We start from the raw sequence: 121,300 nt of genomic DNA on the forward strand, positions 1-121,300 counted from the left end.
ATTTTATTCATTACATTACAATGATGTGGAACATGTTCGACTGTCTCCGGTTTGTTACAGTGTGTACAAATACCAGTGGGGTACTCGCAGATTTTATTCAGTTCGGTTCAGTTTTTATTTGTCATTGTTAGTAACAGAGTTTTACAGAGATTTCAAGTGTTCCAATGTTACTTTTTACATAATTTAATTTAAATCCCTGTAGATCACCCCATAGAAAACACCAAATAAGTGCTATAGTCAAAGAAAAAGTGCTTAGTGCAATAAATAGTTATGCATAATGATGTAGGGCTTCTTAAGGATATGGGGAAGGGGGGTAATGCAATGATGCAAGGTCCAGTTCACCATTTATTGTGGCTTGAGAATGTTATCTACAATTGTGGGGTGTCATTTTATTGCCTGATTTGAGTATATTCCAGGCTCTTGCCTAGGACCATTGTCAAGTTCTCTATTTACACATTTCTGTTGAAACAGCTTCAATAAGCAAAATAAAAGGAAACGGTTGATGAATAACCATTGTACACCTCTTATTGCATGTGTATTTTGTATTCTTTATGTAACATAGCACATAGCATGTAAAACAACTACCCAAAATTGGAATATTATGATTATATATGGTCAGTGTTTTTTGTTGTTTCTCTCATTCTTTCATCTCATTTGAAAGATCTCATTACCAAATTTGTCCCTTTAAAGTTGACTTTCTGAAAGCAAAAGTCTCTAAGGACTCGTCATATCACTGCTAATTTACTTCAAACTTCGCTTGTCCCTCCAGACAGGAAACCTGTACATCTGTAGCTTTTATCACACTTGATGAACGACTGCTTCCAGGCTTCAGTCTGCTGCTTACTAGTCGTGTGGGGACAAACTCCCAGAGCTACTTCATTATAAAAACAGCATGCAGAAGTGTTTTCTTTGTTATACAACACAACCAGCAGACACAGAAAGAAAGACTGTTGTTAGGAACCACTTTTTTTTACGGTTCTATTTTAAGGCACTGGTGTTTTACATGATGCTACAGGATATTTGAACCAGGTCACTGTTAATGTTATTAGTTCCACCTGGGTTTGATCATTTACAGGAAAAAAGTTTGTACTTTCACATTTTACATTTTAGACCATATGAGCGACCTTGACATGTCTTTACACTGCAGCAGCACATCTGAATCCACATTAAGGAAACACATTTATAGAAATCAAGTACAAAATATATTGTGCGACATTTAGAAAATGAAAATAAGTTCACACAGGCTCCATCGCAACAGTCACCGTTACAGAGAGCAGCCCAGCCTTCAAATACGATTAAATTAGTTATATAAACCTTTATTTAATCAGGCAAGACCCACTGAAATCAACTGTGCTCAAATACCAGGAGGATTTACAGGGAAACACGTTTCTTTACTGTGCATATGAAAATAAACCCTTTGAATCTTGAATCTTTAGTAGGCCACCCTGCTGCAGCTTCCCTTAAAAGTATGTATGCATTCAATTGAGACATAGTACTCTGTCACAACATTCCTTGAACTTTGACTCCCTGGCTCATATAACTGCTGCACAGAGGATTGTAGGTCAGAATAGCCAGAAAAACATCCTGGTTTGCGTAATACTAATTGCAACATCATGCAATAACAACCTGGAAACAGTTTGGTAACATGAGTATTGGAATACACAGTATGTAGTACGTGAGTAGTAGTATCACAAGTATCGGTCGAACAAATACACGTTAAAATAAACGCAGCTAAGATGTTTTTTTCGGCACTGACCCATTCAAAACCAGGATATGAAGATTCAAACTATACCGAATACTTTAGCAGGAGACTCCGCCATGAACACACACAGGACAAATGTGTTGAGAAATGTGTTTGGTCTTTTATTTTTTGTAGAAAACATTATAAACTAATAATAAAAAGACAAAACAACCTCAGCCCAAGACCATCATCTTAATATGTCCAAATATTGTCCCCTGTATGTACAGACAGAAAACACATGGATCCACTGTGGATGAGGATGTGTCACAAGTGTGTCCCACATTGAGCCTCCTCTACTTGAACTGGTTATCAATGAGGGTGCCCTTCATCTTCGCCTTCTTCGCCTCCAGCTCGGCCAGCTCCTGCAGCCTCCTCTTGCTCATGCCCTTCCTCTCCAGCTGCTTCTCAATCACTTTGGCGTTCTGGGCGTACGAGTCCGCCACCTCCCTGGCCTCGATCTCCTCCTCCTCCTCGTCGATGGTGGAGACAGTGACGGAGCTGAACTTCCCCATGTCTTTGGTCCGCTTGGTCATCATCACGCGGACCTTCTTGGGAGCCTCCGGCGGCTTCTGACTGTACACGCTGGTGTTGCCGAAGCCCTGCCCGAACTTGACGACGGCTCCGTCCACGACGAAGGTGGCCGTGTTGTTCTTCGCCTGGTGCTGGTAGAAAAGCAGCAGGCCGCACTTGCCGCACTTCTTGCGGTGCTGCCTCTCGATGCCCTCGGCCCGCTTGAGGTACGCGCTCTCGTCCTGCTCCACGTTGCAGAACTTGTGAGCGTGTTTGCCCCCGTCGATCACCCGGGCTCGGTCCCGGGGCCTCATCGGCAGCTTCTCCAGCTGGCAGTCCAGCACCAGAACCATCTGGCCGCACAGGCAGTAGTAGACGTGAAGCGGCTTCTCCCCGTCGTCGTACTCCTCTCGGTCTCTGGTGTCCGAACACACGACGCTCCTAGACACGACCTTCGGCATCTTTAGTCGCTTAAATGTGTTATAATTCTATTACCGTCGGATTAAACGTTGTTATTGAAACGACATGGCGACGAAACACTAGCTAAAATGCTACCCCGCACACAAATACGACAACGCACTTCCGGGGTCCGTCGCTGTTACTGTTCCGAAACCAGCGACTCAGTTTCGTTCCGCGTGATCACAGACGTTCCGCGTAGTCTTCTTCTTCTTCTTCTGTTTTACGGCAGTTTGCATCCTTTAAGTTGCATCACTGCCTCCTTCTGGTCTCATCCGTTACCTACTTCTCTACCCCTTTACAGGCTTGTAGTTAGTCCAGTGTCTTTCAGAAAATTAGCAAATGTCTTCCTTCCGCTGTGAGCCCACTATAAAGCACATATTTGACCCTGTTTTCCACTTGTCCCAGCTTCCGTAACCCAGTTAACACTTCCATGTAGTCCCAAGGGAAAATAAACACATCCAGCTGCAGTCACTCACGTGAAGATGGGTTTCTCCCCTGAAATCATCACAACCTCGTATGATTGCACGAGATAAATGTAATGGGTCACAATCTGAATATAACCAGTAATGTAGCCCATTTATATTTTATGTCAGCAAAAATTAAATTGTTTTGGGTTTATATTCTACTTCAAGCATACGACTTGAACCAGAAGCCCAACCTAAACTTGGCTGTGACATGCTGCTTTAACAAATGCACATTTTCTGACAAACTCTCCAAGTTTAGGCAATAGGTGTACAGACTCGTTATGCTTAGGACTCACTCAATTTGATGTTAAATGTAGGTCGGTAGCCTACGAGGCTTTGTTAGCACTCCTGCACCACAATATTAAAACGTGATATCCCCAGTTTCCCCTTCCTTGATATTTAATATCAAGACTGGACACTGCAGCCTTGGCACATGAACTTAAGCCATGTGTGCAGTGACCTTGGTCAGATGTCTGTATACAACATCGGAGCCACAATGCCTCAGCTACTTTTCTACAGAGGCTTGAAACCCTATACACATGCAGAGACTGCTTTCACCCAAACCAAGACAGCACAGCCACGTTAAGGAAATGCATTTATTTAAACATTGAAGACAATAACAAAAAAAAACATGCTCTTGACATGAGCAACTGCAATAAGTAAGACATGAGCCAAAAGCAGATCAGACAGGCTCCATCATAGAGGGCTGATGTTAAGCGGCTCCTCACTGACAGCAGCTGGTGTCACACGTCTTCCCTTTGCACACGCAGCCAGAGGCGCATTTCGTGCAGCCGGATGGGCAGCATGGGCAGCAGCCTGCAAGAGGAACAGATTAGTGGCCAAAAATTCAAGGACGTGACATTGTATGTTCTAGGAGGCAACAAAAATGGCGAACTCGAACGTAGGCTATGCCACCACGTTGCAGCTCGTTAAGCACCTGGGCTGTTTTTCTACATTTCATATAAATGTTCAGATACAGACTAGAAACAAAAATAAACAAGTGACGGATTTTAAAATAATGACTTACTCTTCTTGCACGTGGTGCATGAGCAGTTTGTGCAAGAGCAGGATCCTCCGCAGTTGCATGTTCCACCTGTAAAAAAACACAAAACAAAATCAAGAAACATCAGCTTGAAGTTATTTAACAAAAAAAGACACGACCAAATGTTTTCAAAAAGAATACTCACTCTTGGAGCAATCACAAGGGTCCATGTTTCCTCTTCAAAGGTGATGTCGCTTGGCGTTCAGGTGCTGAGTATCTGGTCTCTAACGAGTCAGTGTTGTGAATCAGAGAGGATGGCGAGGCTCTTTTATAGCGTGCTGGGGACAACAGCGCCGGGTGCAAACTGCGCCTGTCACGCGCATCATGCAGGCACGTACGAGATGGTTACAAATGGGTTTGTGCACACGCTTCCACACACACCCGGAACGAGAGCAGAAGTTACCCACCTCATCTCCATACTGAAAGATCATTATGTAGGCAATTTGGCAGAGTGTGGGACCCGCACGGACCTTCACCATGTCGTGTTTAGGTTGCCTGTATGGTGACACTAACCTGCTTCTCTCACTAGGACATCAACATACTCGCTTTCTACTGTGTGGTGATGAGAGAGTAAAATAGACTGTTTTTAACGTGGATACATTACTAATTGCGGTGTGCACAGATTGATGGGTCGTGCGCTCCGTTTGCACACGGTCAACATAACATGAGGTAATGTGGGGAGAATGATTTAAACGGCTATCAATTTACTAAAACAAGGCAATTTCAACCCAATAGTAGATGACGAGCCCTTTTATTCTGAAGGTCAATTTCATTTCCGGAAACCCTCTGTCTCTTCATGATATGTTTAGTTATATTGTGTCGATGTAAAGGAAATGTCACGGTGACACAGTTGTATACTCCCCCGCGTTGCCCCGGTGTTTTCGGGTGTGTGCACACGGTACTACAAACAACACTTTCCACACATTGTTGTGGTCCTCGCGCTCCCTCCCGCCGCCAAGTCTGCGCTCTGCACCCGGCCGCTTCACAGCGCGCGTGAGCAAACCAAAGTAAACAGGCTATTGAAAACGTTGCCTTCAGGTACGGCGCGCTGTGGGAAATATCTACTTTACGAGTTGACTTATGTGATAAGTTACTCCATGGGGCAAATACAGAGTTATAAACCGGCAAAGAGCTCCGCGGGGTTACTATCGATACGCGATATATAAATGTGATGATTAAAACGAACATGCTAGTTTCTGACGCAGAAGTTAGCAGCCTGGACTATGGTGGTGCTTCTCTTTTAAACCTAAAGAGATAATCAGCATACTCACATTGCATTATATATGGGACTTATTTTTTTGAGGGTGCCAATATGTTTATATGTTTGTTACTCTTAGTTACACATTTCCACAGATTGTTTAACTTCGATTTTCTCGGATGTAGGAGCGTTGGTTAGGAGCCTGAACGCAGCACTGTCCCCTTTTTTGCGCTCGCCACCGTCCTGCTGCTTTGTGTTTTTCCACATAGCTGCGTGCATAATGAGCCAAGTCATTATGTGACATTACGTCAACCACTGTTCAACATTTTCTTTTTAGAAACATCAATTGATAGAATAACACAGTTAATCACAGTCCACGTGACATTACAATAAAAAATTACAAGAAATGTTTTGTTTTTTTTGGACTTTATTGAGAAAGTTCATTTACAATATAAACACAAACACACACACACACACACACACACACACACACACACACACACACACACATATATATTGATGTAGGGCGTATTAAAGAAGATAAACAGATAGTATTTTTCTTTAAAAGGTTGTCCAGCCATCTAAAATGTTTGCCTTTAAAAATACATAGAATATTGTGATTCTGTATATATTGTCAATGTTTTTTGTTATGTTTCTCTCATTCTTTCACATCTAATTTGAAAGATCTCAGTTACCAAATTTGTCCCTTTAAAGTTGACTTTCTGAAAGCAAAAGTCTCTGAGGACTCGTCATATCACTGCTAATTTACTTCAAACTTTGCTTGTCCCTCAAGACAGGAAACCTGTACATCTGTAGCTTTTATCACACTTGATGAACGACTGCTTCCAGGCTTCAGTCTGCTGCTTACATGGCATGTGGACAAACTCCCAGAGCTACTTCATTATAAAACAGCATGCACAACTGTTTTCTTTGTTATATGACAGACAGCAGACACAGAAAGAAAGACTGTTGTTAGGAACCACTCCCCCCCCCCCATTCTATTTTGAGGCACTGGTGTTTTACATGATGCTACAGGATATTTAAATTGAACCAGGTCACTGTTAATAGTATTAGTTCCACCTAGGTTTGATCATTTACAGGGAAAAAAGCAGCAGCACATCTGAATCCACATTAAGGAAACACATTTATAGAAGTCAAGTACAAAATATATTGTGCGACATTTAGAAAATTAAAATAGGTTCACACAGGCTCCATCACAACGGTCCACGTTACAGAGAGCAGACAAGACCCACTGAAATCAACTGTGCTCAAATACCAGGAGGATTTACAGGGAAACACGTTTCTTTACTGTGCATATGAAAATAAACCCTTTGAATCTTGAATCTTTAGTAGGCCACCCTGCTGCAGCTTCCCTTAAAAGTATGTATGCATTCAACTGAGACATAGTACTGCATCACAACATTCCTTGAACTTTGCCCCTCGCTCATATAACTGCTGCACAGAGGATTGTAGGTCAGAACAGCCAGAAAAACATCCTGTCTTGCATAATACAAATTACAAACTGATGCAATAACAACCTGTAAACAGTTTGGTAATGTGAGTATTGGAACACACAGTATGTAGTATAAGTAGTAGTATCACAAGTATCAGTCGAACAAATACACATTAAAATAGACGCAGCTACGATGTTTCGGCATCGACCCATTCAAACGCGCTCTCGTCCTGCTCCACGTTGCAGAACTTGTGAGCGTGTTTGCCCCCGTCGATCACCCTGGCTCGGTCCCGGGGCCTCATCGGCAGCTTCTCCAGCTGGCAGTCCAGCACCAGAACCATCTGGCCGCACAGGCAGTAGTAGACGTGAAGCGGCTTCTCCCCGTCGTCGTACTCCTCTCGGTCTCTGGTGTCCGAACACACGACGCTCCTAGACACGACCTTCGGCATCTTTAGTCGCTTAAATGTGTAATAATTCTATTACCGTCGGATTAAACGTTGTTATTGAAACGACATGACGACGAAACACTAGCTAAAATGCTACCCCGCACACAAATACGACGACGCACTTCCGGGGTCCGTCGCTGTTACTGTTCCGAAACAAGCGTGAGTTAAGTTCCGCGTGATCACAGACGTTCTTCTTCTTTGGCGTTTAATGGCATTCTGCATCCTTAATGTTTACTTCTTTACATTACTTCTTTCTTATTTAAGGAAGCCCTAAACGGCCATGCATACATATATTTTATTTCCTCCGTTTTCTCGTGATAACGAGATAATTTTACTCCGTTTTCTCGTGATAACGAGATAATTTTACTCCGTTTTCTCGTGATAACGAGATAATTTCTCTCCGTTTTCCCGTGATAACGAGATCATTTCTCTCCGTTTTCCAGTGATAACGAGATCATTTTGAAGTTCGGTAAAGTTGGAAAGATATTCACAGAGTCGAACTTCCGGGATCAATACATCAGAAGTGAAACGTTTTTCAAACACAAATGATGCCTCTGTCTCACCGTAATATCATAGACTACGAGCTAGAAGCACCAAAACCCCGATTTTTTACATAAATAAGCCGTCCTGCGAGCTGAACGGAGAACATTGATCTCCATGCGCAACCGGCAGCCGGGCGAGTGCGCAGGCACCGTCTGCAAATTGCAAGACAATAAATAACTCCACAGTTATACAGTAGGCCTACAGAGACTCCAAAACCACTACACACATCAAGGGTCTCTTTATGGTCAGTTCGAATCTGTGAATATCTTTCCAACTTTACCGAATTTGAAATCTCGCCTATCACGTTTCATTTGTTATCTCGTTATCACAGGAAAACAGAAGAAATTTATCTCGTTATCACGAGAAAACGGATGAAAATTATCTCGTTATCACGAGAAAACGGATGAAATAAAATGTATGTTTGCATGGCCGTTTAGGGCTTCCGTACTTATTGCCTCTTTTATTATATTCTTTTAATTAGACCAGTTGAGATAAGAAATCTCATAATGATTCTTCCCCCTTCCTTAGATTTTCCACATTCTACTAGACTCTTGAAGTTATTTCCCCCTTTTTCCAACCTTTCGCAACCCTGTATTCATCATTTCCCTCTCTCTTTCATACCTAGGGAAAGCTACAAGTACATGCTCCACTGTCTCCCTCTCCCCACAGCTACACTGACCCATTGGGTGTTTTCCTATTATATTAAATGTAGATCACAAACGTTCCGCGTAGTCTTCTTTGTTTTACGGCAGTTTGCATCCTATAAGTTGCATCACTGCCTTCTTCTGGTCTCATCCGTTACCTACTTCTCTACCCCTTTACAGGCTTGTAGTTAGTCCAGTGTCTTTCAGAAAATTAAATAGCAAATTTCTTCCTTCCACAGTGAGCCCACTAAATCTAAATCTTAGACCCTGTTTTCCACTTGTCCCAGCTTCTGTAACCCAGTAAACACTTCCATGTAGTCCCAAGGGGAAAATCAACATCCAGCTGCAGTCACACAGATGAAGATGGGTTTCTCCCCCGAAATGTATCACAACCTCATATCAGAAATCTAATGGGTCACAAGTCTGAATATAACCGGTTTAAATGTAAGCCATTTATATTGTATTTTTTAGTCAGCAAAAGTTAAGTTTTGGGGTTATGTACTTTTACTTCAAGCATTCAGCTTGAACCAGAAGCCCAACCTAAACTTGGCTGTGACAACATGGAATAGCGGTGCTGCTTTGACTACTTGTTCAAACCATTTGACAGAAAAGCCCTGGAGGAGGCCCCATGTGGTAATGGCTCACTCAATTTGATACAAAATGTAGGTTAGTAGCATACAAGTCTTGTTAGCACTCCTGCACCACAATATTAAACAGTTATATCCCTAGTGTCCCCCCCTCCCTTGTTATTGAATATCAGGACTGAACACTGCAGTCTTGGCACATGAACTTAAGCCATGTAGTGACCTTGGTCAGATGTCTGTATACAACATTGGAGCCACAATGCCTCAGCTACTTTGCTACAGAGGCTTGAAACCCTATACACATGTAGAGACTGCTTTCATCCAAACCAAGACAGCACAGCCACGTTAAGGAAAATACATTTATTTCAACATTGAAGACAATTATAAATTACAAAAACACGTGCTCTTGACATGAGCAACTGCAATAAGTAAGACAAGTCAAAAGCAGATCAGACAGGCTCCATCATAGAGGGCTGATGTTAAGCGGCTCCTCACTGACAGCAGCTGGTGTCACACGTCTTCCCTTTGCACACGCAGCCAGAGGCGCATTTCGTGCAGCCGGATGGGCAGCATGGGCAGCAGCCTGCAAGAGGAACAGATTAGTGGCCAAAAATTCAAGGACGTGACATTGTATGTTCTAGGAGGCAACAAAAACGGCGAACTCGAACTCATGCCACCACGTTGCAGCTCGTTAATCCAATTAAAAAAAAAGGCACCTGGGCTGTTTTTCTACATTTCGTATAGATTTCAGATACAGACTAGGAACAGAAATAAACAAGTGACAGATTTTAAAATAATGACTCACTCTTCTTGCACGTGGTGCATGAGCAGTTTGTGCAAGAGCAGGATCCTCCGCAGTTGCATGTTCCACCTGTAAAAAACAACAAAATCAAGACAGATTAGCTTGATGACAAAGTTATTTAACAAAAAAGACACGACCAAACGTTTTCAAAAAGAATACTCACTCTTGGAGCAATCACAAGGGTCCATGTTTCCTCTTCAAAGGTGATGTCGCTTGGCGTTCAGGTGCTGAGTATCTGGTCTCTAACGAGTCAGTGTTGTGAATCAGAGAGGATGGCGAGGCTCTTTTATAGCGTGCTGGGGACAACAGCGCCGGGTGCAAACTGCGCCTGTCACGCGCATCATGCAGGCACGTACGAGATGATTACAAATGGGTTTGTGCACACGCTTCCACACACATCCGGGAATGAGAGCAGAAGTTAGGCAATTTGGCAGAGTGTGGGACCCGCACGGACCTTCACCATGTCGTGTTTAGGTTGCCTGTATGGTGACACTAAGTGGGACCTGCGTCTCTCACTAGGACATTATAATACTCGCTTTCTACTGTGTGGTGATGAGAGAGTAAAATAGCCTGTTTTTAACGTGGATACATTACTAATTGCGGTGTGCACAGATTGATGGGTCGTGCGCTCCGTTTGCACACGGCCAACATAACATTTGAGGTAATGTGGGGAGAATGATTTAAACGGTTATTGATTTACTAAAACAAGGCAATTCCAATAATATATGACGAGCTCTTTTATTCTGAAGGTCAATTTCATTTCCGGAAACCCTCTGTCTCTTCATGATATGTTTAGTTATATCGTGTCGATGTAAAGGAAATGCTAATGTCACGGTGACAAACGACAGTTGTATTCTCCCCCGCGTTTCCCCGGTGTTTTCGGGTCTGTGCACACGGTGCTAAAAACACCACTTTCCACACATTGTTGCGGTCCTCGCGCTCCCTCCCGCCGCCCAGTCTGCGCTCTGCACCCGGCCGCTTCACAGCGCGCGTGAGCAAACCAAAGTAAACAGGCTATTGAAAACGTTGCCTTCAGGTACGGCGCGCTGTGGGAAATATCTACTTTACGAGTTGACTTATGTGATAAGTTACTCCATGTTTTAAACCCTTTAGAGATAATCAGCATACTCACATTGCATTTTATATGCGACTTATTATTTTGAGGGTGCCAATATGTTTATATGTTTGTAACTCTTAGTGACACATTTTCAGACATTGTTTAACTTCGATGTTCTCGGATGTAGGAGCGTTTGTTAGGAGCCTGAACGCAGCACTGTCCCCTTTTTTGCGCTCGCCACCGTCCTGCTGCTTTGTGTTTTTCCACATAGCTGCGTGCATAATGAGCCAAGTCATTATGTGACATTACCTGAACCACTGTTCAACATATTTTTTAGAAACATCAATTGATAGAATAACACAGTTAATCACAGTCCACGTGACATTACAAGAAAAAATTACAAGAAATGTTTTTTTTTTTACTTTATTGAGAAAGTTCATTTACAATATAAACATGTCTCCTGGTTTGTTACAGTGTTTACAGTTCCCGGTGAGGTGCTCACAGATTTTATGTAATGACACAAAAACAAGTTCACTTCGGTTCAGTTCAGTTTTTATTTGTCATTGTTAGTAACAATGAAATGCAGTTGGAGCAAAGACAGAGTTTTCAAGTGTCCCATGTTACTTTATACAGATCACCCCATAGAAAACACCAAATAAGTGCCATATAGTCAATACAAAGTGCTGAGTGCAATGAATAGTTATGCATAATGATGTAGGGCTTGTTAAGGATACGGGGAGGGGGGTACCATAATGCAATGATGCAAGACCCAGTTCACCATTTATTGTGGCTTGAGAATGTTATCTACAATTGTGGGGTGTCATTTTATTGCCTGATTGGAATATCTTCCAGGCTCTTGCCTAACCAGAAGGTCATTGTCAAGGACTCTATTACTAGTACTCTACACATTCCTGTTGAAACGGCTTCAATAAGCAAAACAAAAGGAAATGGTTGATGAATAAACCAGGTCTTTTATAGAGCCGAACCTGAACCTCTTATTTCATGTTATGTATTCTTTATGTAACATCGCACAATGAAATTACACAAAATTCTTGAACTGCCTTTAAATGTCATGTGCCAGTATGTGAAGCAGCAACTGCTTTAAATTGTATTAATGTGTGTGAATTATCACTAAACAATTTAAATATTAATGTAGAAGTTTACATATTTTGACTTAACGATTCCAATTAAGTTCTCTTAATTTTATATAGCACTAAATTACAAAACTATGTTTTTCTCTGGTCAAAATCTGTTTTATTTCAAATGTAATTAAGTGGTAAAACTTATTGCAAGATAAACAGTATTTTTCTTTAAAAGGTTGTCCAGCCATGTAAAATGTTTGCCTTTAAAAATACATTGAATATTGTGATTCTGTACATATGGTCAATGTTTTTTGTTATGTTTCTCATTCTTTCACATCTAATTTGAAAGGGGAAAACCCAACACATAATAAATCATGGCACGAAATAAATGTAATGGGTCACAAGTCTGAATAAAACCAGTTTAAATGTAAGCCATTTATATTATATTTTTAGTCAGCAAGTTAAGTTTTGGGGTTATGTACTTTTACTTCAAGCATTCAGCTTGAACCAGAAGCCCAACCTAAACTTGGCTGTGACAACATGGAATAGCTGTGCTGCTTTAACTACTTGTTCACATTCGACACAAATCTCTTCAGGTTTAGGCAATCGGTGTACGTACTTGTTACGCTTAGGACTCAAACCATGACAGAAAAGCCCTGGAGGAGGCCCCATGTGGTAATGGCTCACTCAATTTGATATAAAATGTAGGTTAGTAGCATACAAGTCTTTCGTTAGCACTCCTGCACCACAATATTAAAGTTATATCCCTAGTTTCCCCCCTCCCTTGATCATGATATCAGGACTGGACACTGCAGCCTTGGCACATGAACTTAAGCCATGTGTGCAGTGACCTTGGTCAGATGTCTGTATACAACATTGGAGCCACAATGCCTCAGATAATTTTCTACTGAGGCTTGAAACCCTTTACACATGCAGAGACTGCTTTCACCCAAACCAAGACAGCACAGCCACGTTAAGGAAAATACATTTATTTCAACATTGAAGACAATTATAAATTACAAAAAACACGTGCTCTGTAGACATTGGCAACTGCAATGTATAAGACATGAGCCAAAAGCAGACCGGACAGGCTCCATCATAGAGGGCTGATGTTAAGCGGCTCCTCACTGACAGCAGCTGGTGTCACACGTCTTCCCTTTGCACACGCAGCCAGAGGCGCATTTCGTGCAGCCGGATGGGCAGCATGGGCAGCAGCCTGCAAGAGGAACAGATTAGTGGCCAAAAATTCAAGGACGTGACATTGTATGTTCTAGGAGGCAACAAAAACGGCGAACTCATGCCACCAGTTGCAGCTCGTTAAGCCAATTTAAAAAAAAGGCACCTGGGCTGTTTTTTTACGTTTCATATTCAGATACAGACTAGGAACAGAAATAAACAATTGACGGATTTTAAAATAATGACTCACTCTTCTTGCACGTGGTGCATGAGCAGTTTGTGCAAGAGCAGGATCCTCCGCAGTTGCATGTTCCACCTGTAAAAAAACACAAAACAAAATCAAGAAACATCAGCTTGAAGTTATTTAAAAAAAAAAGACACGACCAAATGTTTTCAAAAAGAATACTCACTCTTGGAGCAATCACAAGGGTCCATGTTTCCTCTTCAAAGGTGATGTCGCTTGGCGTTCAGGTGCTGAGTATCTGGTCTCTAACGAGTCAGTGTTGTGAATCAGAGAGGATGGCGAGGCTCTTTTATAGCGTGCTGGGGACAACAGCGCCGGGTGCAAACTGCGCCTGTCACGCGCATCATGCAGGATGATTACAAATGGGTTTGTGCACACGCCTCCACACACATCCGGGAATGAGAGCAGAAGTTACCCACCTCGTCTCCATACTGAAAGACACTAAGTGTATGGAGTTAGATTTGTGTCTTTATCACATGCGAGAAAATAAATGATCTGAGAGAAAAAAAAATGTTTGAGAGAAAAAATTATCACACTGATAGCAAAAAAGCATTTGATGAGAGAAAAAAAAATATTTGAGAGAAAAAGTTTTCATACCAATAGCAAAAGATAATAATATTTGAGACTAAAAAAAGTTTTGAGGGAAAGTATTTTCTCATAGAATATAAAAAAATATACATTTTCAAAATTATTTCTGAGAAAAAAAAAATCTCTCTCAAAATATATTTTTTTTACTCTCCAATATAGATATTTTGCTATCAGTGTGATAATTTTTTCTCTCAACCATTTTTTTTTCTCTCAGATCATTTATTTTCTCGCATGTAATAAAGACACAAATCTAACTCCACAGAGGGACCTGCGTCTCCCACTCCGACATCAAAATACTCGCTTTCTACAATGTGGTGATGAGAGAGTAAATTATAGCCTGTTTTTAATGTGGATACATTACTAATTGCGGTGTGTACAGACTGATGGGTCATGCGCTCCGTTTGCACACGGCCAACATAACATTTGAGGTAATGTGGGGAGAATGATTTAAACTGTTATTCATTTACTAAAACAAGGCAATTCCAATAATATATTATGAGCCCTTTTATTCTGAAGGTCAATTTCATTTCCGGAAACCCTGTGTCTCTTCATGATATGTTTAGTTATATTGTGTCGATGTAAAGGAAATGCTAATGTCACGGTGACACACGACAGTTCTCCCCCGCGTTTCCCCGGTGTTTTCGGGTCTGTGCACACGGTACTACAAACAACACTTTCCACACATTGTTGTGGTCCTCGCGCTCCCTCCCACCGCCCAGTCTGCGCTCTGCACCCGGCCGCTTCACAGCGCGCGTGAGCAAACCAAAGTAAACAGGCTATTAAAACGTTGCCTTCAGGTACGGCGCGCTGTGGGAAATATCTACTTTACGAGTTGACTTATGTGATAAGTTACTCCATGGGGCAAATACAGAGTTATAAACCGGCAAAGAGCTCCACGGGGTTGCTATCAATACGCGATATATAAATGTGATGATTAAAACGAACATGCTAGTTTGTGACGCAGAAGTTAGCAGCCTGGACTATGGTGGTGCTTCTCTTTTAAACCCTAAAGAGATAATCAGCATACTCACATTGCATTATATATGGGACTTATTTTTTTGTGGGTGCAAATATTTTTCTTTCGTTACTCTTAGTGACACATTTCCACAGATGGTTTAACTTCCATGTTCTTGGATGTAGGAGCGTTTGTTAGGAGCCTGAACGCAGCACTGTCCCCTTTTCTGCGCTCGCCACCGTCCTGCTGCTTTGTGTTTTTCCACATAGCTGCGTGCATAATGAGCCAAGTCATTATGTGACATTACGTCAACCACTGTTCAACATATTTTTTAAAAACATCAATTGATAGAATAACACAGTTAATCACAGTCCACGTGACATTACAAGAAGAAATTACAAGAAATGTTTTTTTTTTACTTTATTGAGAAAGTTCATTTACAATATAAACATGTCTCCTGGTTTGTTACAGTGTTTACAGTTCCCAGTGAGGGGCTCGCAGATTTTATGTAATGACACAAAAACAAGTGCACTTCGGTTCAGTTCAGTTTTTATTTGTCATTGTTAGTAACAATGAAATGCAGTTGGAGCAAAGACAGAGTTTTCAAGTGTCCCACTGTTACTTTATACAGATCACCCCATAGAAAACACCAAATAAGTGCCATATAGTCAATACAAAGTGCTGAGTGCAATGAATAGTTATGCATAATGATGAAGGGCTATGGGGAGGGGGGTACCATAATGCAATGATGCAAGGTCCAGTTCACCATTTATTGTGGCTTGACAAAGTGATTTACAATTGTGATTTTATTGCCTGATTTGAATATCTTCCAGGCTCTTCTTGCCTAGGACCATTGTCAAGTTCTCTATTTACACATTCCTGTTGAAACGGCTTCAATAAGCAAAATAAAAGGAAATGGTTGATGAATAAACCAGGTGTTTTATAGAGCCGAGCCTGAACCTCTTATTTCATGTGTGTTATGTATTATTTATGTAACATAGAGCACAACGTATCACAACTACCCAAAACTGCCTTTAAATGTCATGTGCCAGTGTGTGAAGCAGCAACTGCTTGAATTGTATTAATGTGTAAATATTAATGTAGAAGAAGTTTATATGTTTTGACTTAAAGATTCCAATTGTTAAGTTCTCTTAATTCTATATAGCACCAAATTACAAAACTATATATGTTTTTCTCTGGTCAAAATCTGTTTTGTTATTTAAAATGTAATTAAGTGGTAAAACTTATTGCAAGATAAACAGATAGTATTTTTCTTTAAAAGGTTGTCCAAAAGCTACAAGCTACAATTACATGCTCCACTGTCTCCCTCTCCCCACAGCTACACTGACCCATTGGGTGTTTTCCTATTATATTAAATGTAGATCACAAATGTTTCGCGTAGTCTTCTTCTTTGTTTCACGGCAGTTTGCATTGCATCACTGCCTTCTTGCTATGTGGAAAAACACAAAGCAGCAGGACGGTGGCGAGCGCAAAAAAAGGGGACAGTGCTGCGTTCAGGCTCCTAACAAACGCTCCTACATCCGAGAACATCGAAGTTAAACAATCTGTGGAAATGTGTCACTAAGAGTTACAAACATATAAACATATTGGCACCCTCAAAAAAATAAGTCCCATATATAATGCAATGTGAGTATGCTGATTATCTCTAAAGGGTTTAAAAGAGAAGCACCACCATAGTCCAGGCTGCTAACTTCTGCGTCACAAACTAGCATGTTCGTTTTAATCATCACATTTATATATCTTGTATTGATAGCAACCCCGTGGAGCTCTTTGTCTGTTTATAACTCTGTATTTGCCCCATGGAGTAACTTATCACATAAGTCAACTCGTAAAGTAGATATTTCCCACAGCGCGCCGTACCTGAAGGCAACGTTTTAATAGCCTGTTTACTTTGGTTTGCTCACGCGCGCTGTGAAGCGGCCGGGTGCAGAGCGCAGACTGGGCGGCGGGAGGGAGCGCGAGGACCACAACAATGTGTGGAAAGTGTTGTTTGTAGTACCGTGTGCACAGACCCGAAAACACCGGGGCAACGCGGGGAGAATACAACTGTCGTGTGTCACCGTGACATTAGCATTTCATTTACATCGACACAATATAACTAAACATATCATGAAGAGACACAGGGTTTCCGGAAATGAAATGGACCTTCAGAATGAAAGGGCTCGTCATATACTATTGGAATTGCCTTGTTTTAGTAAATGAATAACCGTTTAAATCATTCTCCCCACATTACCTCAAATGTTATGTTGGCCGTGTGCAAACGGAGCGCACGACCCATCACTCTGTGCACACCGCAATTAGTAATGTATCCACGTAAAAAAAAAAACAGGCTATAATTTACTCTCTCATCACCACACAGTAGAAAGCGAGTATTTTGATGTCCGAGTGGGAGACGCAGGTCCCACTTATGGAGTTAGATTTGTGTCTTTATTACATGCGAGAAAATAAATGATCTGAGAGAAAAAAAAATGTTTGAGAGAAAAAATTATCACACTGATAGCAAAATATCTATATTGGAGAGTTAAAAAAATATATTTTGAGAGAGATTTTTATTTTCTCAGAAATAATTTTGAAAATTTATATTTTTTTATATTCTATGAGAAAATACTTTCTCTCAAAACTTTTTTTAGTCTCAAATATTATTATCTTTTGCTATTGGTATGAAAACTTTTTCTCTCAAATATTTTTTTTTCTTTCATCAAATGCTTTTTTGCTATCAGTGTGATAATTGTTTCTCTCAAACATTTTTTCTTCTCTCAGATCATTTATTTTCTCGCATGTAATAAAGACACAAATCTAACTCCATACACCTTAGTGTCTTTCAGTATGGAGATGAGGTGGGTAACTTCTGCTCTCATTCCCGGATGTGTGTGGAGGCGTGTGCACAAACCCATTTGTAATCATCCTGCATGATGCGCGTGACAGACGCAGTTTGCACCCGGCGCTGTTGTCCCCAGCACGCTATAAAAGAGCCTCGCCATCCTCTCTGATTCACAACACTGACTCGTTAGAGACCAGATACTCAGCACCTGAACGCCAAGCGACATCACCTTTGAAGAGGAAACATGGACCCTTGTGATTGCTCCAAGAGTGAGTATTCTTTTTGAAAACGTTTGGTCGTGTCTTTTTTGTTAAATAACTTTGTCATCAAGCTGATGTTTCTTGATTTTGTTTTGTGTTTTTTACAGGTGGAACATGCAACTGCGGAGGATCCTGCTCTTGCACAAACTGCTCATGCACCACGTGCAAGAAGAGTAAGTCATTATTTTAAAATCCGTCACTTGTTTATTTTTGTTTCTAGTCTGTATCTGAATATGAAACGTAAAAAAACAGCCCAGGTGCCTTTTTTTTTAAATTGGCTTAACGAGCTGCAACGTGGTGGCATAAGTTTGCCGTTTTTGTTGCCTCCTAGAACATACAATGTCACGTCCTTGAATTTTTGGCCACTAATCTGTTCCTCTTGCAGGCTGCTGCCCATGCTGCCCATCCGGCTGCACGAAATGCGCCTCTGGCTGCGTGTGCAAAGGGAAGACGTGTGACACCAGCTGCTGTCAGTGAGGAGCCGCTTAACATCAGCCCTCTATGATGGAGCCTGTCTGATCTGCTTTTGACTCGTGTCTTACTTATTGCAGTTGCCAATGTCTACAGAGCACGTGTTTTTTGTAATTTATAATTGTCTTCAATGTTGAAATAAATGTATTTTCCTTAACGTGGCTGTGCTGTCTTGGTTTGGGTGAAAGCAGTCGCTGCATGTGTATAGGGTTTCAAGCCTCTGTAGCAATGTAGCTGAGGCATTGTGGCTCCAATGTTGTATACAGAGATCTGACCAAGGTCACTGCACACATGGCTTAAGTTCATGTGCCAAGGCTGCAGTGTCCAGTCCTGATATCAATATCAAGGAAGGGCGAAAAGGGACAAAACTTTAATATTGTGGTGCAGGAGTGCTAACAAAAGACTTGTAGTCTACCAACCTACCATTTAATATCAAATTTGAGTGAGCCATTACCACATGGGGCCTCCTCCAGGGCTTTTCTGTCATGGTTTGAGTCTTAAGCGTAACAAGTACGTACACCGATTGCCTAAACCTGAAGAGATTTGTGTCAGAAAATGTGAACAAGTAAAGGAGCACAGCTATTCCATGTTGTCACAGTCAAGTTTAGGTTGGGCTTCTGGTTCAAGCTGAATGCTTGACGTAAAAGTACATAACCCCAAAAAAATGAGACGTGCATAATGAGCCAAGTCATTATGTGACATTACCTGAACCACTGTTAAACACATTTTTTAAAAATATCAATTGATAGAATAAAACAGTTAATCACAGTCCACGTGACATTGCAAGAAAAAATTACAAGAATTTTTTTTTTTTTTACTTTATTGAGAAAGTTCATTTACAAAATAAATATATATATATATATAAAACTTAATAATGTCACTGTGTAACTTCCCCACGTTTCCTGACAATGTTAAGTCATGATGTTTTGCCTTTCTTAAAAATAGTATTTATTTATTTATTACATGGGCTACAATGATGTGGAACATGTTCAACTGTCTCTGGTTTGTTACAGTGTTTACAGTTCCCAGTGAGGTGCTCATAGATTTTATGTAATGACACAAAAACAAGTTTACTTCGGTTCAGTTCTGTTTTTATTTGTCATTGTTAGTAACAATGAAATGCAGTTGGAGCAAAGACAGAGTTTTCAAGTCTCCCATGTTACTTTATACAGATCACCCCATAGAAAACACCAAATAAGTGCCATATAGTCAATACAAAGTGCTGAGTGCAATGAATAGTTATGCATAATGATGTAGGGCTTGTTAAGGATACGGGGAGGGGGGTACCATAATGCAATGATGCAAGACCCAGTTCACCATTTATTGTGGCTTGAGAATGTTATCTACAATTGTGGGGTGTCATTTTATTGCCTGATTGGAATATCTTCCAGGCTCTTGCCTAACCAGAAGGTCATTGTCAAGGACTCTATTACTAGTACTCTACACATTCCTGTTGAAACGGCTTAAATAAGCAAAACAAAAGGAAATGGTTGATGAATAAACCAGGTGTTTTATAGAGCCGAGCCTGATCCTCTTATTTCATGTTATGTATTCTTTATGTAACATCGCACAATGCAATTACACAAAATTGTTGAACTGCCTTTAAATGTCATGTGCCAGTATGTGAAGCAGCAACTGCTTTGAATTGTAATTATCACTAATAAATTTAAATATTAATGTAGAAGTTTACATATTTTGACTTAAAGATTCCAATTAAGTTCTCTTAATTCTATATAGCACTAAATTACAAAACTATGTTTTTCTCTGGTCAAAATCTGTTTTATTTAAAATGTAATTAAGTGGTAAAACTTATTGCAAGATAAACAGTATTTTTCTTCAAAAGGTTGTCCAGCCATCTAAAATGTTTGCCTTTAAAAATACATAGAATATTGTGATTCTGTACATATGGTCAATGTTTTTTGTTATGTTTCTCATTCTTTCACATCTAATTTGAAAGGGGAAAGGGGAAAACCCAACACATAATAAATCATGGCACAAAATAAATGTAATGGGTCACAAGTCTGAATAAAACCAGTTTAAATGTAAGCCATTTATATTATATTTTTAGTCAGCAAGTTAAGTTTTAGGGTTATGTACTTTTACGTCAAGCATTCAGCTTGAACCAGAAGCCCAACCTAAACTTGGCTGTGACAACATGGAATAGCTGTGCTGCTTTACTTGTTCACATTTACAGAAAAGCCCTGGAGGAGGCCCCATGTGGTAATGGCTCACTCAAGTTGATATAAAACGTAGGTTAGTAGCATACAAGTCTTTTGTTAGCACTCCTGCACCACAACATTAATCAGTTATATCCCTAGTTTCCCCCCCTCCCTTGATCATGATATCAGGATTGGACACTGCAGCCTTGGCACATGAACTTAAGCCATGTAGTGACCTTGGTCAGATGTCTGTATACAACATTGGAGCCACAATGCCTCAGCTAATTTTCTACAGAGGCTTGAAACCCTATACACATGCAGAGACTGCTTTCACCCAAACCAAGACAGCACAGCCACGTTAAGGAAAATACATTTATTTCAACATTGAAGACAATTATAAATTACAAAAAAACGTGCTCGACATGAGCAACTGCAATGTATAAGACATGAGTCAAAAGCAGATCAGACAGGCTCCATCATAGAGGGCTGATGTTAAGCGGCTCCTCACTGACAGCAGCTGGTGTCACACGTCTTCCCTTTGCACACGCAGCCAGAGGCGCATTTCGTGCAGCCGGATGGGCAGCATGGGCAGCAGCCTGCAAGAGGAACAGATTAGTGGCCAAAAATTAAAGGACGAGACATTGTATGTTCTAGGAGGCAACAAAAGCGGCAAACTCGAACTCATGCCACCAGTTGCAGCTCGTTAGGCCAATTTAAAAAAAAAAAGGCACCTGGGCTGTTTTTCTACGTTTAATATAGATTTCAGATACAGACTAGGAACAGAAATAAACAAGTGACGGATTTTAAAATAATGACTCACTCTTCTTGCACGTGGTGCATGAGCAGTTTGTGCAAGAGCAGGATCCTCCGCAGTTGCATGTTCCACCTGTAAAAAACACAAAATCAGGAAACATCAGCTTGATGACAAAGTAGTTTAATAAAAAAAGACACGACCAAACGTTTTCAAAAAGAATACTCACTCTTGGAGCAATCACAAGGGTCCATGTTTCCTCTTCAAAGGTGATGTCGCTTGGCGTTCAGGTGCTGAGTATCTGGTCTCTAACGAGTCAGTGTTGTGAATCAGAGAGGATGGCGAGGCTCTTTTATAGCGTGCTGGGGACAACAGCGCCGGGTGCAAACTGCGCCTGTCACGCGCATCATGCAGGATGATTACAAATGGGTTTGTGCACACGCCTCCACACACATCCGGGAATGAGAGCAGAAGTTAGGCAATTTGGCAGAGTGTGGGACCCGCACGGACCTTCACCATGTCGTGTTTAGGTTGCCTGTATGGTGACACTAACCTGCTTCTCTCACTAGGACATTATAATACTCGCTTTCTACTGTGTGGTGATGAGAGAGTAAAATAGCCTGTTTTTAACGTGGATACATTACGAATTGCGGTGTGCACAGATTGATGGGTCGTGCGCTCCGTTTGCACACGGCCAACATAACATGTGAGGTAATGTGGGGAGAATGATTTAAAGGGTTATTCATTTACTAAAACAAGGCAATTTTAACCCAATAGTATATGACGAGCCCTTTTATTCTGAAGGTCAGTTTCATTTCCGGAAACCCTCTGCCTCTTCATGATATGTTTAGTTATATTGTGTCGATGTAAAAGAAATGCTAATGTCACGGTGACACACGACAGTTCTCCCCCGCGTCTCCCCGGTGTTTTCGGGTCTGTGCACACGGTACTACAAACAACACTTTCCACACATTGTTGTGGTCCTCGCGCTCCCTCCCGCCGCCCAGTCTGCGCTCTGCACCCGGCCGCTTCACAGCGCGCGTGAGCAAACCAAAGTAAACAGACTATTAAAACGTTGCCTTCAGGTGCGGCGCGCTGTGGGAAATATCTACTTTACGAGTTGACTTATGTGATAAGTTACTCCATGGGGCAAATACAGAGTTATAAACCGGCAAAGAGCTCCGCGGGGTTGCTATCGATACGCGATATATAAATGTGATGATTAAAACGAACATGCTAGTTTGTGACGCAGAAGTTAGCAGCCTGGACTATGCTGGTGCTTCTCTTTTAAACCCTAAAGAGATAATCAGCATACTCACATTATCATTATATATGCGACTTATTTTTTTGAGGGTGCCAATATGTTTATATGTTTGTTACTCTTAGTGACATATTTCCACAGATTGTTTAACTTCGATGTTCTCGGATGTAGGAGCGTTTGTTAGGAGCCTGAACGCAGCACTGTCCCCCTTTTTTGCGCTCGCCACCGTCCTGCTGCTTTGTGTTTTTCCACATAGCTGCGTGCATAATGAGCCAAGTCATTATGTGACATTACGTCAACCACTGTTCAACATTTTCTTTTTAGAAACATCAATTGATAGAATAAAACAGTTAATCACAGTCCACGTGACATTACAAGAAGAAAATACAAGAAATTTTGTTTTTTTTGGACTTTATTGAGAAAGTTCATTTACAATATAAACACACACACACACACACACACACACACACACACACACACACACATATATATATTGATGTAGGGCGTATTAAAGAAGATAAACAGATAGTATTTTTCTTTAAAAGGTTGTCCAGCCATCTAAAATGTTTGCCTTTAAAAATACATAGAATATTGTGATTCTGTACATATTGTCAATGTTTTTTTGTTATGTTTCTCTCATTCTTTCACATCTAATTTGAAAGATCTCAGTTACCAAATTTGTCCCTTTAAAGTTGACTTTCTGAAAGCAAAAGTCTCTGAGGACTCGTCATATCACTGCTAATTTACTTCAAACTTTGCTTGTCCCTCAAGACAGGAAACCTGTACATCTGTAGCTTTTATCACACTTGATGAACGACTGCTTCCAGGCTTCAGTCTGCTGCTTACATGGCATGTGGACAAACTCCCAGAGCTACTTCATTATAAAACAGCATGCACAACTGTTTTCTTTGTTATATGACAGACAGCAGACACAGAAAGAAAGACTGTTGTTAGGAACCACTCCCCCCCCCCCATTCTATTTTGAGGCACTGGTGTTTTACATGATGCTACAGGATATTTAAATTGAACCAGGTCACTGTTAATAGTATTAGTTCCACCTAGGTTTTATTATTTACAGGGAAAAAGCAGCAGCACATCTGAATCCACATTAAGGAAACACATTTATAGAAGTCAAGTACAAAATATATTGTTCGACATTTAGAAAATTAAAATAGGTTCACACAGGCTCCATCACAACGGTCCACGTTACAGAGAGCAGACAAGACCCACTGAAATCAACTGTGCTCAAATACCAGGAGGATTTACAGGGAAACACGTTTCTTTACTGTGCATATGAAAATAAACCCTTTGAATCTTGACGCTTCAGTAGGCCACCCTGCTGCAGCTTCCCTTAAAAGTATGTATGCATTCAACTGAGACATAGTACTCTGTCACAACATTCCTTGAACTTTGCCCCTCGCTCATATAACTGCTGCACAGAGGATTGTAGGTCAGAATAGCCAGAAAAACATCCTGTCTTGCATAATACAAATTACAACCTGATGCAATAACAACATGGAAACAGTTTGGTAATATGAGTATTGGAACACACAGTATGTAGTATAAGTAGTAGTATCACAAGTATCAGTCGAACATATACACATTAAAATAGACGCAGCTACGATGTTTCGGCATCGACCCATTCAAACGCGCTCTCGTCCTGCTCCACGTTGCAGAACTTGTGAGCGTGTTTGCCCCCGTCGATCACCCGGGATCGGTCCCGGGGCCTCATCGGCAGCTTCTCCAGCTGGCAGTCCAGCACCAGAACCGTCTGGCCGCACAGGCAGTAGTAGACGTGAAGCGGCTTCTCCCCGTCGTCGTACTCCTCTCGGTCTCTGGTGTCCGAACACACGACGCTCATAGACACGACCTTCGGCATCTTTAGTCGCTTAAATGTGTAATAATTATATTACCGTCGGATTAAAGGTTGTTATTGAAACGACATGGCGACGAAACACTAGCTAAAATGCTACCCCGCACACAAATACGACGACGCACTTCCGGGGTCCGTCGCTGTTACTGTTCCGAAACCAGCGACTCAGTTTCGTTCCGCGTGATCACAGACGTTCTTCTTCTTTGGCGTTTAATGGCATTCTGCATCCTTAATGTTTACTTCTTTACTTTACTTCTTTTTTATTGCCTCTTTTGTTATATTATTTTAATTAGACCAGTTGAGATAAGAAATATCATAATGATTCTTCCCCCTTCCTTAGATTTTCCACATTCTACTACACTCTTGAAGTTATTTCCCCCTTTTTCCAACCTTTCGCAACCCTGTATTCATCATTTCCCTCTCTCTTTCATACCTAGGACAAGCTACAATTACATGCTCCACTGTCTCCCTCTCCCCACAGCTACACTGACCCGTTGGGTGTTTTCCTATTATATTAAATGTAGATCACAAACGTTCTGCGTAGTCTTCTTTGTTTTACGGCAGTTTGCATCCTATAAGTTGCATCACTGCCTTCTTCTTGTCTCATCCGTTACCTACTTCTCTACCCCTTTACAGGCTTGTAGTTAGTCCAGTATCTTTCAGAAAATTAAATAGAAAATGTCTTCCTTCCACAGTGAGCCCACTAAATCTAAATCTTTGACCCTGTTTTCCACTTGTCCCAGCTTCTGTAACCCAGTAAACACTTCCATGTAGTCCCAAGGGGAAAATCAACATCCAGCTGCAGTCACTCACGTTAAGATGGGTTTCTCCCCCGAAATTAATCACAACCTCATTTCAGAAATCTAATGGGTCACAAGTCTGAATATAACCGGTTTAAATGTAAGCCATTTATATTGTATTTTTAGTCAGCAAGTTAAGTTTTGGGGTTATGTACTTTTACTTCAAGCATTCAGCTTGAACCAGAAGCCCAACCTAAACTTGGCTGTGACAACATGGAATAGCGGTGCTGCTTTAACTACTTGTTCAAACCATTTGACAGAAAAGCCCTGGAGGAGGCCCCATGTGGTAATGGTTCAATTAGATATAAAATGTAGGTAAGTAGCATACAGGTCTTGTTAGCACTCCTGCACCACAATATTAAACAGTTATATCCCCAGTTTCCCCCTCCCTTGATATTGAATATCAGGACTGGACACTGCAGCCTTGGCACATGAACTTAAGCCATGTAGTAACATTGGAGCCACAATGCCTCAGCTACTTTGCTACAGAGGCTTGAAACCCTATACACATGCAGAGACTGCTTTCACCCAAACCAAGACAGCACAGCCACGTTAAGGAAAATACATTTATTTCAACATTGAAGACAATTATAAATTACAAAAAAACATGCGCTGAAGACATTGGCAACTGCAATAAGTAAGACATGAGCCAAAAGCAGATCAGACAGGCTCCATCATAGAGGGCTGATGTTAAGCGGCTCCTCACTGACAGCAGCTGGTGTCACACGTCTTCCCTTTGCACACGCAGCCAGAGGCGCATTTCGTGCAGCCGGATGGGCAGCATGGGCAGCAGCCTGCAAGAGGAACAGATTAGTGGCCAAGAATTCAAGGACGTGACATTGTATGTTCTAGGAGGCAACAAAAATGGCAAACTTATGCCACCACGTTGCAGCTCGTTAAGCCAATTTTTTTTTTTTTTAAAAGGCACCTGGGCTGTTTTTCTACATTTCATATAAATGTTCAGATACAGACTAGAAACAAAAATAAATAAGTGACGGATTTTAAAATAATGACTTACTCTTCTTGCACGTGGTGCATGAGCAGTTTGTGCAAGAGCAGGATCCTCCGCAGTTGCATGTTCCACCTGTAAAAAACAACAAAATCAAGAAACATCAGCTTGATGACAAAGTAGTTCAACAAAAAAAAAAAGACACGACCAAACATTTTCAAAAAGAATACTCACTCTTGGAGCAATCACAAGGGTCCATGTTTCCTCTTCAAAGGTGATGTCGCTTGGCGTTCAGGTGCTGAGTATCTGGTCTCTAACGAGTCAGTGTTGTGAATCAGAGAGGATGGCGAGGCTCTTTTATAGCGTGCTGGGGACAACAGCGCCGGGTGCAAACTGCGCCTGTCACGCGCATCATGCAGGCACGTACGAGATGATTACAAATGGGTTTGTGCACACGCTTCCACACACACCCGGGAGTGAGAGCAGAAGTTAGGCAATTTGGCAGAGTGTGGGACCCGCACGGAGCTTCACCAATTCGTGTTTAGGTTGCCTGTATGGTGACACTAAGTGGGACCTGCGTCTCTCACTAGGACATTATAATACTCGCTTTCTACTGTGTGGTGATGAGAGAGTAAAATAGCCTGTTTTTAACGTGGATACATTACTAATTGCGGTGTGCACAGATTGATGGGTCGTGCGCTCCGTTTGCACACGGTCAACATAACATTTGAGGTAATGTGGGGAGAATGATTTAAACGGTTATTCATTTACTAAAACAAGGCAATTTTAACCCAATAGTATATGACGAGCCCTTTTATTCTGAAGGTCAATTTCATTTCCGGAAACCCTCTGTCTCTTCATGATATGTTTAGTTATATTGTGTCGATGTAAAAGACATGCTAATGTCACGGTGACACACGACAGTTCTCCCCCGCGTCCCCCCGGTGTTTTCGGGTCTGTGCACACGGTACTACAAACAACACTTTCCACACATTGTTGTGGTCCTCGCGCTCCCTCCCGCCGCCCAGTCTGCGCTCTGCACCCGGCCGCTTCACAGCGCGCGTGAGCAAACCAAAGTAAACAGACTATTAAAACGTTGCCTTCAGGTGCGGCGCGCTGTGGGAAATATCTACTTTACGAGTTGACTTATGTGATAAGTTACTCCATGGGGCAAATACAGAGTTATAAACCGGCAAAGAGCTCCGCGGGGTTGCTATCGATACGCGATATATAAATGTGATGATTAAAACGAACATGCTAGTTTGTGACTCAGAAGTTAGCAGCCTGGACTATGGTGGTGCTTTTTTCTTTTAAACCCTAAAGAGATAATCAGCATACTCACATTGCATTATATATGGGACTTATTTTTTTGAGGATGCCAATATGTTTATATGTTCGTTACTCTTAGTGACACATTTCCACAGATTGTTTAACTTCGATGTTCTCGGATGTAGGAGCGTTTGTTAGGAGCCTGAACGCAGCACTGTCCCCTTTTTTGCGCTCGCCACCGTCCTGCTGCTTTGTGTTTTTCCACTTAGCTGCGTGCATAATGAGCCAAGTCATTATGTGACATTACGTCAACCACTGTTCAACATTTTCTTTTTAGAAACATCAATTGATAGAATAACACAGTTAATCACAGTCCACGTGACATTACAAGAAGAAATTACAAGAAATGTTTTTTTTTTTAACTTTATTGAGAAAGTTCATTACAATATAAACATGTCTCCTGGTTTGTTACAGTGTTTACAGTTCCCAGTGAGGTGCTCGCAGATTTTATGTAATGACACAAAAACAAGTTCACTTCGGTTCAGTTCTGTTTTTATTTGTCATTGTTAGTAACAATGAAATGCAGTTGGAACAAAGACAGAGTTTTCAAGTGTCCCATGTTACTTTATACAGATCACCCCATAGAAAACACCAAATAAGTGCCATATAGTCAATACAAAGTGCTGAGTGCAATGAATAGTTATGCATAATGATGTAGGGCTTGTTAAGGATACGGGGAGGGGGGTACCATAATGCAATGATGCAAGACCCAGCTCACCATTTATTGTGGCTTGAGAATGTTATCTACAATTGTGGGGTGTCATTTTATTGCCTGATTTATATCTTCCAGGCTCTTGCCTAACCAGAAGGTCATTGTCAATTCCTGTTGAAACGGCTTCAATAAGCAAAACAAAAGGAAATGGTTGATGAATAAACCAGGTGTTTTATAGAGCCGAGCCTGAACCTCTTATTTCATGTTATGTATTCTTTATGTAACATCGCACAATGCAACTACACAAAATTGTTGAACTGCCTTTAAATGTCATGTGCCAGTGTGTGAAGCAGCAACTGCTTTAAATTGTATTAATGTGTGTGAATTATCACTAAACAATTTAAATATTAATGTAGAAGTTTACATATTTTGACTTAAAGATTCCAATGAAGTTCTCTTAATTCTATATAGCACTAAATTACAAAACTATGTTTTTCTCTGGTCAAAATCTGTTTTATTTAAAATGTAATTAAGTGGTAAAACTTATTGCAAGATAAACAGTATTTTTCTTCAAAAGGTTGTCCAGCCATCTAAAATGTTTGCCTTTAAAAATACATAGAATATTGTGATTCTGTACATATGGTCAATGTTTTTTGTTATGTTTCTCATTCTTTCACATCTAATTTGAAAGGGGAAAACCCAACACATAATGAATCATGGCACAAAATAAATGTAATGGGTCACAAGTCTGAATAAAACCAGTTTAAATGTAACCATTTATATTATATTTTTAGTCAGCAAGTTAAGTTTTGGGGTTATGTACTTTTACGTCAAGCATTCAGCTTGAACCAGAAGCCCAACCTAAACTTGGCTGTGACAACATGGAATAGCTGTGCTGCTTTAACTACTTGTTCACATTCGACACAAATCTCTTCAGGTTTAGGCAATCGGTGTACGTACTTGTTACGCTTAGGACTCAAACCATGACAGAAAAGCCCTGGAGGAGGCCCCATGTGGTAATGGCTCACTCAAATTTGATATAAAACGTAGGTTAGTAGCATACAAGTCTTTTGTTAGCACTCCTGCACCACAACCTTAAACAGTTATATCCCTAGTTTCCCCCCTCCCTTGATCATGATATCAGGACTGGACACTGCAGCCTTGGCACATGAACTTAAGCCATGTAGTGACCTTGGTCAGATGTCTGTATACAACATTGGAGCCACAATGCCTCAGCTAATTTTCTACTGAGGCTTGAAACCCTATACACATGTAGAGACTGCTTTCACCCAAACCAAGACAGCACAGCCACGTTAAGGAAAATACATTTATTTCAACATTGAAGACAATTATAAATTACAAAAAACACATGCTCTAGACATTGGCAACTGCAATGTATAAGACATGAGCCAAAAGCAGACCGGACAGGCTCCATCATAGAGGGCTGATGTTAAGCGGCTCCTCACTGACAGCAGCTGGTGTCACACGTCTTCCCTTTGCACACGCAGCCAGAGGCGCATTTCGTGCAGCCGGATGGGCAGCATGGGCAGCAGCCTGCAAGAGGAACAGATTAGTGGCCAAAAATTCAAGGACGTGACATTGTATGTTCTAGGAGGCAACAAAAACGGCGAACTCGAACGTATAGCACCACGTTGCAGCTCGTTAAGCCAATTTAAAAAAAAGGCACCTGGGCTGTTTTTCTACGTTTCATATTCAGATACAGACTAGGAACAGAAATAAACAATTGACGGATTTTAAAATAATGACTCACTCTTCTTGCACGTGGTGCATGAGCAGTTTGTGCAAGAGCAGGATCCTCCGCAGTTGCATGTTCCACCTGTAAAAAACAACAAAATCAAGACAGATCAGCTTGATGACAAAGTAGTTTAACAAAAAAAGACACGACCAAACGTTTTCAAAAAGAATACTCACTCTTGGAGCAATCACAAGGGTCCATGTTTCCTCTTCAAAGGTGATGTCGCTTGGCGTTCAGGTGCTGAGTATCTGGTCTCTAACGAGTCAGTGTTGTGAATCAGAGAGGATGGCGAGGCTCTTTTATAGCGTGCTGGGGACAACAGCGCCGGGTGCAAACTGCGCCTGTCACGCGCATCATGCAGGCACGTACGAGATGATTACAAATGGGTTTGTGCACACGCCTCCACACACATCCGGGAATGAGAGCAGAAGTTACCCACCTCGTCTCCATACTGAAAGACACTAAGTGTATGGAGTTAGATTTGTGTCTTTATCACATGCGAGAAAATAAATGATCTGAGAGAAAAAAAAATGTTTGAGAGAAAAAATTATCACACTGATAGCAAAAAAGCATTTGATGAGAGAAAAAAAAATATTTGAGAGAAAAAGTTTTCATACCAATAGCCAAAGATAATAATATTTGAGACTAAAAAAAGTTTTGAGGGAAAGTATTTTCTCATAGAATATAAAAAAATATACATTTTCAAAATTATTTCTGAGAAAAAAAAAATCTCTCTCAAAATATATTTTTTTTACTCTCCAATATAGATATTTTGCTATCAGTGTGATAATTTTTTCTCTCAACCATTTTTTTTTCTCTCAGATCATTTATTTTCTCGCATGTAATAAAGACACAAATCTAACTCCATAACTGGGACCTGCGTCTCCCACTCGGACATCAAAATACTCGCTTTCTACTGTGTGGTATGATGAGAGAGTAAATTATAGCCTGTTTTTAATGTGGATACATTACTAATTGCGGTGTGTACAGACTGATGGGTCGTGCGCTCCGTTTGCACACGGTCAACATAACATTTGAGGTAATGTGGGGAGAATGATTTAAACTGTTATTAATTTACTAAAAGAAGGCAATTCCAATAATATATTATGAGCCCTTTTATTCTGAAGGTCAATTTCATTTCCGGAAACCCTCTGTCTCTTCATGATATGTTTAGTTATATTGTGTCGATGTAAAGGAAATGCTAATGTCACGGTGACACACGACAGTTGTATTCTCCCCCGCGTTTCCCCGGTGTTTTCGGGTGTGTGCACACGGTACTACAAACAACACTTTCCACACATTGTTGTGGTCCTCGCGCTCCCTCCCACCACCCAGTCTGCGCTCTGCACCCGGCCGCTTCACAGCGCGCGTGAACAAACCAAAGTAAACAGGCTATTAAAACGTTGCCTTCAGGTACGGCGCGCTGTGGGAAATATCTACTTTACGAGTTGACTTATGTGATAAGTTACTCCATGGGGCAAATACAGAGTTATAAACCGGCAAAGAGCTCCACGGGGTTGCTATCGATACGCGATATATAAATGTGATGATTAAAACGAACATGCTAGTTTGTGACGCAGAAGTTAGCAGCCTGGACTATTGTGGTGCTTTTTTCTTTTAAACCCTAAAGAGATAATCAGCATACTCACATTGCATTATATATGGGACTTATTTTTTTGAGGGTGCCAATATGTTTATATGTTTGTAACTCTTAGTGACACATTTTCAGACATTGTTTAACTTCGATGTTCTCGGATGTAGGAGCGTTTGTTAGGAGCCTGAACGCAGCACTGTCCCCTTTTTTGCGCTCGCCACCGTCCTGCTGCTTTGTGTTTTTCCACATAGCTGCGTGCATAATGAGCCAAGTCATTATGTGACATTACCTGAACCACTGTTCAACATTTTCTTTTTAGAAACATCAATTGATAGAATAACACAGTTAATCACAGTCCACGTGACATTACAAGAAGAAAATACAAGAAATGTTGTTTTTTTACTTTATTGAGAAAGTTCATTTACAATATAAACATATATATATATATATATATATATATATATATATATATATATATATAAAACTTAATAATGTCACTGTGTAACTTCCCCACGTTTCCTGACAATGTTAAGTCATGATGTTTTGCCTTTCTTAAAAATACTATTTATTTTATTTATTACATGGGCTACAATGATGTGGAACATGTTCAACTGTCTCTGGTTTGTTACAGTGTTTACAGTTCCCAGTGAGGGGCTCGCAGATTTTATGTAATGACACAAAAACAAGTTCACTTCGGTTCAGTTCAGTTTTTACGTGTCATTGTTAGTAACAATGAAATGCAGTTGGAGCAAAGACAGAGTTTTCAAGTGTCCCATGTTACTTTATACAGATCACCCCATAGAAAACACCAAATAAGTGCCATATATTCAATACAAAGTGCTGAGTGCAATGAATAGTTATGCATAATGATGTAGGGCTTGTTAAGGATACAGGGAGGGGGGTACCATAATGCAATGATGCAAGACCCAGTTCACCATTTATTGTGGCTTGAGAATGTTATCTACAATTGCGGGGTGTCATTTTATTGCCTGATTGGAATATCTTCCAGGCTCTTGCCTAACCAGAAGGTCATTGTCAAGGACTCTATTACTAGTACTCTACACATTCCTGTTGAAACGGCTTAAATAAGCAAAACAAAAGGAAATGGTTGATGAATAAACCAGGTGTTTTATAGAGCCGAGCCTGAACCTTTTATTTCATGTTATGTATTCTTTATGTAACATCGCACAATGCAATTACTCAAAATTGTTGAACTGCCTTTAAATGTCATGTGCCAGTGTGTGAAGCAGCAACTGCTTTGAATTGTATTAATGTGTGTGAATTATCACTAATCAATTTAAATATTAATGTAGAAGAAGTTTATATGTTTTGACTTAAAGATTCCAATTAAGTTCTCTTAATTCTATATAGCACTAAATTACAAAACTATGTTTTTCTCTGGTCAAAATCTGTTTTATTTAAAATGTAATTAAGTGGTAAAACTTATTGCAAGATAAACAGTATTTTTCTTCAAAAGGTTGTCCAGCCATCTAAAATGTTTGCCTTTAAAAATACATAGAATATTGTGATTCTGTACATATGGTCAATGTTTTTTGTTATGTTTCTCATTCTTTCACATCTAATTTGAAAAGGGAAAGGGGAAAACCCAACACATAATAAATCATGGCACGAAATAAATGTAATGGGTCACAAGTCTGAATAAAACCGGTTTAAATGTAAGCCATTTATATTATATTTTTAGTCAGCAAGTTAAGTTTTGGGGTTATGTACTTTTACTTCAAGCATTCAGCTTGAACCAGAAGCCCAACCTAAACTTGGCTGTGACAACATGGAATAGCTGTGCTGCTTTAACTACTTGTTCACATTCGACACAAATCTCTTCAGGTTTAGGCAATCGGTGTACGTACTTGTTACGCTTAGGACTCAAACCATGACAGAAAAGCCCTGGAGGAGGCCCCATGTGGTAATGGCTCACTCAATTTGATATAAAATGTAGGTTAGTAGCATACAAGTCTTTTGTTAGCACTCCTGCACCACAACCTTAAACAGTTATATCCCTAGTTTCCCCCCTCCCTTGATCATGATATCAGGACTGGACACTGCAGCCTTGGCACATGAACTTAAGCCATGTAGTAACATTGGAGCCACAATGCCTCAGCTACTTTGCTACAGAAGCTTGAAACCCTATACACATGCAGCGACTGCTTTCACCCAAACCAAGACAGCACAGCCACGTTAAGGAAAATACATTTATTTCAACATTGAAGACAATTATAAATTACAAAAAAACGTGCTCTTGACATGAGCAACTGCAATGTATAAGACATGAGCCAAAAGCAGATCAGACAGGCTCCATCATAGAGGGCTGATGTTAAGCGGCTCCTCACTGACAGCAGCTGGTGTCACACGTCTTCCCTTTGCACACGCAGCCAGAGGCGCATTTCGTGCAGCCGGATGGGCAGCATGGGCAGCAGCCTGCAAGAGGAACAGATTAGTGGCCAAAAATTCAAGGACGTGACATTGTATGTTCTAGGAGGCAACAAAAACGGCGAACTCGAACGTAGGCTATGTCCCCACGTTGCAGCTCGTTAAGCCAATTTGAAAAAAAAAGGCACCTGGGCTGTTTTTCTACGTTTCATATTCAGATACAGACTAGGAACAGAAATAAACAATTGACGGATTTTAAAATAATGACTCACTCTTCTTGCACGTGGTGCATGAGCAGTTTGTGCAAGAGCAGGATCCTCCGCAGTTGCATGTTCCACCTGTAAAAAAACAACAACATCAAGACAGATCAGCTTGATGACAAAGTAGTTTAATAAAAAAAGACACGACCAAACGTTTTCAAAAAGAATACTCACTCTTGGAGCAATCACAAGGGTCCATGTTACCTCTTCAAAGGTGATGTCGCTTGGCGTTCAGGTGCTGAGTATCTGGTCTCTAACGAGTCAGTGTTGTGAATCAGAGAGGATGGCGAGGCTCTTTTATAGCGTGCTGGGGACAACAGCGCCGGGTGCAAACTGCGCCTGTCACGCGCATCATGCAGGATGATTACAAAGGGGTTTGTGCACACGCCTCCACACACATCCGGGAATGAGAGCAGAAGTTACCCACCTCGTCTCCATACTGAAAGACACTAAGTGTATGGAGTTAGATTTGTGTCTTTATCACATGCGAGAAAATAAATGATCTGAGAGAAAAAAAATGTTTGAGAGAAAAAATGATCACACTGATAGCAAAAAAGCATTTGATGAGAGAAAAAAAAATATTTGAGAGAAAAAGTTTTCATACCAATAGCAAAAGATAATAATATTTGAGACTAAAAAAAGTTTTGAGAGAAAGTATTTTCTCATAGAATATAAAAAAATATACATTTTCAAAATTATATCTGAGAAAAAAAAAATCTCTCTCAAAATATATTTTTTTTACTCTCCAATATAGATATTTTGCTATCAGTGTGATCATTTCTTCTCTCAACCATTTTTTTTTCTCTCAGATCATTTATTTTCTCGCATGTAATAAAGACACAAATCTAACTCCATAACTGGGACCTGCGTCTCCCACTCGGACATCAAAATACTCGCTTTCTACTGTGTGGTGATGAGAGAGTAAATTATAGCCTGTTTTTAATGTGGATACATTACTAATTGCGGTGTGCACAGATTGATGGGTCATGCGCTCCGTTTGCACACGGCCAACATAACATTTGAGGTAATGTGGGGAGAATGATTTAAACTGTTATTCATTTACTAAAACAAGGCAATTTTAACCCAATAATATATGACGAGCCCTTTTATTCTGAAGGTCAATTTCATTTCCGGAAACCCTGTGTCTCTTCATGATATGTTTAGTTATATTGTGTCGATGTAAAGGAAATGCTAATGTCACGGTGACAAACTACAGTTGTATTCTCCCCCGCGTCTCCCCGGTGTTTTCGGGTGTGTGCACACGGTACTACAAACAACACTTTCCACACATTGTTGTGGTCCTCGCGCTCCCTCCCACCGCCCAGTCTGCGCTCTGCACCCGGCCGCTTCACAGCGCGCGTGAGCAAACCAAAGTAAACAGGCTATTAAAACGTTGCCTTCAGGTACGGCGCGCTGTGGGAAATATCTACTTTACGAGTTGACTTATGTGATAAGTTACTCCATGGGGCAAATACAGAGTTATAAACCGGCAAAGAGCTCCACGGGGTTGCTATCGATACGCGATATATAAATGTGATGATTAAAACGAACATGCTAGTTTGTGACGCAGAAGTTAGCAGCCTGGACTATGGTGGTGCTTTTTTCTTTTAAACCCTAAAGAGATAATCAGCATACTCACATTGCATTATATATGGGACTTATTTTTTTGTGGGTGCAAATATTTTTCTTTCGTTACTCTTAGTGACACATTTCCACAGATTGTTTAACTTCCATGTTCTTGGATGTAGGAGCGTTTGTTAGGAGCCTGAACGCAGCACTGTCCCCTTTTTTGCGCTCGCCACCGTCCTGCTGCTTTGTGTTTTTCCACATAGCTGAGTGCATAATGAGCCAAGTCATTATGTGACATTACGTCAACCACTGTTCAACATATTTTTTAAAAACATCAATTGATAGAATAACACAGTTAATCACAGTCTGCGTGACATTACAAGAAAAAATTACAAGAAATGTTTTTTTTTTACTTTATTGAGAAAGTTCATTACAATATAAACATGTCTCCTGGTTTGTTACATTGTTTACAGTTCCCAGTGAGGTGCTCGCAGATTTTATGTAATGACACAAAAACAAGTGCACTTCGGTTCAGTTCAGTTTTTATTTGTCATTGTTAGTAACAATGAAATGCAGTTGGAGCAAAGACAGAGTTTTCAAGTGTCCCACTGTTACTTTATACAGATCACCCCATAGAAAACACCAAATAAGTGCCATATAGTCAATACAAAGTGCTGAGTGCAATGAATAGTTATGCATAATGATGTAGGGCTTGTTAAGGATACGGGGAGGGGGGTACCATAATGCAATGATGCAAGACCCAGTTCACCATTTATTGTGGCTTGAGAATGTTATCTACAATTGTGGGGTGTCATTTTATTGCCTGATTGGAATATCTTCCAGGCTCTTGCCTAACCAGAAGGTCATTGTCAAGGACTCTATTACTAGTACTCTACACATTCCTGTTGAAACGGCTTAAATAAGCAAAACAAAAGGAAATGGTTGATGAATAAACCAGGTGTTTTATAGAGCCGAGCCTGAACCTCTTATTTCATGTTATGTATTCTTTATGTAACATAGAGCACAATGCAATTACACAAAATTGTTGAACTGCCTTTAAATGTCATGTGCCAGTGTGTGAAGCAGCATCTGCTTTGAATTGTATTAATGTGTGTGAATTATCACTAAACAATTTAAATATTAATGTAGAAGAAGTTTATATGTTTTGACTTAAAGATTCCAATTGGTAAGTTCTCTTAATTCTATATAGCACTAAATTACAAAACTATATATGTTTTTCTCTGGTCAAAATCTGTTTTGTTATTTAAAATATAATTAAGTGGTCAAACTTATTGCAAGATAAACAGTATTTTTCTTTAAAAGGGTGTCCAAAAGCTAAAATTACCTGCTCCACTGTCTCCCTCTCCCCACAGCTACACTGACCCATTGGGTGTTTTCCTATTATATTAAATGTAGATCACAAACGTTCCGTGTAGTCTTCTTCTTTGTTTTACAGCAGTTTGCATCCTATAAGTTGCATCACTGCCTTCTTCTGGTCTCATTTTTTTGGGGTTATGTACTTTTACTTCAAGCATTCAGCTTGAACAAGAAGCCCAACCTAAACTTGGCTGACAACATGGAATAGCGGTGCTGCTTTAACTACTTGTTCAAACGTTTGACAGAAAAGCCCTGGAGGAGGCCCCATGTGGTAATGGCTCACTCAATTTAATATAAAATGTAGGTTAGTAGCATACAAGGCTTTTGTTAGCACTCCTGCACCACAATATTAAAGTTATATCCCTTTTCGCCCTTCCTTGATATTGAATATCAGGACTGGACACTGCAGCCTTGGCACATGAACTTAAGCCATGTAGTAACATTGGAGCCACAATGCCTCAGCTACTTTGCTACTGAGGCTTGAAACCCTATACACATGCAGAGACTGCTTTCACCCAAACCAAGACAGCACAGCCACGTTAAGGAAAATACATTTATTTCAACATTGAAGACGATTATAAATTACAAAAAAAAGTGCTCTAGACATTGGCAACTGCAATAAGTAAGACATGAGCCAAAAGCAGACCAGACAGGCTCCATCATAGAGGGCTGATGTTAAGCGGCTCCTCACTGACAGCAGCTGGTGTCACACGTCTTCCCTTTGCACACGCAGCCAGAGGCGCATTTCGTGCAGCCGGATGGGCAGCATGGGCAGCAGCCTGCAAGAGGAACAGATTAGTGGCCAAAAATTAAAGGACGAGACATTGTATGTTCTAGGAGGCAACAAAAACGGCAAACTCGAACTCATGCCACCAGTTGCAGCTCGTTAGGCCAATTTAAAGAAAAAAAGAAAAAAAAAGGCACCTGGGCTGTTTTTCTACGTTTCATATTCAGATACAGACTAGAAACAAAAATAAACAAGTGACGGATTTTAAAATAATGACTCACTCTTCTTGCACGTGGTGCATGAGCAGTTTGTGCAAGAGCAGGATCCTCCGCAGTTGCATGTTCCACCTGTAAAAAACACAAAATCAAGAAACATCAGCTTGATGACAAAGTTATTTAACAAAAAAGACACGACCAAACATTTTCAAAAAGAATACTCACTCTTGGAGCAATCACAAGGGTCCATGTTTCCTCTTCAAAGGTGATGTCGCTTGGCGTTCAGGTGCTGAGTATCTGGTCTCTAACGAGTCAGTGTTGTGAATCAGAGAGGATGGCGAGGCTGTTTTATAGCGTGCTGGGGACAACAGCGCCGGGTGCAAACTGCGCCTGTCACGCGCATCATGCAGGATGATTACAAATGGGTTTGTGCACACGCCTCCACACACATCCGGGAATGAGAGCAGAAGTTAGGCAATTTGGCAGAGTGTGGGACCCGCACGGAGCTTCACCATGTCGTGTTTAGGTTGCCTGTATGGTGACACTAAGTGGGACCTGCGTCTCCCACTCGGACATCAAAATACTCGCTTTCTACTGTGTGTATGATGAGAGAGTAAAATATAGCTTGTTTTTTTTGTTTTTTTTTAACGTGGATACATTACGAATTGCGGTGTGCACAGACTGATGGGTCATGCGCTCCGTTTGCACACGGCCAACATAACATTTGAGGTAATGTGGGGAGAATGATTTAAACGGTTATTCATTTACTAAAATAAGGCAATTTTAACCCAATAGTATATGACGAGCCCTTTTATTCTGAAGGTCAGTTTCATTTCCGGAAACCCTCTGTCTCTTCATGATATGTTTAGTTATATTGTGTCGATGTAAAGGAAATGCTAATGTCACGGTGACACACGACAGTTCTCCCCCGCGTCTCCCCGGTGTTTTCGGGTCTGTGCACACGGTACTACAAACAACACTTTCCACACATTGTTGCGGTCCTCGCGCTCCCTCCCGCCGCCCAGTCTGCGCTCTGCACCCGGCCGCTTCACAGCGCGCGTGAGCAAACCAAAGTAAACAGACTATTAAAACGTTGCCTTCAGGTGCGGCGCGCTGTGGGAAATATCTACTTTACGAGTTGACTTATGTGATAAGTTACTCCATGGGGCAAATACAGAGTTATAAACAGACAAAGAGCTCCGCGGGGTTGCTATCAATACGCGATATATAAATGTGATGATTAAAACGAACATGCTAGTTTGTGACTCAGAAGTTAGCAGCCTGGACTATGGTGGTGCTTTTTTCTTTTAAACCCTAAAGAGATAATCAGCATACTCACATTGCATTATATATGGGACTTATTTTTTTGAGGATGCCAATATGTTTATATGTTCGTTACTCTTAGTGACACATTTCCACAGATTGTTTAACTTCGATGTTCTCGGATGTAGGAGCGTTTGTTAGGAGCCTGAACGCAGCACTGTCCCCCTTTTTTGCGCTCGCCACCGTCCTGCTGCTTTGTGTTTTTCCACATAGCTGCGTGCATAATGAGCCAAGTCATTATGTGACATTACCTGAACCACTGTTCAACATTTTCTTTTTAGAAACATCAATTGATAGAATAACACAGTTAATCACAGTCCACGTGACATTACAAGAAGAAAATACAAGAAATGTTTTTTTTTTACTTTATTGAGAAAGTTCATTTACAGTATAAACATATATATATATATATATATATATATATATATATATATATATATATATAAAACTTAATAATGTCACTGTGTAACTTCCCCACGTTTCCTGACAATGTTAAGTCATGATGTTTTGCCTTTCTTAAAAATACTATTTATTTTATTTATTACATGGGCTACAATGATGTGGAACATGTTCAACTGTCTCTGGTTTGTTACAGTGTTTACAGTTCCCAGTGAGGGGCTCGCAGATTTTATGTAATGACACAAAAACAAGTTCACTTCGGTTCAGTTCAGTTTTTATTTGTCATTGTTAGTAACAATGAAATGCAGTTGGAGCAAAGACAGAGTTTTCAAGTGTCCCATGTTACTTTATACAGATCACCCCATAGAAAACACCAAATAAGTGCTATATAGTCAATACAAAGTGCTGAGTGCAATGAATAGTTATGCATAATGATGTGGGGCTTGTTAAGGATACAGGGAGGGGGGTACCATAATGCAATGATGCAAGACCCAGTTCACCATTTATTGTGGCTTGAGAATGTTATCTACAATTGTGGGGTGTCATTTTATTGCCTGATTGGAATATCTTCCAGGCTCTTGCCTAACCAGAAGGTCATTGTCAAGGACTCTATTACTAGTACTCTACACATTCCTGTTGAAACGGCTTCAATAAGCAAAACAAAAGGAAATGGTTGATGAATAAAGCAGGTGTTTTATAGAGCCGAGTCTGAACCTCTTATTTCATGTTATGTATTCTTTATGTAACATCGCACAATGCAATTACACAAAATTGTTGAACTGCCTTTAAATGTCATGTGCCAGTGTGTGAAGCAGCAACTGCTTTGAATTGTATTAATGTGTGTGAATTATCACTAAACAATTTAAATATTAATGTAGAAGAAGTTTATATGTTTTGACTTAAAGATTCCAATTAAGTTCTCTTAATTCTATATAGCACTAAATTACAAAACTATGTTTTTCTCTGGTCAAAATCTGTTTTATTTAAAATGTAATTAAGTGGTAAAACTTATTGCAAGATAAACAGTATTTTTCTTCAAAAGGTTGTGCAGCCATCTAAAATGTTTGCCTTTAAAAATACATAGAATATTGTGATTCTGTACATATGGTCAATGTTTTTTGTTATGTTTCTCATTCTTTCACATCTAATTTGAAAAGGGAAAACCCAACACATAATAAATCATGCCATGAAATAAATGTAATGGGTCACAAGTCTGAATAAAACCGGATTAAATGTAAGCCATTTATATTATATTTTTAGTCAGCAAGTTAAGTTTTAGGGTTATGTACTTTTACGTCAAGCATTCAGCTTGAACCAGAAGCCCAACCTAAACTTGGCTGACAACATGGAATAGCGGTGCTGCTTTAACTACTTGTTCAAACGTTTGACAGAAAAGCCCTGGAGGAGGCCCCATGTGGTAATGGCTCACTCAATTTAATATAAAATGTAGGTTAGTAGCATACAAGGCTTTTGTTAGCACTCCTGCACCACAATATTAAAGTTATATCCCTTTTCGCCCTTCCTTGATATTGAATATCAGGACTGGACACTGCAGCCTTGGCACATGAACTTAAGCCATGTAGTAACATTGGAGCCACAATGCCTCAGCTAATTTTCCACAGAGGCTTGAAACCCTATACACATGCAGAGACTGCTTTCACCCAAACCAAGACAGCACAGCCACGTTAAGGAAAATACATTTATTTCAACATTGAAGACAATTATAAATTACAAAAAAACGTGCTCTTGACATGAGCAACTGCAATAAGTAAGACACGAGTCAAAAGCAGATCAGACAGGCTCCATCATAGAGGGCTGATGTTAAGCGGCTCCTCACTGACAGCAGCTGGTGTCACACGTCTTCCCTTTGCACACGCAGCCAGAGGCGCATTTCGTGCAGCCGGATGGGCAGCATGGGCAGCAGCCTGCAAGAGGAACAGATTAGTGGCCAAAAATTCAAGGACGTGACATTGTATGTTCTAGGAGGCAACAAAAATGGCGAACTCGAACGTAGGCTATGTCACCACGTTGCAGCTTGTTAAGCCAATTTAAAAAAAAAAGGCACCTGGGCTGTTTTTCTACGTTTAATATAGATTTCAGATACAGACTAGGAACAAATATAAACAAGTGACAGATTTTAAAATAATGACTTACTCTTCTTGCACGTGGTGCATGAGCAGTTTGTGCAAGAGCAGGATCCTCCGCAGTTGCATGTTCCACCTGTAAAAAACAACAAAATCAAGAAACATCAGCTTGATGACAAAGTAGTTTAATAAAAAAAGACACGACCAAACATTTTCAAAAAGAATACTCACTCTTGGAGCAATCACAAGGGTCCATGTTTCCTCTTCAAAGGTGATGTCGCTTGGCGTTCAGGTGCTGAGTATCTGGTCTCTAACGAGTCAATGGGTGCAGTCGAATAGTCTTTTTTGCTCAGGAAGGTTCCTAACTGAAGAAGTGACCCGGAAGTAAACAAGTGGCCGCCATGATAAGAGCTGTTCGAATTCTCTAAATGCATAGGAAAGGAGCTCCAATGCTTCCTTTCAGAGCTCCTTTAGCATAGGATGCAACGGACCTTCCTATGCGATAGGAAAGGAGATTACGCCGACCCACAATTCTTTGCGAGAGCAACATTTAAAGTGCCGCACACCTTGGCCGTTCATGAAAACAAACGATATGTGCATTTACATATTTAACAATGACTTTCATGCAGACATATAGTAATTGGAATAGTGATAATAAATGTGTGTGGACAGTGATAATAATTGAATGTTTTTTTTTTTATTTATTTCAATCATGTTACAAATGTTTGACAAAAACGAAACTAAAACCACAAATGAAAAGTAAATAAAACAACGGTCAAACAGGAAGGAGGAGCTGCTGGACCTGAAGCCGGTCAGTGAACCAGCTGTTAATAAAACCAACATGGGGAGAAGTGGACGATGCGCTTTTTGTAGTCCATTATTGTAGTTTCTCCAGCGCAGACGCACGTCAATCACCGGTGCCGATCATCAGCTGTCAATCATCAGCGGCCGCGTTATAATGACGTATCTTAGTGAAAGTCCGGTCGGATTCTCTGAGCACCGCGGTCGACTAGGCTATTCCTAAGTCCCAAGTCCTTTTGCGTTCTCCTATCGTCTTTCCTTAACCCCGTGACGTTTTCCCCAGAGGTCAAGGAATAGGAGATAGGAATAGGAGTTAGGACCTTATTTTTTGACTATTCGACTGCACCCAGTGTTGTGAATCAGAGAGGATGGCGAGGCTGTTTTATAGCGTGCTGGGGACAACAGCGCCGGGTGCAAACTGCGTCTGTCACGCGCATCATGCAGGATGATTACAAATGGGTTTGTGCACACGCCTCCACACACATCCGGGAATGAGAGCAGAAGTTAGTCAATTTGGCAGAGTGTGGGACCCGCACGGAGCTTCACCAATTCGTGTTTAGGTTGCCTGTATGGTGACACTAAGTGGGACCTGCTTCTCTCACTAGGACATTATAATACTCGCTTTCTACTGTGTGGTGATGAGAGAGTAAAATAGCCTGTTTTTAATGTGGATACATTACTAATTGCGGTGTGCACAGACTGATGGGTCGTGCGCTCCGTTTGCACACGGCCAACATGACATTTGAGGTAATGTGGGGAGAATGATTTAAACGGTTATTCATTTACTAAAACAAGGCAATTTCAACCCAATAGTATATGACGAGCCCTTTTATTCTGAAGGTCAATTTCATTTCCGGAAACCCTCTGCCTCTTCATGATATGTTTAGTTATATTGTGTCGATGTAAAGGAAATGTCACGGTGACACACGACAGTTCTCCCCCGCGTTTCCCCGGTGTTTTCGGGTCTGTGCACACGGTACTACAAACAACACTTTCCACACATTGTTGTGGTCCTCGCGCTCCCTCCCGCCGCCCAGTCTGCGCTCTGCACCCGGCCGCTTCACAGCGCGCGTGAGGAAACCAAAGTAAACAGGCTATTAAAACGTTGCCTTCAGGTACGGGGCGTTGTGGGAAATATCTACTTTACGAGTTGACTTATGTGATAAGTTACTCCATTGGGCAAATACAGAGTTATAAACAGACAAAGAGCTCCACGGGGTTGCTATCAATACGCGATATATAAATGTGATGATTAAAACGAACATGCTAGTTTGTGACGCAGAAGTTAGCAGCCTGGACTATGGTGGTGCTTTTTTCTTTTAAACCCTAAAGAGATAATCAGCATACTCACATTGCATTATATATGGGACTTATTTTTTTGAGGGTGCCAATATGTTTATATGTTTGTAACTCTTAGTTACACATTTCCACATATTGTTTAACTTCGATGTTCTCGGATGTAGGAGCGTTTGTTAGGAGCCTGAACGCAGCACTGTCCCCTTTTTTGCGCTCGCCACCGTCCTGCTGCTTTGTGTTTTTCCACATAGCTGCGTGCATAATGAGCCAAGTCATTATGTGACATTACCTGAACCACTGTTCAACATATTCTTTTTAGAAACATCAATTGATAGAATAACACAGTTAATCACAGTCCACGTGACATTACAAGAAAAAATTACAAGAAATGTTTTTTTTTTAACTTTATTGAGAAAGTTCATTTACAATATAAACATGTCTCTGGTTTGTTACAGTGTTTACAGTTCCCAGTGAGGGGCTCGCAGATTTTATGTAATGACACAAAAACAAGTTCACTTCGGTTCAGTTCAGTTTTTATTTGTCATTGTTAGTAACAATGAAATGCAGTTGGAGCAAAGACAGAGTTTTCAAGTGTCCCATGTTACTTTATACAGATCACCCCATAGAAAACACCAAATAAGTGCCATATAGTCAATACAAAGTGCTGAGTGCAATGAATAGTTATGCATAATGATGTGGGGCTTGTTAAGGATACAGGGAGGGGGGTACCATAATGCAATGATGCAAGACCCAGTTCACCATTTATTGTGGCTTGAGAATGTTATCTACAATTGTGGGGTGTCATTTTATTGCCTGATTGGAATATCTTCCAGGCTCTTGCCTAACCAGAAGGTCATTGTCAAGGACTCTATTACTAGTACTCTACACATTCCTGTTGAAACGGCTTCAATAAGCAAAACAAAAGGAAACACCAGGTGTTTTATAGAGCCGAGCCTGAACCTCTTATTTCATGTTATGTATTCTTTATGTAACATCGCACAATGCAATTACACAAAATTGTTGAACTGCCTTTAAATGTCATGTGCCAGTGTGTGAAGCAGCATCTGCTTTGAATTGTATTAATGTGTCTGAATTATCACTAAACAATTTAAATATTAATGTAGAAGTTTACATATTTTGACTTAAAGATTCCAATTAAGTTCTCTTAATTCTATATAGCACTAAATGACAAAACTATGTTTTTCTCTGGTCAAAATCTGTTTTATTTCAAATGTAATTAAGTGGTCAAACTTATTGCAAGATAAACAGTATTTTTCTTCAAAAGGTTGTCCAGCCTTCTAAAATGTTTGCCTTTAAAAATACATAGAATATTGTGATTCTGTACATATGGTCAATGTTTTTTGTTATGTTTCTCATTCTTTCACATCTAATTTGAAAGGGGAAAACCCAACACATAATAAATCATGGCACGAAATAAATGTAATGGGTCACAAGTCTGAATAAAACCGGTTTAAATGTAAGCCATTTATATTATATTTTTAGTCAGCAAGTTAAGTTTTAGGGTTATGTACTTTTACTTCAAGCATTCAGCTTCAACCAGAAGCCCAACCGACAACATGGAATAGGGGTGCTGCTTTAACTACTTGTTCACATTTTCTGACAGAAATCTCTTCAGGTTTAGGCAATCGGTGCACGTACTTGTTACACTTAGGACTCAAACCATGACAGAAAAGCCCTGGAGGAGGCCCCATGTGGTAATGGCTCACTCAAATTGATATAAAATGTAGGTTAGTAGCATACAAGTCTTTTGTTAGCACTCCTGCACCACAATATTAAAGTTATATCCCTTTTCGCCCTTCCTTGATATTGAATATCAGGACTGGACACTGCAGCCTTGGCACATGAACTTAAGCCATGTAGTGACCTTGATCAGATGTCTGTATACAACATTGGAGCCACAATGCCTCAGCTACTTTTACACATGCAGAGACTGCTTTCACCCAAACCAAGACAGCACAGCCACGTTAAGGAAAATACATTTATTTCAACATTGAAGACAATTATAAATTACAAAAAAAAAGTGCTCTAGACATTGGCAACTGCAATGTATAAGACATGAGCCAAAAGCAGACCAGACAGGCTCCATCATAGAGGGCTGATGTTAAGCGGCTCCTCACTGACAGCAGCTGGTGTCACACGTCTTCCCTTTGCACACGCAGCCAGAGGCGCATTTCGTGCAGCCGGATGGGCAGCATGGGCAGCAGCCTGCAAGAGGAACAGATTAGTGGCCAAAAATTAAAGGACGAGACATTGTATGTTCTAGGAGGCAACATATGAATTTTCAGTTTCATATAAATGTTCAGATACAGACTAGAAACAAAAATAAACAAGTGACGGATTTTAAAATAATGACTTACTCTTCTTGCACGTGGTGCATGAGCAGTTTGTGCAAGAGCAGGATCCTCCGCAGTTGCATGTTCCACCTGTAAAAAACAACAAAATCAAGACAGATTAGCTTGATGACAAAGTTATTTAACAAAAAAGACACGACCAAATGTTTTCAAAAAGAATACTCACTCTTGGAGCAATCACAAGGGTCCATGTTTCCTCTTCAAAGGTGATGTCGCTTGGCGTTCAGGTGCTGAGTATCTGGTCTCTAACGAGTCAGTGTTGTGAATCAGAGAGGATGGCGAGGCTCTTTTATAGCGTGCTGGGGACAACAGCGCCGGGTGCAAACTGCGAGATGATTACAAAGGGGTTTGTGCACACGCCTCCACACACACCCGGGAATGAGAGCAGAAGTTAACCACCTCGTCTCCATACTGAAAGACACTAAGTGTATGGAGTTAGATTTGTGTCTTTATTACATGCGAGAAAATAAATGATGAGAGAAAAAAAAAATGTTTGAGAGAAAAGGTTTTCATACCAATAGCAAAAGATAATAATATTTGAGACTAAAAAAAGTTTTGAGAGAAAGTATTTTCTCATAGAATATAAAAAAATATAAATTTTCAAAATTATTTCTGAGAAAATAAAAATCTCTCTCAAAATATATTTTCTCTCCAATATAGATATTTTTCTATCAGTGTGATAATTTCTTCTCTCAAACATTTTTTTTTCTCTCAGATCATTTATTTTCTCGCATGTAATAAAGACACAAATCTAACTCCATAAGTGGGACCTGCGTCTCCCACTCGGACATCAAAATACTCGCTTTCTACTGTGTGGTATGATGAGAGAGTAAATTATAGCCTGTTTTTAATGTGGATACATTACTAATTGCGGTGTGTACAGACTGATGGGTCGTGCGCTCCGTTTGCACACGGCCAACATAACATTTGAGGTAATGTGGGGAGAATGATTTAAACTGTTATTCATTTACTAAAACAAGGCAATTCCAATAGTATATGACAAGCCCTTTCATTCTGAAGGTCAATTTCAGTTCCGGAAACCCTCTGTCTCTTCATGATATGTTTAGTTATATTGTATCGATGTAAAGGAAATGCTAATGTCACGGTGACACACGACAGTTCTCCCCCGCGTTTCCCCGGTGTTTTCGGGTCTGTGCACACGGTACTACGAACAACACTTTCCACACATTGTTGTGGTCCTCGCGCTCCCTCCCGCCGCCCAGTCTGCGCTCTGCACCCGGCCGCTTCACAGCGCGCGTGAGCAAACCAAAGTAAACAGGCTATTAAAACGTTGCCTTCAGGTACGGCGCGCTGTGGGAAATATCTACTTTACGAGTTGACTTATGTGATAAGTTACTCCATGGGGCAAATACAGAGTTATAAACAGACAAAGAGCTCCGCGGGGTTACTATCAATACGCGATATATAAATGTGATGATTAAAACGAACATGCTAGTTTGTGACGCAGAAGTTAGCAGCCTGGACTATGGTGGTGCTTCTCTTTTAAACCCTAAAGAGATAATCAACATAATCACATTGCATTATATATGGGACTTATTTTTTTGAGGGTGCCAATATGTTTATGTTTGTAACTCTTAGTGACACATTTCCACAGATTGTTTAACTTCGATGTTCTCGGATGTAGGAGCGTTTGTTAGGAGCCTGAACGCAGCACTGTCCCCTTTTTTGCGCTCGCCACCGTCCTGCTGCTTTGTGTTTTTCCACATAGCTGCGTGCATAATGAGCCAAGTCATTATGTGACATTACCTGAACCACTGTTCAACATATTTTTTAGAAACATCAATTGATAGAATAACACAGTTAATCACAGTCCACGTGACATTACAAGACATTTTTTGTTGGACTTTATTGAGAAAGTTCATTACAATATAAACATATATATATATATAACTTAATAATGTCACTGTGTAACTTCCCCACGTGTCCTGACAATGTTAAGTCGTGATGTTTTGCCTTTCTTAAAAATACTATTTATTTTATTTATTACATGGGCTACAATGATGTGGAACATGTTCAACTGTCTCTGGTTTGTTACAGTGTTTACAGTTCCCAGTGAGGGGCTCGCAGATTTTATGTAATGACACAAAAACAAGTTCACTTCGGTTCAGTTCAGTTTTTACGTGTCATTGTTAGTAACAATGAAATGCAGTTGGAGCAAAGACAGAGTTTTCAAGTGTCCCATGTTACTTTATACAGATCACCCCATAGAAAACACCAAATAAGTGCCATATAGTCAATACAAAGTGCTTAGTGCAATGAATAGTTATGCATAATGATGTAGGGCTTGTTAAGGATACAGGGAGGGGGGTACCATAATGCAATGATGCAAGACCCAGTTCACCATTTATTGTGGCTTGAGAATGTTATCTACAATTGTGGGGTGTCATTTTATTGCCTGATTGGAATATCTTCCAGGCTCTTGCCTAACCAGAAGGTCATTGTCAAGGACTCTATTACTAGTACTCTACACATTCCTGTTGAAACGGCTTCAATAAGCAAAACAAAAGGAAATGGTTGATGAATAAACCAGGTGTTTTATAGAGCCGAGCCTGAACCTCTTATTTCATGTTATGTATTCTTTATGTAACATCGCACAATGCAATTACACAAAATTTTATTAAAACATTTTTTTTTGTGGTCAAAATCTGTTTTATTTCAAATGTAATTAAGTGGTCAAACTTATTGCAAGATAAACAGTATTTTTCTTCAAAAGGTTGTCCATCCATCTAAAATGTTTGCCTTTAAAAATACATAGAATATTGTGATTCTGTACATATGGTCAATGTTTTTTGTTATGTTTCTCATTCTTTCACAGCTAATTTGAAAGGGGAAAACCCAACACATAATAAGTCATGGAACGAAATAAATGTAATGGGTCACAAGTCTGAATAAAACCGGTTTAATTGTAAGCCATTTATATTATATTTTTAGTCAGCAAGTTAAGTTTTAGGGTTATGTACTTCTACTTCAAGCATTCAGCTTGAACCAGAAGCCCAACCTAAACTTGGCTGTGACAACATGGAATAGCTGTGCTGCTTTAACTACTTGTTCACATTTGACACAAATCTCTTCAGGTTTAGGCAATCAGTGCACGTACTTGTTACACTTAGGACTCAAACCATGACAGAAAAGCCCTGGAGGAGGCCCCATGTGGTAATGGCTCACTCAAGTTGATATAAAATGTAGGTTAGTAGCATACAAGTCTTTTGTTAGCACTCCTGCACCACAATATTAAACAGTTATATCCCTAGTTTCCCCCTTCCTTGATATTTAATATCAGGACTGGACACTGCAGCCTTGGCACATGAACTTAAGCCATGTAGTGACCTTGGTCAGATGTCTGTATACAACATTGGAGCCACAATGCCTCAGCTAATTTGCTACAGAGGCTTGAAACCCTATAGTACACATGCAGAGACTGCTTTCACCCAAACCAAGACAGCACAGCCACGTTAAGGAAAATACATTTATTTCAACATTAAAGACAATTATAAATTACAAAAAAAAAGTGCTCTAGACATTGGCAACTGCAATGTATAAGACATGAGCCAAAAGCAGACCAGACAGGCTCCATCATAGAGGGCTGATGTTAAGCGGCTCCTCACTGACAGCAGCTGGTGTCACACGTCTTCCCTTTGCACATGCAGCCAGAGGCGCATTTCGTGCAGCCGGATGGGCAGCATGGGCAGCAGCCTGCAAGAGGAACAGATTAGTGGCCAAAAATTCAAGGACGTGACATTGTATGTTCTAGGAGGCAACAAAAATGGCGAACTCGAACGTATAGCACCACGTTGCAGCTCGTTAAGCCAATTTAAAAAAAAGGCACCTGGGCTGTTTTTCTACGTTTAATATAGATTTCAGATACAGACTAGGAACAGAAATAAACAAGTGACGGATTTTAAAATAATTACTTACTCTTCTTGCACGTGGTGCATGAGCAGTTTGTGCAAGAGCAGGATCCTCCGCAGTTGCATGTTCCACCTGTAAAAAAACACAAAACAAAATCAAGACAGATCAGCTTGATGACAAAGTAGTTTAATAAAAAAAGACACGACCAAACGTTTTCAAAAAGAATACTCACTCTTGGAGCAATCACAAGGGTCCATGTTTCCTCTTCAAAGGTGATGTCGCTTGGCGTTCAGGTGCTGAGTATCTGGTCTCTAACGAGTCAGTGTTGTGAATCAGAGAGAATGGCGAGGCTCTTTTATAGCGTGCTGGGGACAACAGCGCCGGGTGCAAACTGCGCCTGTCACGCGCATCATGCAGGATGATTACAAATGGGTTTGTGCACACGCCTCCACACACATCCGGGAATGAGAGCAGAAGTTACCTACCTCGTCTCCATACTGAAAGACACTAAGTTGTATGGAGTTAGATTTGTGTCTTTATCACATGCGAGAAAATAAATGATCTGAGAGAGAAAAAAATGTTTGAGAGAAAACATTATTACACTGATAGCAAAAAAGCATTTGATGAGAGAAAAAAAAATATTTGAGAGAAAAAGTTTTCATACCAATAGCAAAAGATAATAATATTTGAGACTAAAAAAAGTTTTGAGAGAAAGTATTTTCTCATAGAATATAAAAAAATATACATTTTCAAAATTATTTCTGAGAAAATAAAAATCTCTCCAATACAGATTTTTTTGCTATCAGTGTGATCATTTTTTCTCTCAAACATTTTTTTCCCTCTCAGATCATTTATTTTCTCGCATGTAATAAAGACACAAATCTAACTCCATAAGTGGCACCTGCGTCTCCCACTTGGACATCAAAATACTCGCTTTCTACAATGTGGTGATGAGAGAGTAAATTATAGCCTGTTTTTAATGTGGATACATTACTAATTGCGGTGTGCACAGACTGATGGGTCATGCGCTCCGTTTGCACACGGTCAACATAACATTTGAGGTAATGTGGGGAGAATGATTTAAACTGTTATTCATTTACTAAAACAAGGCAATTCCAATATATTTATGACGAGCCCTTTTATTCTGAAGGTCAATTTCATTTCCGGAAACCCTCTGTCTCTTCATGATATGTTTAGTTATCGATGTAAAGGAAATGCTAATGTCACGGTGACACACGACAGTTCTCCCCCGCGTTTCCCCGGTGTTTTCGGGTCTGTGCACACCCCTTTTTTGCGCTCGCCACCGTCCTGCTGCTTTGTGTTTTTCCACATAGCTGCGTGCATAATGAGCCAAGTCATTATGTGACATTACGTCAACCACTGTTCAACATTTTCTTTTTAGAAACATCAATTGATAGAATAACACAGTTAATCACAGTCCACGTGACATTACAAGAAGAAATTACAAGAAATGTTTTTTTTTTTTACTTTATTGAGAAAGTTCATTTACAATATAAACATGTCTCTGGTTTGTTACATTGTTTACAGTTCCCAGTGAGGGGCTCGCAGATTTTATGTAATGACACAAAAACAAGTTCACTTCGGTTCAGTTCAGTTTTTATTTGTCATTGTTAGTAACAATGAAATGCAGTTGGAGCAAAGACAGAGTTTTCAAGTGTCCCATGTTACTTTATACAGATCACCCCATAGAAAACACCAAATAAGTGCCATATAGTCAATACAAAGTGCTTAGTGCAATGAATAGTTATGCATAATGATGTAGGGCTTGTTAAGGATATGGGGAGGGGGGGTACCATAATGCAATGATGCAAGACCCAGTTCACCATTTATTGTGGCTTGAGAATGTTATCTACAATTGCGGGGTGTCATTTTATTGCCTGATTGGAATATCTTCCAGGCTCTTGCCTAACCAGAAGGTCATTGTCAAGGACTCTAGTACTAGTACTCTACACATTCCTGTTGAAACGGCTTCAATAAGCAAAACAAAAGGAAATGGTTGATGAATAAACCAGGTGTTTTATAGAGCCGAGCCTGAACCTCTTATTTCATGTTATGTATTCTTTATGTAACATCGCACAATGCAATTACTCAAAATTGTTGAACTGCCTTTAAATGTCATGTGCCAGTGTGTGAAGCAGCAACTGCTTTGAATTGTATTAATGTGTGTGAATTATCACTAATCAATTTAAATATTAATGTAGAAGTTTACATATTTTGACTAAAGATTCCAATTAAGTTCTCTTAATTCTATATAGCACTAAATGACAAAACTATGTTTTTCTCTGGTCAAAATCTGTTTAATTTAAAATGTAATTAAGTGGTAAAACTTATTGCAAGATAAACAGTATTTTTCTTCAAAAGGTTGTGCAGCCATGTAAAATGTTTGCCTTTAAAAATACATAGAATATTGTGATTCTGTACATATGGTCAATGTTTTTTGTAATGTTTCTCATTCTTTCACATCTAATTTGAAAGGGGGAAACCCAACACATAATAAATCATGGCACGAAATAAATGTAATGGGTCACAAGTCTGAATAAAACCGGTTTAATTGTAAGCCATTTATATTATATTTTTAGTCAGCAAGTTAAGTTTTGGGGTTATGTACGTTTACTTTAAGCATTCAGCTTGAACCAGAAGCCCAACCTAAACTTGGCTGTGACAACATGGAATAGCTGTGCTGCTTTAACTACTTGTTCACATTTGACACAAATCTCTTCAGGTTTAGGCAATCGGTGTACATACTTGTTACGCTTAGGACTCAAACCATGACAGAAAAGCCCTGGAGGAGGCCCCATGTGGTAATGGCTCACTCAATTTGATATAAAATGTAGGTTAGTAGCATACAAGTCTTTTGTTAGCACTCCTGCACCACAATATTAAAGTTATATCCCTAGTTTCCCCCCTCCCTTGATCATGATATCAGGACTGGACACTGCAGCCTTGGCACATGAACTTAAGCCATGTAGTGACCTTGGTCAGATGTCTGTATACAACATTGGAGCCACAATGCCTCAGCTAATTTTCTACTGAGGCTTGAAACCCTATACACATGTAGAGACTGCTTTCACCCAAACCAAGACAGCACAGCCACGTTAAGGAAAATACATTTATTTCAACATTGAAGACAATTATAAATTACAAAAAACAAGTGCTCTAGACATTGGCAACTGCAATGTATAAGACATGAGCCAAAAGCAGATCAGACAGGCTCCATCATAGAGGGCTGATGTTAAGCGGCTCCTCACTGACAGCAGCTGGTGTCACACGTCTTCCCTTTGCACACGCAGCCAGAGGCGCATTTCGTGCAGCCGGATGGGCAGCATGGGCAGCAGCCTGCAAGAGGAACAGATTAGTGGCCAAAAATTCAAGGACGTGACATTGTATGTTCTAGGAGGCAACAAAAACGGGGAACTTATGCCACCACGTTGCAGCTTGTTAAGCCAATTTTTTAATAAAAGGCACCTGGGCTGTTTTTCTACGTTTCATATTCAGATACAGACTAGGAACAGAAATAAACAAATGACGGATTTTAAAATAATGACTCACTCTTCTTGCACGTGGTGCATGAGCAGTTTGTGCAAGAGCAGGATCCTCCGCAGTTGCATGTTCCACCTGTAAAAAAACAACAAAATCAAGAAACATCAGTTTGATGACAAAGTAGTTTAATAAAAAAAGACACGACCAAACGTTTTCAAAAAGAATACTCACTCTTGGAGCAATCACAAGGGTCCATGTTTCCTCTTCAAAGGTGATGTCGCTTGGCGTTCAGGTGCTGAGTATCTGGTCTCTAACGAGTCAGTGTTGTGAATCAGAGAGAATGGCGAGGCTCTTTTATAGCGTGCTGGGGACAACAGCGCCGGGTGCAAACTGCGAGATGATTACAAAGGGGTTTGTGCACACGCCTCCACACACATCCGGGAATGAGAGCAGAAGTTACCCACCTCGTCTCCATACTGAAAGACACTAAGTGTATGGAGTTAGATTTGAGTCTTTATCACATGCGAGAAAATAAATGATCTGAGAGAAAAAAAAATGTTTGAGAGAAAAAATTATCACACTGATAGCAAAAAAGCATTTGATGAGAGAAAAAAAAATATTTGAGAGAAAAAGTTTTCATACCAATAGCAAAAGATAATAATATTTGAGACTAAAAAAAGTTTTGAGGGAAAGTATTTTCTCATAGAATATAAAAAAATATACATTTTCAAAATTATTTCTGAGAAAAAAAAAATCTCTCTCAAAATATATTTTTTTTACTCTCCAATATAGATATTTTGCTATCAGTGTGATCATTTTTTCTCTCAACCATTTTTTTTTCTCTCAGATCATTTATTTTCTCGCATGTAATAAAGACACAAATCTAACTCCATAGGGGGACCTGCGTCTCCCACTCGGACATCAAAATACTCGCTTTCTACTGTGTGGTATGATGAGAGAGTAAATTATAGCCTGTTTTTAACGTGGATACATTACTAATTGCGGTGTGCACAGACTGATGGGTCATGCACTCCGTTTGCACACGGCCAACATAACATTTGAGGTAATGTGGGGAGAATGATTTAAACTGTTATTCATTTACTAAAACAAGGCAATTCCAATAATATATTATGAGCCCTTTTATTCTGAAGGTCAATTTCATTTCCGGAAACCCTGTGTCTCTTCATGATATGTTTAGTTATATTGTGTCGATGTAAAGGAAATGCTAATGTCACGGTGACACACAACAGTTGTATTCTCCCCCGCGTCTCCCCGGTGTTTTCGGGTGTGTGCACACGGTACTACAAACAACACTTTCCACACATTGTTGTGGTCCTCGCGCTCCCTCCCACCGCCCAGTCTGCGCTCTGCACCCGGCCGCTTCACAGCGCGCGTGAGCAAACCAAAGTAAACAGGCTATTAAAACGTTGCCTTCAGGTACGGCGCGCTGTGGGAAATATCTACTTTACGAGTTGACTTATGTGATAAGTTACTCCATGAGGCAAATACAGAGTTATAAACAGACAAAGAGCTCCGCGGGGTTGCTATGGATACGCGATATATAAATGTGATGATTAAAACGAACATGCTAGTTTGTGACGCAGAAGTTAGCAGCCTGGACTATGGTGGTGCTTTTTTCTTTTAAACCCTAAAGAGATAATCAGCATACTCACATTGCATTATATATGGGACTTATTTTTTTGAGGGTGCCAATATGTTTATATGTTTGTAACTCTTAGTGACACATTTCCACAGATTGTTTAACTTCCATGTTCTCGGATGTAGGAGCGTTTGTTAGGAGCCTGAACGCAGCACTGTCCCCTTTTTTGCGCTCGCCACCGTCCTGCTGCTTTGTGTTTTTCCACATAGCTGAGTGCATAATGAGCCAAGTCATTATGTGACATTACGTCAACCACTGTTCAAAATATTTTTTAGAAACATCAATTGATAGAATAACACAGTTAATCACAGTCCACGTGACATTACAAGAAAAAATTACAAGAAATGTTTTTTTTTTTAACTTTATTGAGAAAGTTTATTACAATATAAACATGTCTCCTGGTTTGTTACAGTGTTTACAGTTCCCAGTGAGGGGCTCGCAGATTTTATGTAATGACACAAAAACAAGTTCACTTCGGTTCAGTTCTGTTTTTATTTGTCATTGTTAGTAACAATGAAATGCAGTTGGAGCAAAGACAGAGTTTTCAAGTGTCCCATGTTACTTTATACAGATCACCCCATAGAAAACACCAAATAAGTGCCATATAGTCAATACAAAGTGCTGAGTGCAATGAATAGTTATGCATAATGATGTAGGGCTTGTTAAGGATAAGGGGAGGGGGGTACCATAATGCAATGATGCAAGACCCAGTTCACCATTTATTGTGGCTTGAGAATGTTATCTAATTGTGGGGTGTCATTTTATTGCCTGATTGGAATATCTTCCAGGCTCTTGCCTAACCAGAAGGTCATTGTCAAGGACTCTATTACTAGTACTCTACACATTCCTGTTGAAACGGCTTCAATAAGCAAAACAAAAGGAAATGGTTGATGAATAAAGCAGGTGTTTTATAGAGCCGAGCCTGAACCTCTTATTTCATGTTATGTATTCTTTATGTAACATTGCACAATGCAATTACACAAAATTGTTGAACTGCCTTTAAATGTCATGTGCCAGTGTGTGAAGCAGCAACTGCTTTAAATTGTATTAATGTGTGTGAATTATCACTAATCAATTTAAATATTAATGTAGAAGTTTACATATTTTGACTTAAAGATTCCAATTAAGTTCTCTTAATTCTATATAGCACTAAATTACAAAACTATGCTTTTCTCTGGTCAAAATCTGTTTTATTTAAAATGTAATTAAGTGGTAAAACTTATTGCAAGATAAACAGTATTTTTCTTCAAAAGGTTGTCCAGCCATCTAAAATGTTTGCCTTTAAAAATACATAGAATATTGATATTCTGTACATATGGTCAATGTTTTTTGTTATGTTTCTCATTCTTTCACATCTAATTTGAAAGGGGAAAACCCAACACATAAGTCATGGCACGAAATAAATGTAATGGGTCACAAGTCTGAATAAAACCGGTTTAAATGTAAGCCATTTATATTATATTTTTAGTCAGCAAGTTAAGTTTTGGGGTTATGTACTTTTACTTCAAGCATTCAGCTTGAACCAGAAGCCCAACCTAAACTTGGCTGTGACAACATGGAATAGCTGTGCTGCTTTAACTACTTGTTCACATTTGACACAAATCTCTTCAGGTTTATGCAATCAGTGCACGTACTTGTTACACTTAGGACTCAAACCATGACAGAAAAGCCCTGGAGGAGGCCCCATGTGGTAATGGCTCACTCAAGTTGATATAAAATGTAGGTTAGTAGCATACAAGTCTTTTGTTAGCACTCCTGCACCACAATATTAAACAGTTATATCCCTAGTTTCCCCCTTCCTTGATATTTAATATCAGGACTGGACACTGCAGCCTTGGCACATGAACTTAAGCCATGTAGTGACCTTGATCAGATGTCTGTATACAACATTGGAGCCACAATGCCTCAGCTAATTTGCTACAGAGGCTTGAAACCCTATAGTACACATGCAGAGACTGCTTTCACCCAAACCAAGACAGCACAGCCACCTTAAGGAAAATACATTTATTTCAACATTAAAGACAATTATAAATTACAAAAAAAAAGTGCTCTAGACATTGGCAACTGCAATGTATAAGACATGAGCCAAAAGCAGACCAGACAGGCTCCATCATAGAGGGCTGATGTTAAGCGGCTCCTCACTGACAGCAGCTGGTGTCACACGTCTTCCCTTTGCACACGCAGCCAGAGGCGCATTTCGTGCAGCCGGATGGGCAGCATGGGCAGCAGCCTGCAAGAGGAACAGATTAGTGGCCAAAAATTCAAGGACGTGACATTGTATGTTCTAGGAGGCAACAAAAATGGCGAACTCGAACGTATAGCACCACGTTGCAGCTCGTTAAGCCAATTTAAAAAAAAGGCACCTGGGCTGTTTTTCTACGTTTAATATAGATTTCAGATACAGACTAGGAACAGAAATAAACAAGTGACGGATTTTAAAATAATGACTTACTCTTCTTGCACGTGGTGCATGAGCAGTTTGTGCAAGAGCAGGATCCTCCGCAGTTGCATGTTCCACCTGTAAAAAAACACAAAACAAAATCAAGACAGATCAGCTTGATGACAAAGTAGTTTAATAAAAAAAGACACGACCAAACGTTTTCAAAAAGAATACTCACTCTTGGAGCAATCACAAGGGTCCATGTTTCCTCTTCAAAGGTGATGTCGCTTGGCGTTCAGGTGCTGAGTATCTGGTCTCTAACGAGTCAGTGTTGTGAATCAGAGAGAATGGCGAGGCTCTTTTATAGCGTGCTGGGGACAACAGCGCCGGGTGCAAACTGCGCCTGTCACGTGCATCATGCAGGATGATTACAAATGGGTTTGTGCACACGCTTCCACACACATCCGGGAATGAGAGCAGAAGTTACCTACCTCGTCTCCATACTGAAAGACACTAAGTGGTATGGAGTTAGATTTGTGTCTTTATCACATGCGAGAAAATAAATGATCTGAGCGAGAAAAAAATGTTTGAGAGAAAACATTATTACACTGATAGCAAAAAAGCATTTGATGAGAGAAAAAAAAATATTTGAGAGAAAAAGTTTTCATACCAATAGCAAAAGATAATAATATTTGAGACTAAAAAAAGTTTTGAGAGAAAGTATTTTCTCATAGAATATAAAAAAATATACATTTTCAAAATTATTTCTGAGAAAATAAAAATCTCTCCAATATAGATATTTTGCTATCAGTGTGATAATTTTTTCTCTCAAACATTTTTTTCCCTCTCAGATCATTTATTTTCTCGCATGTAATAAAGACACAAATCTAACTCCATAAGTGGCACCTGCGTCTCCCACTTGGACATCAAAATACTCGCTTTCTACAATGTGGTGATGAGAGAGTAAATTATAGCCTGTTTTTAATGTGGATACATTACTAATTGCGGTGTGCACAGATTGATGGGTCATGCGCTCCGTTTGCACACGGTCAACATAACATTTGAGGTAATGTGGGGAGAATGATTTAAACTGTTATTCATTTACTAAAACAAGGCAATTCCAATATATTTATGACGAGCCCTTTTATTCTGAAGGTCAATTTCATTTCCGGAAACCCTCTGTCTCTTCATGATATGTTTAGTTATCGATGTAAAGGAAATGCTAATGTCACGGTGACACACAACAGTTCTCCCCCGCGTTTCCCCGGTGTTTTCGGGTCTGTGCACACGGTACTACAAACAACACTTTCCACACATTGTTGTGGTCCTCGCGCTCCCTCCCGCCGCCCAGTCTGCGCTCTGCACCCGGCCGCTTCACAGCGCGCGTGAGCAAACCAAAGTAAACAGGCTATTGAAAACGTTGCCTTCAGGTACGGCGCGCTGTGGGAAATATCTACTTTACGAGTTGACTTATGTGATAAGTTACTCTATGGGGCCCATATAGAGTTATAAACAGACAAAGAGCTCCGCGGGGTTGCTATCGATACGCGATGTATAAATGTGATGATTAAAACGAACATGCTAGTTTGTGACGCAGAAGTTAGCAGCCTGGACTATTGTGGTGCTTTTTTCTTTTAAACCCTAAAGAGATAATCAGCATACTCACATTGCATTATATATGGGACTTATTTTTTTGAGGGTGCAAATATGTTTATATGTTTGTTACTCTTAGTGACATATTTCCACAGATTGTTTAACTTCGATGTTCTCGGATGTAGGAGCGTTTGTTAGGAGCCTGAACGCAGCACTGTCCCCTTTTTTGCGCTCGCCACCGTCCTGCTGCTTTGTGTTTTTCCACATAGCTGCGTGCATAATGAGCCAAGTCATTATGTGACATTACGTCAACCACTGTTCAACATTTTCTTTTTAGAAACATCAATTGATAGAATAACACAGTTAATCACAGTCCACGTGACATTACAAGAAGAAATTACAAGAAATGTTTTTTTTTTTTACTTTATTGAGAAAGTTCATTTACAATATAAACATGTCTCCTGGTTTGTTACAGTGTTTACAGTTCCCAGTGAGGGGCTCGCAGATTTTATGTAATGACACAAAAACAAGTTCACTTCGGTTCAGTTCAGTTTTTATTTGTCATTGTTAGTAACAATGAAATGCAGTTGGAGCAAAGACAGAGTTTTCAAGTGTCCCATGTTACTTTATACAGATCACCCCATAGAAAACACCAAATAAGTGCCATATAGTCAATACAAAGTGCTGAGTGCAATGAATAGTTATGCATAATGATGTAGGGCTTGTTAAGGATACGGGGAGGGGGGTACCATAATGCAATGATGCAAGACCCAGTTCACCATTTATTGTGGCTTGAGAATGTTATCTACAATTGCGGGGTGTCATTTTATTGCCTGATTGGAATATCTTCCAGGCTCTTGCCTAACCAGAAGGTCATTGTCAAGGACTCTAGTACTAGTACTCTACACATTCCTGTTGAAACGGCTTCAATAAGCAAAACAAAAGGAAATGGTTGATGAATAAACCAGGTGTTTTATAGAGCCGAGCCTGAACCTCTTATTTCATGTTATGTATTCTTTATGTAACATCGCACAATGCAATTACTCAAAATTGTTGAACTGCCTTTAAATGTCATGTGCCAGTGTGTGAAGCAGCAACTGCTTTGAATTGTATTAATGTGTGTGAATTATCACTAATCAATTTAAATATTAATGTAGAAGTTTACATATTTTGACTTAAAGATTCCAATTAAGTTCTCTTAATTCTATATAGCACTAAATGACAAAACTATGTTTTTCTCTGGTCAAAATCTGGTTTATTTAAAATGTAATTAAGTGGTAAAACTTATTGCAAGATAAACAGTATTTTTCTTCAAAAGGTTGTCCAGCCATCTAAAATGCTTGCCTTTAAAAATACATAGAATATTGTGACTCTGTACATATGGTCAATGTTTTTTGTTATGTTTCTCATTCTTTCACATCTAATTTGAAAAGGGAAAGGGGAAAACCCAACACATAATAAATCATGGCACGAAATAAATGTAATGGGTCACAAGTCTGAATAAAACCAGTTTAAATGTAACCATTTATATTATATTTTTAGTCAGCAAGTTAAGTTTTGGGGTTATGTACTTTTACTTCAAGCATTCAGCTTCAACCAGAAGCCCAACCTAAACTTGGCTGTTGCAACATGGAATAGCTGTGCTGCTTTAACTACTTGTTCACATTTTCTGACACAAATCTCTTCAGGTTTAGGCAATCGGTGTACGTACTTGTTACGCTTAGGACTCAAACCATGACAGAAAAGCCCTGGAGGAGGCCCCATGTGGTAATGGCTCACTCAAGTTGATATAAAATGGTAGGTTGGTAGACTACAAGTCTTTTGTTAGCACTCCTGCACCACAATATTAAACAGTTATATCCCTAGTTTCCCCCCTCCCTTGATCATGATATCAGGACTGGACACTGCAGCCTTGGCACATGAACTTAAGCCATGTGTGTAGTGACCTTGGTCAGATGTCTGTTTACAACATTGGAGCCACAATGCCTCAGCTAATTTTCTACAGAGGCTTGAAACCCTATACACATGCAGAGACTGCTTTCACCCAAACCAAGACAGCACAGCCACGTTAAGGAAAATACATTTATTTCAACATTGAAGACAATTATAAATTACAAAAACACGTGCTCTTGACATGAGCAACTGCAATAAGTAAGACACGAGTCAAAAGCAGATCAGACAGGCTCCATCATAGAGGGCTGATGTTAAGCGGCTCCTCACTGACAGCAGCTGGTGTCACACGTCTTCCCTTTGCACACGCAGCCAGAGGCGCATTTCGTGCAGCCGGATGGGCAGCATGGGCAGCAGCCTGCAAGAGGAACAGATTAGTGGCCAAAAATTCAAGGACATGATATTGTATGTTCTAGGATGCAACAAAAATGGCGAACTTGAACGTAGGCTATGCCACCACGTTGCAGCTCGTTAAGCCAATTTAAAAAAAAAAAGGCACATGGGCTGTTTTTCTACGTTTCATATTCAGATACAGACTAGAAACAAAAATAAACAAGTGACGGATTTTAAAATAATGACTTACTCTTCTTGCACATGGTGCATGAGCAGTTTGTGCAAGAGCAGGATCCTCCGCAGTTGCATGTTCCACCTGTAAAAAAACAACAAAATCAAGAAACATCAGCTTGATGACAAAGTAGTTCAACCAAAAAAAAAAGACACGACCAAACATTTTCAAAAAGAATACTCACTCTTGGAGCAATCACAAGGGTCCATGTTTCCTCTTCAAAGGTGATGTCGCTTGGCGTTCAGGTGCTGAGTATCTGGTCTCTAACGAGTCAGTGTTGTGAATCAGAGAGGATGGCGAGGCTCTTTTATAGCGTGCTGGGGACAACAGCGCCGGGTGCAAACTGCGCCTGTCACGCGCATCATGCAGGCACGTACGAGATGATTACAAATGGGTTTGTGCACACGCTTCCACACACACCCGGGAACGAGAGCAGAAGTTACCCACCTCGTCTCCATACTGAAAGACACTAAGTTGTATGGAGTTAGATTTGTGTCTTTATTACATGCGAGAAAATAAATGATCTGAGAGAGAGGAAAAAAATGTTTGAGAGAAAAATTATCACACTGATAGCAAAAAAGCATTTGATGAGAGAAAAAAAAATATTTGAGAGAAAAAGTTTTCATACCAATAGCAAAAGATAATAATATTTGAGACTAAAAAAAGTTTTGAGAGAAAGTATTTTCTCATAGAATATAAAAAAATATACATTTTCAAAATTATTTCTGAGAAAAAAAAAATCTCTCTTAAAATATTTTTTTTAACTCTCCAATATAGATTTTTTGCTATCAGTGTGATAATTTTTTCTCTGAAACTTTTTTTTTTCTCTCAGATCATTTATTTTCTCGCATGTAATAAAGACACAAATCTAATTCCATAACTGGGACCTGCTTCTCCCACTCGGACATCAAAATACTCGCTTTCTACTGTGTGGTGATGAGAGAGTAAATTATAGCCTGTTTTTAACGTGGATACATTACTAATTGCGGTGTGCACAGACTGATGGGTCATGCGCTCCGTTTGCACACGGTCAACATAACATTTGAGGTAATGTGGGGAGAATGATTTAAACTGTTATTCATTTACTAAAACAAGGCAATTCCAATAATATATTACGAGCCCTTTTTATTCTGAAGGTCAATTTCATTTCCGGAAACCCTCTGTCTCTTCATGATATGTTTAGTTATATTGTGTCGATGTAAAGGAAATGTCACGGTGACACACGACAGTTCTCCCCCGCGTCTCCCCGGTGTTTCCGGGTCTGTGCACACGGTACTACAAACAACACTTTCCACACATTGTTGTGGTCCTCCTCGCGCTCCCTCCCGCCGCCCAGTCTGCGCTCTGCACCCGGCCGCTTCACAGCGCGCGTGAGCAAACCAAAGTAAACAGGCTATTAAAACGTTGCCTTGAGGTACGGCGCGCTGTGGGAAATATCTACTTTATGAGTTGTTTATGTGATAAGTTACTCCATGTTTTAAACCCTAGAGATAATCAGCATACTCACATTGCATTATATATGCGACTTATTTTTTTGAGGGTGCCAATATGTTTATATGTTTGTAACTCTTAGTGACACATTTCCACAGATTGTTTAACTTCGATGTTCTCGGATGTAGGAGCGTTTGTTAGGAGCCTGAACGCAGCACTGTCCCCTTTTTTGCACTCGCCACCGTCCTGCTGCTTCGTGTTTTTCCACATAGCTGAGTGCATAATGAGCCAAGTCATTATGTGACATTACGTCAACCACTGTTCAACATATTTTTTAAAAACATCAATTGATAGAATAACACAGTTAATCACAGTCCACGTGACATTACAAGAAAAAAATACAAGAAATGTTTGTTTTTTTTACTTTATTGAGAAAGTTCATTACAATATAAACATGTCTCCTGGTTTGTTACAGTGTTTACAGTTCCCGGTGAGGGGCTCGCAGATTTTATGTAATGACACAAAAACAAGTTCACTTCGGTTCAGTTCAGTTTTTATTTGTCATTGTTAGTAACAATGAAATGCAGTTGGAGCAAAGACAGAGTTTTCAAGTGTCCCACTGTTACTTTATACAGATCATCCCATAGAAAACACCAAATAAGTGCCATATAGTCAATACAAAGTGCTTAGTGCAATGAATAGTTATGCATAATGATGAAGGGCTATGGGGAGGGGGGTACCATAATGCAATGATGCAAGACCCAGTTCACCATTTATTGTGGCTTGAGAATGTTATCTACAATTGTGGGGTGTCATTTTATTGCCTGATTGGAATATCTTCCAGGCTCTTGCCTAACCAGAAGGTCATTGTCAAGGACTCTATTACTAGTACTCTACACATTCCTGTTGAAACGGCTTCAATAAGCAAAACAAAAGGAAATGGTTGATGAATAAACCAGGTGTTTTATAGAGCCGAGCCTGAACCTCTTATTTCATGTTATGTATTCTTTATGTAACATCGCACAATGCAATTACACAAAATTGTTGAACTGCCTTTAAATGTCATGTGCCAGTGTGTGAAGCAGCAACTGCTTTGAATTGTATTAATGTGTGTGAATTATCACCAATCAATTTAAATATGAATGTAGAAGTTTACATATTTTGACTTAATGATTCCAATGAAGTTCTCTTAATTCTATATAGCACTAAATGACAAAACTATGTTTTTCTCTTGTCAAAATCTGTTTTATTTAAAATGTAATTAAGTGGTAAAACTTATTGCAAGATAAACAGTATTTTTCTTCAAAAGGTTGTGCAGCCATCTAAAATGTTTGCCTTTAAAAATACATAGAATATTGTGATTCTGTACATATGGTCAATGTTTTTTGTTATGTTTCTCATTCTTTCACAGCTAATTTGAAAAGGGAAAGGGGAAAACCCAACACATAATAAATCATGGCACGAAATAAATGTAATGGGTCACAAGTCTGAATAAAACCGGTTTAAATGTAAGCCATTTATATTATATTTTTAGTCAGCAAGTTAAGTTTTAGGGTTATGTACGTTTACTTTAAGCATTCAGCTTGAACCAGAAGCCCAACCTAAACTTGGCTGTGACAACATGGAATAGCTGTGCTGCTTTAACTACTTGTTCACATTTTCCGACAAATCTCTTCAGGTTTAGGCAGTCGGTGCACGTACTTGTTACGCTTAGGACTCAAACCATGACAGAAAAGCCCTGGAGGAGGCCCCATGTGGTAATGGCTCACTCAAATTTGATATTAAATGGTAGGTTAGTAGCATACAAGTCTTTTGTTAGCACTCCTGCACCACAATATTAAACAGTAATATCCCTAGTTTACCCCCCTCCGTTGATCATGATATCAGGACTGGACACGCAGCCTTGGCACATGAACTTAAGCCATGTAGTGACCTTGGTCAGATCTATGTATACAACATTGGAGCCACAATGCCTCAGCTACTTTGCTACAGAGGCTTGAAACCCTATACACATGCAGAGACTGCTTTCACCCAAACCAAGACAGCACAGCCACGTTAAGGAAAATACATTTATTTCAACATTGAAGACGATTATAAATTACAAAAAAAAAAAAAAAAAAAAACACGTGCTCTTGACATGAGCAACTGCAATAAGTAAGACAAGTCAAAAGCAGATCAGACAGGCTCCATCATAGAGGGCTGATGTTAAGCGGCTCCTCACTGACAGCAGCTGGTGTCACACGTCTTCCCTTTGCACACGCAGCCAGAGGCGCATTTCGTGCAGCCGGATGGGCAGCATGGGCAGCAGCCTGCAAGAGGAACAGATTAGTGGCCAAAAATTCAAGGACGTGACATTGTATGTTCTAGGAGGCAACAAAAACGGCGAACTCAAACTCATGCCACCACGTTGCAGCTTTAAAAAAAAAAAAAAGGCACATGGGCTGTTTCTCTACATTTCATATAAATGTTCAGATACAGACTAGAAACAAAAATAAGTGACGGATTTTAAAATAATGACTTACTCTTCTTGCACGTGGTGCATGAGCAGTTTGTGCAAGAGCAGGATCCTCCGCAGTTGCATGTTCCACCTGTAAAAAACAACAAAATCAAGAAACATCAGCTTGATGACAAAGGAGTTTAACAAAAAAAGACACGACCAAATGTTTTCAAAAAGAATACTCACTCTTGGAGCAATCACAAGGGTCCATGTTTCCTCTTCAAAGGTGATGTCGCTTGGCGTTCAGGTGCTGAGTATCTGGTCTCTAACGAGTCAGTGTTGTGAATCAGAGAGGATGGCGAGGCTCTTTTATAGCGTGCTGGGGACAACAGCGCCGGGTGCAAACTGCGAGATGATTACAAAGGGGTTTGTGCACACGCTTCCACACACACCCGGGAATGAGAGCAGAAGTTACCCACCTCGTCTCCATACTAGAAGATCATTATGTAGGCAATTAGTGTGGGACCCGCACGGAGCTTCACCAATTCGTGTTTAGGTTGCCTGTATGGTGACACTAAGTGGGACCTGCGTCTCTCACTAGGACATTTTAATACTCACTTTCTACTGTGTGGTGATGAGAGAGTAAAATATAGCCTGTTTTTAACGTGGATACATTACTAATTGCGGTGTGTACAGATTGATGGGTCGTGCGCTCCGTTTGCACACGGCCAACATAACATTTGAGGTAATGTGGGGAGAATGATTTAAACGGTTATTCATTTACTAAAACAAGGCGATTTCAACCCAATAGTATATGACGAGCCCTTTTATTCTGAAGGTCAATTTCATTTCCGGAAACCCTCTGCCTCTTCATGATATGTTTAGTTATATCGTGTCGATGTAAAGGAAATGCTAATGTCACGGTGACACACGACAGTTGTATTCTCCCCCGCGTTTCCCCGGTGTTTTCGGGTCTGTGCACACGGTACTACAAACAACACTTTCCACACATTGTTGTGGTCCTCGCGCTCCCTCCCGCCGCCCAGTCTGCGCTCTGCACCCGGCCGCTTCACAGCGCGCGTGAGCAAACCAAAGTAAACAGGCTATTGAAAACGTTGCCTTCAGGTACGGCGCGCTGTGGGAAATATCTACTTTACGAGTTGTTCGTAAATTTCCACAGATTGTTTAACTTCGATGTTCTCGGATGTAGGAGCGTTTGTTAGGAGCCTGAACGCAGCACTGTCCCCTTTTTTGCGCTCGCCACCGTCCTGCTGCTTTGAGTTTTTCCACATAGCTGCGTGCATAATGAGCCAAGTCATTATGTGACATTACCTGAACCACTGTTCAACATATTTTTTAGAAACATCAATTGATAGAATAAAACAGTTAATCACAGTCCACGTGACATTACAAGAAATATGTTTCCAGGGAGAATTAGGAAATATATATATTGTATATTGTTAAAGTTTATGTCTTGTTGAGTAGGCCATATCAACCTGATACAATATATACTTTATTTATCAATACTTTATTTTGACTGTGTATTGTGAAGAACAGTGGTTTTCTTCAGATTTTAAAAGAATAAGATCCCACATTGAATATAAATTACACAGAAAAGTGTATAAATAACACAACCATGAAATACCGTAACAAATGCACCCTTGGGTTTCCATTTTTCACTTCATTCAAGTGTCTACTTTCAATGTGAATAGAGACTACGCCCATTCAATTCAATTTAATTTATAGTCCCATATCACAAAAGATGTCCTCCCAGGACACTTAACACATTCAGCAGGACTAGAATACACTCAAGAGTCAATACAATTTGAAAGTCCCAACATCACCCAGGGCCCATGTGATGTTGTGACGCAACCTCTTCTACTTTCAGAATGATTAAGGGGAAACACATGACTCGGTCGGTTGGAAGGTTCACACACTTTAGACGTCCCAAAGCAGGTTGTGTGTGTGTTTCAGCCCTGTGGTGGACTGGCGGCCTGTCTCGGGTCTACCCTGTCTTTGGATGCTCACAGTTAATGGATGGACAGCCTGCACTTTCCTGTGTAACTCAATTTCCGTAATTTCTGACTGCACAGTCATCTGAACCGGCATAATTCCAGATGGACACAGTGAGTCATCTGTAGTGATTATGATTAATCATGAACAGGATGTTGGAGAGCAGGTAATTAGAGATGCGTCGTTAAGTATAATAAATGTAAAAAGCACTTCAGGACACTAATTAAGGTCAGTGAGCAATACATTCTGTCTGTTCGCACTGGATGGTACAGTTACTTAAACAGAAGTATTAATGTGTCATTTATAAATCACATGAAGACGCAGCACACTGCACAGAGGTGCTGTTTGCCTCAGAGAGCTCTAGAGGGAGATGTCTACTCATTTATATACAGACAGCTTTCTTTTTGTGGGACAGTTTCCCAATATATTTCCTCTTTGGGTATTTGAGGCGTTTGCATTCCAGATGTGCATTAAAAAAAATGTAATCTGCATTTTTCTTTATCTTGTAACATCTACAGAAAAACATCTAACATGAATCAATTACAAACTTTGATATTTATAAGTTAATGAATGGAAAAGTGAAGGATGAAAACCACTGTGTGTGTGGAGGATTCAACGATCGCTGTATATTTAAATATTTCTTTCCCTTCGTGTTCAAACTCACACCTCTTACTTTTGCTGTGTGCTCATGTGTGGAACATGCACATGGTGTGTGTGTGTGTGTGTGTGTGTGTATGTGCGTGTGTGTGTAAAGGGCAGAGTTCAGAGGGAATTGGATCCTAAAGCCCAGTAGGTGTCAGGAAACCTGGACTGCAAAGAATGACATGCAAGTGATTCAGGTTTGTTAAAAATAGTCAAACGTGAAATAAAATCACTGCAACTTTTCTGATGACTCATCAATGTGGATTTAATACAAAGACATCAGATGATTTAACTTGTTTCATATAAATAATCTAATGTTATATTCAACATTATATTACTTGGAATCACATTAGCTATTATTAATCCACTTAAAAAAAACGACAGAAAGGTGCAGATCTGCCTGGCATATGAAGTCCTGCTGCCACTGAGCTCCTCGTTACTTGCTGAGCATGTTGGGATCTTGTTCCACCAGGACCGACACTGTTTCCCTCTGAATCTCTCAGTTTCTTCCTGGAATGCATGGTACATTCACAAAAGCAGGGCACGGTTCGTCCTCCACACAAAATGCTACAGAAGCCATGTGCTCTGTGTCGCATTGCACATGTGCGTGGAGGAAGGAGGACTCGTCTACTTCAGAGGAACGGTCACACACGTTGGACGTCCAGAAGCAGGTCAGTTCAGCAATGAGCGGGTTTTAGAGTGAGTGATATAATCAGTTTTGAGTGAAGGCAACTATCCATATTTCTACAGCTAAACAGCTGTTTTACAGTGCATGCGAAAAACTGGAATCAATACTTTTGGGGAAAATGAATTGAGTCATCCTGAATTTGAAGCATATGAGGCGAGGAGAAAAAGAGAAAAAAAGCTGAGACATTTCGGTGGGTGATCCCACAACGAGGTGTGTGTGGCAATCAATGATTTGTCTGATTGGGTCATTAATCATGTAAAACAGAGCAGATCAGACGCAGCTTTTGACAAGGACATAAAACAAGTTCAGGACTTTGGTCTAGTCGAGGAGGTGCTGTGTCCAGTTAACAAGCATCCACTCTAACTCATACGGCTGTATTTATAGAGGGGTTAACGGAGAGGGCAGTTTGAGTTATTATGTTACAGGTACAGTAGCTTGCATTTGGACAGTGGCCATTTCTACAGGTAAGATCCTTTAATTTCATTGCCTTGTCTTGTTTGTGTATATAAGCTGCCTCTCTTGGCCAGTTTAGTGTCAAAGGAAAATATCTAGAGCAGGATGACCCCAGTAAGAAAAAGGATGAAGCCACAAAATGTAATTAAAATAGAGGCTGACTTATAAATCTTAAGCTCAAAGCGTGGACAAAGTATCTACAGCGTGTTTTAACTGCAAAGCCACTCAGTTCTGATTGGGATTAAGACGCCTTTCAATGTGTCCTCACAAAGAAACTGATCATATCCAACTACTTCTGCACGTTTTTAACAGAATTGATGTTGTTTTTCCCTTCACAGTGTGTTTATTCTGATCTCTTTAATACACTCATCATCTAGGGCTGTCATGGTGGTTAAACAAGCGTGATCATACATCACATCATCTCCCCCTCTTCACAGACGATGGATCACGTGCTGAACATTGCTGACTATCACATCTTCACTCCGTATGTTTACCCGGCCTCGTGGCCCGAGGACGGGGCCCTGCGTCAGATCATCAGCCTGTGGGTAGTGACCAACCTGGGGGCGGTGCTGATTTATCTGGGCTTCGCCACTCTTAACTTCTACTACGTGTTTGACCATAAGCTCATGAAACATCCACAGTTCATCAAGGTAAGGCTGTTTAAACGATAGGCCAATTAAAAGTCAAGGAGGAGTTGATGGGGCAGACTTCTCCCGCATCCTAACCTTGTGTGTTTGTGATCCAACGACAGAACCAGGTAAGACAAGAGATTCACCTATCGATGGTCTCCATCTTCTGGATGAGCTTCCCCACAGTGGGCCTTTTCTTCTCGGAGATCAAGGGAAACAGCAAACTTCACGACAACGTCAGTGACTCTTCTCTGGGTGAGAGAACCTGAAATATTCAAACCCAAGGGCTAAAAATAGCCACCAAATCAAATATTTCTAATTTTGTTGTATCGTTTCGTTAACAGGGTTATAAAATAATTTGCCCTCATGAGACCCATTAGCTCAATGCTCTGTTTGCGTTTCAGGCTGGCCCGGGTTGCTGCTCAGCATCGTTGGCTTCTTGTTCTTTACAGACATGTGCATCTACTGGATACACCGTGCCATGCACCATAAGAGCATCTACAAGGTGAGCTTTTCTTTCCACAGTTTATTTCTGGCTAAAATTCACTGTAGACCTTAATGAATGACACTGAAGCAGACCTTTGTGTTCCCACCCCTCAGCACTTACATAAGCAGCACCACATATTCAAGATCCCTACACCGTTTGCCAGCCATGCCTTCCACCCAGTCGACGGTTTCCTGCAGAGCTTACCCTATCACGTCTACCCATTCATCTTCCCCCTGCACAAGGTGGTGGTCTACCTGTCCCTCTTTACCAAAACATTTAGTAATGCTACACAAGGTGCTTGGATTGAAGCTACATGTAAAATTTGATTCATTCCAAATGGTACATTATTAACATGTTGCAGTGTCATGAACCGAGGTGTGCTTAAATGACATTTAGGATATTTACATTACAGGTGGTCTACCTCTCACTCTTTGTCTTTGTGAACGTCTGGACTATTTCCATACACGATGGGGACTATCGCATCCCCGGCCCACTGATATGTCTGATCAATGGTGCTGCTCACCACGTAGACCATCACCTCTACTTCTACTACAACTACGGACAATACTTCACCCTCTGGGATCGTATAGGGGGCTCCTACCGTCACCCCTCAGCCCTGCGGCAGAAAGGCCCACATGACCACATTCGCAAGCTCATGGCAGAGGCGGCACACACACAGTGATAGTTCTTTTCCTGTTAAACCTCCTGGGAGGGAGGCAACAGAGATGCTCAGCCTGGGTCATGACGCAAGAGACAATGGTGAAATGGTAAATACAAATATTGAAGCTTGGAAGGAATTCTGAATAAAAACCAGCTAAGTTGAGCTAATAGTTGAATTTTCAAGAACTTTAGTCTGACAGAGGGAAATGCATCTCATATTTACCTCCAGGTGTATTCATCTGACTGCCAACATGGTGCTGTGATTTATGATCACAACTTCATAACACAAGGCCAGTGAATCTATAGCTTTATGATTGGAGTGATGGAAAGATGACAGTGCACCGTCCTCCTCCTCACTCACTGGATTCAACACAAGATAAGAAAAACTTTACAGACAACAGAGGCATGTTTATGTTATTTATATTTATAAAGACTATCAAATAAACGCAATACTAATGGGAATATAGTTTCCCCCCATAATTTCAGCTTAGTTGGAACATAAGACAATAAAATGCAGATAGATGGTGAATTACATGTATCTCTGAATTCATGTCCATGTCCACGTTTCTGCCACGTTGTCCAGATCAGTCCTTCAGCTCCCAGTGCTTGGTGTGTTTTCGTGCAGGCTCTGCAGAGCGAGGTCCGTCCACTTCATCTCTTGCTCTTTCACAGACTCTGTGGAGCCGCCGTTGTCCTGCTCAGCCTCAGGCAATTCACTCTGACAGAACAGGAGAGAGACGAGGTGCCGTGAAAAAGAGGAGCAGCTCGTGCTACTTTATGTCAACAGTGTGAAATGATGTCGAGACAAAAGTGTGTATTTGGGCAAAAGACTAAACCACTTTCAAGTCAAAACAGGAATATTTACTGTCAGATGTTCAGGGAGGGGCTTAGGGTTGTTGACACAACTACTAGGCATGAACAAAACAAATCTGATGGCAGGGGGAAATTTGGAAGCACAGAATAACTAAGTTAAATTATGTAAGGCCAGAATTGGCTGCACGGTGCTGAAGTGGGTCGCACTGTCGCCTCACAGCGCCTCTCGCTGTGTTCGATTCCCGAGTCGGGTCCAGGTTCCTTCTGTGTGGAGTTTGCATGTTCTCCCCGTGTACGCGTGGGTTCTCTCCGGGTTCTCCGGCTTCCTCCCACAGTCCAAAGACATGCAGGATGGGGATAGGTTCATTGATGACTCTAAATTGCCCGTAGGTGTGAATGTGAGCGTGAATGGCTGTGATAGACTGGCTTTTTTTTATTTTTATTTACTACTATTAAAGATGCTTGCTCTCTGTTTTTGGAAGTTTGTGAGCCTTCATACAAAAATACTGAGAGCAAAACAAATTATACTAAGGTGAAGGGTCATCCAATTTCAACATACACCAACTTAAGGCTGCGTCCTAATTTGTTATTTTGTATTTTAATACAAAATCGAAAGTAGTCTTTGAGAAACATGTCCACCTGCATGAAACCCAAATGTTCGATGGGAAACCGGATGTAAACGACTCTATAAAAAGCTGTTGCTAAACTTAAGTTTGTGCAGCATTTACCAGAGGGATGGTGACATCTTCATACGGCAGCCTGTCTTCCCTCCAGGCGTCATCGGTGAGGTCCAGGACTCTCCCGTCTCGTTGGATTTCACTGTCCATCCTCACAGATCTCCTCCTCCTGATCGAGTTAGCCTGAAGCTAACTGCAACTTCAAACGCTGTGGTGAATAACGACAGACAGCTCGCCGGTCCACTGCTACCCTTTACAAATATAGTCAGCCCACCAAACAATGAGTGGGTGACGAGTAACGTGCGCGTTTAAAAAGTTTACAGTTTGGTTCAGAGTGTGGTTCGGTTAATAACGCGTTTTCAGTTTCTGTTTATTTTTTTTTTAGCGTAGCCGTTTGAGCGAAGCAGAGCAGATGCGGTAATTGTACGTCACCAGCTGACGCCTGGTGATGACGTAGACATTGATGCCTTCACACACGGGCTATCAGAAAACATTTTACTTGTTAAATAGCCGATTTAGTCACAGTCAATTAATAATAAAAGTAATAATGATATTAATAATGATATTAATAACACAAATAGAAGATAACATCAATAATAATATTACAAAATTAAAGTAAAACATGTATTTTATATGAAAGTAAAATTATGCTGTTTGACGGTTGGTTGACGGACCGTGTGTAAGAATATTCAAGTTAGTCAGACACAACCGTTTCCAATGAGTTAATAAATTCAAACGTAAATAATCACTTAATGTTTTGCGGTTTCCATGGTAACCAGACGTCTCTTCCTCGAGCTGTGCTCCAGACATCGCTTGAAATCGTTGCTTTGTTTCACTGCATTTGAAGGTAACTGTCTTAACTTGATTACAGATTTCATTTAGGAAGTACATTTAGTGTTGTTGCTCCTTCAGTAATGTAATTTGCCTACAGGCCTTTTGTAATAGATACTCAATTCCATGTGAAAGTGTATCCAAGCAGATTTTTTAAAGCTCTGTGCTTGTAAATGGTCTTGTACAGTGATAAAGCCTCATCAAACCCTTTATTTCATACATTTGCCTTATGATGTTAGTAGTTGAACAAAATAGAGAACGCTTTGCATCTAAAATTAGCCTGGTTTTGCATAATCTTGTACTAAAGAGGAGGAATGTGCATTCTGATGTTGTAGGCACTGCAAAGATGTCGGCCTCTCAAGAACAGCACGTTGACAACAGAAAGGCATGCGTCAACCCTGGAAACCCAGTTTTCAGCTGCATGGTGACTGATGCATTTAAAGATGCGCGGCCAGCGCTGTGGACAAAGCCCCAGAATCTATTGTACAGGACCACTTCCAATGACTATGGGCGTATCGCTCCAACGTTTGAAAGCTCACCGTGTACTTTCCACCCAAAATCTCAAAGATTCACCGAAGGCTTGCGAAGGAATGGGATGTACCGTGACAACTCCCTCAATACTGCCCTAGATCGAAGCAAGGTGTATGACGGTCCCAATTTGCAACACACCATTTAAATGCATATAGTGAGAATTCAGATGCCCACATTCAAACCATATCCGAAGGACTTTTAGACTTTGGCCACAGCCTGGATCATGGACCTGGACCACGCTACTTGGAGTCCCCTAGAACAACTATGGATCCTCTCTGTCACTTCCTCCTTATTCCCCCGACCAGAAAGATCTTAACTTGGAGTTAATAAATGTGTTCTCTTTGTTGACAAATAAACTGAGTCTTTTTTTTGTAACCATTCAGTGGCACAATGTAGATTCATTTGAATCCCTTTGTAGCTGTACAGTGAGAAAGGGTTAGAAACAATAAATTTGAAGATATTACCTTTATTCTGCTGTATTGTATCATTCTAGCACATCATGAATAGTCTATATATATATATATATATATATATATATATATATATATATATAATCAACACCATGACACTGTGTATTTTGCAGGTGCACTTTAAAATGGAAATATTCTACTTGTCTTGTGCATCAGAGACTTAGATCCTGGTGATTGCGTTCATGGACTTTCGGTCATCTCATCTCCGTCTGTCATTCACGCCCAATGTCCATTCTGTTGTCGGCATGTTGTTTTAATTAAACACTTGAAGTAGCACACGTGTGTGATGCGTTCGTGCTGGCACTGCAGAATATAGTTACTTCATGTAACTTTGTGCATTTTCATTTTTTGTTGTTGTTGTTGTAATAACTTGTTGCATTAATTCGTACTTCACGATTCAAAAAGCTTCGTGAAACGTCACGGATGATGACAGGAATATATGGGGAGATATAAAAAAGGGGAAACCGCGGTGTTCGTTATGTTTTTGACGTTGTGTTGAATAGAAACCCACTTCCTCCTCCTCCTCCTCCTCCTCCTCCTCCTCCTCCTCCTCCTCCTCCTCCGCCGCCGCCAGCCGCGCCTCCGCAGCCCCAGCTGATGATGGCCAACCTTTTAGCTGCGAAGGCTACGGAACTTAGCACAAACAGCTAGCGGTGTAGCGCTGTTTAAAAAAAAATAATGTGTGTGAGGTTGTTAGCTGTGAATGCGCGGCTCTACAGCTCAGCAAATATGCGTCAATGTCTGTAGACGGGTCGGTTAAATGTACCGCTGTGTTAAAACGATGTTTAAGTAACAAGCGTAGCTCAACGCTTCTCCCGTTAGCTTAAAACTTGTGTAGTTTTGACAGTAGCATCAGCGGAGTGCTAACCGGGCTAACGGCTAGCTGGTTAGCAGCAACACAACGCAACTAGCTCTCTCTGGTTTTGTTGACTACTTCACTCTGGCTCGACCGACTTTGAATGCTGCTGTTTCTTCTCCCCCTCAGCGGTAGCAACGTAAGTATGTGTTTCGGTTAAAACGGAATGATGAGTGCTAGTTTGTGAGACTTGCTGGGGGGGTTTTCACTCGGAACTGCTAATGTTACAAATTGGTGGGTGGCTAGCATGCTAACCGGCTAACTGAAAACCTCTTGTTTGTCAACAATACTAAACTGTCTCGGTTGTTTTGGTCACATTGAGCTGTTTTAATGAACGCAGCACGACTCTTGAGGTTGAAACGGCCGTTGTTAAACATATGGTAGCTACTTGCATTTTTAGATAAACAGCTAAATGGCCCATGTCGATTTTTCCTTTTAGGTTGAACTATTGTATTTTTTCAAGGCTTGACACTTAGGGGCGTGTGACCTCAGCTAGTTATAAGCTTTGCACAACCCCACATGATTAGCTGTGAAATGTACTGCCCTGTTAGACTTAATGACATGGGGCAGAATTAAACTTTTTTTTTCTGTAAATCTGTTTGTGTTGTTTCCACAGCCACACAAGCTCTGGATGAGACCTGGAGCCTTGGGCTGTCTATGATGATCAGAGCTTCTTTCATTGCATCACCTGACCACTCCCGGTCTGTTTGACTAGCATTACTCCAAACCCAATCCCACGTCTCTGATTGGCAACAATATGATCATTCACGCTGACCCCACCCAGCCCAATGGGACAAGTATACCCAAACACCAAGCTCTCCAAATGATATGATAGTAGCCACCTGGATCACTTTTTGTGCTTGCAGGAGCCTAGCACGGGTTCTGCTCTTCCTTTCCTCCTCAAACTCAATTTCTCCATTCTGGGAGACCCTTGCCAGTGTGGTCTCCGGCACCGGAACCATGGGAAACAGCTGTGTGTGCCGGGAGGATAGTGACGCGGAGGACCACCACCATGGGTCGTCGAGGTCAACCCGAGGACAAGCCAGGCGGGTGGATCACCCACCAGGCGTAGGCGTTGACGCAGGAGAGGCGCGGAGCAGTCGACCCAGGGACCCGGTCAGGCCGCCACGCCGAGGGCGAGGGCCCCACGAGCCGAGACGAAAGAAACAGAACGTGGATGGCCTGGTGCTGGACACGTTGGCTGTCATAAGGACACTCGTGGACAAGTAAGCCAAATTAGAGTGATACGATAAGTATGATGGGAGGAAGAGTTGGAGTAGTCTCTACAGTTTTTAAATTCGTTTTTATAGATTAATTGAGAAACAATATAATAAATCAGTATTATTTACACAGTTATGATGTCTGTTTATCCTAAAAACGATTCCCCCCGATCTATTGTCATTTGCATGTAGAAACTATAGTAGTAGTAATTATATGTGGTGCAGCAGGACGGCAGCCATAGTATTTACTGGGTGTGTTGGCTTGGCACATTTCGATCTTCTTGATTGAGCTACCCATGAAACTTATACACGTGTCAATGGGAATTTGAAAAGTCACGTTGATGTCATGTATGAAACATGCACATGCATTTCCAAGAATTATTTCAAGGCTTGACTTATAAATGAACGATAATCAAGTTTCAATATTACTTGGTTGCATTAGAATCAGAAGATCAAGCTGGCTGAAGTTATGGCTGTCAAAATGAAAGCAGTTTAAAAGCTTGGGACGAGCCATGACGAGCAACCGTAATAAGCTGCATCATCAAAAACGACATTCACTGAAGTGAATCTTCTACGCTTGCCTTACCCTCTCCATGGGGTAGCATTACTGTCAACCACAGGAATGCATTAAGGCGTGATCATAGCTTTTATAATATATCAGATGCCGTGATCACGGGGGTTGAAAGACCTTAGATGTACTTGCTGGTTGAATACTCTATAAAGTATGCACATACATCACAAAATATATTAGTTAGTGAGTTTGTGATGCATTCAAGCGAAATGAAAAAGATTAGAGAAGCAGGCTGTTATTACATTTTTCTTTTCTTTTTTTTTCAGTGACCAAGAACCCCCTTACTCCATGATCACTTTGCACGAGATGGCAGAGACCGGTAAGGACATTTTTTTTTAATTGATGTATTACACAGCATATTGTGCAGTTATGAAGCTGGTACAGTATATACGAAGCAATGTGACGTCACGCACAAGCACTTCTCATGTGTTGAAATGTGAGGATCGGGCGTTATAAAATGGGATCCAGTAGCTCTAGTCAGAAAAGGTAATATGACGAAGCTGTTAATGTCTCCACCGACAAAAAGAACATCGTGGTTGACTCTTAAGTCATGTACACAAGCTTGTTCAGAGTTTCAGTTAAACTATTTGGCTGTACACTTGTTTTTTTCCACAAATTGTCCAGGGGATTTAAATTTTTGACTGACTGGTGAGGCTTCCTAGGAATTCAAACGGGTCCCTTCCAAATATTGCTGTCCCATCCCCCTCGGGCTGAGCTGACGGGCTGTTTTTCAAGAACTGCCGAGGCAGCGATATTACAGTAACGTTGTAAGCAGCAGACCGATCAGTGATTGTTTTCCCCGTTTAGCCGCTCTGACACACCGTCCACGACATGTACATCTATTTCAGGAATTGAAACGTGTTGTTCAAAAGCAGGTCCAACAGTAAGCACATTTGGTTTTGTCTGTTAAGGAGAAACACAGTTTTGAGGGCCAACAAAATCCTACACGAAGAGGGGATGGGATTGAATGAGGTGTAAAAACGGCTCATTTATGTCAAACTTGGTGTTTTTTTGCTGCCTGCTAATATTGCTGTTTCTCCCAACACACCCACTGGCCCAGTCTGGGTGTGGGGGTGTGTGTTACATCACCTGGGGAAGGGACATAGTCACGAGCTACGCTACAGCATCATGTGTTGGGCACTACTATCATAGGATAGTAGGATTTAAATATTTTTTCTAGTTTGAATGTTCCAGATGGATGTTTTTTCTAGTTTGTGCAGCAAGTGAATGCAATATAATAGAACTGCTGTGGTCTGATTCTAATTAGTATTTGTTTCTAGTCGATGTTTGCTTTTGGATTTGTTGTTTGTGTGTTTTCATTTTCATATGGTGAACGACGCTCTCATGCTGCGGGTGTCTGTGTGTACACTTGTGCCGTAGCCTTTGAGTTCTTGTGTTTGCACATATGGTGTTTGACGTTCACATGTTGTGGTTTGACTATAGCCAAGTCGGGTATTAGCTTGCAGACGCTGAACCCCGAAGGCAGCCAAGCAGCGAGTCAGTCAGCCGGCCAGTCAGTCTCTGTTTGACGTATGCCATGATGTTACATTATTCATCGGCCAGTTGGCTGGGGCTTTCATCAGTGATAGCGTTGGAGATGGAGAGTTTCTAATCGACTCACCTAATGGACAGGAAATGGACATTTTAGTATTTATGCTGCCTCTGATGCTCAGAATCCAGGGGCTTGTTGTCTCACAGTTATCTTTGTGTTATCTGGTTTCGTCGGGACTAATAATTACAGACACTTACTGTGGTTTTTCATGAAGTGTGTGCTATAATAATGAAAGCAACACAGGGACAAGGGGGGCCAAACTGGACCACGGAGGAGAAATATCTCAACGATCAGATCAGTTCTGTTGAGTCTCAATTCAATCCTGTCTTCTCCCTCAGATGATGGTTGGCTGGAGGTCGTCCAGTCCCTGATTCGAGTGATCCCATTGGGCGATCCACTTGGCCCCGCAGTCATAACCCTTCTGTTGGATGAGTGTCCCCTTCCCACCAAGGTTAGTGGCTTATGATCGTCGTGTATAACACAAAGAGTGTCATTTTAAAATATTATGAACCATAACCTGGAAATGTCTTACCCAAAACAAGAAAAGACTAAGGTGGAAAAGGTTTTGAAACTTACCCAGCACTAATCATACAACCAATCTATCCCCGTACACATAGGACTAGTATCACCTGGTGACCTTTAGTAATACATATTACATATATGTTTCAATACAAACACCTATACGTTATTTCTATTGTGGTAGCCTCTCGTCGCTGAAGACGTGAGGTCCCCATGTAATACTCCCTTTTCCTTTTCCCCATTACTTTTTGTCTGTGTTTTGGTGTACAATGGGACATAGCTACAAACTCTGCCTTGTAACTTCATCACATGTACTGTTTTCGTTTGGCCTCCAACCCCCTCCGACACCAACCTTTATTTGTCCAAAGGAAAAAACCTTTAGACAAATAAATTCTGGTTAGGACCCCCTGCAGCCTTGTCCAAAGTAACCTGAGGACAAAGGGACATACTACGACACTCTGAACAGTATGACTCTACTCTTTCTAATATTCAACAGAAATTCGCCCAACCTAACAAAACATGTTGCAGGTTTAAAAAAATCTAAAATGCCAAGCTTCAAACACACAGCAGCTATAAAAAGGAAAAAATATACACAACCGCAACTTGTAACACTCCTTGGCGGCGGGTTGTGCGTACAAGTAGCTGGACCCGAAGTGTATGAAAGTTCTGGCCGTGCAGCAGATGGATGATGTTGTCTGTTCCTGGTTTCTGCTGCATGAGTGATACAGTGCCCTTGTTAATAAATGAGATTAAATATAATTATGATGTACTTTCTCCAGCTGGTCCAGAGGAATAGCAAATGTGTGTGTGTTCACCACCGTATTATGTCCTGACTTGATTTTATTGCATTGTATCTTGACCTCTTTGGGGTCTTTTTCCATCACTTCTTCACTCCTAACTGCTCCGTCTCCTCTTTCCAGGACGCTCTCCAGAAACTGTCAGACATGTTGAGTCTGAGTTCGGCTGTAGCACGACAGGACGCTCTGAACCCCGCTAAACACAGGAACACCACGGCCGTGCTAGGATGCCTGGCAGAGAAACTGGCTGGTACAGTCCACATTTATACACCCGATACTTGAGTCAATAGTCTGCTTTAAATGACACGTTACATGCTGGCTTTACAGGCAAAGTCAACAGTTATACAAAAAAATGTGACTTTCTTGACGAGAAAAAATCTTTAAAATTACCAACATCATATATTTTATTCATGGCACAGTTCACAAAATGTTTTGACTGTAGCCATGACTACCGTACCACGTAGTTAACTGGTAGGGGAAGGACTTCTTCGCCTCAGTATATACTGTATGTGTATATATATATATATATATATATATATATATATTCAGTGGTCAGACTAGACTCGCTGAGTCACTAAATCTTCTTGGAATTATGAAGCTGGGAAACACGGTGACTTTCTGAACACAAGTGTACATTTTTCTTTGTGATATTGAACTATCGATTTTTTTATTTATTTATTTATTTACAGGTCCGGCCAGCATCGGGTTGTTGAGCCCTGGAACTCTTGAGTACCTTCTAGAGAGCCTGGTGAACACACACACACACACACACACACACACACACACACACACACACACACACACACACACACACACACTTGTGAGTGGCAGTCTGCATGTCTATGATTAATTTTGTGGAAGGGTAGTATGCTTGGTATATTTATAGCTTTTATACGTGGATGTTGCATTGAGAGGGTCATCACTTTAGCTGTGATACCTCAGCAATCAAGCTAATTTTGCTTTTACAAAATGCCCAATCAAAAACAGTGTTGTGTTTCAGTATCCTGCTACACGCTTTCCAAAGATTAGATGACATGCTGACTCTGTAAATGCAGCGTTCAGACGACAGCATGCTTCAAATGAAACGTATGATGTGGAGTCCAATCATGTCAGACAGCCAGTTGGCTGCTCTCTGTTTTACCACCCTATTGCTACTCTCCAAATATCTTTATCAGATATGAACCTTACTGTCAGCACAAGCAAGAACTGATGATGGTTTCTTTTCTGTAAATCTCCCTCCAGAGCTCCGAGGCCCACCCTACTGTCATGCTGTTTGCTCTCATCGCTTTGGAAAAGTTCTCCCAGACCAGTAGGTTCACACACGATGTATTTTTAGGGCTTGTTCATACTGAGGATTCACAATGAAACTAGTTAAATACCAAGATGAGACAGAAAGCGACCTCAAAGAAATGCCACGGCACGAACACAAATGACTCATCTTCTGCTTTCTACCACTTCCCTGTTGGTGGTTTGTCTGTCTCCACTTGTGGTTTTTACAAGTCAGTGAACACCCCGCAGGGCAATTGGCTTCTGGTTGCTGTAACTTTTTGGGGCAACTGCCTCTCCTTACATAGGCCTTTTCTAGACATATTAAGTTTCATCTCTGGGATTGGTTTGTGTTAACAAACACCTGGTGCATCTTCTTGCCCCGCAGGTGAAAACAAACTCACGGTGTCCGAGTCGTGCATAAGCAATCGCCTCGCTGTCCTGGAGTCATGGGCAGAGCAGCCCGACTACCTGAAGAGGCAGGTCGGATTCTGCTCACAGTGGAGCCTCGACAACCTGTGTGAGTTCTCGTGGCCCTAAAATTGACAACATTGTATGTTTTATGTGGGATCACACGCTCAGCCTCTTTCATTAGCATATTTGTGTGAGTCACCGAGGACGAAATGTGATATAATGTTTCCCCTGTTGTCCTGCGCCCAGTCCTGAAGGATGGTCGTCAGTTCACCTATGAGAAGGTCAACCTCACCACTATCAACGCCATGCTCAACAGCAACGATGTCAGCGAGTACCTCAAGATCTCCCCTTCTGGACTTGAGGTTAGTCTGTGTGGATGTGTATATATGTATATGTATATATGTACAATCTGAATGATTACATGAATACTCCCCTCCTCAGGCGCGATGCGATGCCTCATCCTTTGAGAGCGTGCGTTGTACATTCTGTGTGGATTCGGGCGTTTGGTACTACGAGGTGACGGTCATTACATCAGGCGTGATGCAAATCGGCTGGGCCACCAAGGACAGCAAGTTCCTCAACCATGTACTCCTCTTCAGTGTCTCTATTCAACTTTTCCACATTCAGCTTGTCTTCAGTCACATAATTTAGCTGTGTGTGTGTGTGTGTGTGTTGTAGGAGGGCTACGGGATAGGAGACGACGAGTACTCGTGTGCGTACGATGGCTGCAGGCAGCTCATCTGGTACAACGCTCGCAGTAAACCTCACTCTCACCCCTGCTGGAAGGAGGGTATGCACTAAACACACTGCTATTCCTCAACTTTCAAGGAAAGTCTGTTGTCAGTCTGAACAGTAGAAAAGAGGGGACCCCATGCTTTAAATGTCAGACGTATTTGTTGAGAAAAACATTGCTTTATCGTTTTAAGAATCTCTGGAGTGTTTTGTGATTTTGAGCACCCACACGCTGCTGTCACGGCCAACATTCAGGATGACACGCAGAGTGTAAGATCATAGTAATAACAGCGCGTAATAACAGTGTGTGTGTGTGTGTGTGGCCTGTTTAGGAGATGCTATCGGCTTCCTGTTGGACCTCAGCAAGAAGCAGATGATCTTCTATCTGAACGGACATCAGCTGCCGCCAGAGAAACAGGTCTTCTCCTCAGCCACGTAAGCCCACACAGATACACTCACCTCCTTAATATCTGTCACTTTGTCAGTTTTCTTTTTTAATCAAATGATGGTTCAATGGTTGTCCTCCCTCATACACTTATTTCCTCTCTCTTCCTGTCGTTCCCTTCCCCTCCTTCCTCCCTTGTTTCCTGTGTATTCCCCGTCTTCTTTCTTCCGTCATTTCCTCTAATTAACTATCTTTCCTTCACCTCCGCGGCTGTCAGGTCTGGTTTCTTTGCGGCGGCCAGCTTCATGTCATACCAGCAGTGCGAGTTTAACTTTGGGGCCAAGCCTTTCCGTCACCCACCTTCTGTGAAGTTCAGCACCTTCAATGATTTCGCTTCACTGCTGCCGAGTGAAAAGATCATCCTACCCAGGTAAAAAAAAAAAAAAAAAATGGGTCTAAAATAGACATAGAATCTGTTGTCTTACCCAACTGTTCGTTGACTCGTGAATCATTTGTTTGCACACTATTTCCACCAGTGCAGGTATGGCATGATACAAACATGACTCATCTGATGGGGTTGCTCCAGTGTACACAGAGCAAGTTCATTGTTGAAAGAGAATTTGTATCTTTAACTGCTTGTTATGAGACCACTTGTGTTTTGACAATGTATGCACAAAAGAGAATGCAAAAACACAACAACAAAAAGAAACAAACCCACAGCTTCTCACACATGTCTGATAATGGAAATGTATTTCTGCTTTTGTGTGCGTCTGCTTGTTTGTTTACGTGTGTGTGTGTTTCACAGACACCGGCGTCTGGCCTTACTAAAGCAGGTTAGCATCCGGGACAACTGCTGCACGCTGTGTTGTGATGTCATGGCTGACACGGAGCTGCGGCCCTGTGGACATGGGTACGTGTGAACAAACAGTGCTTGAAACTATTCTGTTTAAATACATAGATTGTAGGTCTAAATAAATATATCATAGTGAGAGCTGTTTGTAAATATGTTGTTCATATTTTTATGAATGGATAATAAAAATCTTCCTTTGTGTCCCCCCTCCAGTGGTATATGTATGGAGTGTGCCTTACAGTTAGAGACGTGCCCTCTGTGCCGCCAGGACATCCAGACCCGCGTCAGACTCATTGCACATATCTCCTGACAAACCTCCTCCCCCTTCTCCAATGAGGAGAGACACACAAGCCCTACAGCCTCGTCCTCCTCCTTTAATCCCCCGTCACCCAGCAGGGCCGCGAGGACGGTGCCACCGTGTTGTGACGATACCAGAGCTATGACTTCTGGTAAAAGTAGGCGACGATGGAGGGGTGGAGAGAAGAAAAGAAGGAGATGAGAGGAGGGGAATTAAAACCACAGCTGGATCCCCAGGAGCGTTCTCCCACTTACCTGCATCTCCCCTTTTGTAGCCTTACGACAACTCGCTGCAGAAGCTGGGCCACGAAGAGTCAACCTTCTACCAACAGACAGAAATAGCAGAAACAATTAAACGAGATTACAGACGCAACCGACCGCTCATCTGCAAGCCCCTGCGTAGAGTTATCAGATATCCCTTTCTGTGATATGGGGATCCCACGCGCTTTAAACCCAGAGGCTACTACTATTTAATCCCATCGTTGTCATGCACACATCTGCAGATCTGAAAGGGCTGGGTGACAGAAAAGAACACAGCCTGTAGTACAGTATTAAACCCAAGGTACAGATACACTTTCCTGTTTTGGGATTGTAGATAATGGTAATTGTTGTGTTCTCCAGGTAGCATTTTCATTCTCTTAAGGTTATACCAACGCATATCCTTTGGTCAGCTTGACTTTCTGTACCAATTGATCATCCACTGGTAGAGTTTACCATTTGGAAACAGGGCCTCACTTGGTAAAATGTCATATTTTGCTCTTGATGACAGAAGGCTTTAAAGTCGCAGGAATGATTCCAATCGTTGAGGTTTTTTGATTCAGTTTACAAGAGCAAATATTAAAAATTAAATAATCTGTAAAGTGACGGAGAAAGTTCATAAAATAATTATTGTTTTACAGATTTAAAAAAACAAACCTTAATTGAATCTGTATTATAAGTAACCGATTATAAGCATGGCCGACCCCGCTGCTCTTTGTGCTTTATCGTCTTTGCTCAGATGTGGGTATTTCCTCAGTCTCCGTCATGTATGTGTCAACCACGGCAATCATCTACACGGATTATAATTTACAGAATGTGAATCTGTAAATTGAATTACATGTGTCTCCCCAATTATAAGTGCTTATGTTTGAAGAGCCACTGAGGGGAAAGTATAGAATTTAATTTCCACTACCGGACTTTGTCTCGGTTTGCTTTATTGGTGCTAACAATTTGGCAAAAACAAATTGTAATGCAGCTCCACTATGAGTCAGGCTCAATCGAGGGGCAGCATAAGTAAATATGTCTTAATTTTTGTTTGCAATGACGTCTGTATTAAGACGACTGTTTTCAATCCTCAAGATGTGATTTAATTTAGTATTATAAATGGTGGTGAATGCTGATGTAGGAACTTGGTCGAGAGGTACAACAGGTTTTTGTAGGTTAACAGTGTTGTATTAGCCAATAAGTAAATTGCTTAAAACAAATGTGAAATGTTTAAGTTAATTATTTCCCCCCCTTCAATACTGGTTTACAAAAATATCCCAGGCACATTAAGATTTTCATCTTAATTCATTTGTTATTTGTGCTTCAGAAAAGTAAAGTATCTATGTTTTACTTGCTACACATCACAGCATACAGAATTGATCAAGTTTGTCAGATTATAAGCGTTTCTTCCAATGTATCTTTCAGACTGAGTAAAATGTGCTTTCCCGACTTTGTGCTTTATATAACATAACAGTACATCTCTCTGCTGTCATTTAGCCATTTCTCCATCTTCCTCCCTCCGTCTTCTTAAGAACCTCTCGTTTTCTGTCCATCCTTTACTTGAAGCATCTCTGGGTTGACTGAATGACATTTGTATTTTGGAAACGGGTGACGAAATATGAGAAAAATGTTTTTATTTGTACAATTTGAAGAAAGGAAGAAAAAAAAAAAAGGGTATGACATTTCAAATGATCACACTGCATAATTTTGAATTAATTTTGGTCAAATTGTTTATGAAGAGTTACTACTCCACCAAATTGCATGGACAGGAACTGTAAAATCATTCAGACTATACTGCAATTATTTCAAAAAATAACATGCATCTCTCAGTAGGACAAAAGACTGGTCTGGTCACTGTTCGCTATCTCGTATTCGTTGAAGCACCTAATACTGTACGTGCAGGTGAGAGGAATTATATGTCTGTCTCTGCGGTCAGAGATGAAGTTCAGGATTGTAATGAAGAAGGTGTGAGTTGTATTTAAAACATCTATAAAAGGAATTTTGTCCCAGAGTTCCCAAAGATGTGATTGAAGAATTATTGTTTCCTGGATTGTGATATTTGTAATAAATGTATGTTTATGTGATGTTTTTGTGAACGACTAAGTGATGTTAATCACCTATTTACATTCCTTTTGTCCCCAAAATGTGAGTGATAATATTATTATTACGTATTAATTAACACTATTTTAGGGTTTTTACAGAAATACAACTCAACTGAGGTATTCAATTCAAAAAATGGTATTTGTCCCGGAACTGAATTTAATGGCGATTTAAAGACAATATTGTAATAATCAGATTATTTATTTAAATTTGAGTGAAATTTAAATATAGTTAGTAATGTCTGTGTTTAAAAAAATGTCCACAAAATCTAATTTCTATAATCTCATCGACATCTTTTCAGGGCGGAACTAACGTGCGGCGATTTTGTTCTACCGGATGGGACTCAGTTGCGCACATATATTCGCCGTTTCCTTGGTAACCGAGTTATGTTCGCTATTTCCCGTAACCGTACACGTTAACCACTATGGACTTCCAGAAAATAAGTAAGTAGCCTACATTTATTATTATTATTAATTTAACGTAACATTAATGGAGGTGGAAAGTGATACGTTTAGTTCGGCAAATGCGAAATATAGATAACAAACTGACCGGCTGACTAACGTTACATGTGTTTAGCTAACAATAGCTAACCGTTAGCTTTCCTAGCCAGCTAACGTTAACTACCGTGTATCGTTCAGTAATGGCCAGCAGTAGACGGGCAGCTTTGTGACTGAACGAAATATCGTATTTGTTGTTTGTTTGTTTTTTAATAGAAAAAGGGCATTTGCTTCTTGCCGCTTCTTACGTTACGTGTTTTGTAACGTTAGCTAACAGCTTTGCTTTAACTCACCAACACATCGGTATTCAGATGTTGTTTCCCCTCATTGCTCCAGGTGTCCGAGTCCGTGGAGATGAAGACAAGACCGCAGAACTCGTTGACCTGGATGAAGAAAACTTTGCTTATTCCAGGTGGGATATACAGTCCAGAGCTGTGTAATTCACACTGTGTGAATGTTGTTTCTCTGGGAGACCAAGTACATTCAGTGACATGCAATGGCCAAATACTTAACTTAAATGCTCAAGCTGTATAATGAAAGGCTTTTTTTAAAATCATCCTTCTGGGACTTTACCAGCATTTGCTTACAAAGCTCAAGAGAAATGTCAAGCCTTTTTAAATGTCATTTGTGTGACTCAAGTCCAGCTAGAGGAAATAAAATGAATGCAAAGCTGTGATATTGTGAATCTACCTTTTTTAGTTACATCTCTTGTTCTTCTCTCTCCAGTTCCTCGGCTTCAGAAGCTGCATTTGACGGCGTTATTGGCTGCATAGAGGACATCATCATGGGTAGGATTAGTGATGAGTCTATTCTTTGTTATTCTTTAATCAACGTTTCAACCTTACCATCTGTGGAAAGTGACCCCTTTTCCTGAAAATGAATGCCTCTGTGACTTTATGACATTATTATAGCACATTTCCCCACTGTGGTATTATGAAGGGTTATTTGAACTTATTTTATAAAGAAATTGGATTTAGGTTACTAAAGTGTTTCAACCACTTCAGTCAGTCTTTTTCTTTGGTCGGCGAGCCCGGCGGAAAAAATCAGTATGGTGAAGATATGTACATTTTCTTTTTTTAAATGATTATTATGTTAATTGTGGATATGTGATGTTCAGCATGTGCATTACCTTTCCTTTAGAGGACGAGTTCCAGCAGCTTCAGCAGAGCTTCATGGAGAAACACTACTTGGAGTTTGAGGATTTGGATGACAACAAGCTCAGCTACACGCCCATCTTCAATGAATATGTGAGTTGCTCAGCATCTCGCTGTGGTCTAATTTATCTCCAACATCCATCTTCTGGTGAACTCAAACCAGAAACATATTGACAGTCATGACTGTTGTGTAGGTTGACCTGCTTGAGAAAAACCTGGAGCAGCAGCTGATGGAGAGGATCCCTACCTTCAATATGAAAACTTTTATAGAACAGATCATGTAAGTCATGACATCATTACTCTCCCCTGAGGTCATCTTAATCTGCCTGTTTTCCTCTTACAACAACTAAATCACTTTAATTCAATCGGCACACGTGTAGTTTGTTTGATGCACCTGTTGCGACTGAGAATTATTATTATTTTGCAGCAGGCCACTAGGTGGCACAAACGCACGTTGCAAGTATGATTGGATTCATGTGGCTTCTCTCTCCCATCTGCAGACAACACAAAGACGAGGTGCAAGGTGACATATTTGACATTCTGCTGACCTTCACGGACTTCGTGGCCTTTAAGGAAATGTTTCTGGAATACAGAGCTGTGAGTAATCTGCAAACTGCAAACGTATTTAATCCCCCTGTTCACTGGGCATCTCAGCAAGAGTTTTGATTTGAACAAAAACAAGTGGTTGGATCTCCTGTTTGTAATTCTTTGCTTTAATACCAGCTGTATGGATGTGTATGTTTCTAGGAGAAGGAGGGCCGAGGTGTGGACATGAGTCAAGCACTGGTGGTCACATCCCTGATTCCTGCCGGATCCAAACACACCGGCTCCACTGAAGTGCCTCGACACTCACTCATCTGATTGGCCTCCTCTGTATTTTTGTGTCACATTTTGTCCATGGGCATTCAGAAAGTTGTTAGCTTGTGGTCAGTTTTTTGGAAGTTTTGTACTTCAATGGCGAGCTGTCGGATACCCTCCCCACATTTCTGTGCACACAAGACCCGTAACGGCAAGTTCATGCATTCCTCTGTGTTTTATGTGGGATGGATTTGGCTTCTTTCTACTCCCCCAACCACTGCACTGGATTTAAAGACTACTTGACATGTTCAAATTTAAAGGGAATCTGCAGGTGAGAGGATTAAATCTCATCACCTTATTTATGTATATTTTTTATTAAAAGTTTGCATTTATTAGTTTTGCCTTGTTGGGGAGACGTAAGCCAATACTGTGATTCTGGTACTAGATTTGTGTTTATGTTTTCCAGGTCGCCCTACTGCTTCTAATGTGAAAGGCATCAAGAAATCCCTTTTCTAAGCGTATATGATTGAATGTGTGACTCTGCTCCCTTTTCCTGGTATGTGTTTTTCATATGAAATTATTGTAACAGAAATAATATGTTTAAGAAGTCTTAAATGATTTGATCAGTTTAAAATGTATTGAATCGAGCTCTGTGAATGTTAAAGTGATTGTTAATGTTCAGTGTGTGTGTGTGTGTGTGTGTGTGTGTGTGTGTGTGTGTGTGTGTGTGTGTGTGTGTGTGTGTGTGTGTGTGTGTGTGTGTGTGTGTGTGTGTGTGTGTGTGTGTGTGTGTGTGTGCGCGTGCAAATACGATCGACAGAATAGTTTTCAGCACAATTTCAAAGTGTTTTCTACTTGTCTTAACATGACAGCTGTAATTGTAAACATATATATTATACCACTGGTGAAATACTGATGATGTTGTACTTGTTAGTTAAAAAAAGGTATTTTCCAAATAAATAGTCAAAAGCCTTACATTGAAATCACCAAGTGCTTTATTTGAACAAGTACATGCTTGGGCCAAAGCATTCACCACAGGATTGCACTAGTTTTCCAATTATTGGTACAAAAAACCCCAACATATTTCATAAAGGCACATAAAACAGTAGTCGAGTCCTTAGTGGAACAATATTTGAACCATTAAAAAGGCATATCCTGCATCTTTATAACATTCATGATTCAAATAGTACATTTTTGTACATGTTTCAATGTGTTATCAGTGCTTTGGCTTGGTGTGTGTGGAGTTGAAGTCATGTTCTGACACCTACACTGGTACGGGCTTAACGGTGCACACACCAGCCCAACCAACGCATAACCAAACTGTCTGTAAACGAGAAACCTCAAACAAACACGATCAATAACTATATCTTCCCATTTCTGCTTGATAGATGACACATCAAATCTACAGGGACAAAAACAGTTTACTGTACACGCAAGTCTTTACATCAATGGCAATGATGCTGATTTAAAACCGTTTACAATAATGTTGATATTTCAACATCATCAAAGTCTATCCCATAGTATACAACTTTTATATCCGTTAGAATATTCTTTTATTATCAGTATTTGTCACATTGTCTGTATTTATATTTGCATTGTTAAGTCTTCCATGTGTGTCCTTTACTTCAGAGGGATAGTTTTACATTTTGGGAAACTTAAGAGGGAATTTATATAAAAATCCGTATCTAAAATACAACTTAAAGGTGTAATATAATAGAGGATATCTTCTGTCTGAATTGGGTTTCATCTCATTGTTAATACTGGGGTTAGGAAGAGGTCAGGGTTTGGGTTACCAGATTCAGCAGTGGGGGGAGAAAACACAAGTCGACATTTTCCGGGGGGGGTCAGCATCACAGGTCCTGAGTTCTAGGCGGGCACCGTGTCGGTGGCAGCGTTTCCTCCATCTCCCTTCCACACCAAGTAGGAGAAGTAAGAACTCGCGGCGTACGCCAAGGTCACCACGGCACCAAAGAACTGAACGGAGAGCCGGAGAAACAGGTAGACAAACGGAGAAGACAGAACATTATACTGTGTCAAACCTCCTCCAACCCACATGAATCAAAAGATGTATGTCTTCATGTGTTCAAGTCTTTAAAGATTCCAGGTATTTATGACTCAATAGCTTTAACAATGTCTTAATCGATCATTACACCAGTAAATGTGAATTTCCCTGGAACGGTGGGCAGTAAAATACAACTGATAAGAGTTTATGATGGATGGGCCATGTGTAGGTCATATGTGCTGAATGCTACTGTAGCTGTAAACCAGCATGTGACAAAAAAACATCATATCTAGCCAGCATTTCCTGACACTGATGATTATACACAAATATTTTTAATTTCTATTTTTTCCCCCGACTGGGCCGAGGGTGTAGCTGAGGTGCGAAGGGAAAACTGACATGTGAATCACATGACATCATTCCAAACCACGTGAGCCACTTCATCTTATCCTGCCTTTCTTGCATCTTAAGTGTGTGAGTGTGTGTGTGTGTGTGTGTGTGTGTGTGTGTGTGTGTGTGTGTGTGTGTGTGTGTGTGTTTGTGTAAAACAGCCACATCCTGCTAAGTAAACACTACCAGAAACACACCTCGCCAAACAATGAATGACCAAACTATCGTTTCTTCTCTTTTACCGTTGCGGACACATTATCAGAGAGTAATGTCAGATGGTTTGAATATTTAACCAGGTCTTTGTGTTTGAGTCGGTGTCAGGAGTCTTACGGCGGCGGCTGCCATCTGTCCGAAGTAAATGCTGTTGCGGAATTGTCGCACGTTAGCTGCGTTGGCCAGGAAGGCGGACAGATAGAGGACGGTGGCTACGACGTTATACCCCATCACCTGGCAGGAGAGGAGAGACGTTAGACACATTTCCTCAGATCAGGTGTCCCCTTCTCAAGCTGATTGACCCGGCTACCTCTTTTCTAAGTGTTGCCTCCTCTTCCACCGGTCTGGCAGCTCTCCTTGCATTGCTGACTCCACTGACCTTCCCTCAAATGGTTCTTGACCCTTCTGGTCTAAATCCATTGGTAGGTTGCTTTACTGGTCAAACCACACCTGGATATAACTAATATCAACTGCACAGGGAGGCTCAAGCGTCACTTGTTGCTTATTAATCCATTATTGTTTATTGTTATAAAGGTGCTCTAAAGCCAGAACCTATAAAAGCACATTTGATCTACTTTCTGCAGAATAAACACATCTCAAACCCTTTGATTCCACTTTTCTCTCCCTTTCCCTTCACTCCACCTCTTCTCCCCCCCGTTCCTTCCTACCGTCACGGTCCAGGGGACGGAGGTGAGCTTTTCCCGGAAGCCGAACAGGATTATGACGAAGAGGATGGAGGTGAGGAGCCACAGAGTGACAGCCACGGCCATCACCCAGCTGTACACTGGGAAAAACCTGTAGGGGGCGTCGGCTATCAAGGCCCACTGGAGCAGCCCCATAAACTAGAAAAGGTAGGAGAGGAAAAAACAAGGTAGACCGTTAAAGGACAGCTTATTCACTCCTCCAAGGAGCTTATGTTGTCTGTCAGCAAGATTACAGAATCCTAAATGATGCTGAGTAACTTATTAAATTTGACCCATCATTTATTTATTCGTGTTTTAGCTGCATGAACACAAATATGAATTTACAAACATACGTATGATTTAGTTAATTGTTGTGACAGCGACAATAATGTTATTCAACAATATGATAATAGCAGTATAAAGCTCCGGCTGTCATTAGATCAGATTAGATTAGATTAGATTGTTTATGAGCCGGTGGAATTCATATTTGGTACAGTATGTTATTCTCTGCTGTGCAAATACATAAATGGACACACTGGACAAATATGGGCAACAGCAGACAATATCCATTAGTATTATAAATACGGAGCTAAACAGGAAGCAGCTGAGAGTCGGTGACAGTTAATCCACTTAAAGCCTTTCCTTTACTGACATCTGAAAGCAGCAGGTATCCGTTCCATCAGTCTCTAACTGATGATGTTGCGTACTGTCAAGCCATAATTACAACAACATTATGAGCAATCGGCACAAGACCGTTGTGAAATAACAGAACCCCCTTGCTTATGTGAACATCAAACATGTCCTCATGTCAGTCAAAACCACCAATAGCAAGCTGCTGGTGGCACCACAGGAAAGGTCATGAGGGTTCATCCTCTGGAGAACGTGAATGTCTGTATGAATTACTATTACTATTCTTTTGACAACGATTCTCATATATATATATATATATATATCGGGATATGTAACCCAATATAGCATCATCACCCAGACAGAAACCACACAAGGCTCCTCTGTCCCTCTGCTTCTGTCCCTCAAAACCATGTCTATTATGTATGCATGCGATCATATTTCACTTTTTTCACACACACACACACACACACACACACACACACACACACACACACACACACACACACACACACACACACACACTCACACACACACACACACACACACACACACACACACACACACACACACACACACACACACACACACATTGTCACACACTGATGTTGACCTTTACAAAGTGCTCCACTCTGACATGAACAGCAGGAACAGGAGCCAGAAGTTTCAAAATAAGATGATGAATAATCATGAATGCGCCGACTTAAAAAGAAAGACGTTTGGTTTTGAAACATTTCCTAATGACTCTTGCGTTACTTCCCTTTTTTGTTCCCTTTCTCTTCCCTTCCAATTGTTATTGGTCAAGTATGAGAACACACACACACACACACACACACACACACACACACACACACACACACACACACACACACACACACACACACACACACATCCTTTGGTTTCTACTTGTTCAACTATACACAATAATTTAATCTGACTGCTGCAAAGTGAAAAAATACCAAGGGAGTGAGATAATGAAAATATGTTTCCAGGAAATTCACTTGACTGAAAACTGTCTGCATATCGTACCATCATGTAAACAAATACAGTTTAATTTAGCTCAGAAAAGCTGAGCGTGAAAAACTTGTGAAACGTTTCATTCTGTGTAAGACTTAGTTTGGGATTAAGTTGGACAAGTCAGCAAAGTAAGACACTTATAACACAAATGCTGTGCAAAAATACAAATAATCCACGTGTGTACAGAGAACGCTCCTGAACGGGAACCTTAGAGAGTCAAGTTTGTTCATGATTACTGATCTATTCACACTGAAAGCCTGTTTACCCACACACACCCACAAACCACCAGAAATATAAGCATGGACACATGACAGATGTTTGACAGTTGGATCGTATCCAGATTGAACATTTGCACTTCTGTCTTTGAAGACTAAGCAATATGTTCGGTGCAGTGCAGAGCCTTCGGAGGGGACAAAGATCCCCTGTCACATTTCCTCAGTGTGGACAGAGTTTAGTGCAAATACATTACCGGAGGAGATAATGAGTTTGAGCTGAAGTTCAGCACTCAGACGTTACAACCAAATATTACAGCAAACATCACATTTTATCAATTTTTCCAGGGAAATGTTTACACAAATGTATAAACACTAACCTTAACAAGTTCAGGCTCCGGGCATTATGCCAGTGTTTTGTTGATACGTAGTGATATTTATACACAAACTGACACACATTCGAGAGCCTGTTGCACCATGCAGGCCTGCTGTAACGTTGACTGCAACTAAAACCAACTTCATATGCACAAACATAATACACCAGTTAAAGGACAAGTTATTATTCTTAAATAACCTGTAAATTATTCCACCGGGGGTTTCGGTCATAATAAAACAGAACCAAAGTATATGAATGCTACGTACTATTTCGGCCATCATGAGGATGGCCGGGATGCTCCGGATGAAGGACATGTTCATCATGGTGCTGATGTTCGCGCTCAGCCCTCGGAGGCTGTTGCCCCCCTGCTGAGAGCTCTGTGAGTGGGGGGAGCTTGTTTCCGTGGTAACCTTGGACGGGAAGTCTGCCATGATCGCTCAGTTTAACTGAAGCTGGGTTCCTGAGAAACAGCCGCACCCACAACAAACTCCTTAGGATTCAGTCTCAGGGTGAAAACTTTCCTCCTCCAACAGTTTTTACTCCTCAGAAAAGATCTGGACGTTGGGATTCCGAAAACACTAAACTAAACAATTAAATGCAATCCACATGTACAAAGTATTGATAGATAAATAAAAAAATAAAAAAAGCCCAACAAGTTAAAGAGGAGGTGTCCAGTGAAACATCCAGGCTCAGATATCCAGCAGTCCGTCTCTCCACCAGCACTGACAGGCGTATAATGGTGGTGGGTGAGTCTCTCCTCACCTTGCCCTTTCGCCCCCCCCACCCTCCCTCTCTCTCTCTCTCTCTCTCTCTCTCTCTCTCTCTCTCTCTCTCTCTCTCTCTCTTTCTCTCACACACACACACACACACACACAGTCATTTTTTTATCCTGGTCTCTCCCTTTTCTGCCTTCCTTATCTCCTCCTAGTGCCTCCCATACATGGCTCTCGCTTGAGTGACTCATTAACGTGGAAGAGGTGTGGCAAGAGAAGTACAACAAAACCGGGAATAACGGGAGAAAAAAAGTACTCAGTAATAGTAGTACCAGTGTATGTGTATATTTTTACTTCACTTCACGATAAGACAAATGGGTGTGGTACTGCTTCACAGAGTTTAATAAATGACATATATGACCTGATAGGAAAGAGGTCGTCAACGTTTTTACAGGCCAAGGACCCCTTGGCTTATAGAGACACAGTTCAGGGACCCCCCCTATTATGTCTTATAAAATTGTGTTGCTTATTAACCTGGGCCAATAAAAATGTGTAGTGCAGCTTATAATAATTGTTGACAGATTCATATATCTATAGAACATATTTTAATTAAATATTGACATTTCTACATCACAGTTTCTCAACATAACATTTAAGATATTTATATTAGCTTATTTACAGGTTGTATTCATGTTAATGTGTATTTCTGGACATATATTTATATATATGTATTTACATACAACGTACAAAGACACAACAGCCAGGAGAAATACACTTTTATATTACCATAATAACATTATGATAAGCTGATACAGTACCATAAATAAGTCACAATATCATATTTATTTGTGTTTTTATTTCATGCTCAAATTAAGCTGATTTATTTTTTCTTTGTCGACACATCTTCTGATTGGCGTTTCCTATTTTGCCGAGAATTAGACGGTCAAAATCAAACTTGTACAATGACGTTTGCATTGTATTTGTCCTTAATCTTACCTCCTGGGATTCGAACCGACGTCTCCAGAGGAGACTGCGACCTGAACGCCAGCAGCAACATTTGCCAACGTGTGAGGATGCGAGCCAATCAGATCCGCGGCTCCAACATTCTCCCACCAATCACCTTCGCCCAGCTCCAACATTTGACCAATCACGACGGAGAAATGTTGGAAATGTTGGACAGAGCCGAGCGAAGCCGAGCGAAGCCGAGCGAAGCCGAGCGAAGCCGAGCGAAGCCGAGCGAAGCCGAGCGAAGCCGAGCGAAGCCGAGCGAAGCCGAGCGAAGCCGAGCGAAGCCGAGCGAAGCCGAGCGAAGCCGAGCGAAGCCGGGCGAAGCCGAGCGAAGCCGGGCGAAGCCGGGCGAAGCCGGGCGAAGCCGAGCGAAGCCGAGCGAAGCCGAGCGAAGCCGAGGAGATGTGCTGGTAAACTTTTTTTTTCTTCTTTTTTTTTTGAGAGGTGATTTTGAGGCGAGCGAGAGTAGAACAACAAGCGACATGGCAAGTATTTACACCTTTACTACACTGCTGGACACAATGAAACTTTATATAGTGAAGTTATTTCACCTGCATAACATTTAACAAATAGGAAGATGTATATTCGCTTATTTAAAGGTTGTATTCATGTCAATGTGTACAACAGCCAGGAGAAGTACACTTTTATAATACCATGAATTTCACATATGTTGTTTGTGGTTCGTGGTAAAGATAATTTTTCATGCAAAAAAACTACGATTTATGGCGAAGAAGTTTGATAGTGGTAGATTTTGTGTGAACTACATCTCTTAGCTGTTCTCGACACGAATGATATACGTCACCAGCCGCACTTGGTACGCTGGAGGTACAGACATGGCCATTTCTCTGCTCCACAACCGAGAGCATGAACAGCCGTATCTGCTGGAATGGGAACATTCAGCAACAAAACATACCGGCATCTTCGTTTCATCGGCACTGAATCGCTGTGAGAAAGGGTTTTGCCGTGACGTCACATACGCGACGTGTAGTCTTTGTTCGTGTTTTCTCTACAGCCTTAAACTGAACAATTGCACAATAAACGGTCAAACTCTTGACGTAAAATGTTTTAATTTAACTCCACAAACAACATATTTCTAATTCGGGGCATATAACGACTGGGGCCAGCATTTTTTACGATCTCCAGAGGTCCCGTGGAGTCTAGGGAAGGGGCTTCGCCACTCTGTAGTGACTTCGCCACGCTATAGATGATAAAAAAAAAACAGAGACAAGAGCAGAAAAAGACAGAGCCGTGCGAAGCCGAGGAGGTTTGCCGATTTTAATTCGTAAAATCGTAAAACACAACGTGCGGCAAGTGTCGGGTAGAAACCGACACTGAACGGATATCGCACTTTTTTAGTGGAAGAAAAAAAAAAAAAACTTATGTCAGAAGTGGGATTCGAACCCACGCCTCCAGAGGAGACTGCGACCTGAACGCAGCGCCTTAGACCGCTCGGCCATCCTGACGTTATAAGTAAAGGGTAAACCCGTCTATTTTTTATACACTATCTACAATGGATGATACTATGCTCACCATTATACTAGTAATATACAGTTTTTAAACCAGGAAGAGGCGTAGCTCAGCAGCAACAGCGGCTCTATTTCATACACGCCTCTCTTGCTCCCTCTGCTGGTGGATAACACCTAAAAAAACACCTAATTTTAGGATATTCTTATTATTACAGAGCTCGAGTTAGCTTGGCTTCCTGCTTGCTTGCAGCCAATATAAATAGTAGTTTTTATGTCTGTTATGTGGGGTGCCTGGTCCCTTTTTATTGTTTACACGGTTTGCATGACCTGCAATAAACCTGTTAAATGTTCATCGGTGTGATCCTTTATGTCTCCATTACAGCAGTGTGAGACAAAGCCAAAAAGAGCAAACATATTATTGTAATATTACTTACTGTAGTTGAGATGAAGACTGTCTGTGGAGGCCTGCGTCTGTCAGGCCAGTAGGTGGCCTGTGTGAATTATCACGGCTGTGTGACAGCGGAGACTCTGGGCCTTCGGCTGGATCAGGAAACGTGTTTGCTGGATGGAGGAAACTTGTGGACGGGAGGTGTCAGAATGTAACCAAACCACACAAACAAGGGGCTTGTTCCTCGCTGGCAGGTCAGAGAGGAAGACAAAGAGGCCGGCAAACAGATAGACGGCATATAAACACACAGACCAACGGGAAACAAATGTGAACAACTAACCTTTCCCTTTCTTTACTTTCACTACATTTGACACTCTCTCCCTCAGTTAGAAGACTATGTGATGAACATCTGTCTTGAAGTCCTGGACGACGCAAAGGATAAAATGAAAAACTCAGAGATGACATAAAGTGCTGATCTGACCCCAGAATCATTGCAATGGTGACAACCTTGTTAGCTCGACAGTTTAACAACTTTTCTTATCGTTGCATTAGTTCTCGGCAAATGAAGACAACACATGTCCTTAGTTTAAAGCATTCTGGAGATCCACTGAGGACCAGTGTACTGAATAGGCTTCTAGTTTTAATAGCAACAACGGTATGAGTCCCTCTTATATATCGAATAATTTTCTGTGTGTTTAAAATCATGCTGCAAATAGCCAACCCATCACCTATCAATGTAACAGTAATATCAAGTAAGTAAATACTGATGAAAATAATATTTATTGAAACTTTGCATTTGTGTCATATCAACTTGAAAAATATATATATAAATATCTCAGCATTAAATACTACAAAGTCATTGTAGTTTCTTCCAATCATATTTTGACTGAAATGTGATTGGAAAGTGAAACACGGTAAATAAGTAACAAAACATACAACAACAGATTTTGTGAAATCAGATACTTTCTCATGTTTTTAACCCTCCACATCATAACAGATGGGTTTCATTAATCATCAGGGACTAAAAATCATTGGTGGTTTGAACCAGGAGATGGTAACATAGATATGCTGACTCAGTCAAGTAAGAAAAATAAGAAATTAAATGGTACAGAGGAGGGACATAAAAGAAAAAACAACAACAACATCAGTCAGGCAGAAATGTTCAAATCCAACAGATAGTAGCTTTAAGGTGATCCAGTGTGCTATAGTATACAAAACTATAATTTAAATAGTATTAATGTTGCTTTTGAAATACTTGAAATGCTTCAAACGGGGCAGCTCCTCCTTTCACATCCAGGAAATGATCAGTTATCTCACAACACAGCATTTGTCAGCTTTCGGTCATCTCAAAAGGTGTTTAATAAAGTCCAGCCATGATGGGGTGGTATTTCTTGTGGACAACCATGGTGGCGACTCCCTTCACGTCCTTCAGTCTGTCGGAGTCGAAGTCCACCAGGAGCTTCCTGACCCCGGTCCTGGTGGGTGAGAACGAGAGCTTCACAGAAACCTTCTGGCCTGGAGATATTTCCCCACTGAAAAAGAACATTTTATTTAGTCTTTGAGGACAGTTTTGATCCGTTGTGACTGCGACATTGAAAGTTATTATACAAAAAGACTCATAATGCTGCATCCATTGTCTTCAAACTTCACGATTGAAGGAATTTGTATATTATTCAATGATTTGAAGGCAGCTGACGTATGTACTTACTTAACGTGGACCTCAGTGGCCGGCACTAGACCGGCCCCCTCCACGGTGAACACGCCTCCCTTCAGAGGAACCGGTAGAGGATTGGTGAAGGAGATGTAGGCCGTTACTCGCCCCCAGACGACAGCCTTCCCATGCACCTGGAAAAAGAGATGCCAGCTCTATTTTGAGTACAGTTACAGTTTCTGATCTGGATTTTGAGGGACGAATAAATGCATGAAGTCTCATGTATGAAACATCAACCTCTTGACTAAATGTAGACCTTATTGTAGCTGTAACCTCTTGGTTCAGTGTGTAACCCCTAACCCTACCACGTTCCTTACCTGTATGAGGAGTTCAGGCATGCTCAGTGGGATGTTGGTCGTGGTCATGATGGGTTGGTTCTCCCCCGGAGCCTCTAGCAAGGCTTTCACCCTGATCGGATGATGTTCAGAGGCACAATGGGCATAGTCTTCATAGTGCAGACGCAACACTTCTCTGTGGACTGAACACACATACACAGAAAAATTATAAATAGTGTTACTACAAAATAAGAGCGAGGAAAATCATTGTTTTCAAAGAAAATGTCATAGTATGTCTGCACCTGAGAGACCTTTGTGGGAGTATTTGATCTACTGACCTTTGTGGGCCGGCACTGTCACACTGATTGTTTGTCTCTGGCACTCCCCCCGGTGGAGAGAATTGTAAGTTACAGCCGTGACCAGCATGGTCAGGTGAGCAAGAGCATCCATGCTTCCTTTATTCTTCACCTGCAGACAAATTCATGACAGGATCAATGGATTGATCTGTTTGTTATAATTCTGATGTTATTAGCATCCTTCTTTTCCATCCATCTACAGTCGGAGCATACCTCAACAATCACATCAAAGTCGGTCCCAAACACAGGCTTGGCATGCCTGATTGACAGCTCAAGTTGCCCTGGTTCTACGCTCCCGTTGGTCGGCTCTGTGAACCGGCGTCCCGCCTTCTCGTACACCTCTCTCTCCTTCTTGGAGCCTGTAGAGAAGATGTTGAGTCTAATCAGATTACTACGAAACCACAGAATTCATGGAGCTTTCAGCATCCATCCGTTATGAGCTCAGTTACTTAAAATAAAGTCTATATTATCTACGACTTTCCAGCTAACCCTCAGGATGTTTGTAGTGCAGAGTGACGTCTTCTCTGTAGTTGCCGTAAACACTTTTGGTGCTGATGTTCCTCCCGACAGTCTCCTGGTCCACTCTGATCTGTAACAACAATCATTGTTATCAGTGTTCGTTTGCAATTCTTTGGCTCTAACTTGAGAAAGACAATCGAGTCGGCCACCTTCTGCCGTTGGCCATCTTGATGGACGATCCAGTGGATGATGTCAGCGTTCACCTCGGCGAATACAAACGGAGCGTCGTACTTGACTTCCAGATTTCCCTCCTTAATGGCCGTCACTGGACACGGGCCGCAGCAAAACTCACCTGAAGAGTAAAAAAAAAGAAAGAGTGTCTTGTCATAAATCACTTCCTGCTAAAATGTAGACAGTTGATGCAGAATGAGTTTGATAATCAGGCTGATAGGAAACTCTAACCATAGTGAATCTAGTTTGTAATGATGGAAAACAACAGCAAACAGAATAATATGAATAGACAGATGAGTAGAAGAGAGGTGAATAATAGAGATTAGGGATGTACCATCGCTTAATTCTTGAGGCGTGGGGTCCAAAACCTGCCAGCCGTCATTTCCTTCAGGGAGGTCATCTCTGCTCATCCAGGACTCCACCCAACAGTGGAAGTTCCTAAAATCATGAGGAGATCATTCATTCATTACATGAGAAAATGTACTAAATTGTCAAACTAACTATGTGTGTGTGTGTATGTGTGTGTGTGTGTCCCTACCAGCTACTGTCCTTCTTGTTTCTTCCTCCGAAGCTCTCCAGTCTTTCATTCAGCAGGACGTCTATAGAAAGATTTCCGTCGACATCATGGGCTGAAGAGAAGTTGGTGATGAGGCGTGTTGGGATTCCCAGACAGCGCAGCACTGTGAAGATAACACTGATCAGAACGGGACAATTTATTCTTTTGGATAAGTCTTTCTTTAGACCTTCAGTCTGTTAGGTACTGAGGTCAATTACTCTCAAACACATTTAATTGTCAGGACTATATTTATGAAATCTGTGAAAGGCTCACCTGTGCAGGCGACGCCAGCAAACACCCAGCACTGACCGTACTTGACCGCCCTCACCCCGGCCTCGCTCCACTGCTGGAGGATCGGCACGCTGCCGGTCCATCTGTGCGGTGCCACCCCGTCAAGGTACGGCTCTTGCCAGCGACCGGCCAACACCCCCCTGTCGCCGTTGGCGTTCACCTGGACGGGGTTGAGGAGACATCTTTAAAGCTTTGAATCGCAGGTTTTATGAGAGATATTCATGTATTCCCCTGACAAGGATCCTATGTAGGGATCAAATAGGAAAGGTATGTCCTTTCTGCAGTTTACAACATTGACTGTAAGCTTTCATGACCTTCATATTGGTTGTATCACTGAAGTATCATATGAGTTATCACTTAGACAGTTTTTTTGTTGTACTTTGGTTCAACTGTGCCTGTTGCTTTCAGCAGCGAGTTAAAGAGGTCGTCACCATGGCAGTGATCATCCTGCTGACGTAGACGGGGTCAGATCTGCGCTCCATGTCCAGCTGTGAGTTTTTCAGTGCATCGTTGGAGTTGTCCAGGACTTCAAAGCAGATGTCCATCACATAGTCTTCAAACTGGGAGAGAGAGAGAGAGAGAGAGGCAAATTAAGTGAAAGAAATTAAAGGGGAAGGTTGGTTGTTGGGGCTGCACGGTGGTGTAGTGGTTAGCACTCTCGCCTCACAGCAAGAGGGTCCCGGGTTCGATCCCCGGGTCGGCCCGGGTTCCTTCTGTGTGGAGTTTGCATGTTCTCCCCGTGTAAGCGTGGGTTCTCTCCGGGTTCTCCGGCTTCCTCCCACAGTCCAAAGACATGCAGGATGGGGATAGGTAAATTGGTGACTCTAAATTGCCCGTAGGTGTGAATGTGAGTGTGAATGGTTGTTTGTCTCTACATGTCGGCCCTGCGATAGACTGGCGTCCTGTCCAGGGTGTACCCTGCCTTCGCCCAATGACAGCTGGGATTGGCTCCAGCCCCCCCGCGACCCTGAATACTGGATAAGCGGTAGAAAATGGATGGATGGATGGATGGTTGGTTGTTGAGCAGGAGAGGATTCTGGACCTTTAAAAAAAACAAACAGATTTAAAATCACATTTGTTTCCCGTTGGTCTGTGTGTTTATATGCCGTCTATCTGTTTGCCGGCCTCTTTGTCTTCCTCTCTGACCTGCCAGCGAGGAACAAGCCCTTGTTTGTGTGGTCTGGTTACATTCTGACACCTCCCGTCTACAAGTTTCCTCCATCCAGCAAACACGTTTCCTGATCCAGCCGAAGCCGCCGAGCCTCTGCTGTCATGCTGCCGTGATAATTCACACCTACAGGCCTGACAGACAGGCCTACTCAGCACATTAGCAGTCTGTGTGTGTGTGTGTGTGTGTGTGTGTGTGAGAGAGAGAGGGTTACCTGTCCATAATTCCAGGGAGTCCCGTTGATGTAATCCCAGGACCCCATGTAAATGACTCCATCTTCATTCATAACATACTCCTGGAGCAGACGCTCATCAGGGAGGTACACTGCATCATCTGGTGTGTAACAACATACATTCAGAATATGGAATTTGTGTTGGTTTTCTTGTTGGTGGTTCTGTTGACTGAATCAAGACACACGTTTGCTTGGGACACAAAAATGTCTGGAGCTGCGTGACGCTGCTTTATGTCTCACCTTTGCACCACGGGTTGAAGAGCAGGTGGAAGCTAATTTTGTCGGTCTTCTCTAAAATGCGCCCATCAGGTGACATCAACAACACTGCCAGACGATACCGGCCAATGATGGCGTCCGGTGGACTGTGCAGAGTAAGCAAGGTTTCATCCTGCGCTCCCTGCTGGTTAAACCACCAGTTGTCTCCGGACCCACGCTCCTTCTGAACCTTGATCAGCACCTCGTCCCTCTTACCTGAAGAAACAGAACAAAACCTGCTCATGTAGTTCATGAAACACATTGGCATCAAATCCTAATTCTCACTGATCTGAGCCTGCATCACCAAATATTGTTGGGATTAACGTTAGTGGTCTGACATTATTTTTTCCATACATATATTTTAAGATACGATAAGATAAGAATTAAGATGATTTTTTCTTTCTTTCTTGGCAGCGTACACCATTCCTAGTTCACATTGGATCAGCGCCAGAAAGCCTCCCAGAGTATCTCCTAAGTGAGGCTTTACTCACCAAGGTGCAGGACCAGATCCAGGTGGTGCTTAGAGGGCAGAGACTTGGAGCACTGCAGCGTAATGGCGAAGGATTGACCCCTGCGGACGATCAGGCGATCCCTGTCGATCTCTCTGGTGCGGTGAGCCAAGTTGTTTTCATGGGTTCTCAGACCCACGTCAATAATCAAACCTAAGAGAGACAACAACCAATCAAAGCTCAACAATCAGTCGGCAATAAGTTGCATGTCTTGTTACTTCATAAAACAAATGTTTACGAGTTTCATGAATATGCCCGATGAGCATATGAGCAGGAGAAGTTCAACTTCCATTGTTGTTTTGGTGCTCTACAGCTAACCGCATTTTCTGCAAACAGAGACCCCGTTGCGTTGTGTTGTATTTAGTTTGTTCTAAAAAGCCTAAGTGTCATGATGTTGCATGATGTTGTAGTATATGCTAGCCTAATCTAAGTGTCTCCTTGCTGTAGCTTCATACCGACCCTTCAGACGTACAACATCTTCTACCTGGAAACGAATAGTATTTCCCAAAATGTTGAGTTTTCCTTTGAATTAAAATCCATACATGCGCTAAACTGGGGAAACAAAATCTAGTTAAATTAGACGTTGCAGGAATTAGGATGGGACATTTTGCACACAAGTGCCGAGTCATGCATCAGCACATTTTTCAAGCACATAATAATCTCCCATAAAGTTTGCAATACGGACCACAGGGGGGGAAGGGAGCAAGAGACAGTAAACAATAAAAAGACAAGAAAGAAAGAAAGAAAGAAAGAAAGAAAGAAAGAAAGAAAGAAAGAAAGAAAAAAAACACTTACCCTTGTTGGCCATAGCGGATCTTCTTCCAAGTCTATTAAAATGTTGCACCAACAGTCCTCAAGTGCCCTTACACTCTTCTTTTCACACTCTGTGTCCATCACAGTCCTACATTTATACACACTCCCACTGCCCCTCCCTTCTCCCAACACACACACACCTCTCTGACACACACTCACCCCAAAACACTTACTCACTCCACCTCATCTCGCTGACCTCTGACATCACCTACCAAAAAACCTACAGTCGTCTGTGCCCACAATCATGTGTGAGTGGGTTTGAAGAGTTTAAAGTTGGTATCACATCCCCTCTGGGACATTGGGCTCTTTGTTGCTGCGTGTGTTCACGGGTGGAGGTCGACGGTGGAGGTCGGTCCGGTTTGTGTGCATGTGTAGAGTTGTGAGAGCGAGGGCATTGTAACAGAATTATGACTCAGCACTCTTCCAGTCCTGGTGGAGTAAATATCCAGTCACTTCTTTCTCTCATTTCTAACGAAAGTAATTATGCAATTTGAGCAACTGTAATCATTCACCGGAATCACTGAACAAATCTAAGATGCAGGCACCGACTTGAAGTCTCTTGAAGTTCTTCTTTTCATAGAGCAAATATCGCAATTGCCACATAATGTGACCTATAACTATTTTCCAGTCATCATTCTGGAAACCACCCGCCCTTCAGATACATGGAAAAAATAGTGCAAACTTTTGAACTATTACACTTACACCTATCATTAACTTGTAAATCCTGAACAAAACACCAACCACAGTGTGAACAGTGTCCCAGACTAGAAGTCTCTACATGAGTTGGATGTGAAAATATGTAATCAGCATAACAAAAATAAGTAGCTATAAAGCTACAGATGCTTATTGACTGGTTAAAATCTAAAGAACAGCTTTGGCATTCATGTTATGTTGTCTTATAGAGCTTGTTACGCTTAACAAAAATATAAACGCAACAATTTTGTTTTTGTTTCAAATTTTCATGAACTGAAATCAAAGATCTCAGACTTTTTTTCTGGACAGACAAGCAAAAACTTTCATGACTCATGATTTAGTGGTGACGTTAGCATGCTAACATGCTAAAGTAAGACGGTAAGCATGGTAAGAATGACACCTGCTTAACATCCGCATGTTAATGTTGACATTGTGAGCATGCGATCATGGCGATGTTCACGTCTAGCTCAAAGCACGACTCACTGGAGTGGCTGTAGAGATATTTCACGTCGCCGTATCATAAAGGTAGTTGGGAGAGCTGGACGTCCCGCCCACCTTTCACTGGAAGGCCATCTGTGAGTCAGGCGGGAAGGTGATTTTTGGGTAAAAGAGTCAATGACTGTGGACCAAAAGTGATGTGTAGAGACTTAGTTTGCTCAGCTGTCCGAAGGCAGCAGGACACAACTTCTCTGCACGATACAAGGCAGAATGTGCCTACATTCATTTTTTTAAATGTGGTAATCTTTTCCCATAGATCCACTGTGTGCAGGCAGGCAGGTGTACACACCGGACTGTGTGATCGCAGGCATCATCGTCTGGTCAGACTCGAGAGCCGACTGCATCGTGTTACATAGCTCAGTGCACACGGACGGCTGTATCGTCTGGTTCAGAGCAGGAAATAGGAAGATGATGAGGTCGGTGACTGATAGAGCTAAGAATAAACACACATACCCAATGAGCACAGTACAATAAATAGCATAGATGATAAACACAATTACCCAGTCCAGTCCTGTTCTCACAGTCACGGCCGGTGCACCCCATGAACAGTGAAATGACCTGGAACTTCTTACCTGTTTGCCATGCCTCCTTTGTGCAATCGTGCTTGCAAGGCCGGTAGAAGCATTAGACACTGTGACATTAAGTAATAGAGCAAACACTTTGTGAGTAAATATGTGCCTCTGACTGACTGGGAAACAGTGTTTGGATCAGTGTGATGTTGAGCTTTGGAATGCTGGGACAGTCATGTTTCGGGAAAACGAGGTCTTTGTCTGACCTCAGCTTTCCGATGACACCGAAGTGCCAAAAACAGTAATAATGGGCGGGGACTTGAAGTGCAAGGTGCACTTTATTGGTCTCAATCTGTTCCTGCAGAATGCTGACACCCAACACACACACACGCACACACACAGACACACACACACACACACACACACACACACACACACACACACACACACACACACACACACACACACAGACACACACACAGATGTCACGCTTTCCTCATATTCTGCCCATTTACGATTAAATGAAAAAGCATGATGAAACCACTGAAAACCTGAAGCTGTCAGCCCCTAACATTCATGTTGTTGCCTGCGGTTTACTCTGCTTTATATTCTCACACTGTCATTTCAGATTAAGCCAATCCCTGAAAACCTGCAGTAACCCGTTTCCATCACCTGACCGTTGACCTATTTCTGGAATTATAAAATATATTCTGTTGGTCCTTATTTTTAAGGCCTATGGGTCAAAACGGATTAAGAGGCCCCATCTCTCTCTATCTGTACCAGTCTGTTAGAAAAAAGTGCTCCGCTGTCACCTACTGGGCAGACAGAGAATCACTTTCTCTAACTTGACCCTGGTCTACCACGCCAGACAAGAGACCAGATGCAGACCGGGATGCCCTTGAGACAGTCCAGCATGTAATAGCAAGGTGTGTTTATACAGTGTATACAGGCAGTGTTTCTCCCATCCACCTTATTTACTCAACATATTTTATTCTTCATGAACGTCTCTGTCCATGGTGCTGAATCCATGCTGATGCTGGGATCTATGCAGCTTTTTTATTTTAATCTCACAGATTATGTCATTAATAGAACAAATTGTGCTACATGAATGAGTTTCTATTATGTAATTTAGATACATTAAAACATGTATATTGTATTAAGTTATCAAGAATAATTAGGGTATTCAGCATAGGAAGGAGCTCTCAGAGAAGAGTGAGGTGGCTCTTAAAAGAGCCGTTGTGTTGGTTTAACAGCAGACAGGTTAAGCTCGCTCTCCGCGGATGCGACGGGCCAGCTGGATGTCCTTGGGCATGATGGTGACCCTCTTGGCGTGGATGGCGCACAGGTTGGTGTCCTCGAACAGGCCGACCAGGTAAGCCTCGCTGGACTCCTGCAGAGCCATAACAGCGGAGCTCTGGAAGCGCAGGTCGGTCTTGAAGTCCTGAGCGATCTCTCTGACCAGACGCTGGAAGGGCAGCTTGCGGATCAGCAGCTCGGTGGATTTCTGGTAGCGACGGATCTCCCTGAGAGCGACGGTACCGGGCCTGTAACGGTGAGGCTTCTTCACGCCGCCGGTGGCCGGGGCGCTCTTACGGGCAGCCTTGGTGGCCAGCTGCTTCCTGGGGGCTTTGCCGCCGGTGGATTTACGGGCTGTCTGCTTGGTTCTAGCCATGACTTCTTCTTTCTCTGGTCGGGAGAAATATACGATGAACGGAGAGACTCGCTGCTCTTAAACTGTGGGACCGGCTGTGAAACGGTGACGCTGTTCAGACCTCCGGCTCCTGATTGGTGGGGGGCTCCTCGTGGAGCTCAGCGCCGCCTCGAGGAGCGACCCACCGCCCCAATCTCAGCAGCTCATTGGCGGGAAGTCTTTTCAAACTCTCCGCCTAAACTCAGAGTGGAAGCCTCTTTCCTGATTGGTCTGTCACTGTCACGACCAGGCTCGCGCGCTCAGCGGACAAATAAAGAGAGATTCGCCGGTAGAGCGACACATTCTTTGAGTCCCGACTCCAGAAAGCATCTAATAATGAGTGGAAGAGGCAAAACCGGCGGAAAGGCCAGGGCGAAGGCCAAGACCCGCTCCTCCCGCGCTGGGCTCCAGTTCCCGGTCGGCCGTGTCCACAGACATCTCCGTAAAGGGAACTATGCTCAGCGTGTTGGTGCCGGAGCCCCCGTCTACCTGGCGGCGGTGCTGGAGTACCTGACCGCTGAGATCCTGGAGTTGGCTGGAAACGCTGCCCGCGACAACAAGAAGACCCGAATCATCCCCCGTCACCTGCAGCTGGCTGTCCGCAACGACGAGGAGCTCAACAAGCTGCTGGGCGGAGTGACCATCGCTCAGGGCGGCGTGCTGCCCAACATCCAGGCTGTTCTGCTGCCCAAGAAGACCGAGAAGGCCGCCAAGTCCAAGTAAACCTGGAGACCTGCTGACTGCTGGAAACCAGAACCCCAAAACGGCTCTTTTAAGAGCCAAACACTTTCTCTTAAAGAGCTCATTCCTCTCATGAAACGCATTGTTAATTCTATGTCGGAAATATCTGACATTTTTAAGAGTGTTGGTCACCATTCTCTGATTTAACTGGTCTATGCTGATCTTGATTTTGAAAGACTTGCTGCATGACATACACCATAACTCCATACATAAGTCCAGGAAGACACTCATTATCCCCACTAATACTGTACAGACGTTTTAGATGTCCACTCACCATTACACTGACCAACTCTTAGATTTTGGGGCATCCGTTTCCTTCTACTCTCTAAATAAAAATAACATTGAAGGTTAAGTTCTCTTCATGTCTTCCACACTTACATGTCAAATATATTCCTTTTGTTTGTTGGTCAAAGGCTTCAAAATTCAATACAATATGTAGTTTCCTTGTTATCAAAGATGAATATCGGTGGATAACTACCACTGACACTGTTTTGAGTGTTTGTACTTCAACATGTCTCTATTGTCAGACAATGTTCTTCTGTTGGACTATCTTTTATGTGCAATTCAAATGTATATAATTTACATTTTTATGGAATATATGTTTCGAAAATTAAATTTTGACTGTATATTCAATGAAAATAATTCATAGGACATGACGTGCTTTTATCGATACTCAAAAAAAAAAAAACGTTTTACTTGAAAAGCTGGATAAATACAAACATTTTCTAGACACATTTGTGGCAATTAAACAAGTACACGCAGTATACAAATAGAAAGGTTTAGGTGTTTGGAGTTCTGGGATGTGACTATTTTAATTAGTATCAGAGATAAATTTAAAAAATCGGTTTTATACAGTTGTGCTATTTTTGACCAGTTTCTCAGCTTTCTGACTAAATGGATGCAAAGACCTCCAGAGATATACATCTTTTACATTCACTTGAGATTCATTTTATGATTTAATGAACTGGAAGTCAGTCTCGTATCACCACTTACAGCAACTTTGCAGCTACAGCAAAGGCCATTTATATGCTCCATCACTGGGCAAAGTATACACAATATGATAATTAGAAAATGGCCTTTTGCACAAAACGGGCTCACATTCAAGATATACAGTATGTCCTTCCTATTTACCTCTAATTCTACGTTGATACATAGTAAAGTAATATAATCCTCTGAATGGAGTAGTATGGTGTTGGTAAGGTGCAGGAATGAAGCAAAAATTGAAAATGTTGAGGAGTGCGTCTTATTGCTAGTGACTTTCTTTGTTGACCACTTGAAACGTGATAATAAATATAGATATGAAGCTGGGTTTATAGTAAAATATACCGTCAACATAAAGTAGCTGCCACATTCTATACTAGGAAATTGAGCTAAAGTATGCAAGTTTGAATGTATGGGTGTATTTAAAAATATTTCCCTCCATTTTAAAGTAATGTGGAAATGGTAATGGATGGATGGACAATATAAGATCAGGATAAAGCTCTTTATGGACGGTGTGGTGGCTCTTAAAAGAGCCTTTTTGTCGGAGCGTTGGTCCACCAGACTGAGAACAGCTTACTTCTTCTTGGGTGCTGCTTTCTTCGCTTTGGGCTTGGCAACCTTCTTAGCGGGGGACTTCTTGGCTGCAGCGGCCTTTTTCACCACCTTCTTGGGGCTCTTGGTAGCTTTCTTGGGGCTCTTAGTGGCCTTCTTGGGGCTCTTGGCGGCGGGTTTCTTGGCAGCTACGGGCTTCTTCGCCTTCTTCGGGGATTTCTTAGCGACTGCCGGCTTCTTCGCTGCCGCCGCCTTGGGCTTCTTGGCCGCTGCGGGTTTCTTGGCTGCGGCCTTCTTGGGTTTAGCAACGGCTTTCTTCTCCGGCTTCTCGGCGACCTTCTTGTTCATCTTGAAGGAGCCGGAGGCGCCGGTCCCCTTGGTCTGGACCAGAGTCTCCTTAGCGACCAGAGCCTTGATGGCGGTCTTAACGCGGGAGTTGTTCTTCTCCACATCATAGCCTCCGGCAGCCAGAGCCTTCTTGACGGCGGCCAGAGACACGCCGCTCCGCTCCTTGGACGCGGCCACAGCTTTGACGATGAGGTCGGCGACGCCGGGACCAGCCGGCCTCGGCTTGGTCACCTTCTTCTTGGCGGCTTTTGCCGGCGCGACGGCTGGAGCTGGAGCTTCTTCTGCCATTTTCTATTAGAGTTGTGTTTCTACGAACGAGAACGAGAGTCTGACCGGAATGTTGGACTCTCCGGGGCTGGGGGCTGGACTTAAACACACCATGAGAACCGTGGAGACTCAACCCGGCCCGTGGCTGCTCTGTGCGGTCTGAAAGTCGGCTCACTTGTGTTTCTCTTCACCGATAAAAGAGTGAAAACTAAACGTGGGAGAAGAGCTGAAGGCTGACAGTGAAGGGAGCCGATAGCAGACTTGTGTCTCTTCATATTAAAGTCATGTAGAGATCTGATGCGCTCTGCTTTTAGTTTGGGGAGCCTCCAAACCTCACCTACTCACCGCCATGAGCAGCACTCTTCACTGACTTTTCCCACTTCTTTCTCTCCTAAAATGATTTAAAATCCACCTGAGCTCCATCAAAACCTGTTTCCCAGCTGGTCCACATGTTAGTTCAGGGACTCGATGTAAAAACATCCATCTAACGTTGATTATTTTGTCATAAAGTGAAGTTATTCCGGGAGCAGCAAACACACTGATGCTGGTCGAGGCTTCTGGTGCAGTTTACTCAGACTTCCTATCAGAGCTGCTCATTGTGAATGTGAACATGTCCTCTCCTGATCAAAACCTTAATTATAAAGTTCATCATTCTACTGTTAATGGTTTAAAAAAAACATTGACTAATAAACATCACTCGTCTGAGAAAACAGCAGTGGCTTTGAATGCAGTATCACTGGTTCATAGAAACACATGTCGGTGCAGAATTCAAGGATTGGTTGTCATTATGAAACAGGGATGCAGCTGTAGTCCACTTATGATACACAAGAAAAACTAGACACGTTTATTGAACAATAGCAATTATTTTAAGGTCAAACAGCAGCTATTTTATATATTATTTATGTATTTTATGTATTATTATGTATGATTATAAATCACTGAAAACTTTCTCCTTGTCTTTCTGTAATGAATTTTAATTTTGCCTTAATATTCTATTAATTTTTTCACTTTATTGTATGACATGTTATGATGTGAAGCACTCTGAGTCTGCCTTGTGTATGAAAGGTGCTATACGAAGAAAGTTTTCATGCCTTGCCTATTATGCAGATATTCAAAGTCTGGACTTCCTTCATGATCTGAGCATCACAAAGATGTTTGTTTTAACTGAATAAATCAGGCTTTTTGTTGTTATAGAAACACAAAGGATTCAAATCCACATTATGTACTTTTCAATGGACACTTTGAAATGAAAACCTGTTGAGTCTACACTCTTCACTGTGTGGAATATCCCACATATTCATCTTATATTTTCACAGCAACTTCATTAACGCATCATCGAAATGTTCTTTGTGACAAAAATATGTTGCAGTTTTTTTCTCCTGAGTATTTTTTCTCAGAATCAGTGGAGGGAAGATTCTGACCCAGAATAGTCTAATAATCTTCAATGAACCAGACAAAATAAAACCTGATCCGTCAGCTTCACAATGTTAAAGCTATATATAATTTGTCAGGTATTAAGAACCAAAATACATTTGTAGCTAGATTAAATCAGTTTTGATTGCTGCTGTGTGGAATTCTGTATATATTCTGGAAATTGTCTATTATGTTCACTATACATTCTACTCTATTTAGCTTTCTTTACATAGTCTTAGTGTTAATATATTTTTTATATTGTTCTTTTCATGTTAATGCATGTTATTGCATGCATTATTGATTATCCTTATCTTCACTGTCTTGCTGTGGTAACATTTTTAATTTTCTCACTGCGGGACAAATAAAATATTATCTTATAATGGTAAATTAAAATACTGGTTTTTAACTATAATGTAATCGAAGTGTCTGAAAATCAGAGATGGGGGAAAGATGAGAGCCACAGTAAGCATCAACATGAATTAGTATATGGAAATATGATCAAATATGAGATGACTAGATCATACCAAGTCAGAGTTTTACACATTAATTACTTATATACAACCATCCAAGGCCATGGTCTGATTTTTTTAAATATATAAACTGATGAGAGCTGTGTCACATCACTAAGGTTATTCATTTTGTCCCAATTGATATTTAACTGATGGCCGGTCCCTGTGTCCAATTACATTAAAATTCTGCAGCCTGAACAGTTCCATAATACAACGCGTTTTAACACCTCGTGTATATGCATATATAGTACAACGTGTTTAAAATAAAGCCATACATACACTAGAATATCAAGTTATTCTGTACATTGCTTCATAGATCAGGAAAAAAACGGAAATGAGCTCTTTAAGTTGAGTGTTTGGCCCTTAAAAGGGCCTTTGGTCGTGTTTAAGTAGCGGGTCGTGTTTATCCACCGAAGCCGTACAGGGTGCGTCCCTGCCTCTTCAGAGCGTAGACCACATCCATGGCGGTGACGGTCTTCCTCTTGGCGTGCTCGGTGTAGGTGACGGCGTCACGGATGACGTTCTCCAGGAAGACCTTCAACACGCCGCGGGTCTCCTCGTAGATCAGACCGGAGATACGCTTCACTCCGCCACGGCGAGCCAGACGGCGGATAGCGGGCTTGGTGATTCCCTGGATGTTATCACGGAGGACTTTACGGTGACGCTTGGCGCCTCCTTTACCGAGTCCCTTACCGCCTTTGCCTCTTCCACTCATTTTCTCTAGTCAAAGTAAATCAACTGAATACCCTTCACAGCCAGGCTCCTCGCTTTATAACTCCTGCCTGAGGACGTGGTGGAAAACAGTGCATTACCGCATACTCGTTACGTCGCCACCAATGACGTTCTTGGAGAGATGGAGGACCTCCCACCACTCCAAACCCCCAGGATTCTGCCCCCGTCGGTGCCGGTGGACGACGGCACAGCACTTGGACGAACATGATCATTTGTAATTTTGGAACACAATATGCTGCCAAACATGATAGTTGGGGTCATCGGACGTAAATCCACTCTTAAACTACGTAACACCAAACAACACAAATGCACAATAACGCGTTATAACGATAATAGTAACCACGGGTATCGCACTTCCTCGTTAGTATAGTGGACAGTATCTCCGCCTGTCACGCGGAAGACCGGGGTTCGATTCCCCGACGGGGAGTATATTTATTGCCCAAGAAGCAACTCTGAACTCTGATTATATAAGATATATTAGATTTAATATATTATATTAAATATTAGATGGATAGATTACTTAATTGTTTATCGCATCATAATTATATATCATTTATTTGTCATCATAGTGTTACAGACTGTGTCCGTGTGTGGTGTAAGGAGAACGTCAGCGCTACACAGGTTCTCACTCTGGTTTACTCTTTAATATGGTATAAAAAGCAGCAGCACACAATGCAAGCGTTCGGGTCTCCGGCTTTCATTCTTTGCCATTAATGCAACATTCATACCATAACACGTGATCGTATAGTGGGAATATTATGTTCGACTTCCTAGATGAGAGCTATTTTATTTTACTTTTACAATACTGATTCAAAACCAGCATGAAATAAGCATTCATTTATGAACGTTAAACCATTTCTGAATAGAAATGCCATTTTATTAATAATAAACCCTTCACTATGAATGAGATATGGAATGCTATTAGTCCATGAAAGGCAACATAACACATTGTAATTTACAAAGCTAGGCTTCGGAGGTTTCATGCAACAACATATGTAAACACAATTAATAAAGCCCAACTGGTATAAAAAGCAGACAATGACAGGGATGTGTTAAACTTTCTGTACAACTGCTCAGAGAGCAGAAATGACTTACCGAAATAAGAAAAATAAGCATTACGGCGGACACAAAGCGAGAGAGTGTGCGTCAGCAATACAGTAGCATTAGCTCAGCATGACCGGTAACAAGCTAGTGAAGAAGCTACAAAGCTAGCTAGCATTAGCTCAACATAAAACGTCACCGTTTCTGCACAGGAATATTTGTAATGTTCAGAATACATGCTTCATCGACCATCGCAAAAATGTCTAAACGAAACAAAAATATGTATTGCTCTGATGCACCACATACCAAGCTCCAGCTTTGAAGATCAATTATTTACCGAGTCACGTACCTGCTGCGGAGGCGGAGGCGGAACACCATCTGTGCGGTTGAGCGTTTAACCCACCAGGGGGCTCCAAAACATAAAGACCAGAACTTCAATTAAAGTTATTTACAAATCTGACAGCTTACTCTCTGGTCTGTGGGGGTTCAAATTAAAATAAAGATAAGGGTTTATTTTGACTAATAAAAATTGTACGATTGTGTCAAATTCAGCAAACTTAGTTGGATTGGCACATGTCCACAAAATTCTTAAAAAATGTATTTAATGTATTAGATGGCCCAACTTTTAAGGTCTATGAAATATGTAATTAGGAAACGTCTTTAGAAAAAGTGGGTGGCTCTTAAAAGAGCCTTTGGGTTGATGGTTCAACAGTAGTACGTTTACTTGGAGCTGGTGTACTTGGTGACGGCCTTGGTGCCCTCAGACACGGCGTGCTTAGCCAGCTCCCCGGGCAGCAGCAGGCGGACGGCGGTCTGGATCTCCCTGGAAGTGATGGTGGAGCGCTTGTTGTAGTGAGCCAGACGGGAGGCCTCACCGGCGATGCGCTCAAAGATGTCACTCACGAAGGAGTTCATGATGCCCATGGCCTTGGAGGAGATGCCGGTGTCGGGGTGGACCTGCTTCATCACCTTGTACACGTAGATGGCGTAGCTCTCCTTCCTGGACTTTCTCCTCTTCTTGCCGGTCTTAGTGGCGGTCTTGGAGACGGCTTTCTTGGAGCCCTTCTTGGGCGCTTTCACGGTTGGTTCTGTCGGCATGTTTGGTTGTAGAGACTTTTCCTGGAGCGGAGTGAGGACACGAGGCACAGTCTCCTCCTTTTCTTTCCGCTTGATGCAAATATCACTGTGCTGTTGCTCTCACGCGATTGGTTGGTCTCTGAGCGCCTCTGCCCGCCCAAAAAGTGACCATTGTGTTACAAGAACCGGAAGAAAAGTCGAACAGCAGCGCTTCACAACCTGGAGGTTGAGGATTTGTGGAAGAAGTACTTAGATGATTAAGTAAAAGCGTCTTTACCTGCTGGGTAAAATACAACAATTTTTAAACTCAGCAGCTTGATATACGAGCTGAAAAAAAAGACTATCTACAGGGAAAAAAACCACCATGAAGACTATACATTGTGCTGATATATGTTCATACACAGTTCTCGCTTTTTACTTAGAATTTAATGGCTATGTCTACAATTATCCACTTTTAAGTTGTGCTTTACTCACATGTGTATATATGCTAAATACCAATTTCTCTTTATAAGTATTACAAATTAATTATATACATATGCTGTATGATCATCACATCCAACAGCAGTTATCCAATGAAAAAATAAAAATGATATATTCAACAATTTGTAAATATTGCTAAAAACATAATTTCACATATTCCAGTAAGCGAGTTCAGATTTATGGTCAAAGTGAATATTTCGTGCTTTTGAAATCAGATTTTCCCTGAATGATGTGGTTAAAGTTTATTAAACAAATGTAGTAAAGTAGAGAATAAATACCAAAAGAGTAAATAAAATAAAAAAGGTGGACAAATGACTACAGAAGAGACCAGTCTATGGTGTATGGAACTATGAAAGTAAAACAGTCTTCATTTGAATCTGGTTGGGAAATAGTGAAATGTTATTTTAACAGGGATTGTGTTGTCTCCTTGGCAGCACTTGATTAATGTTGAAAGCAAGTAATTATTATAATAAACATAATAAGGAAGTTGATAGCATGGTCTTTTTCTCCTTATAGTGACAATCAGCTCAATTTCTTTGCTTTTCAGTACATGTGAAGAAATGGACAATTATGCAGAGTTGAGTTACGTTGTCATGGCAACAGGAAAACGTCTTTAGATGAAGTGTGCGGCTCTTAAAAGAGCCTTTGGGTTGTTGGTTCAACAGCAGTACGTTTACTTGGAGCTGGTGTACTTGGTGACGGCCTTGGTGCCCTCAGACACGGCGTGCTTAGCCAGCTCCCCGGGCAGCAGCAGGCGGACGGCGGTCTGGATCTCCCTGGAAGTGATGGTGGAGCGCTTGTTGTAGTGAGCAAGACGGGAGGCCTCACCGGCGATGCGTTCAAAGATGTCGCTCACGAAGGAGTTCATGATGCCCATGGCCTTGGAGGAGATGCCGGTGTCGGGGTGGACCTGCTTCATCACCTTGTACACGTAGATGGCGTAGCTCTCCTTCCTGGACTTTCTCCTCTTCTTGCCGGTCTTAGTGGCGGTCTTGGAGACGGCTTTCTTGGAGCCCTTCTTGGGGGCTTTGACGACTTGTTCTGTCGGCATGTTTGAATGTGTAAATTTCTCTTACACGGGATGGTGCCTCGAGCCACAGTCTGCTCTACTTGTATCCGCTAAATGCAAATGTTACTGTGCTGCTGCTCGCACGGGATTGGTTGGATCCGAAGCGCGCCCCCTCCCCCCCAGAGCGTGATCTAATTATTGATACTGTGTCACATGAACTGGCAAGAACATGAAGTTGAGATTCACACCTCGTTAACCACTGAGCAGGGGCGTAGGAACGAGTTTAACATTGGAGGGGACACATATCGGAAACCTGACTGATCCATTAATAGTTCGAAGAGAAATATGTCATAAATGAACTACACTGCAAAACATTCACAAATGTATTTTATTCTTCTAAAAATATACATTTGTAAAGGAAAACACATTTTGAATTGCAGCATTGAACTGATACATATCAAATTAATTCTTTAATTGCAGGCCTTATCATACAGTTTTGTAGACTGATAAATAACATGGGAAGAATATTGATCTAAATTTGAATTAGTATTTTCTGAACTGCTGTAGCACCTACCTGCAACTCTGCAGTACTGGCTTTCCCTGATTCAACCTCACTGTTAGTGTCCAGCTGGACTTCATCTGAGCTCTAATATGAAAGCAGTGGAGATTAATAAGGCATAGAAAAATACTGATAGGATTGTCAAGAACAAGGGAAAAACATACAGACAGACTAACTCCTTTCTAGATGTGGGAGATGTGTGACGTTACTCGTTTTCAAGTGACATGGGTTAAGAAAAATAATGTTATTTTTTCAGTCACTTAAATCAAATCGCTTTTTGTCCTTTACTTTACTGTAAAGTCCGCCAGCTTTTGGCTAGTAACGTTCATAATAACAACTTTTACCTAGCAAGAGTGTACTAGTTAGATGTTGAATCACAACATCAGTTTAACATTAACAACTCTAACGTTAGTCTGAAAATATAATTATCCTCCTGGATAAAATTATGACCAACTCACATTTCCTTTCTTTTTTTTCTTTCCCTGGAGAAAGAAATCGTTTAAACTGCGCTGCTGCTGTCTTTTCATCTTAACGGCTCTAACCTGTCGCTAGCTGCAGACACCCGCATTTCAAACAGTCTGAGCCGTTGAGGGGATGCAGCAGCGTAGCGCTGTCTTGCGAGACAGCTGTATTCACGCGAGATCACGCGATTAGAGTGGCAGCGATCAGCAGCGGTGACCGCGGTGCAGCCGTTCCGCGGCGCTTACGTCCCCAGTGGCAATCAGGCTTTATGCCCCCAACTTAGCCTTCTAGGCAGGGATTCGAAGGCGTTCGGGGGCATTAGGCATACAACGCCATAGATGAGGCCGGTGACAAGACGCTGTGTTGCGCTTTCAAAATAAAAGCAAGTGAGTAAAATATTTAAAAATCAGATATTTTTCGGTATAATTTTTGGGTGGGACAAATGCGCCTGTCTCGAAAATTGGGGGGGACACGTCCCCTCCGTCCCCCCCGGTTCCTACGCCCTTGCCACTGAGCACTGAACGTCAGTTCAACATCACCTAAAACGAATACACTTGTGAAAAACCCACTTAAATTTAACTTAAGCCATTTAATGTAGTTCTTTTTGACAGAGGCTCTCAAGTCTGCGGGAAGAGCGTTCCAGAGTCTGGGGGCCACTGAACGGAAGGCTCGGTCCCCTTTAGTTTTGAGGTTGGTTCGGGGAAGAGCGAGGAGCCCCTGGTCGGAGGACCTTAGGGACCGGCTAGTGGAGTAGGGCTGGAGGAGGTCGGAGATGTAGGCCGGGGAAGACCCATGCAGGGCATTGAAGGTGGTTACCAGAATTTTAAATTGGAATCTGAAAGCTATGGGGAGCCAATGTAGGGCGCGGAGGATAGGAGTGATATGACAGGACTTCTGTTACCCCTTTTCCACCGAGGCATTTTGAGGGCCGGTTCGGAGCCGGTGCCCAATCGCGAACCAGTTCTTCCTGTTTCCACAGACAAAGAGCCGGCTCTGGGCCTGGAAAACTGGTTCCCGAGCGGCCCCAACTCTTTGCTGGGCTGGAACTGGGCCCGGCTTACGTTAGGGGCTGGGGGCGGGGTTAACGCTTGAGGCAACGGGGGAAAATACGCCGCTGCAGAGTTTTACTAACGTTACTGTTCCCGGTAAGTTTCACTTTTAAAATGTTTAACCTCGTTGCAAACCAACGACACATTTCTGTTTAGTTGACCAAGCTATTGATTACGTTCGTAACAGCAGCAACTAATGGCTTTGCTTCCTCGGGTAATGTAAGCTGACCGGCTAGCTAGCCAGCTAGCGTGATATTGCTAACAACAACGTTAGCATGCCACTTTCTGACTGCCGTTGGCTCACTAAACGTTACCAACTACCAACGTAACATAACATCTGTGTTTACAGCGTCGTGGACACGTTTGTGATTAAACCACTGTTCTCTGGTTTGTGTTTGTAGAGCTGTCGGACATCGGCGATATTGAACGGAGGTCCAACCTGCAGATGACTAAACATCAAACACTCTGATCTATTGATCACACACTGTTCTACACTTTAAAAAATGTTGTGATTTTAGTGTTTTGTGTATTTTATTGTTATTGTATTATTTACCAAAATAAACACTTTTTCTGAAGAGACATGTCTGCTATGCTTGGAATTAGTGCTGCGGGGAAACCTCAGACGTATACAGTGACGTAATGACGTGGTTCTCTGGGCTCTCTAGCCGGTGGAAACGCAAACAGGTTCTCGGACGGTTCGCAAGTTGAACCAACTGCGAACCAGCACGGCACCGGCCCGGCTCTTGAACTATGGTTCGCGTTGGTGGAAAAGGGGTATGTGAGCGAGTTAGCAGCCTAGCGGCAGCGTTTTGTTTGAACCTATCCCCTTTGTAACTGTCTGAGAGACATTTTTCTGTTGATATTTTATTAATATGTTGTAAGAATGCAAAAGGATAACTTGATTTTGAAATCCAGACTGTTGGTGTAAACTGTGTAAATAATGCTGATTCAAGAGTTTGAGGGGTCATATGTGTTTTTGCATTATGGGATGTAAGCTAAGCATGGCGGCAGAGAGACCCATCATGGCGACAGAGAAGGAACGCACAGCCACAAACTTTAATTATTCTGCACGGTTCGAGAGGTGCACACGGTAATATTATATTAATTGTAATTTAATTTGATTCCATATTTGTGTGAGATATTTCGTGTGCACTTGTACTGTATATTTTGAAGATTTAAGATAATCACGTGTATAGGCCTGTCTGAAAATTGACACTTTATTAAGAGACTTTGAAACGGCTGGACATATGTTTAAATGTTATTTGTGCGTCTTGTTTTATTTTATAGTTTTCACTGTGTCTGCTAAGGAGCAGAGAGAGAAATAAACGTTAAAACGACAGCTGTATGAATCGTGGCCTTTAATTCGTCGGACCGGTGGCTATCCCCATCCTGCATGTCTTTGGACTGTGGGACGAAGCCGGTGAACCCGGAGAGAACCCACGTTCACACAGGGAGAACATGCAAACTCCACACAGAAGGAACCCGGGAATCAAACACGGAGCTCTTGCTGTGAGGCGAGAGTGCTACCCACTAATCTATGGTCAAGTGAACTAGCAGTGCTAGGCAGGAGTCAGTGTAACGGTATGGCTCACATAATCAACAGTGTTAAAGTAAATAGAACATTAATGTAGATATAATGGAGCAAAGCTCCCCATTGTACAATAATAAAACGTTACCAACTGACTCAAAGTTTTCAACCTTCAATCCGCTGGGA

At 41.3% G+C, this 121,300-nt stretch overlaps 22 protein-coding genes, 1 long non-coding RNA gene and 6 pseudogenes across 31 annotated transcripts; 6 read left to right on the plus strand and 23 right to left on the minus strand.

Moving 5' to 3' along the window:
• Positions 1-1,854: 1,854 nt before the first annotated feature.
• On the minus strand, positions 1,855-2,853 carry LOC311018632 (STING ER exit protein). The gene has a single exon (XM_084017668.1). It carries the CDS (start codon positions 2,710-2,712, stop codon positions 2,035-2,037), a length of 678 nt encoding a protein of 225 aa, XP_083873794.1. The 5' UTR covers positions 2,713-2,853; the 3' UTR covers positions 1,855-2,034.
• Positions 2,854-3,762: 909 nt separating this feature from the next.
• Positions 3,763-4,445, minus strand: LOC311018668 (metallothionein B). Its single transcript, XM_084017685.1, has 3 exons — positions 4,362-4,445; positions 4,202-4,267; positions 3,763-3,990 (listed from the first exon to the last, which is right to left on the minus strand). Exons 1-3 carry the CDS (start codon positions 4,384-4,386, stop codon positions 3,899-3,901), a joined length of 183 nt encoding a protein of 60 aa, XP_083873811.1. The 5' UTR covers positions 4,387-4,445; the 3' UTR covers positions 3,763-3,898.
• A 1,557-nt stretch (positions 4,446-6,002) lies between these two features.
• On the minus strand, positions 6,003-7,432 carry LOC311018666 (STING ER exit protein pseudogene; annotated as a pseudogene). Its single transcript has one exon. The product of its transcript is annotated as an STING ER exit protein pseudogene (transcript).
• A 2,030-nt stretch (positions 7,433-9,462) lies between these two features.
• Positions 9,463-10,386, minus strand: LOC311018674 (metallothionein B). The gene is made up of 3 exons (XM_084017691.1): positions 10,050-10,386; positions 9,890-9,955; positions 9,463-9,667 (listed from the first exon to the last, which is right to left on the minus strand). The coding sequence occupies exons 1-3, from the start codon at positions 10,072-10,074 to the stop codon at positions 9,576-9,578; spliced, it is 183 nt and encodes a 60-aa protein (XP_083873817.1). The 5' UTR covers positions 10,075-10,386; the 3' UTR covers positions 9,463-9,575.
• A 1,096-nt stretch (positions 10,387-11,482) lies between these two features.
• On the minus strand, positions 11,483-25,044 carry LOC311018665 (STING ER exit protein pseudogene; annotated as a pseudogene). 2 transcript variants are annotated; one of them, XR_014599299.1, is made up of 2 exons: positions 24,009-25,044; positions 11,483-11,566 (listed from the first exon to the last, which is right to left on the minus strand). The product of XR_014599299.1 is annotated as an STING ER exit protein pseudogene (transcript). The 2 variants fall into 2 exon arrangements; XR_014599300.1 differs by lacking the exon at positions 11,483-11,566 and adding an exon at positions 19,636-19,723.
• LOC311018676 (metallothionein B) lies at positions 13,098-13,636 on the minus strand (the record flags this gene model as incomplete). Its single annotated transcript, XM_084017693.1, has 3 exons — positions 13,098-13,241; positions 13,452-13,517; positions 13,612-13,636. 3 exons carry the CDS (start codon positions 13,634-13,636, stop codon positions 13,150-13,152), a joined length of 183 nt encoding a protein of 60 aa, XP_083873819.1. The 3' UTR covers positions 13,098-13,149.
• LOC311018670 (metallothionein B) lies at positions 18,013-18,654 on the plus strand. Its single transcript, XM_084017687.1, has 3 exons — positions 18,013-18,099; positions 18,198-18,263; positions 18,476-18,654. Exons 1-3 carry the CDS (start codon positions 18,075-18,077, stop codon positions 18,565-18,567), a joined length of 183 nt encoding a protein of 60 aa, XP_083873813.1. The 5' UTR covers positions 18,013-18,074; the 3' UTR covers positions 18,568-18,654.
• Positions 25,045-26,019: 975 nt separating the features above from the next.
• Positions 26,020-26,672, minus strand: LOC311018669 (metallothionein B). Its single transcript, XM_084017686.1, has 3 exons — positions 26,589-26,672; positions 26,424-26,489; positions 26,020-26,199 (listed from the first exon to the last, which is right to left on the minus strand). Exons 1-3 carry the CDS (start codon positions 26,611-26,613, stop codon positions 26,108-26,110), a joined length of 183 nt encoding a protein of 60 aa, XP_083873812.1. The 5' UTR covers positions 26,614-26,672; the 3' UTR covers positions 26,020-26,107.
• A 3,125-nt stretch (positions 26,673-29,797) lies between these two features.
• Positions 29,798-30,292, minus strand: LOC311018679 (metallothionein B; the record flags this gene model as incomplete). The annotated part of the gene is made up of 3 exons (XM_084017697.1): positions 29,798-29,889; positions 30,107-30,172; positions 30,268-30,292. The coding sequence occupies 3 exons, from the start codon at positions 30,290-30,292 to the stop codon at positions 29,798-29,800; spliced, it is 183 nt and encodes a 60-aa protein (XP_083873823.1).
• Positions 30,293-37,881: 7,589 nt separating this feature from the next.
• Positions 37,882-38,530, minus strand: LOC311018673 (metallothionein B). The gene is made up of 3 exons (XM_084017690.1): positions 38,447-38,530; positions 38,288-38,353; positions 37,882-38,058 (listed from the first exon to the last, which is right to left on the minus strand). The coding sequence occupies exons 1-3, from the start codon at positions 38,469-38,471 to the stop codon at positions 37,967-37,969; spliced, it is 183 nt and encodes a 60-aa protein (XP_083873816.1). The 5' UTR covers positions 38,472-38,530; the 3' UTR covers positions 37,882-37,966.
• A 3,180-nt stretch (positions 38,531-41,710) lies between these two features.
• Positions 41,711-42,345, minus strand: LOC311018675 (metallothionein B). Its single transcript, XM_084017692.1, has 3 exons — positions 42,259-42,345; positions 42,098-42,163; positions 41,711-41,868 (listed from the first exon to the last, which is right to left on the minus strand). The coding sequence occupies exons 1-3, from the start codon at positions 42,281-42,283 to the stop codon at positions 41,777-41,779; spliced, it is 183 nt and encodes a 60-aa protein (XP_083873818.1). The 5' UTR covers positions 42,284-42,345; the 3' UTR covers positions 41,711-41,776.
• A 3,913-nt stretch (positions 42,346-46,258) lies between these two features.
• On the minus strand, positions 46,259-46,687 carry LOC311018680 (metallothionein B; the record flags this gene model as incomplete). Its single annotated transcript, XM_084017698.1, has 3 exons — positions 46,259-46,350; positions 46,503-46,568; positions 46,663-46,687. The coding sequence occupies 3 exons, from the start codon at positions 46,685-46,687 to the stop codon at positions 46,259-46,261; spliced, it is 183 nt and encodes a 60-aa protein (XP_083873824.1).
• Positions 46,688-53,482: 6,795 nt separating this feature from the next.
• LOC311018671 (metallothionein B) lies at positions 53,483-54,182 on the minus strand. The gene is made up of 3 exons (XM_084017688.1): positions 54,099-54,182; positions 53,937-54,002; positions 53,483-53,723 (listed from the first exon to the last, which is right to left on the minus strand). The coding sequence occupies exons 1-3, from the start codon at positions 54,121-54,123 to the stop codon at positions 53,632-53,634; spliced, it is 183 nt and encodes a 60-aa protein (XP_083873814.1). The 5' UTR covers positions 54,124-54,182; the 3' UTR covers positions 53,483-53,631.
• Positions 54,183-57,617: 3,435 nt separating this feature from the next.
• LOC311018677 (metallothionein B) lies at positions 57,618-58,170 on the minus strand (the record flags this gene model as incomplete). The annotated part of the gene is made up of 3 exons (XM_084017694.1): positions 57,618-57,757; positions 57,980-58,045; positions 58,146-58,170. 3 exons carry the CDS (start codon positions 58,168-58,170, stop codon positions 57,666-57,668), a joined length of 183 nt encoding a protein of 60 aa, XP_083873820.1. The 3' UTR covers positions 57,618-57,665.
• Positions 58,171-61,682: 3,512 nt separating this feature from the next.
• On the minus strand, positions 61,683-62,224 carry LOC311018681 (metallothionein B-like; the record flags this gene model as incomplete). Its single annotated transcript, XM_084017699.1, has 3 exons — positions 61,683-61,808; positions 62,034-62,099; positions 62,200-62,224. The coding sequence occupies 3 exons, from the start codon at positions 62,222-62,224 to the stop codon at positions 61,717-61,719; spliced, it is 183 nt and encodes a 60-aa protein (XP_083873825.1). The 3' UTR covers positions 61,683-61,716.
• Positions 62,225-65,588: 3,364 nt separating this feature from the next.
• LOC311018672 (metallothionein B) lies at positions 65,589-66,216 on the minus strand. The gene is made up of 3 exons (XM_084017689.1): positions 66,130-66,216; positions 65,969-66,034; positions 65,589-65,755 (listed from the first exon to the last, which is right to left on the minus strand). The coding sequence occupies exons 1-3, from the start codon at positions 66,152-66,154 to the stop codon at positions 65,664-65,666; spliced, it is 183 nt and encodes a 60-aa protein (XP_083873815.1). The 5' UTR covers positions 66,155-66,216; the 3' UTR covers positions 65,589-65,663.
• A 3,233-nt stretch (positions 66,217-69,449) lies between these two features.
• Positions 69,450-71,709, plus strand: LOC311018631 (lathosterol oxidase-like). The gene is made up of 5 exons (XM_084017667.1): positions 69,450-70,329; positions 70,431-70,563; positions 70,713-70,813; positions 70,909-71,037; positions 71,208-71,709. Exons 1-5 carry the CDS (start codon positions 70,120-70,122, stop codon positions 71,475-71,477), a joined length of 843 nt encoding a protein of 280 aa, XP_083873793.1. The 5' UTR covers positions 69,450-70,119; the 3' UTR covers positions 71,478-71,709.
• A 150-nt stretch (positions 71,710-71,859) lies between these two features.
• anapc13 (anaphase promoting complex subunit 13) lies at positions 71,860-73,384 on the minus strand. The gene is made up of 2 exons (XM_084017684.1): positions 72,997-73,384; positions 71,860-72,173 (listed from the first exon to the last, which is right to left on the minus strand). Exons 1-2 carry the CDS (start codon positions 73,093-73,095, stop codon positions 72,048-72,050), a joined length of 225 nt encoding a protein of 74 aa, XP_083873810.1. The 5' UTR covers positions 73,096-73,384; the 3' UTR covers positions 71,860-72,047.
• Positions 73,385-75,359: 1,975 nt separating this feature from the next.
• Positions 75,360-86,563, plus strand: rspry1 (ring finger and SPRY domain containing 1). The gene is made up of 15 exons (XM_084017665.1): positions 75,360-75,772; positions 76,250-76,859; positions 77,691-77,743; positions 79,315-79,427; positions 80,416-80,542; positions 80,982-81,040; positions 81,535-81,601; positions 81,947-82,078; positions 82,219-82,334; positions 82,414-82,557; positions 82,651-82,762; positions 83,037-83,139; positions 83,367-83,519; positions 83,895-83,999; positions 84,153-86,563. The coding sequence occupies exons 2-15, from the start codon at positions 76,462-76,464 to the stop codon at positions 84,247-84,249; spliced, it is 1,779 nt and encodes a 592-aa protein (XP_083873791.1). The 5' UTR covers positions 75,360-75,772; positions 76,250-76,461; the 3' UTR covers positions 84,250-86,563.
• A 362-nt stretch (positions 86,564-86,925) lies between these two features.
• arl2bp (ADP-ribosylation factor-like 2 binding protein) lies at positions 86,926-89,842 on the plus strand. Of its 2 annotated transcripts, XR_014597744.1 has the most exons (8): positions 86,926-87,022; positions 87,413-87,488; positions 87,803-87,864; positions 88,217-88,323; positions 88,425-88,510; positions 88,731-88,827; positions 88,978-89,162; positions 89,194-89,842. XR_014597744.1 is itself a non-coding variant. In XM_084017670.1 (7 exons), the coding sequence occupies exons 1-7, from the start codon at positions 87,004-87,006 to the stop codon at positions 89,089-89,091; spliced, it is 561 nt and encodes a 186-aa protein (XP_083873796.1). In that variant the 5' UTR covers positions 86,926-87,003; the 3' UTR covers positions 89,092-89,842. The 2 variants fall into 2 exon arrangements, 1 of the variants encoding a protein (XP_083873796.1); XM_084017670.1 differs by having other exon boundaries at positions 88,978-89,842.
• A 173-nt stretch (positions 89,843-90,015) lies between these two features.
• On the minus strand, positions 90,016-95,338 carry pllp (plasmolipin). The gene is made up of 4 exons (XM_084017669.1): positions 94,812-95,338; positions 92,299-92,472; positions 91,748-91,864; positions 90,016-91,002 (listed from the first exon to the last, which is right to left on the minus strand). Exons 1-4 carry the CDS (start codon positions 94,974-94,976, stop codon positions 90,895-90,897), a joined length of 564 nt encoding a protein of 187 aa, XP_083873795.1. The 5' UTR covers positions 94,977-95,338; the 3' UTR covers positions 90,016-90,894.
• A 3,543-nt stretch (positions 95,339-98,881) lies between these two features.
• Positions 98,882-105,159, minus strand: tgm2l (transglutaminase 2, like). The gene is made up of 15 exons (XM_084017664.1): positions 104,959-105,159; positions 104,146-104,316; positions 103,640-103,870; positions 103,382-103,500; positions 102,431-102,559; positions 101,982-102,159; positions 101,691-101,832; positions 101,487-101,590; positions 101,131-101,273; positions 100,952-101,051; positions 100,676-100,821; positions 100,445-100,574; positions 100,149-100,309; positions 99,829-99,965; positions 98,882-99,652 (listed from the first exon to the last, which is right to left on the minus strand). The coding sequence occupies exons 1-15, from the start codon at positions 104,969-104,971 to the stop codon at positions 99,478-99,480; spliced, it is 2,079 nt and encodes a 692-aa protein (XP_083873790.1). The 5' UTR covers positions 104,972-105,159; the 3' UTR covers positions 98,882-99,477.
• LOC311018683 lies at positions 103,367-107,284 on the plus strand. Its single transcript, XR_014597747.1, has 4 exons — positions 103,367-103,503; positions 103,709-103,779; positions 104,085-104,261; positions 106,424-107,284. It is a non-coding gene; the product is annotated as an uncharacterized lncRNA (long non-coding RNA).
• Positions 107,285-107,932: 648 nt separating this feature from the next.
• Positions 107,933-108,443, minus strand: LOC311018643 (histone H3.2). The gene has a single exon (XM_084017673.1). It carries the CDS (start codon positions 108,346-108,348, stop codon positions 107,938-107,940), a length of 411 nt encoding a protein of 136 aa, XP_083873799.1. The 5' UTR covers positions 108,349-108,443; the 3' UTR covers positions 107,933-107,937.
• A 213-nt stretch (positions 108,444-108,656) lies between these two features.
• LOC311018641 (histone H2A pseudogene) lies at positions 108,657-109,115 on the plus strand (annotated as a pseudogene). The gene has a single exon. The product of its transcript is annotated as a histone H2A pseudogene (transcript).
• Positions 109,116-110,583: 1,468 nt separating this feature from the next.
• Positions 110,584-111,287, minus strand: LOC311018635 (histone H1 pseudogene; annotated as a pseudogene). Its single transcript has one exon. The product of its transcript is annotated as a histone H1 pseudogene (transcript).
• Positions 111,288-113,483: 2,196 nt separating this feature from the next.
• LOC311018659 (histone H4) lies at positions 113,484-114,157 on the minus strand. Its single transcript, XM_084017679.1, has one exon. The coding sequence runs from the start codon at positions 113,890-113,892 to the stop codon at positions 113,581-113,583; it is 312 nt and encodes a 103-aa protein (XP_083873805.1). The 5' UTR covers positions 113,893-114,157; the 3' UTR covers positions 113,484-113,580.
• Positions 114,158-115,670: 1,513 nt separating this feature from the next.
• On the minus strand, positions 115,671-116,048 carry LOC311018656 (histone H2B pseudogene; annotated as a pseudogene). The gene has a single exon. The product of its transcript is annotated as a histone H2B pseudogene (transcript).
• Positions 116,049-117,180: 1,132 nt separating this feature from the next.
• LOC311018657 (histone H2B 1.2 pseudogene) lies at positions 117,181-117,558 on the minus strand (annotated as a pseudogene). Its single transcript has one exon. The product of its transcript is annotated as a histone H2B 1.2 pseudogene (transcript).
• Positions 117,559-121,300: the final 3,742 nt, after the last annotated feature.

This window comes from Eutrigla gurnardus (genome assembly GCF_963514095.1).
Source record: "Eutrigla gurnardus genome assembly, chromosome: 9".
Taxonomy (NCBI): domain Eukaryota; kingdom Metazoa; phylum Chordata; class Actinopteri; order Perciformes; family Triglidae; genus Eutrigla; species Eutrigla gurnardus.

Coding starts and splice junctions, on each gene's coding strand:
- LOC311018632 (XM_084017668.1), bottom strand. CDS start 2,712: ATGCCGAAGGTCGTGTCTAGGAGCGTCGTGTGTTCGGACACCAGAGAC.
- LOC311018668 (XM_084017685.1), bottom strand. CDS start 4,386: ATGGACCCTTGTGATTGCTCCAAGA. Junction 4,268..4,361: donor CCCTTGTGATTGCTCCAAGA/GTGAGTATTCTT, acceptor GTTTTTTTACAG/GTGGAACATGCAACTGCGGA. Junction 3,991..4,201: donor ATGCACCACGTGCAAGAAGA/GTAAGTCATTAT, acceptor TTCCTCTTGCAG/GCTGCTGCCCATGCTGCCCA.
- LOC311018674 (XM_084017691.1), bottom strand. CDS start 10,074: ATGGACCCTTGTGATTGCTCCAAGA. Junction 9,956..10,049: donor CCCTTGTGATTGCTCCAAGA/GTGAGTATTCTT, acceptor TGTTTTTTACAG/GTGGAACATGCAACTGCGGA. Junction 9,668..9,889: donor ATGCACCACGTGCAAGAAGA/GTGAGTCATTAT, acceptor TTCCTCTTGCAG/GCTGCTGCCCATGCTGCCCA.
- LOC311018670 (XM_084017687.1), top strand. CDS start 18,075: ATGGACCCTTGTGATTGCTCCAAGA. Junction 18,100..18,197: donor CCCTTGTGATTGCTCCAAGA/GTGAGTATTCTT, acceptor TGTTTTTTACAG/GTGGAACATGCAACTGCGGA. Junction 18,264..18,475: donor ATGCACCACGTGCAAGAAGA/GTAAGTCATTAT, acceptor TTCCTCTTGCAG/GCTGCTGCCCATGCTGCCCA.
- LOC311018669 (XM_084017686.1), bottom strand. CDS start 26,613: ATGGACCCTTGTGATTGCTCCAAGA. Junction 26,490..26,588: donor CCCTTGTGATTGCTCCAAGA/GTGAGTATTCTT, acceptor TGTTTTTTACAG/GTGGAACATGCAACTGCGGA. Junction 26,200..26,423: donor ATGCACCACGTGCAAGAAGA/GTAAGTCATTAT, acceptor TTCCTCTTGCAG/GCTGCTGCCCATGCTGCCCA.
- LOC311018673 (XM_084017690.1), bottom strand. CDS start 38,471: ATGGACCCTTGTGATTGCTCCAAGA. Junction 38,354..38,446: donor CCCTTGTGATTGCTCCAAGA/GTGAGTATTCTT, acceptor TGTTTTTTACAG/GTGGAACATGCAACTGCGGA. Junction 38,059..38,287: donor ATGCACCACGTGCAAGAAGA/GTGAGTCATTAT, acceptor TTCCTCTTGCAG/GCTGCTGCCCATGCTGCCCA.
- LOC311018675 (XM_084017692.1), bottom strand. CDS start 42,283: ATGGACCCTTGTGATTGCTCCAAGA. Junction 42,164..42,258: donor CCCTTGTGATTGCTCCAAGA/GTGAGTATTCTT, acceptor TGTTTTTTACAG/GTGGAACATGCAACTGCGGA. Junction 41,869..42,097: donor ATGCACCACGTGCAAGAAGA/GTAAGTCATTAT, acceptor TTCCTCTTGCAG/GCTGCTGCCCATGCTGCCCA.
- LOC311018671 (XM_084017688.1), bottom strand. CDS start 54,123: ATGGACCCTTGTGATTGCTCCAAGA. Junction 54,003..54,098: donor CCCTTGTGATTGCTCCAAGA/GTGAGTATTCTT, acceptor GTTTTTTTACAG/GTGGAACATGCAACTGCGGA. Junction 53,724..53,936: donor ATGCACCACGTGCAAGAAGA/GTGAGTCATTAT, acceptor TTCCTCTTGCAG/GCTGCTGCCCATGCTGCCCA.
- LOC311018672 (XM_084017689.1), bottom strand. CDS start 66,154: ATGGACCCTTGTGATTGCTCCAAGA. Junction 66,035..66,129: donor CCCTTGTGATTGCTCCAAGA/GTGAGTATTCTT, acceptor TGTTTTTTACAG/GTGGAACATGCAACTGCGGA. Junction 65,756..65,968: donor ATGCACCACGTGCAAGAAGA/GTAAGTCATTAT, acceptor TTCCTCTTGCAG/GCTGCTGCCCATGCTGCCCA.
- LOC311018631 (XM_084017667.1), top strand. CDS start 70,120: ATGGATCACGTGCTGAACATTGCTGACTATCACATCTTCACTCCGTAT. Junction 70,330..70,430: donor AACATCCACAGTTCATCAAG/GTAAGGCTGTTT, acceptor ATCCAACGACAG/AACCAGGTAAGACAAGAGAT. Junction 70,564..70,712: donor CGTCAGTGACTCTTCTCTGG/GTGAGAGAACCT, acceptor TTTGCGTTTCAG/GCTGGCCCGGGTTGCTGCTC.
- anapc13 (XM_084017684.1), bottom strand. CDS start 73,095: ATGGACAGTGAAATCCAACGAGACGGGAGAGTCCTGGACCTCACCGAT. Junction 72,174..72,996: donor AAGATGTCACCATCCCTCTG/GTAAATGCTGCA, acceptor CTGTTCTGTCAG/AGTGAATTGCCTGAGGCTGA.
- rspry1 (XM_084017665.1), top strand. CDS start 76,462: ATGATAGTAGCCACCTGGATCACTTTTTGTGCTTGCAGGAGCCTAGCA. Junction 81,041..81,534: donor AGTACCTTCTAGAGAGCCTG/GTGAACACACAC, acceptor ATCTCCCTCCAG/AGCTCCGAGGCCCACCCTAC. Junction 82,558..82,650: donor ACAGCAAGTTCCTCAACCAT/GTACTCCTCTTC, acceptor TGTGTGTTGTAG/GAGGGCTACGGGATAGGAGA.
- arl2bp (XM_084017670.1), top strand. Junction 87,489..87,802: donor GAAAACTTTGCTTATTCCAG/GTGGGATATACA, acceptor TTCTCTCTCCAG/TTCCTCGGCTTCAGAAGCTG. Junction 87,865..88,216: donor CATAGAGGACATCATCATGG/GTAGGATTAGTG, acceptor CCTTTCCTTTAG/AGGACGAGTTCCAGCAGCTT.
- pllp (XM_084017669.1), bottom strand. CDS start 94,976: ATGGCAGACTTCCCGTCCAAGGTTACCACGGAAACAAGCTCCCCCCAC. Junction 92,473..94,811: donor TCCTCATGATGGCCGAAATA/GTACGTAGCATT, acceptor TACCTTTTCTAG/TTTATGGGGCTGCTCCAGTG. Junction 91,003..91,747: donor GACAGATGGCAGCCGCCGCC/GTAAGACTCCTG, acceptor CTCTCCGTTCAG/TTCTTTGGTGCCGTGGTGAC.
- tgm2l (XM_084017664.1), bottom strand. Junction 101,591..101,690: donor AACAAGAAGGACAGTAGCTG/GTAGGGACACAC, acceptor TCATGATTTTAG/GAACTTCCACTGTTGGGTGG. Junction 101,052..101,130: donor AAGATGGCCAACGGCAGAAG/GTGGCCGACTCG, acceptor TTGTTGTTACAG/ATCAGAGTGGACCAGGAGAC.
- LOC311018643 (XM_084017673.1), bottom strand. CDS start 108,348: ATGGCTAGAACCAAGCAGACAGCCCGTAAATCCACCGGCGGCAAAGCC.
- LOC311018659 (XM_084017679.1), bottom strand. CDS start 113,892: ATGAGTGGAAGAGGCAAAGGCGGTAAGGGACTCGGTAAAGGAGGCGCC.